The sequence below is a fragment of the Lepisma saccharinum genome, chromosome 1 (genome assembly GCF_977018435.1).
Source record: "Lepisma saccharinum chromosome 1, izLepSacc3.1, whole genome shotgun sequence".
Lineage (NCBI taxonomy): Eukaryota > Metazoa > Arthropoda > Insecta > Zygentoma > Lepismatidae > Lepisma > Lepisma saccharinum.
This window is the reverse complement of record NC_139229.1, coordinates 178,780,835-178,925,013: the sequence shown is the minus strand read 5'-3', so window position 1 is coordinate 178,925,013 and position 144,179 is coordinate 178,780,835. Positions and strand designations below refer to the sequence as shown.

Sequence of the window (144,179 nt, the reverse complement as noted above, 5' to 3'; positions counted from 1 at the left end):
AAATTTTTTTAAAAAAACTTACGAATTCAAAGGGTCAAATCTTTAATTATTCAGTTTGGGCCTTGGGGGGAAAAGACAAACCGAAATTCTTGGATATTTCCGCAGCTTAGAACCAAGTACGTTTCAATGTTTGTGGTGCTCAAGTTCAAACTAAATCCTGGCAAGTTAAGTTGTTGTTTTAAGTTCACTTTATGCACAGATAGGCATAGACTGGACCTACAGTTTAAAGCAGTATCCGAACCACTATGGGCCTCCACCGGGTTTCGAATCCGGGAACACTTGATTACAAGGTGACGACGCTACCACTACGTCATCGGGGAAGCCTAAATCCTGGCAAGTAATTTACTTTGGAGAGACGTGACCATTGGGCAGCTAGAAACAATTAAAAGTTTGAAGTTATAACATCAGCAGGTGTTGATTTGATTGATTGATTTGCTTTATTTTACTTCGCTTCTTGTGTCACTTTTGGGATGAGTGATGATATGATGAAATTGATGACCGGGACCCCTAGCGTCGTAGCGCGATGTGCTAACCACTCCGCCACGTGGACCGGCAGCAGCTGTTGTTTTATGCAAGATGTAATGGCGAAATATTTTCACAGTAGACATGTATACGAACACCAAATCAACGCCCTTCTATGCACCACATGACGAAAACTGGATGCCAAGAGCAAAAAACCTAACCTGTCAAACCTATACTCTCTGCTACGCTATATGATATCATGAAAGAACATGTGAGTAGGTCAGGTATATTAATTTTGTTGTGATTGGTAAGTTAGCGTACAAAGTACGTTTCTTGCCACTCGCTGTGGTTTATCCAGGATTTTCCATCTTGGAGGGTGTAAGTTCTTATTTAAAGGGTGCAACTAAAAATTTAGAGACATTTGACCTTAAATTGGGACTTTGTGAAAACTTTTAAGGGGTGTTGAGGAAATTTGGGGGGATGTTAGGGGTTGTTGCGGTGTGTGGATAAATCACTGCCAATAAGTTAATATGAGGACACATGGAGGTTGTGTGTACTTGTCAGTCTATAACACTCAAACATAAACATACGATTGTGATATTTTGGGATATATAGTGATGCTTTGTTTTGTCAAGATGATGTAAACATTAAAATAAATATTGATTCTCACGCCTGATGAACATTTCGAGTATCGATTTCACTGCAAGCTAATCAAATTCACCTTTCTTTTCGTAGAGAGATGTTATCCTAGGATGGATTTTGTCAACTCTAGCCTTCTTTTGTGTCGTTGCTTACGTCGTTATCTACAACCAGCCAGGTCACAAGTACAACTCCACTGTAGAGGCAGCGTATGTTGGCCTCCATAGGATTTTCTCGTCTTTGGCGATTGCTTGGATGATATTCGCATGTGTATCAGGCTATGGGGGTAAGCAATAGGGTCGCTGGTACGGTAGGTCTGTGTGTTCCTGCAAGATACGGTGTGTCACGTTTTGGGAATTAGTACATCCTTGCATTGCACTAATTCCACGTATTTAGTGAATTTGGTTCCTTTCCATAGGGATTTATGTACAGTCACGGACACTTCTTGGTTGTAATAATCTCATTAACATCCAATGGAATCGTTACAACCCAGAAGTGTCCGTGACTGTACGTACGATCTTATTTAATGTGAAGAATTGATTGATTTGTTTTATTTTCCTTCGCTTTTCTATCACTTTTGGCGGAAGATGAGGATGCAATTATGAAATTGATGATGGGACACTAACAAAGGGCACCTATGCCCAGGCCGGGATTCGAACCCGGAACCCTTGGCGCCGTAGCGCTGTGCTATCAACTCCGCCACGGAGACCGACTTGATGCGAAGAAGTATTTGTCTCTAACAATCGCTGCTTTGTTCATGATCATGGGGATTGTATTTGATTCCTCTCTCCTATAAACTTCAATTCTTTGTTTTGTGTGTTTAAAAATTCAATCGGGCATGGTTTGAAGGTTTCAAATATAAATGTGCAAATTCAATACATATAGGGTGGCCCAAAAGTCAGTTTCCCCTAGGAGAGAACAAAATTATGATACTTGTAGTAAGGAGATGTGTATTTATTGCTGGAGAAAGGTAAGAGAACACAATCTACCGTACATGCTCAACCTGTTTTCCATCATTTGCAATACATTCAATACATACGCGCCATGTCACACAGAAGACAAAGGCCGACTACGTAGTACGTTCGTACAAAACAACAGCCTTCTGCATACTTGCTTCCGTTAGTTCCTACTCCCACCACCAGATGCTCGCAATTCAGCAGTCTCTACACAGATAACGCTAATGCTTAACACCGTTTTCCCGGTGGAACTCTTAACAACACTTTAAATTTAATTTTTAGAATTACATATACAGTTTCTCTCAGGGGAAACAGTGGTGGAAAGAAATACTTTACGTTTAGGATTTTAATATCAATATACACGGGCTAATCCTATATGCGAAGTTTTCTTTTCACCACTGTAAGTCACCGGCAATAGAAATGGGACACCTAGATCCTGAAATGCAGACTTCCCTGCAAGGCCTAACTGTACGGCGAATAATAGCAACTTTTCAATAGGAAGTTCGGCTATCGCCGTGGAGTTAGGCAACACACATGATTCCATTTAGGGAAGCGGGTATTTTAGAATCTAGATGTCCCATTTCTATTTCTGGTAACTGTACATGCCCGAACATCTGGTCACCCTACAAAGTAAAGTATTTAGTACTAATATTTACATATCCGAAAATTCTTACATTATCTGAATATTGCTACTTTCAGGCCAACTGAACAGATTCCTCTCCTGGAGAGGGTTTTCGCTTATGAGTCGCCTCGCCTATTCTTTCTACTTGGTGAATCCTCTCATCATCGTACTGCGGCTGCTTCAAATACGAACACCTATTCACCACAGCAGCCAGACAATGGTTAGTACAGAGAAAGAGTTATTCCCGATAGTTTGCAAGTGCGTTTATAATCTCTCTCCGGGTATATTCATGTAGAGATTAAAATATTATATCAACTTATGCAACTTGTACGATTCCCTGCATGGATACCAGAAATTCTAATAAATAAAACCGGTCCAACTCCAAACAAAAAAGAACAAAACATAGAACTGAATTTCCCAATTGGCACAGACACAAGACTTTAATTTCCCAATTCCACATGTGTCTTATACAGTTTTGTAAAGGGATTAATTTTGACTAAGTTTAATCTTAAATGTCTCCCATGTTCGGAAATTACCAAATTTTATGTTCAGCCTCAATATGATGCAAATTTCAACTTTTTCCTCTGTCTCCCATTTGAGTTACAGAGCATGAAACTTATGATTTTATTTCTTGTTAAATATAATTTTGGGGAGCTTATAGAAAAAGAGATGCTCAGTCACCTGATGTGTTAAATAATTTTAGGATTTACTTGACACCTCACAGTGAATGTAATAAATATGGTTAAGGTGTTTTCCCCCCTTCATTTTTATTTTGTGCTCCAAATATGAGAAATTATGAAAGAATATTTATCGGATTCCATGTAGTGTAGTATGGAAACTACTGACCTGAGAGCAAACATGCTGATTAACAAAACAGAAGAGCATTTATTTTTTAAGAATTACAGAACAGAAGTTACAGAAGGTTAGGCTAGCATTATCTACAGCGATTTCCATAAAGGTGTGAAAACGCAAAAATCACCGCACGTGACTAATTGACAATGACTACCAGATCGAAACGCAATCGTGAAAAATAAATCATTATCAGTTTTGAACACTTGAAGGATATAAAAATAATTGATAAAATTATTAATATTTTTAGAACAGTGAAGCGACAAATTTATTAAATATGGCTTGAACTAGTGAGATTCACTACTAAAGGGGGCAAAAGCATTGATGAAAGTTCAGTCGGAGAAAGAAAAACCTCATTCCAGCTCACTGTTTTATTGTATTGATGCGTACTAAACAGAGGCCTCTATACTGTGTCCTTACCCACAGAAAATCACCCTATTAGAAGAATTCCCGCTTCTGTGGCAAAAAGTTCTCTGTTCCCCTCCCCCATTATTTTCCTTCTCTGTGGTTCAGACTAATTTATAGGTATATAAACATGATTTCGTACAGCAGATTCAAAACTACACATGATTTATTCAATTCCAATGTGTGGACAATTTATTCTGCCACAACATAGGTATAACACACCTTGGCTAACGAATAAAATGTGTGAGTCTTAATAACAAGTAATTTGCTGGAGAATGAAGTGAGATGGTCCAATTTCATAGGAAATAAATCCGCCGTAGTCGCTGGGAACTTTCGTCAGCTTGAAAATACGTTATTTTTTAAAGAGAATAATATTGATTAATAATGGTAATAAGATTTCCCTAAACCAAATTTGTAAGTGAGAGTATTAGGAAGGGCAACGGTCCCCCAGTGTGAGTGTGCCTATGTTCACCACACAAATAAAAATATCATTTTACAATTCTGAAGCTTTTCATGTGCAGTCAATCTTCCTCTTGTGTCTTCTAAAACGCAAATAATGATACAGTTACTTTATGTATGAATATGTAACAGTCGCCATAATTTACTTGCAGATCGATTTCTTCCTGCCTGATCTAATCTCTACAGTGATTGCAGCCGCCATATTTCACGTTACAGTTGAAGCACCGTTCATCTCAATTGCTCAAATCATAACCAGAACAGGTGAGACGAATCCATCCAGAAATCACAAGTTGATTTATGCTTGCTCAGTAGTAGCTTTAACTCATGACAGCGTTTATTTTCTTCCAAGTGCTTACTCCTCATTTCTTGCCAAGCCACTACCCATTATGGAACCTTTATCAGTTGTTCAGATTTGATAAATCCTGAATGCAGCATTGAGTCTTTATGTGTAATAAATCAATTTTAGTGCTTGCTTCTTTCTATTGCAGACACTATATAAAAGAAACAATTCATTGACAAATACAAACAAATCATGTCTCATAGTGCCAAAAACAATGACGACAAAGCAACGTTTGCTAGTAACAAAGGGCACCCGCAGGGAGGGGCCTGGGGGGGCACTTTGCCTGGAATTGAGTTAATGTAATTCGAATGGTGAAATTGTAGAGATATTTTACAACAAAAATATTGTTTTCTTTAATTGACAGACTGTAGATTACAGCAATTATTGTTTTTATTATTATTATTATTATTATACAATACCCTAATGCACTTAGAAACATGGATAAGATTTACCGTGAAGGACAGTAGATTAAGTGGTCTGACGGATTGATATATGTGCATTGTGAAAAGTACAAAAAGACAAATAACTGTTCATTAACACAGTGGTAGATGTTTATTGAAAGGAAGCAAGGCCTAAATAGTAGCTAGACTCGAGTCTGAACTTGCATATAACGCCAAAGTATTTTCAATTCAATTTGAATTTTACGATTTGTAAGGTAGTAGTAAAGTAGTAGTAGTAGTTGTAGTAATAATAATAATAATAATAATAATAAACGTTTCTATGACTCTGCCCCCCCTGAGAAAAAATCCTGCGGACGCCATTGCTAGTACCAGTTAGTTTTTTTAAAGCAATGGTAACTATAAGTAGTTACATTTTAAAATGAGTAATTATAACTCAGTTATCTTCAGCTAACGGGTGAATGAACGGGTAGTGTTCATTGGTTGTGTTCGTGACCTCTAGAGCCATTGAAATTTTGTAACTTCACTTTTTGGACAACACTTCGTTTCTGAATTATATATCATAAGATGATACAATTTATTTGTTTTGCTCTCTTTGTTTTTTAGAGAAGAAGAAAAAAGAAAGTTAACGGCCACTGAATAAGAAAGGACGAAGTAGTGTTTATGATACAGTAGTGCAGACTTTTATACAGTGCTCTTTTTGTAAAGTGAAGCAAAATAAATATATTGAGATTCTATTAATACATTGTTTCATTTTCTGGCGAATTGTCAAAGGAACACCTGATGTTTTCTTAGACAAAATATTGTTTCAAAGGTGTGTTACCACCGTGATTGGGGAGGGTGATCAAGATAAAATTTTCACCCGGGCGGAGCGGATTTTTGGCGTCCCTATTTTCCACCTTGCCACTCTCTCCCTCTCAATTTTCTACCCTGGACTCTCTACTTTCCACCTTCCTTCAATAAAAGAAAAAAAGTTATATATTTACATTGGTCGGTATTTCTGCTACAACCATTTTTTGTCATCTTCTTCCTCTAAAAGAACCAAACCCAACAAGCTTAACCTAACCACCACAGATTACTTACTACCCCAAAAAAGCTACCAGCCAATGGGAATGCTTGAAACAGTTGTAGCAGCATTTACTACCATTTACATTTTTCATTAAAAAAAAGTAATACTTTTAGTGTTACTCTTAAATAGACCGTTTATTGTAGATACGTGTGTGTTTTCGTTACCTTAATAACGGCACAAAAATAACACAATCTCTCAGCTTAAATTGCTATATGATTTTGCAATATATGAATTTAGTTTTTGCAGCAGTAACTTCAATGAATTCATAAATCCAACTCTTTAAGAAACAAATAGCCACGCTTATGTAATCAGAAATAAACTTTTGCCGCTAATGAGCGGCGCTCCGGGCAGTCGCTCGGCCCTTACTCCTCAAACTATGAACTTACATACTTACTGTCTACACGAAAGCACCACGTGATGAATTTTCAGACAAAAGTAAGTATTTTAACAGCTTGGTTAAGTGTTTATAGTAAATATTACAATGGAGTCATGGTCGCCAAAGCAGAAAAACGTCTAATAACAAAAAACAAAATTTTCTGGAGACGCTGTTGATCGAAATTCTCTCCCTGTCAGTGACTTCACCAGGAGAGAATTTATTTAAATTATGACTATGTTATTTTCTTATTACATTCTCCTCACAAACCCTTATGGAAGTTTAAAGTGGTCACAGGACAGCATATGGCAAATACATTTTGAATGATTGCACAAGCTGACTTGTCTGTTGCTTTCACATTCTCCTTTATCTGTGTTACACATTTTAGTCCTGACGTAGACAGACCTTCTGTTGGAAATCGTTCGTTGTTTTCAGCATACAATGCAAACACAGTGCGGAACGTGCATGACGTAGCTCATAATAGGTCCAAGAGATAAATGATGTACTTGCCACTTCTTGTCTATCACTCTTATCATATCTGATAAGTGTAACAAAAGCTGGGAATTACACTGCCGGTAAGCATGCATAATGAACTTATTAAAATATTAAAGGGTATGTTACGAAATCTGATATTCTCGTCATCTAAATCCATTCATCCTCTCAGCTTGCTAAAAGTTTATCAATAACATTAGACTGTTCTTCAAATACTTCTCTTTCCATATTATTATTATTCTTATTATAGAACTACGTCAGAATCCTTCACATACTTGGATGTTCAATCAAGGGTGTCCACGAAAATTTTCCCAAGAGAAGTGAAACTTCTAATTCATGTGCATAAGTGAGATATTCTTAATCATAACAAATAAGTTTTAAAGAAGAGAATTGGAAGAAGCGATAATGGATGAGAGAAAGTTTTAGTTTAATATACACATCATAGAGGTCATTATATAATTCTCACAGCGTTACTTAACTAGGACAGTGATATGGGTCACAAGAGCAAGAAAAGTTTAATCTATATCTAGTAAATATTATCGTACTCATCTTCAACCTTCATCTCACACCAAGGTTCAAAGAGAGATAATGCTAGATATCTATCAGTTCATCGCCGAGTGGACGTTGTATAAATGTACGAGTATGCGCAATAAATTCTTGTATTTCTTCAAGGGAATATATAGTTTTTGGTATAATTGCTACCAAATCGATTAATGTCAAATTATTATTGTTGTTAGCTCACCAGTAGAAAGCATCAACCTACATAAATAGCAGGATTAACTGAATGAACGGCAATAACAGAAAATGAAGATTACCGATATCAAATTGTATATTTTGCGAAAAATACAGAAAATACGAAAAATGACATGAACGGTTCCCATAGATTTAGCTATATTAGTTGTATCATCACAATAATTATAAACATTAGACCTTTCCGAGGGAGTATGATAACGTCGTCACCTTGTAATAAAGGATGTCCCGGGTTCGATACCAGGTGGAGGCACATTGCACCGTGGTTCAGATTCCGCTTAAAACTTCAGATCCAGTCGCGATTAGCCTATCTGCGCATAATGTGGACTTTAAACAAAGAACCGATTTTAAAAATTAAATAATGGAATGGAATTAATTGTTTCAGATCTAGTAGGGATTAATTTACACGAAGAAAGACTTCTAAGAGATTAGATGTTACATGTGAGCCCGGTATCTTAAAATTTCCTTCATGTGACAACACTGCCATACACTGCCCCTCCTGTTACGGAACATTCCTATGTTCGCCAATTTTCGACAAGCTGTCGTATGAATAAAACTGCGCATTGAACTATTTCTCAAGATTCTTGAATATCCACTCAGTTACGTTTACAAAATAACTTTTCAAAATCTGTAAGTTATGAATAATGTGTTCGTTAATTACGAAGAACTTTTAGCTTGGATGTCTTGACAAAATGTGAACATTCGCGGCATTTTCCAACACAGAAAATGAAGATACAAGTGTCGTTTCCGGATTAGTGTGTCAGTAAAATATTCTACCTACATGGACTTCTCTATCCACAGATTAGAACAAGGTTCATGCCTTGTCACGAACAACCATACGCCACAGGAAGATGCTTCTACAAAAGAAAATCTCCAGTTCAGATTGCACTTATCTTCTTGAGCAAACCTGCCATATAGCATATATTAATCTCTATTTTTTGCTTTGCATCAGACAACAAAGTGATATAAGCTGTCGAAAAGAGATTAGCGACATCTAGTAAGAGGAATGTGGATTAAAGGACAAAATGTTTTGCATAATCGATCATCTAAGTGTCAAATGAAATTCTGTCATGTAAACCTACAAGGATCTGTGACACGTTCTCTAGTCTGAAATAAATAAATTGGAGAATTCCGGCATTCAATTTTAATCTCGATGAATTGTCTTCTGTGTCATGAGTAATCTTCCACGTTTTCACTGCTCATGCATGTACAGCTAACTTAACAGCACCTTCAAGGAGTTTATCAAACTTTTCATTAAGTCTACTTTGTGCACAGATAGACTAATCATGACTTATACCTACAGTTTAAAAATAGGATTCGAACCACTGTGTATCGCTTACCGCACTGTGTAAGGTTCCCCACCAGTGATCGAACCAGGGAACCCTTGATTAAGAATGGTTGAGAAAGAGGGACATATTTGTTCGAGAGGCAAAAACACTTTAATGCATTTGTGTTATTTTATTTTACTTTGCTTTTTTGCCTCTTTAGGCTAATCGTGGCGCCGATAGATAAAATTTCTAAAGCATCACAAAGGAACGGCCAGGCCATCATTCTACCTACGTGGCAATAGACAGAGAGCCATATAATGCCAAAGCATAGAAAGAATATTTTGTTACACCAATGACCAGGATAAGAAAGTACTCATCATGCCGTTCTTCATGCATATTCTGTCCTAATGAAATGTCATGCCTCACTGATCTTTCCGATATAATAGTATAATTCTGTCCACACATCTCAGCTGACGTAATCTGAAAATTTTCATCTGATTCCCTGTGCAAACTTGTCCTTCAAGAGCACGCTTCCGTTCCAAATTGATTTTTTCCCCCAAAGGGTCCAACAAAGAAATTCAATTAACCTTCATGTTTCGCTAGATAAGCATCCTCGGGGAAAGTTTCAATATCCAGATAGAGGAAAACTTTGTTATCGCTAATGTGTGTCAAGAGCAAAGCTCCAAACTATCAATTCTGAAGCTTCATGTCTGTCACGTGTCAACGAAACTGTATGGAATCACGTATCTTGATTTTGTTTAAAATACATCAAAAGGAATTCGATGTTACCAAAGTCCGCAAATTCTATTTTTTTTTTTAAAGAAAAACACGATTATACTGGTCAAGTAGTGTGTGACATTGCCGGCACGTAGGTTCTTACTAAGCATGACTTTTGTTGAGGTTGAGAAAGAAAACAAAAATAAAAGGTAAATAAGTTATCCCTTGTTCATGGCACCGTGCAATGAACGAAGGCACATTGGGAGTATGAAGGGAGGATTCCAAACATTCTCAACTTAGGATATAGCTGGAGGTGATGTGATGAGCATCACGCTCCGATCGTCTTTACCCCTTTTCCCCCAGAAACCCATTGATTATATTCCGGCCGTCGTAGCAACCGGTGTCCATTCACAGTGGATAACGGTTATATTGACAAAATTCTGTTTTCCTGCTAGTTGCTTTGGGGAGGGGGATTTTTAACGTTGCCGCTTCTTGGCAAGCATTAGGCCTAATTTGTTGTTTGACCCCGAGTGCTTTCGTAGGTAAACGCGGCAACAGAGGGTCAATGCCACATAGGCTGTCTCCGCACCGGATATAAGGACGGCGGGACTGTAGAGGCTGGGTGATCCCATGAATGCTTTGCAGGAATGTATCTGACAAATACCCCCACTGATATAACACCCACATATGATAAACCTTATGTACCAAGGGAAAGTAAACTGTTCTTGGCCCCGCCCCGTTTTGGCACCTTACCCCCCAGTTTTGTAACCCAATCGCCGCCACTGACCCACTCATTACGGCGAGAGCTTTGGAGGCCGTATTGCTATTGCTGTAAATGTGCCATGAAAGGAGTGCTTGTTCAAAGTGCGTTGTTATTTCATACTTAAGAGTGTATTTATTATAACCATTATAGTTCTCAAACTGTCTGCAAGCCCAGAGAAATGGGTGGCAATTTGGTCAAAATTGAAGAGTGGCAGTCTCTTTGAGTATCTCCGTTGTAGGTCCAAAAGCATTAGTTATGTCTCGAGCGCGAACTGTAAAAGGATGACAAGAATTGATCCAATGGAGCAGAGTCAAGGGCACACATTGGGAAATGTGTTCCAGTGACAGCTTCACAAAAAAAATAATCGAGTAGGCAGGGTGAGCATATTTGTTTTAGGGGCAGTCACATTTAATATACCACTGAAGGCTGTACAAAAAGTGCATATTTGGGCTATTTTTTCTAATTTCCTGGGAGGGGATGGGTGCACTAGTTCAGCAGCATGCTGGTAGCCATTCTTTGAGGAGCTCACTGGGTAAAAGTAGTGTATTAAGTACATATAATTTGACTGTCATATTGTGTGAGTTATGGATAAAATCGTGTCAAATATTACTTTATTTTTACTGTAAATATGCTCCTCAAAATTACACTAAAGTCACTCTATCTGCCACCACCATTTCCGTAATTACGGTAAAAATACGTTTAGTTTACTTACGATAAAACTCAAGAGTTGGTTCTGTGAAAGGTTGTTAACTATTACGGAAGATACGGTGATACCGCTCCAATGAAAGTTGCCAATTATTGAAAACTAAAGACGAATTGTTGTATTATGATCCACCTGGGGATATATAGTTTTTGGAAAATACTTGGGTGGAATGGAGTTAATCATGTATAAATTCAATGGAAGGCAATTTATTCAATCTTGCGAAATATAGTAAGAGGAAATTTTTATAGCCGATATTGTGCAGGAAAAAATAACATTCTTGAATGACTATGCAAGACTAAGTATCTAGCAAATAATTGTATTTTCTAAGTTTTTTATCTATGACATGATCTCAAGTACAGACATGTGTAGAGCACTATTGTAACAGGACCTAAATATACCGGCTTTTAAGCTGGGATGACGTTTTATCTTTTATTTTCAACACAAGGCCATTGTGCAAGTATAATGTAATCATCAACATGGTGCAATGGTCTTCATAATTTATTAATATGAATGAGGCGTGGTGCCAGGGTTGGTCCAAACTGGAACATGGCTCACTCAAAAAATCAATCTGGTCCACTTGCTGGCCCACCATGACAAAATGTAATGAAGCAAATTTATCGATAAAAAAATAAAATGAAAATATAAATGGATAATGGTGAGAAACCCTAGAAGATTCTTTGCAGCGCCACTGCTAACTCCTAGATCATCGAGGTCTGAACGTAAAATTGAGCACATCGTTGAATTTGTATAATTTGTTTTTATTCCAATATGTAAACTTTCAATTGTTGAATGAATCCTTCTTTGGAACAACGAAATAACAACGTTAATATACAGTGCACTGAGGAGTAGCTAGTCTAGCAGAGATAGATCAATTAATCTCACATCTCTAATTATTTTCAAATCAATATTAATTGTCTTGTTGAAGCCACAGTTCATATGCAACACTTTTTTTAACGCGCTTCTCGTCTCTTGGTGAGCTCAGCGGGCAAGGCTGGAAGGAGCTACTCTAGCTGGCTTTTCCTCCGCCTTACCAGTTTCAGGTAGAAACAGTCGCCAGAAGGAAAAGGGAAGATTTCTGTCTCTACCTCCATTGCCTCCTCGCCCCCCGCTGCAATGGTTGAGAGGTCGCTGTTTCAAGTACCTTAGTCTATCTCCTATAGGAACAGATAGGGGATTGGTTTCCCCTCGATTCCTCTGTAAATCTTCTAACGAACTCAGGGGGGAAATATATGCAGTACTAATGTTCTCTGTTTTTACACCATCACTTTTTACATGTTGTCCAATATGTATGAACAGTGCTTTTCACGGTCGAGTCACTTGTGGAGCGGCAGCTAGCGCGCCGGGCAGTGAGAGTGCGTCTGCCGACAAAGTGGATGCAAGATCCGCGTAACTGGAATCGCTAGCTACGTAATGATATCAGCTCGTACAATTATATTGACGGTTACAATTTAAATGAGCACGCACACTCACCTCACGTAGTACTCCGGCAGTTTGTGTCATTATTCAGAATATTTGCAGAAGATACAATTAAACATACAAGTGTATCAATATACGCTGTATATAACACACCTCATTACTAACTTCGTTGTCCGTACCTTGTTAGAAGAGGTGTTGGAAATGTTGTCCTCCTGCTTCCACACATTTACGGCATTAGTTTAGTAAATTTTCACTAATGATTTCAGTTTTAAAACCTTGGTAGCTGCCACGCAGACGTTATGGAAATGTATGTTCTTGTGCGGAAGATATAATATGTGAATTGATGCTAAGTGGAGCAATATTCATTTACGATCTATTGCAGGATAAGCGAATAAGTGAAATGCATAACAAACTGTATCAAGAACTGGGATTTTTGAGGAGTATGTTCCAATCGTGCTCACACACCATTTTACCTTTCGCTTCTTATCAAGAACAGACCCTGTTTCCCTAAATTTGTTCACAAGTTTCGAACACTGCCTTTGTATGGAACAGGAACATCTGGGAATTCTATTGCAAAACGCCTTCTGACTTCCCCACAAGAATTCGTAATAACGTAAGAGTCGTACATAAAAATTCATTGTTTTAAATTGCTCTTGTATGGTGGCATTATTAGACTGCAGAAAAGTACTAGGAATACGTAAACTAAAACAGAACAATGTAAAACACTTGTTAACAACTTAACACTTCACAAACACGTGCGAACTGCATACCAGCTATCTGGATAATGAAGCACTGAAGGTCAGCGTAAAGCTGTGGGTCTAAATCACGGCAGACGCGCTCTCACTGCCCGGCGTGCTATAGAAGCCGCTCCACGGTCGACTTGACCGTGAAAAGTACTGTATAATATGGGATGTACAAGTAGTTTCATTATATATGAAATGGGAACGTATTGTGCAGACAAAAATGATTAAATAACAAATATTTGCTCACGCTCTCTCATGCTCTCGTTTTAGTAGTGTTTTATTTAAATATACTAGACTCTTGGCCTCCAATAAAAAGAATGGGTAAGCTAAAGAGTCATAAATACGGATGTATTTATTTTGGCAAGATAACGCGCGTTCTTATTATTGTTGTTGGTTTGGTTTATTTTACTTAGCTTTTCTGCCACATTTGGTTATCGCGAAAATGAGGATGAGTGATGATATGATGGAACTGGTGAAGGGACCTCGCACAGAACAATCCAGGCCGGGATTTAAACCCGTGACGAGCGCGCATTCTTGTTCCTATATGTTGTACTCTGCAGTGAATAATGTAATTATTTGGACCAGAACTCAAAAAGTCAAATGAATATTATTGAAGAAACTACAAAAAAGTGTGTCTTGTTAAACTGTTTATCCCCTTTAATAGGGATATTGAATTTTTGCCACCACCCATCTAGCTGTATAGATTTAATCGTGATAAGTAGCTAAGGAGCTTATGGAAGTCATGAGGGACAATCATAAACTGAGAACTCTAGACTACTGACTTCACAGTGCCCTGCTGATGCACTGGGAGGAGATTATTATTATTTTTATTTTAGCGTTGCTCTTGCATCACTTTACCTAACTTATGCCATGACCATGAACGTTGATTAAATTAAATGGGTGAAGGGTGGATACAAAGAAACACTCATGCACAGGCCAGGGCTCAAGCCCGGATCCGTCAGTAACGAGATCGTGAGGTGGAGAAGGAAATCAAGCAATGCATTTAAAATAAAAAAATAAAAAAAATAATGATATACAAAGATGATGTTTCAAAAATCCAATTGAAATTTACCACTGAGGAAAAATGCAGTTTGCTTTATCGATACCCACGTATCCGAATGGTTAGCGCTTTCCTCTCGTCTTTGTTGTTGTCCGAGCTCCGTCGGGGAGTGCAAGTGGTCCCGAATCGGTACCCGGTGGAGGCACATAGTGGTTCGGATCCCATTTTAACCTGTAGGTCCAGTCCCAATTGAAGACCCCGGTGCAAGAAACAGACAGCTCCACTTCTTGGCGATTTTTTTTTTTTTTTTTTTTTTTTTTTTTTTTGCTGTAATCTATCATGAAAAAAATGCTCTATCTGCTGGTGCAAGAATCAGAAAGCTCCACAGATTTGTTGCGTAGTAGGAATGGAAAAGGAGTTGTCTGGCGTGTTTCTGCCGGCTCATGATCGCAGACAGCTCCTGGAGCAGTGTGGTTCTTGCAGCGGCTATAGTTCAGTGTCCGGCCACTCGGCGGCGTGCAGCAGTTGCTATCCAGACCGCACACTTCTCAATATGTATGTTACTGTTGCTTCTAGCTATTGCACTTGCATACCCCTTACTTCCTCGACATTTCATTATTTTATTCAGTTTTCGAATCTCTTGAAAACTTTTATAATTTGGAGCTGTCTCGTTCTTGCACCGGGGTCTTCAATTAGCCTTCCTGTGTATAAAGGACTTAAAACACCAACCGTGGGGGAGTGGTTATCACCGCGCTCTACGACACCAGGAGTTCCGGGTTCGAACCCCGACCTGGGCATGGTTGTTCTATGCGTTTGTCCCTTCCTTAATTTTATTGTATCATATTCGCGATTAACCAAATCGACCAAAAAGCGACGATAAGTAACAAAAATCAAATCAAATCATTGATTGATTGTTTGATTTGGTTTATTTTACTTCGCTTTTCCGCCACTTGTGACTAATCGCGAAGAGGATACGATAAAATTGATGAAGGGACACATACAAAGAACACTCATGGCCAAGCCGAGATTCGAACCCGGAATCTCTGGCTTAGTAGTCAAAACTAATCGTTTTTAATTTTCTAAAGGGGGTTTGTAGTTACGTGTACTTTTTTTAGTAGTCATTCCTCATTTTGCAATCTTTTTCCTGTCTTTGACGTTCTTCTTTTAGGAATACTGGGCCCTAAAAGGAGGGGGGGGTTATGACCCACAACAACCCTCCCTCCTGGGGCATGCCACTGATTGTTGCCCGAAGTGTCAACGTCACCGCACGTCAACGATATTAAAACACATTTAATTTGAGGATGTGGCAAATCCATATCAAATTAACCTCACTGATAGAGTCAAGTCAAATTAACTTTCATTTGCTGTATACGAGCGTTGGTAGATTTTTAGTGGTATGGACGTCAATCTGTTTGAGTCAGTATAAAGTTGAAGAAAATTTTCATTACAGCATAGTGCATCCATTTTTTTGTAAAACACCACCACCATTCCATTTGTAGGCACGTGACAGCTTATAACTGTGATGTAATTCCAAACGAGGATTTATCATCCAGCAATAAAAAAAACAAAAAAACTTGGAAAATACAAATAATTATTTGTGAGATACAGAGTTTTGCGTAGTCATTCAAGAATATATTTTATTCCTTTACAATACTGATAATGAAAATTTCCTCCTGATATATTTCGCAAGATTGTGTCAAATACCTTCCATGCGTTGCAATCCGGAAAAATATAATTTTTGTAATTTATTTCGTTGCATCTAGACATGATTAACTCCATTCCACTGTAGTATTTTCCAATAATATATCCCCAGCGGTGGATCATAATGTAAAAATTAGTCTTTAGTTTTGCGATAGTGGGTCATTCCATGTCAAGTGGCCTAAATTCAGATATGGTCCCTGCTCGACCATCTTCAATTTTGAAGAAACTTCTACGGGTTGTGCATATGTATCCCACATGGAGACCTGCAAAGTTTCATATTCATAAGTACACAGAAGCAGGGATAGAACCTGGAACTCCTGGCTTCGAAGCTCATTACACTAGCCCCTCTGTCAAGAAAGTTATTTCTTTATGCATTATTATTATTAAGGTTATTTTTCGCAGGCATTACTGAGGGGGGATTGAACACCCAGAACCCCACCTTTCGGGACGCCCATATTTTGCAATAATTATTGTTTGCCTGGTTTATGTTCTGTCGATTAGTGAATGCTTCATTAACTGGATCATCACAACCGAACCACAAAAAATAACTCAGCTTCTGATTGTTGCATTTAAACCCTTAATCGTCGAAAAGCTGATAAGTGTGCTTAAGCTAGTGATGAGTTCAGATTGAGAATACAATCAGATAAGTCACCTTGACATTATTGGCCGAGTGTGGTTGGAGATAAGAGCCCGTTCACCGTCCATCCATATGTTCCCCACACGTAGTGCGGCAGTCGCCTCGAGGCTGCGAGGATGGCGTCCGTTTCACGATCTTGGGTACTGGTGCTGACCACGGCGCTTCTATTCTGTGCCGGGAGATCCAACGGCGACCAACCAGCGTGGGCGATGGATAACAACGAGCTGGTCTTTTCGAAAACAGACTCGTTGGACGACGAATTTCTGCTTCTTCTGCAGAGGCTTCAGGAATTTCCGACGGAAGGACTTGGAAGAGCTGATTCATTGTGTTCTCTGCAAAGTACACAGGCGGCTCGCTTTTTCAAATACGATTGGGCAAGAACAAGTAAGTTAGACGTTTTTCTTTATATGGATGTAGAAATAACAATTCGTGGCACTATCGCTCCAACCTAACCTATAAAAATTTTTCATCCTTCACGATGAAATGTTTATCATAACCCAGAAGTCTTTGTTTCCAACCCTGAGTTTTTAAAGTTTGTTTTCTGGTTCATGATTTCTCACAGTCTTGATTAACCTAGTGGAGAACAGAATCGATACGAATTAACCTTAAACTTAGTAAAAGAAATGTACGTTGTGATATACAGAGCGATCCATTGAAGTGTAGACCGCCGCGCCTGTGTTTATGCAATCGGCAAGGGAGGTGCTCGCGGCCGCATGTCGGCACTGTAGACTGTCCGTGAATGAAGAGCACAAGTTTGCGTAACTAGTTTAAAGAGTGATTTATTTAGTAACCAATTTATGAAAGAAGGTGTTGAAACTGGCCGTCTTCGTTGTACACACATTTGCGACGCCTCTTGAAGTTAGCCATAACTCTCTGCAGTTCCCGTTGATCATTGTTAGTAATTTATTTGCGGATGTTACGTTTCAGTTCTTCCAGGGTGTGTGGATTTGACTTTGTATAAGACATTTTTAAATGTAACCCAGAGATAAAAAATAAAATCGCATGGAGCTTTACACCCAAGAATATTGTTTCAGATCATCTTTGAACTTCACGTGCCGATTGAGTTAACACATATGAATCATAAATAAATACATGTATATGCTGTGCAGTAGAAAACATTTGCTCACTCCGGTTGCGGTTGAATACACTAGAAGAAAACAATACGTAACAAGCAGCGTATCACTTCACAGTCGCCAGACTAATAAACAGACCACACAATACAAAACAAGAACCCTTATCACTTCACAGTCTCTTGTCCACTTTCAGGATCCCCGTAAAAACCGGTTTCTAGCCCCCTCGCCAGTTTACGTTAGTGGGTGCCTTAAAGATGTATCAAAAATTTGTGCGCGTCCAAGGCGACTACTTTAAATACCTCCTTTTAAAACTCTGATTAGAAAACTGTTGTTCGCTTGCTTCATCGACGCTGCGATGCCTACAAACGGCCGCGAGTGCCTCGCTTGCCGATAGCGCAAATACCAACGAGGCGGTCTACACCTAAATGGATCGCTCTGTAGAATGTGTGCGCGCACTTGCATACGAACCAAGTGTGTCACATTTAACAATAATAATAGTAATAAAGATGAATAGAATAGATTGTCCCGGACTATCGTCCAATTGAGTTTTGTAAAGGTTTCCAAGCTTTCGAGATCTAACGTCACTCTCATCGTCAGCCTGATGAGAGCTGCGTTAACTCTAGAAAGGCTGGAAACCTTTACAAAACTCAATTGGTCGATAGTCCGGGACAATCTATTCCTCATTCGTCGCCAGGTAGATTTCAAGACTTACTTCTAGTAATAAAAAGGATTGTAATTAATAAGCTAGTAAGATACATCTGTCCAATAATAATAATAGGTCAATTATGATTATTGTTATTCACATGAAAGCTAAAAACATGACATAAGAGTGGAGATATAACAACATTTATTCATTATCTACCTTATGTCTACTTAACACCACTACTAAAATGTTCACAAAAGCAGCTGTATTAACAAAGAAATTAAGGTCAAAAATCTTAATGGATTATAATATTAAAAAGTTTTTACGCGCATTATTAGTGGTACGCATAAATTTCCGCAGGTACAGTCAAAGCAAACTGTTGTGTATAATCACAATAAGATCCTTATTTTTATATAAGTTCTGTTGAAATAAATAAACAATCAACAGTAAACAAGTATTTTGCTTATTTAAATTTACACTTGGTAACTCTCTCGGCGAGGAAGAGGTCCGGACAACTTCTAAATAAGTTCTTGTGTGTGTGTGTGTGTACGAGAGAAATGTAAATAAAATGAAAAAGAGAGTGTGAGAGAGAGAGAGAGAAGGATCAAGAGATAGGTAGGAATGAGAAAGCACGAAAGATAGGGTAAGGAATAAATCGATTGGCTTGGTTTATTTTACTCAGCTTTTCTGCCACTTTTGGCTAATTGCGAAAACGACGATGAGGGGTGATATGATGAAATTGATGAACGGACACTCATAAAGAAGACCCATGCTCCATTTCGAACCAGAGACCCCTGGCGTCGTAGCGCGATGTGCTAACCACTTCGCCACGGGGGCCGGCTGAAAAAGGTACGAAAGAAATAGCAGAGGAGATAGAGAAACATGGAAAACAAACAAAAGGAAGAGAAATAGAATCAGACACACACAGAGAGAGAGAGAGAGAGAGAGAGAGAGAGAGAGAGAGAGAGAGAGAGAGAGCAGAGTGCAAAATCGTGGGGGGACCACCAACAATCTTGGCCTCAAAAATTTCGGGGGGGGGGAATTATTATTATAAGAATCAAAAGATAAGCAATTACTTTTATTTTCAAATATACTTTACTGACAATAATACCGAAATTAGTGTAAGTGAGTATTGAATGTATTCTCTCTCAAGAGATCATTATCTACGCACAATAAAAGAAAAACAAGAATGCAAGAAAATAATAACTATGAAATCTAATTGATTTATCAAAAAGCACAAACTAAACAAAAACATACACATAGTAAAACCACTTGAACTATTTCATAATTTTTTTACATCTTTAACTGGTTAGTAAAGGAATTAATTAGCTGCTTTGCAATATCTGATATGTATAGAAGTAACAAATTAATTTCCTTTATGTAAATAATAATGATAGTAATAATAATAATATTTTTAATTCAGTAATTTATTTTTATTTTTAATAACTTATAAATATGCATCGTATAATTTACACATATGTTTGTGAGGGAGGGGGTTTGTAGATGAAGAACTTTCTCTCCCACCAGTGTTCAATGATTTCGCACCTTGAGAGAGAGGAAAGGAAACAAAGAGAATGAGAGAGAAGATAGAACAGAAAGGAAGATGGTAATAAGTAGAGAGACAAAATAGAAAGTGAGAAAAATTCTGTGTAGTAAAAATTTCTGTCGATTTTAATTATCCCCTGCCATGAAGCATGCGCTTTTCAAGAGTTATTATTAACACCCCTTCCTCTATTGCAGTGTGCTGTATTTCTGTAGTATTTGAACCTCTACTTCTCAACTATGTTAAATAATTCCCAAACCTTTAGCATAACCAATCCAAAACATTTCCAGTAGTTTCAGTGGACAATATCACGGAAAATTTTTGAATTTCATAATAATTCCACTCGATTGTTTTTCCTAATGACACAACATTTAGTGCTAAAATAGATAATACTCGTCATTGTGATAGTCTTTTACACACTTAAATCTGTTGTAGAAAACTTACTTTGAAAGTATAAGAAGTCATGAAAGGTATTAGGGATGGACGTATGTGAAAATTTACCAATAAAGTACCAATATAACATTTACATATCCACAACCAATATTCTACAGATGTAAATCTTTCATGAAGGAATTGGATAGGTATCCAATAAACTATAGTTTATTATCCGGTGATATCCACGTGCATGTAGATAGAATAGGAAACTGTGTACTTATTGTTCATTACAAATTCAGGGTAAGCCTATACGATTTATAGCTTAAATTCTATGGACCGTAGTGCGCGCAGAGCCGTCATTTTGTTATATTTCTGTTTCATTTGTGCCAGATTGATTGAATCATTATTAATTTTGCCACCAGAGGTCAATAGAATCGGTTACGCAATGACGTAATAAGGAAGCCTCGGTGCAACCTCGCATCTCATCAGGCAGCGAATTTTGGATTCTGACCCAGAGAGAGGAAGTTGTTTTCCTCAAGGTAGACACTTTGTGAAGGTGTCCAAGGAGAAGGAGAAGTACTTTCCGTAATGTTTTTAAGTTCCGTTCTTGCACTCACTCACTCAATTATATTTTGTTCATAATCATTCTCTTCTATGCTACGTGAAGAAGTGACTTGACAGTCAAAAGACAGATTTAGTTCATTATTAATTAGTTAAACGAATATCCATCAAACTGGCCTAAGTGAGAAGACAATGTTTTCTTTCAGCAAGTTTATCGTCGAACAAACTTTATTTGTTTATGTAGTCTAATTGTGCTTGCACCTTGTAAATAAACTCGCATAATCTGGAACAGTGTTATATCTGTACATTCGAATAGCATAGCTGCCCCATAGCAAATAAGTAGACCTTTAAGACGGAAATCTTCCACTGCACGCTTACTTCAAGGTTCGTATGCATTAAACAAGCCAGTTTAACGTGCATAATTCGTAAAAAAAAAATAACAAAATGGCTGCATTTTGCACTAAACGACAGGCTATTCATAAAAATATCGGATCTATAAATCGATTCACGTCAATGTGTCTATAATCGACCCATAATGATAAAATCAGGGGCGTAACATACAGGTCTGCAGGGCCAGCAATGCTGGCGGGTTCGAGATCGAAAAGGGCCCGAAAAATAGTACTAATTAGTCTCTTATTTCTCATGCATATTTATCCACATTTTCACGATAACCTTTTGGGCATTTTTACTAATTTAATTTTATCCTGAAAAAAGAAAATGTTAAGTATCCGGGAAACGCATGAAATTCCTTTATTTTATTCTTTTCCACATTGATACTTACGTATTCTGCATTCCTAAGGATTCATGAAGGTGCCATTTCGTTTTTTTCACGGAAATAATCTATATTTTCGACGTATGAAGTAAGTTTTTTTTCGTTTCTTTTTCCCTTCAGTAACACGCTAAATGGCGGTCACAGTTTCACTACCGTAGTCGGCATGCAGTGTTACCACCCCACTCCACCAAAAAATACCTACGTAGCCCCACAAACCATTGACGCATAGCCCCACGAACCATTGACACATAGCCCCACGAACCATTTCCGGTAAGGTTAGATTAGGTAGGCTCACGTATAGGTTACAATAGTTAAAAATTGGTTTCGAAAAAATATACGTAACCCCACACACCATTCTCGCATAGCCCCACGAACCGTTGACACATAGCCCCACGAACCATTGACACTTAGCCCCACAAACCATTTGCGGAAACGTACCTTCTTCAGTTACAAAAACACGTGTTTGGAAACACTGACCGGGATTGACTGGGATTACGTTATCATACACAGGCTACATCCATCTGGAAGTAAATGGATGCAAGAGCTTTCGTGCATTGGTCACACATTTATATCGAAAAATACATGATTTACCGGCAATGAACGATGCGAGAAAACACTTCCCCGAACTTCCACAATTCTAAAGAAACTGCATTCGGTAAGTAATTTCTCCTGAAAATTTGAAGAAATGCGTTTCGGGGATACTTAAATGTTACCAAAAAAAAGCTTTCTTCTTGCCTAATTTATAAACAAGTTTTTATTTTGCCTTTCCACAGTGTGGGACTCCAAAACAAAGATTCCCGAAGGGCTTCTTGAAGGGAACATATGGAGCCTTGGAAGTTTCGATGAATGCGTCGGTGTGCAAGTGGCGGATGTGAGTGGCCACGAACTGAGAGGGCAGCACTGCATGGCTACAATCATGTCCCGGACGACGAATGTGTACATCAGGCCAAGCTTCTGCATCCCCGCAACGTGCACCCCGAAAGATCTGAGAGCGGCGTTGCTGTCCTTAGTTAACAAAACCGTCACAGATGTCACAGTGAATAAATACCATTGTCAGACCAACAAGAGCGTTACATTGGATGCTGCCGATTGGGTGGTCATGTAAGTTTTATGTATTTTGTTGAATTCATGTAACACACATCAATCCAGGGGGTCCTTCTTCCCAAGAAGACGGAGAACAAAGCTTAAGCTGACACCCCCTCGGCTTCTAGCAAATCGGCCCTTCTCAGGGCCACCAGTTCCCTTAGGAAAGGACCAATGTGATTGTAAATGCTCAGGAAACCTCCATACTCGCCAGACCTTTCGGATCTCACTTATCCCTTCTCTAGAACATAATTGAAGGACGGGAAAATTTCAAAAAGTTATACAATGCACTTAAATCCAGGAAAAGATGAACCTAACGTGAGAGCACCTGAGAAAAGTAAACAATCAACTAACTCTCACACGTGTACACAAGCCACAATTTGTTTGAAGAAGTAACGTTGATTGTGAATAGACAATAAGAAATGCGTATAGCGTTTCTGAAAATAAGTTATATGGTACTCTGGTTTACATATCGTTAGTATCTGTGCATATATCTCATTAAGGCTAATGAAATATAATAGTTTGGCGGTAGTTTTAAATTCAAAGTATTAAACATAACTGATACAGGGTTTAGGTCAAAAAATTGGATCTTGTGCGTTGCTACATACCATACCACGGCATATGTTGATATTATTGAATACTAGGCATAGGCGTAACTTGGCGGGGTCAAGGGGGCACTTCCCCCCTAAATTTTTGTTTTTATTAAAATTTACAAGTTAGGGAACCTGAGGAACAAAGTAATAAAGAGTAATATTTTGTGATTTCGCAAACGTCACAGTTATTTAGCATATAATCCTGGACGCAGTTTTTATGAGATAGAAAACTTTTCAAGTCTCTTCCCCCAAAGTTAAGCCCGAGGTTTGATTCTATCCCCTCAAAATTGGGCCCCAAGTCTGATTCTCCCCCCCTCAAAATTAGGCCTAGTTTTATTATGCCCACTCAAAATTAGATACGGGTACCCATGTCCACAACAAGCTAGACACGCTGAATAACATTTGAAGAACTTAAATTTCGCCCTATGGGATTGCTTACAATGCTTAAGTGCACTCCACGCCTCTGTGCATATCCTACACATTACCCTCTGTTTGCTTTTCGGCATTAAAAATACAAAGACACAAGACAAAAACGACATCAAACCAGAGAAAAACTCTGCAACAATATCAGTATAATACGTGGATCCTTGCGCACACAGTGTTCACGGAAGACGAAATGAAAGTGGTAATGAATATTTAGCAGGAACATCTAATTTTGAATAGCTACTTCTTTTATATGTGTTTACATTATCTTGTCTTAGATATAAAATTGGAGGGGAACTCTGTATCCCTATCAGTGGCGTAGCGCCCCCCCCCCCAAACCCCGCAATGAGGGGAAGGGCCAGAGGTATAGGGGTCCTGCAATGTTTTCTCTGCGTTCCTGAAATTTTATATAATTTCAGAAATTCAACAGATAATGTCGGTTATTTTTTTAAAAAAATACGAAATAGACAAAACATAAGACAATGTCTGCGATAATAAGCAGGGGCGTACTGGTTTAATGAAAGGGGCCCTAGCAACTTAACCTGTGAGCCTCAGAAATTCCGTATTAATTTACTTGCTCGCAGATCGCCTAAAATAGGGGGAAAATACCTCATCTCACACCTTTATAGATATACCGTTTGTCGGAACTTTTTAGAGCATAAATTGTCTGCAGTTATGAATCCAGTAGGAAGATTCAGTTGCTCGGACAGTCTTGTCTTTTATTGCCACACAAACAAGAAAACTTGGTAATTCATGAACTTTTACCATAATATTAGTTTTATGTGTGGTATTTAAAATGTAACTTCCCACCAAATATTTTCAAAGGGGGGCCCAAGCCTTTTAATATTCAAATAAAAACAGACAAATTTCCCACATACCTGTTTACTAAACAGTGTTTAGTGATACAGAATTTTCGATTTTTAGGTATAGTGTGACAAGGTAGTTCAATATTCTTTTAATTGTTAAACACTTCGAAGGAGGGGGAGGGAGGTGTAGCTGTCTATTGTTACGTCCATTACCTTCTGACGTCATCGATGATATATATAGATTGTAGTATTTTCAATAATTTTTTTTAAGGGGCCCCCAATATTTTAGTTTCAGGGGGCCCCAGGGCACTGCGCTACGCCACTGATGTTAATGTGGATGGAAAAACTACTTTTCCATTATATATTATTCCCTTTCATTCCCAAGTTACTTGTGGTAGAGTCTCAAGAAATGTAGGAATACATTTGCATATTATTATTTCAGTTATGCCATGTAATACTTCTTTTATAATCAATATTAATGCAAATAATGCTACACTTACTTCTATCGTGAGATGGAAGTAGTGTAGAATTTCAAATATTTATACTATATTCCGTTTATCTCTTTTCGCCCACAGCGTCATATTGGCGATTTTCGTCATCCTGGCAATCCTCAGCACAGGCTATGATCTCTATCTCAAGTCAAAGAGCAAAGGTAAGATATTTTAATTTCTTATACAAATTAATACTGGGAGACTGTTTTCAATATTTAATCATCAACAAGCAATTTTCACTATCGATCAGAACACGCACTCTCCGCTTTCGGGAACCTTTCGGTGACAAGTCTTAACCCAAAAATATTCTATTTAATGAAATCATTTTTCGCAATGATGACCTTTTTAAAGCTGAGTAGGGAACGGATTTATATGCAATATAAGGCTAATATCAATGTTATTTTGAATTATCTTTGCGAATTGTGATATGTTAGCTTTCATATTTTACCTTGCATTAGCTTTTAGCACATATTTTAGTTATTTTTACATATAATTTCCAAATTGTCAAACATTTCCCTATATACGAAGGTGCATTCAATAAATAACCGGGAAAGTAGTATAAAAATCTAAAATACGACCGTGATTGTTATATGTTTGTTATTTTGTGAAGGCATCTGTAAGCTGTTCATAGCTGAGGCTGGCAAGCCTGCCTCGCGCACGGAACGCTGGGAAACAGCTACACAAGATGGTGGCACACTTACAGGAGTGCTCCAAACTGGAGTAGCGAAGTGTCGTGGATTTTTTTTTTTTTTTTTTTTGTTAACAAAGGTGTGAAACAGATAGAAATTCATCGACACATGACAGTTCAGAACGGTGACAACTGTATGAGTCGATCACAAGTGTACGGGTGGGCTGAGAAGTTCAAACAGGGCATAACCAATGTTGAAGATTCTCCGCGTCCAGGTCGCTCTGTCACTGCTTCCCAGATGGAAGCAAAATGTAAACAGTACCACCTACTTCAACCTTTTGCGCGAAAAACTGAAACCAACCATTCTGCAGAGACGACGTGGTCTGGTGTCCACCGGTGTGCTTTTGCTTCATGACAATGCGAGACCACACACTGTCAGTGTCACATTGTGTACCATCGAGGACCTAAAGTTTGAGTGCTTACCCCACCCTCCATATTCGCCCGATCTAGCACCTTCCGATTTCCACACCTTGCATGAATGGTTACGCACGCGTCCAAAATAATTTCTTTTCTGTGGAATCAGTGCCCTTGTCAAGGGTCGGCGTAGGTGTATTGAACTGGGGGGACTATGTTGAAACATAGTAGTGTAGTTCTTTTGGTGCTTGTAATAAATATTTGTTATAACATATTTCCGGTTATATATTGAATAAGCCTTGTATATTCAATATTCATGCTATTTCTACATTTTACGTTCTTATCTGTATTCTGTATTTTGTACTCTGTTTATTTTAAACCTTTATAATACATCTGTTATTCTGACATTCTTGAAGCTTAACCGGCGAAAACCATTGCATATTTTAAACATACTCCAATTACTTCATGCAATAATGAACTGAGTTTCAGTCAATATAAATCTGACTTTCGACAACAGGAGGAGATTCACTTTAAGCACTTTAAGAAACTTTGACAATCCATTGTTTTAGTAACATAAAATAAGCACATTTTGCATTTGAATATTGCATACGTAAGTAACGTGATGTATTTATTTAGTTTGTTACTTGAGTCGCTTGCTTAATGTAAATTGCCATTTTTCTTCAATTGTAAGGCCATATTTAATTCCAGATTTTTATTAAAATAACCAAATATATATTTACCAGTGGCGGCAATTTCGTTCCAAAACTGGGGGCAAGGTGCCACGGGGGGGGGGGGGGGGCAAGGACAGTTTACTTTCCCTTGGTAGATAAGGTTTAGCATAGTGTGGGCGAAGAAGTGGCAAAAAGTGGATGGTGGCAACTGCGCCCTCGCCCCCTTATCGCCGCCACTGATATTTACATATCCAACATTTTTTAGAACACATAAATCGGTTCTCTGGTTATGATGATTTGACGTTACATTTTTAGCTTTACACATTGGTAGCTCGGTTTAAAACATATCGCTGCAACATATACTTATCTAATTTGGTGGATGTATGCGATTTTAAAAGAGGGATGAAGTCAAGTTGAAATGCAACACACACACATGCATATACTGTATTGAGTGCTCGATTCACGATCTCGCTACCGCAGCGTGTTCCATGTTCTACTCCCAGCCTTTACAAGGGCATTGCTCTGCGAATCATTGTCAATTTCTTCTCATCATATTTTATTCCTAACGTCACGATTGGCCTAAAGAGGCAGAAAACATCCGTGAAATTATAAAGCACACAGAGATATACAAATATGAAACGCCGCTAATTTGTAACTAACATTGTAATCTCTTCTGTTGCAGCACCGGCAGACGACATCCTTCTGGCGTTTTCCGTGTACAGCAACGGGAAGCGTTTGCTGAGCACCAAGGTGTCCGGAGAAACTCTAGGTTGCGTCCACGGCATCAGATTCCTCAGCATGGTGTGGGTGGTGCTGGGGCACCGGTACATGTACGCAGTGGCACTACCTGTTGTCAACTTGAAAGACATGATGAACGTAAGTACACTATGGAGGCTTGCTCGAAATGTATAAAAGGCAGGGATATCATTTCGTTGGATCCCAAAGCATGAAGACAATTGTATGTTTGAATATGAAATAGAAAATGTTATATCTAGGAAAACAGGAAGGTTAAGACATGCGTTGAAATGGTGTTTGTGTGTCTGGATAAGGGTCACATCACTCCAGAGGCGTATATTCGGAGCTATCTAGGCTATCTGCGAAGCCCAGACTCGGGGAATAAAATACAGAAAAAAATATCTATCAGAAAATGTGCATAAAATTGTTCATTTCAATAAGAAGATGAACCTGATTTCTTAGAAGTTGGAAACATTGCCTGCTTTCTTTGAATTCGCGAGACGACTGGCACAGCTGGCGGGCAACTCCACGGGGGTGACGGGTAAGCTTGACAGGGCTCCGATCAATGTTGCAAACCAATTTTTCCCACCATGTAATTTCTCCAGGATCGGGGAATTGTGGAGTCAAACTGTTTGAGAGAGAACAGGGTTGCATATGGCGGGGAAAACCCCCCTGAACTTCCTCAACAGTCTGGGCCAATGTTGCAAACCAATTTTTCCCAGCATGTAATATTCCCAGGAATGGTGAATTTTCAAGCCAAATTATCGCGACCAAAGGGGAAAGTATCATGTGGCAGGGACTAGAACATCATTGAACGCTTGCATAGGAGTTGAAAAAGAGGTCGTTGACCTTCAAACAACTAGATACAGTGGGGAGTAGAAAATTGTTGGCTAAGCGGGAATGGTTTACCGAAATGACAAGGACCAGTTCTAGTCTAGATCGCGTCGAGTGGTCTTGGTGCGTGGAATTTATTTAGAGGCAGCGTGTGAATACGGTAGTGAGTGGATTGTTTTTTTTTGTGAATGATATGTGCTGTGTCTGTGTGTTGTGTAGTGAACTGAAATGAGGGACATAATTAACAAGTTGTCTTTTCGGCTTACGAATGACAATAAGCTCCAAATCGTTGTGGATTTTTCTTACATGTCCACTTTATGAACAGATAAGCTAATGGGGATCGGACCTACAGTTAAAGTGGTATCTAAACCACCATGCATCGAACCCGGGACCCCTTACTTTCAAGGCAACGACGTTATTACTGCGCCAAGAAGGAGTACCCGACCTTAAAATCGTGAAAATAGGTAGGTTGACATTTTATTTTCATTCTCGTATATAGGCCTAAATACTATTTCACAATATGGGCCTCTCATTAAGAATGAAATTCTTGAAATCCTTTCCTTACTGACAGTGTATATTTCCATGTTTTATTTATGAGGTATATATTTTTAATCACCAAGTCACATCACTTCAACCCGCCATCCCAAATGAGTTAAAAACACAAAAACACCCCCACCAGCAAATTTTTGCCCATCCGAACACTATGATATGGTGCGATAGCCCAGGTTCTTAACCCAGTATACGCCACTGCATCACTCCATTGCCGTGTCTCAGATTCCATTAGAAACAAAAGAACGCCAGGTACAGGAATTGGGAAAACATTGTAGATCTTATAGTGCGCCTCTTATTTACTCTCCATGCAGTTTTTACCGTGAATGTCACTGGATGAGTTATGAGGGGAAAGGATTTTAAGGTGCAAAATTATGATCGGGAAAGGGAAACAAAGGTTCTGGAAATGTTTTCAAAAATGTGCAAAGAAAGGTGCTGATAAAATGTCTTTATTCAATGCTGTCTTTCTCTGAGCCTTCTGTATATAATGCAGCTGACCGCATAGAGAACTGTGTGACCACGGGTTTTGCTACATTATCTTAGGAATTATTGGGGTTGCAATGATTATATTATACCATTTTATAGCTCTCGTTCTGCTCTACACAATGAGACTGCAGGATTTTATGTAGCTGCTCAAGAAAAGTGAAAATCATTTATTTTTCTGTCCAATATTTTAACAAATCATGAAAGAAAGTGAAGGGAAAAGAAAGTGAAGGGAAAAGCTGGTGAAGCATCAAAGAAGGGCTAATCTCACGAGAAGATGCAACAAAATATCTTCATTTTACTTGATTTAATGTCCTAAAATACATCTCAAATGATCGGTATGAAAATAGCTATATTTTTGGAAAGGAGCTGGACCTTAAAACCCGTTTCCTAGTTATGACAACATACAACGAAAGACCGACTCGGCCCTCAATAACGTTCTACCACGCAGTTTCGGGCCAATCTATCTAATTGTTCAGTGTGGATTATAAACTCATTTCCAAGACATTAGTTACTACTGGTAGCAGCGCAGTCAATTGTACTGCCATAATTTATTTACAGATGTACCAGAATGGTAAAGCTTCTACCTCAATAACTTGTAAGTCGCAGTTGTAGGTTGTAGATAGACCAAAAGTTTGGTAAACATATCCACAGTGACAGTTAGAAGCCGAAGATTAGACTCCAGAAGTTAATTTGATTCTCCTACTTGGTGGCATCAGACTGTTGTCAAAAGTGTACATCGTGGAGTACAAGCAATACTAAGGGTAACTCTTCAGTAATAAATGAAAAGTTCTAACAGCTTGGCATAGACTTACGCAATGATTGATCGTTTAATTAATTTTTGTTATATAGGGACGTATGCAATGAGAATCAACCTTTTCCACTGTCATTTATCATCACACAAAATGATTTTGTATGCTTTGTCTTTCTGGTTTGTATTCGAAAACTATAATTCTTAGTAAATACTATCAGATTTATTTCCTTCTAGTTTTCTTTGACACAATTGCATTTCACATCAGTGGTTATGTTTATTCTCTTGCAGATGTATGCTAATTGGAACGAATGCATAATATACAACTCTACTGTCTCCGTCGATACGTTCTTCCTACTGAGCGGGATGCTCTTATGCTACCTTTTCTTGAAAGATGTACAGAAGAACAATAGGTTTAATATTGTGTTCTTCTACGTTTATCGATACCTAAGGTAAGTGTAATTTGTGGTTCTGTAATAGTCAGGGCCACCTTTAGGGGTGTGCGACGCGTGATTCCGCACAGGGCCTTGCGCTTTGAGCGGCCTGAAGCTTCCGAAATATACAATGTTGTTAAACCGTTTGATGTTAGATTAGATACATTTTATGTTTGTATCTTTAATCCTAAAACTGTATAAAACCTAGTTTGTCGGTAGAGGCTCTTAAGTACAATGCACCTAACCCTTAATTTGTTTAAAGCTTGGATGTTAAATGTTGTTCATCCGGGGTCTTCCAGTATTCAGTCAATCAGGACAATCAGCGCCATCTGTCGATCAAGTCTTTATTTACAACTTCTTTGACTACACGTTCAAAAATTGATTTCATCGCAGAGAACACAGAGGACAGTTTCTTTCTTTCCGAGAATATTCCGCAAAAATCATAGGAAAGTTCTGGTGTTTTAAATGAAACAGATTTAATGAGAAATTGCATCAATTAGCAGCAATGTCAACATTTTTTTTCAATTAGTGCGTAATATGTAATCTCATTTAATATGCAGTCTGTTCACATTCCTAATTAAGACGACCATGTGCACTAGTGTACGCAGGATTTGTTTTCGGAGGGGATGGAATCGTAAATACGGATATTACATAGCTTCATTACAGGGTGAGCAGCATACGCAAAAAATATCTAGTAATTCCCCCTTTTAACCTTTGTTTTAAAAATTGTTGAAGCACAAGATGGTAATAGGGAGTCATTTTAAGAAGAGTTTGCATTTACAACTTTGGTTTTTCCCTAGTTCTTTACTTTGATTTTCTCAAAATTTCTGGGAGCTGTAACCCCTTCATCTCCACATACGTACGTCAGTGACTATGTGCATTATCATAATTCCAGAGGAATTTCTGTTGAAAATTCGGAACACAGAGGCTGTGGGTTTATTTTATTAAACGTTATATTTTATAATCAGACATGCATCTGTTACGTAATGCTGAACTAAAATTGGTTGGTGTCGCATTTAGCCTGTGAGTACGCCGATGGCATTTGCGCTTTAAACATTTTTTATTATTATTATTTTTTAACCATCAAGGACACTAGACTACCCAGTTCCGTTATCTCCTGGTGTAATCAGAGCCCAGTTGCTCGACTTACTTCACACAAACTATCATTATGTACTCGAACAATACCTCTTTAGTTTTATCGTCACTATTTCATTCAAAGTCGATATTTCTCTCTTCTATAGGCATTGAATTATACAGTGTTTGTTTTGTGATTGTGTGTGTATGAATGTATCATCTGCAAATACCTTTCGGGGACAGCAATGCTTCTTTACTATTATTATTATTATCGCGGATAAAAAATCGCCTGATGAATAAGGGGGAAAACCAGAATGCGTTGAGACAATGGAAAAGAAATCACTGTCACGTGCACACGTTAGTTTTGGAGATAAAGTTCGTCCTTTCCAACTTTATCTCACTTGTTGGGGTGGGAGGAGGGGCAAACGGAGAAGAAACTCTCACATACATGGTCTCTACTTGTCGGATTGGATTGATTTGTTGTTTTAAGTCCACTTTATACACAGTAAGGCTAATCGGGACTGGACCTACAGTTTAAAGTGGGATCCGAACCACTATGTGCCTCCACCGGGAATCGAACCCGGGACACCTTGATTACAAGGCGACGACGCTACCACTGCGCCATCGGGGAGGCCCGGTCCCTACTTGTAAACAAGCATTACGTTGCTACCAAGGTCGCCCGCAAGACATTTTCCAAGGAAAGGGGTCAAAATTGATAATTTCTGTTTTTTTTTAATTGATTTATTTGGTTTGTTTTACTTCTATCAGTAGCCCCGTCTAGTTCGCTGCACTATTTGACACTAGGTGTAGTGCAGGTGTATCCCAGTGTCAGGATGGTGCAAGGAAATGACGTTCAACCAAGACGAATAGCGGTGTTCAAATTCTGAAGATTCAACAAATGCCTGTGCTGCTTTAAACGTTCATTTGATTATTTAGCACGCATAGGTGACAATACCCCACACACTACGCCGCTCCAGAACGTAGTGCAAACGGTGCAGACACCAAATACACTAGACATAAAATCAACGAAGTAGACGGGTGGGTGCTGCACCATGTAACCAACTAGACACGTGAGTGCAGTCAAAAAGTGCAGCGAACTATAGGCGGGCCTACTTTCGGCTAATCGCGAGAATGAGTGATGATGTAATGAAATTGATTAACGGAACACCCATGTCCAGACCGGGATTCGAAACCGGGACCCCTGAGGTGGTAGCACGCTGTGCTAACCACTCCAACACGGTGGTTGTTTTTGCGTGTCAACATAAGATAGGAACGTTTTACAGTAAAGAAAGGATATGAAAGAAGTGGTAGAGAATTCGATAAAGGAGGACAGATGAAAGAAGAGAGAGAGAAATAGGAAAGAGAGGCGAAGAATATAGAAGTGAGGGAGAGAGAAACAAAGATAAAGAAAGACAGAGGGGAGAGAGAAAACTGGAGAAGGAAGCAAAAGAGACCGGGACAGGGCAACAAGAGGAGAGAAAGAGAGAAGGAAGCGAAATAACTAACATGGATAGAGAAAGAGCGAGATAAGAAAATGAGACTAAACAACAGAATGACAACAGACATAAATGACCAAGAAGAGAGAAAGTAAACACGAAAAATGAGTGAGTGAAGAAGGAAAGCTAGAAAGAGGATAAAGAAAAACAACAGAACAGATATAAATGAAACAGAAACAAGAATAATTAGGCAATTTTTCCTTATCCCAAAGGGACTAATTCTATATCGTTACTAATTGTTACTATCGATTAAAAAAAGTTAAAAAAGAAGCAAATTTTCTAGAACAATGGGATCGGTGGAGAATTTCGTTTGAGCTTTCTCCTTTTTTGTTTTTACTCTTTATCTTTCTACCTTTTCTCCTCTCTGTATCTGATTCTCTCTCATTTCACTCGTATCTCTTTTTCTCCTTTTACGTGTTTCTTTATATATTTTTTTGTCTCTCTTTCTCTTGCTCTTTCTTCCGCTATTTCTACAAATGTTCCTATCAATCTCTTTCTTGCTTCGTCTGTTTTTCTATATCTGTATACTTTCTGGCAATTTCGATCTCATTCGTTCTTTGTCACTGCTTAGGCAGGAGTGTGAGATAAGACTATTTATCGGTGGACTAGAGGCCGAATCTGGTGCGGGGCACATTCAGCTGTCTTCGTTGGTGTAGGTTGATATGCAATTGATGAAAATGAAGCATCTTAGCTACTAGCGTGCACAGGATCTTTTATCAGAGGGGCTGCAATTGTAAAGATGGTTCTTACGCAGCTCCACTCTAAGGGAAGTACACAATAAAATATTTCTTAACTAATTTTTTGACCTTCGTTTTAAGAGTTTTTCAAAAACAAAAATGGTAATCAGAACCATTTTAAGACGAATTTGCATTTATCACTCTCGTCTTTGTCAGTCCTTTAATGCTTTCAGATTGTAAGGGCCCTTCACAAGATACCAACCTCTCTGGCGCCTGGACTCACGGCCATGGGCGTCGGCGGGGGGTCGAACCGGTCATTCGACCCCCTGAAAATTTGCATCTAATTTTCATATACTTCTCTTTAATAAATCTGTTTTTTCTACAAAATAAAATACATATTTTAAAGTCCCTTACTCATTTTATATAAATTGTTGTCTAAATATGTGTATGATTGGATTATTATGTAATAATGGCGAGATACGTATTTTTCAAAATAGAGAATTAAAGAGAAATTAGAATTTGTTAATTGTATGGCTGCAAAAGAAAGTATGTTCCGAAGCTTCTTATACTACTGCGTTTGTTGCTGCTACTGCTACTAATGTTAGAAATAACTATTATGTAATCTTGGTTGTAACAAGTAGGCTACTTGTTATTCATATGATAAATTTATTGAATGCTAAAATAAATTGAATTAAACTGCTACTACTACTACTGTTGTTACTGCTACTACTACTAGTAATATAATAATAATAATAACATAATTATTATTAATAATAATAATATAATTTAAAATTCCGATAATGCAATAATTTTAAAAATGAACCCCCCTGACAATATTCTGCATATGCCACTGGTATGTGTCACAATATTTTTGAGGGAGGGCGTTCTCGATATCTTCGATTCGACCCCCCCTAGGAAAAGATCTGGCGATGCCCATGCTCACGGCCAGTATAATTCTCCATGGGGTCTCCTGTTGTGTCGTCTCTGTGTGTTTGTGATTGTCCCTTCATCCACCTCATCACCATTCATCCTCATCTTCCCGATTAGCCAAAAGTGGCAGAAAAGCGAAGTAAAATAAACTAAATTAATCAAATCAATCTTTCATGCATCCGTTTGAAAATTTTGATTTTCTCAAAATTTCGGCTCTCAGTTCACGCCTGTGAACTCCAGTGATCTCTGTAGAAAATCATTTACCTTTCTTTGACATTCATTACAGGTTGACCCCAGCATATGCCATAATGGTAGCTGTTACAGCGACGTGGATGGTGTACATAGGGAGTGGGCCTCTCTGGGACTGGTACTTGCTCTCAGCCAAGGACAACTGCCTCAAGTACTGGTGGGCCCAGCTGCTCTACGTAAACAACTACGTTAATCCAAACGAGGAGGTATATATGAATAATTTTACATGACCAACATTACTGTACTAACTTGTTTAGGTAGTTTCTTTACAATTAGTAACACGTAATGAACATTGGAATTTTATTTAACATATTACTTTTCACACGCTAAAATGATAAATAGCTTTAATTCAAGACTGACACCAGCTACACAAAAGGCACATAACCAATTACAGCGTTCTACGATTTTTGCTTTGAGGTTTTAAGTTCAATTTTGACAGCAAGAATAGTTTCCGCGCCCTGAGAAACATTTTATATTACACAAAACATCAATTGAATTCTCGAGGGGGGCACAGTCGGTCGAGGGACTCAAACGCTCTACTAAATGTAACACTACTGTTTCTATAATGTTGGCAGCCATACGTATGTGACGATAGCGAATACAACTAGGATATATTGTAGGGGGTCTAATGCCACAAACTGGCAAAAAGGTTAGGTTGGATTTATTTATTTTTTATTTTTTTATTTTTTTAAATTTAATAGAAGATTCCAAATACAGCGTTAGCCATTTTACATTGGAACGATTTTATAGAAAAATAACATAATACAACAAAAAAATAACAGAAAAATTACATGTGGTTAAGATACTTACATACTTTCAGCTAACTTTCTTCTAAAACAGTCCAGATTTTCAAAAATGTCTATTTCGCTTCCTAGATTATTGTATTCACTGGGCAGTCTATGGAACAGAGAGCGCTGAATGAGGCACAATCTCGCCTTCTGAGAAGGGAAAAGTAGAGTGCTTCTTGTTGAGCGGGCAGGCACACGAAAGTGAATTTCCTGAAGAAGGCGGTCACTTCTGATGTTGCCATTCACTATTTTGTGTAGAAATATATGGTCAGCCAGTCTATGTCTCTCTTGGGGAGTTTGGATATTTAACATTTGCAGGAGGATGGACTTTTGCAAGTGTTCTGTGGACGGAATTCGGTGTCGAACAATGGCCAGGAAGAAATTTAGGACGGAATTTAGTCTATCTGAATTTGAGGGGCATGCCATAGACCAGATCGGAGAACAGTAACACATCCGACCTCTGTGGCGGAATGGTTAGCACATCGCGCTACGACGCCAGGGGTCCTGGGTTCGAATATCAGCCTAGGCATGGATGTTTGTGAGTGCCCATTCATTAATTTCATCACTAATCCCCATCTTTGCAAATTTGCCAGAAGTGGCACAAAAAGCGAAGTAAAATAAAGCAAAGCAAATCGTAATACACGCCAACATTTGCCGAGTTACCAGTCAATTTACTCCCACACTCATAACTAAACACACTGTCAATAGAGTGCCTTAGGCTGTGGAATTTCCATTCAATTTTTTTAATGCAATGTAAGAAAGGGCAGATGGGTTTAATTAAAAATGTTATTTAATTCAGTTCACTGTATGCATGCTAATAAACACCTCAAAATCCACTAAAGAATAGCCATTTAACAAAACTCAACTATCCTCATATAACAAGAAATCTCACGCTAATCTATCCTCTCACAAACAGTATTCTAACACTCCGAAAAAATAGGTAATATATTAATGTCCTGCACCCCTTAATGTTAAATTGAGCATAGAATATATCTTACACTTAGGCTATTTATTGCAAATTAAACTGAATCTCAATTTCAACAAGTGTGGTCCTGGCGTACTTAATAAGACTTCATAAGTGTACAGAGAAACAGGTGAGCTTAACGAAATGAAGGAGTCCCCACCCATAGACCATTTTCTACAGTCACGAACACTGCTGGGGTGTAACTATTCTATTGAAAGTGAATGGTATCGTTACAACCAAGTCCATAACTGTACTTAAACCACAGAAGTACAACTGACAAAAAATACCTGCAATCGGATTTTGTGGCCTATTCCTATCCATTTGATTCTCCTAAAAGTGTAGGTGTAATCTAGATCCTTCGTCCAGTAACCTATTTGGCTCGAAACTTCCGTCTCGTCCGCGACGAGTCCAGTTCTGCTCCAAGGTTAGTCGCGACGAAACCTTGGCTGGACGTTCACTATCAGCGTTCTTACTTTTTGTGACGATCCAAGCATCACACTCGGAAGCGTCAATCCGCCTATCTTCGGACGAGCAACGCAAAAAGGGAAAGCCTTCAGTCCTCTATCTATTCTGAACCGTGGCAATCATCGACGAATTCCATAATCACACAGGGATTACCAGACACCTAAGCTAAGAATTCCTGAAATACAATCACTCTTCGGAACTCGACGAACCCTCTTCCCTGGCGGTACACCAGTTTGCGAAGTCGACCGGTAAGGGGGCTGTTGTAGAAGTCTTGTACAGTACTGTACGCGCGAGCGAAAGTCGGGCACTGAAGCACCGAGAATTCTGGCGTTACTGGGTAGACAAATTTCCACTACGTCATATAACAAGTAAACAATCGGGGGGAAGGAGCGTAAGCATGAAACTTTCGTGCGGCGCACAAATTGTGACGGAAGTACGTATCGCGTATTTTAGTTCGCGATACCCGTCATATAAGTTCTGGATCATAGAGGTGTGCCATTTTTTTCACAGCAATGGTGGCGTCACACTTTTATGTTATTGGTGGGTAAATTGGATGCCTGTCAAAGATTTGGGTGGGCCACAGAAAGATTTCTTTGATGTTCAGAGTGTTATTACGTGATTCAATCAACGATTTATTAACCAATAGCCTCCCCTATGGCGCAGTGGTAACGTCGTTGCCTTGTAATCAAGGGGGTTTCGGGTTCGATATCCGGTGGAGAGACATGGCACAGTGGTTCGGATCCCACTTTGAACTGTATGTCCAGTCCCGATTAGCCTTTCTGTGCATAAAGTGGACTCAAAACAACAATTCAATCAATCAAAAAGAAATTATTATTGAAACGATTTAACTTTCAGAGCTTGTGAAAGTTGCTCTATACAATTTGAGTTTTGATCGTATTTGTTTATTTCTTGTGTTGCTGCTAAAACTCCAATAATAGCAAGTTCAGAAAGATATACAAGTTTAAATGTTGCATTCAAAATGTGTTAAATTTTAGGTTCTATTTCGTTTCAAAGGATGATATGGTAATAACTAGAAGTTAGAAAATAATCAACAGTATGATGTGTTAATTGGAAATAAGAAGAAATACAATTGTCTTCACTAATTGTAACAAACAGTAGATTGTTGTAAAAGAGAAAAAAGGGAACATGATGGTAAAATATGTGCAAAGGTGCAACTATGTCAATTGATTGTCATACGTGATTCCTGTTCTTCCAGTGTGTTGGTCAGTCCTGGTACCTGGCCGTCGACATGCAGTTGTACTGGATATCCCCCCTCATACTGATTCCCCTGTGGAAATGGAGGAAGGCAGGCGTCGCGCAAATATTCCTCTTCGTCGTCATAGCAATCACCATCCCAGTAGCCTTAGCCGCTGTGTACGAGTTTCCCAATGCTGCCTCTCCCAGGAACCCTCCTACGTAAGTAATACATTGAAATACTCTTTATTTTTTAAATCCATCATATCCATACTGCACAGAATGGAATCCGATCCGAGTAGACAATTGTACGCTATTTACAAGATTTATAGTTTTAGGTTATCATATCTAAGTTTCCAATTACAGAAAAATTACGTATTGGAATAATATAAATTCAAAGTTGATGGCGGTTTTATACCAGCAAATTCTTCATTCTGCCAAAATATTTAACACCTAGTATTTAAAAAAACAATAAATACTTAGGACAACAAAAAAAAATATTAATGTTATGTGAAATTAAGTGCAGTATATGCAGTGGCGTGCCCATGATTTTCTAATGGGAAAGTTTACGTATATTTTTTTTAGTAGTTTTGTCATCTTTTCCTGCATTTGACGTTCCTTTATTTTAAGATTCTGGCCCATAGGGGGGAGGGGTTATGATCCCCACCAATACCCCCCCTTGGGCACGCTACTGAATATACGTATAATATATGTGTGTGGGACGAGTGTTAATGTTACAAGACTTAATTGTGTTCCCGATATTATGTGGTCGGAATTTTACAATGATTTTCCCAAAACAAGTTTATTTATTGCCTGCTGTGTTTACTTGTGTTGCAGTAATGAAGTAAAGAATAATAGATACCGGCTGATCTACGTCCCAGCATACTCCAGGGCTGGACCTTATTTCGTGGGAATGCTCCTTGGATATGTGCTGCACGAGATGAAACAAAGAAAGATCAAACTCGGAACGGTAAGTTTACAATTTGTTCCCTGAATTGTTTACTATTGTTCTAATATAAGAAGAAAACACAAGTTCCACTTACTGCAGAAAGAACATATGTGTCTCATATGTGTTGTTCCTGCACTTAAAAATAGGTTTAGGGACGGAGTACATTGGCGTTTTCTGCACCAATTAGTGCGTCCTGGTACAGTCTACATGACTCAGTGTAACTCAAAACCCGCCAAAAATGTCACATTCGTTGTTTCTAAAATAACCGATTCAATAACTTTGCACTCTTATCATACAATTTAACCCAGTAAAAAATGGAATTGGTAAATTGTTCCTCTAATGGGAAATGAACAATTTTTGGATTTGTTACGGTAGTCACTGTCAATTGCAGTGTCCGAAAGGTGCAAGACCGTACTTGAAGCAAATAAGACACCTTCCAAGAATGGTTTCGCAGTTCCGTCTTGAAGTCGTGGACTCTTAAGTGAATGTCTTTCGAATGCAGTGCCAAATACGATCAGTATATAAAACTGATGTCACGTTCTTCTCGCGTTTTAAAGACTTGTTTTTCATCATAGAAATCGCATAGCATTTTAAAATATTCTCATACATATATTTCCACACAATATAAGAACTTCAACCAACATCTTGCTGACTTTCTACTTACATAAGTTCAAACAAATGAACAAGTCCACGAGTCAAGTATTCAAGCCTGCAACGATGAGTACCCCGCGCTGTGGCCTCGATTGCTAGTTTAATTTGCGCTTTCGAACTGCACTATGTGACGTCACTTTTAACAAGATCATACTTTAAGTCTGCTCTTTGAACCTTTCGAACCAATGATGGGGTTATTTCTAGGATTGCTAACAGTTTCGAAAACGTCACACACATCCCGTCAGCGTAAGAAGTAAGTAAGAGTATGTCGTACTATCACTCAGCATTGTATTTCGTTTCTGTGCACAGATATTTTAATTTATTTGATTATTTATTTTATCATGTGTGGAATCCATCCTTTAAGTTTGGCCTACAGTGGGGTTAACAGGACTGTAGTAATGTGGAATTTTGAATGCACCTTACCTTTCATAAAATAAAGTTTGATCAAAAAGGGGAGGAGGGTTACAAACCCCATCAACCCCCTCTGAGCACGCCCACATTCCATTTCTTTTAAAGAACTCTCGAGTTAGTTGGTTCTCTAAGTAATATGCAATAATCTAATTAGTGTTTTGTTTCATATTCAGCTATAAAATTTTTATTTTTTTTTATTCCATGTTATTAGTTTTGGTACATCGCTGGCTGGCTTGCATCTTGTACCCTTTGCCTCTCAACTCTGTTTGGTTTCTACCCCTTCGCGCAACCATGGAAAGAATACAACGTTGCTGAGCAGTCCATATATATGGGTTTCCATCGTACAGCGTGGGCCTTCGGCATTGCTTGGGTTATATTTGCCTGCTGTAACGGCAAAGGAGGTGAGACATCATATATGTTAGATTCTGCACTGAAAGAGCCGCAATTAATATACACATGATGGTGGGATCCTTGCACGTATATTCTGGTCTTTTAAGGATTTATTTTTGTAAATTTACGTTGTTGTTTGCAGGGACACAATGTATATTCTTGCAGTTTAACATTTCTAATTTGTCACTCTTTTCTAACGTAAGCTACGTTAAACGTGTGAAGGCGGCCTCCGTGGAGGAGTGATATTAACACGCAGCACTACGACGTCGGGAGTCCCGGGTTCGAATCCCAACCCGGGTGGGCATGGGTGTTCTATGTTAGTGTCCCTTCATCAAATCATCACTCGTCCCCATCTTCGCGATTAGCCAAAGTGGCAGAAATGTGAAGCAAAATAAACGAAATTCAACGTAAACTGTGTGCCAAATTTGGATCGTGCATTTCAGACATTTCAGACGCGTAATATAAGCTATGGTAGATTTTTTTAACAAAAACATTTATACTTTTGTGACAAATACTTTATATTTGTCACAAATCTGTTATCAGAATCCTTACACCATAAGTATTCTTGATATGGTCACCACGAACGTTAAGGCATTTCGAACAAGAGTTCCCGAGGTACCAGCCAGGTTAAATCGGTATTAGCTTCCAACGTTTCGAGCGCATACATTGCTCTCATCAACACAGAGATCGTCATCCCTATATGATAAGGTTCTATTTGCATATCCATGTGCTGGAAGCATTGGAAGCTAATGCCGATGTAACACTTGTTCGAATCACGTCGCCAGGAAAGCTACAATTCCTGTCAAGGCATTTGTCAGAAAGGGACACGATATTTCGTAGAGGTTAGTTAGCTGATTTCTTGTCATGAGTACGATTTCCTTTTGCGCCGCGCAATTTCCGGTGGAGACACATTACACAGTGGTTTGGATTGAAACTTTACACATTAGGTCAGTTCTCATTTTGACTATCTGACCGTAGAAGGTGCTTCAAACACTCCTAGCTTTGGTTTGTCCAGGATTCTTACATTTCCTGTAGGCATGAATAGGACGCCTTTGTGATTGAATTGTTGCAATATAAAAGCACCTAGCGTCGTGTAAAGTGGGTAAAGGTGGCCAGGTCGTGATCAAGAAAGTGTGGGGCCCTAACTACACACCCCCTGTACGTCTTTATTTTAACATTATAATTTCAAAGATATTTGAAAAAGGGGTTTCCAAATATTTTTTTCTTTGGGTGACGCGTGGTTATCGAACCTCATGTCTGCTGTTTCTTGGCTTTCGAGACCCGAGCGTTAGTTAATTATTAAACGTTATTTACGCTTTTGTGGGAGATCAAATATGGTTTTGTAATAATCGCTGGGGCATCTTTTAGGTCCAGTAAACACCCTCCTGTCGTGGCGAGCGTGGCAGCCGCTGAGTCGCCTCACGTATTGCACCTACTTGATGCACATCACGACGCTGCAGTACGACGCCGGGACACTCAGGAAACCAACTTACTTCACCGACTACAATGTGGTAAGATTCTAAACCTTAACCTTTATCTGGTAACGTGGCTAAAATTTCCTTAACTTGTAACCTGAGGTCTGGCTAGTGATGGTACCGGCAGAAGAACGAGATCAGATCTATCACAGAATAGACAGAAACCAAAATTAATTTTATATGTGACATCTTCAATGTCTGATACACACCTATTAATTTATGGAAAGATGTATATTTTGTTTAGAAATTGCAAAGTCAATCAATTTGTTGCAATCGTGAATTTGTGCCGTGAATTTGTGCTGCTTGGTTGCATGTATATTCCGGATAAATCATGTTCTTCGAGGGCTCGTAGCGTCGAAACGAGGCGCTAGATATAAAAATATTATTGAGAATAGTTGTTTACCTTAATGATTTCTTTACACTGTAAATTAGGTATGGTAACACACTGTGAATTTTCTTTAGCCTAAACGATGTATTGGAGACTTGCCTGTCGAGACAGACGAGAACAAGATTGTTGATTTGGTGTTTAAGTCCACTTTATGCACAGTAAGGCTAATCGGGACTGGACCTACAGTTTTAAGTGGGATCCAAACCACTTGTGCCTCCGCCGGGTATCGAACCCGGGACCCCTTGATTACAAGTCGAAGACGAGAACAAGATTACGTATGTTTATAAACTAAGCGAGACAGGAATCTGCAACTCGAGATGAGATCATACTGTCTCGTCTCGATACCATCCATAGATGTGTCAAATATTTGCTTTTCTTCCCCATGAAGTGTTTTTTTCTAGTAACACACAACTATTTGGCAACTCGTAAAGATGAACAATTCTTGATTTTATTTCGACTAAAATATGTACAATGGTTTAAATTAAACAAGTCATATTTTCATTTTGCAGCACTTTGGAAAAATTCTTATTTCTTAAAGAAAATAATTAAAAAATACGCATATATATATACTTTTTAAGAATTGTTTCACAAAATGAAAATATCAATGTTGAGTGCATTAACATATAAAGTTGTTTTTTACTAATATTAAATAAGTTCTAAATTATCCCCAAACTTAAAATTTTAAAAATGTGTAGCTATATGCTTTTATACCAAATAATTACATTATACGAATCTATAAAAAGTTCTGAAGCATTTGTGTTTACTTTGCATTAGATATACAGAGCATAGGAAGTAATATAATATTACTCTTAAAATTGAATTCTTGAAATATTATTAAAACAAATATAAGAATACAAAGAAGTTTTTATTTTTATATTCAAGCTAGCTAAGTTCCATAGACTAATAATAATCATAATAATAATGGTACAGGTATGAAAAGGTACGTAGTTTAGGTTAAATGAATAACACAAAGAAGGGTTAGGTGGCAGAGCAACCCTTGGCTGAACCTCGCCCGCTGAATAAAGAAAGAAAGGAAAAAAAAAAAAAGAAAATATAGATAAAATAAAAATCATACTTTTCAATTCTGTTCAAATTAATCTTTAAAATGTTTCTTCGTAAAGGAAAAACCAACACTGTTACATAACTGGTAACGTAGAGTCTGAAAGACACCCATCCCAACTTTGACCCACTATGACTTGTATGGAAAATTACAGAATAACATGACCATTTAGGACAAAACTTCAAGCTACTGGCATGGACACGTGAGAGATTTGGCGCCGAGGCAATATATAGCACAAATACGGTCGACCAATAACATTTTACTGGGGATCTGTCAGACTGTGCGTTGATATTTTGAGGGTTACTTATGGTGACTAGGTTTCGTTATTTCTCGAGAATAATTCTTTCTTTTCTTTAACGTATTTGATTTATTTTGCTACTGCTTAATTTGCCATCAATTTCAACAAATAACATAAAACCTTGATTCACTACTATGCAATATGACCTATTCTTCAGTCATGCCAACAAACGGCTATGCAAGTTCATTTTGTTCTGTTATTTACTTGTGTACATATTGTGTATTCCATTGTGTACATTAACTGTTGTGTGTCGTTTTAGATAAGAAGTTTCCTTGCCGACTTAATGGTCACATTGGTGCTAGCTGCCATCTTCTCTCTTATTTTTGAGTCTCCAATAATCATTATCGAGAAGAGGTTATTGAAAAGAGGTAAGAATAATTATGATATTTCAAAGCGAAAAAACTAATTGTCTTAGGCAAAGAAATTCTATTTCACCCTATCCTACTCACTTTTGTTTTCAAGTTACTTTGAGTATTATGTATTATCCTCTTATATTCTCTTAGTCCCCCACTCACAAATGCATGTTTCTTTCTATACATTCAGAATTAAAATTTTGACTGGGTGGATATTGGGGATTTTAGGAACAGAAAGTACTTTGTTCCCCATAAGGCGGCACCTATGGTCTACACAATGTAGTACTGCACTGCCTTTTATTCTTTTTATCGTATTTTTATCTCTTTAACCTTTTTTAACATTAACTTACCTCCACATGTCCTAAATCAAGACTATTCTTGTCCCATCTCCTGAGGAAGCCACATGATGTGGTGAAAGCTAGAGAACAAAGTAAGTACATGCCAAACTAGCCTTTATTACTTGGTATCTTCAGAAATGAAAAGTAAAAGTTGATGTATTTCATTATTGTATTAGTTTTTTGAATGTATGGGTTTGTGTTTATAAGACCCCACCGAGAAGGGGGGGGGGAGTTCTGAATAAGCCAATGCTTGAGTATTTTTTTTCACTTTATCTTTTTGAATTCTATGTTCCTCGAATACCTCCAGGGTACTTAATGAAATAAATAAATACATATATTATACACACACACACACACACATTATATATATATACAAAATATATATATATATATGTATGTATGTATGTCTACATATAATTAAAATCTTCTGTTCTTTTCAGGGGGTCTCAAACCCTATATACTTCTGACTGTTACGTCAGAGTAATTATTTCGTTTGCAATAGACCCTAATTGCTTCTTATTTTCATAATCTCGTCCTCAGCTCCTCGGCCACCAAGGGCTACTTCGGCTCCTAAGGCAGCAGAACATCCTGAGGTTGCAATTGAGAACGGAAGAAGTCAAGAAGAAAAGGGGTAATAACATGCACGACACTTAAAACGTATAAAGTCTTAATAGAGTCATGGTCAAAGCACGACTTCCTCGATTTCATTTTCTACATCCAATGTTTGTGTATGTGTGCTTTAATGGATATGAGAAAATGACTAACCATATGTACATCAGACCCAGCTGTTAAAGATACTGACGAACCGAACTAGCTTCAAGCAGAGAGTGCACCGCAAAATTTATGACTGAATAACACAGCACTGTAAAGAACAAACGGCCAATAGACTGCCAGAAGTGGGCCTAAACAATGCACCAACCTCTTCGATTTAAAAAAAAAAATGTGTTTTTTTTTAATAAATAGCACACTTTTTTGCTATTGCTATTTTAAGATCGCAGTTTAAACTTATTTCTATTATGCGAGGGACATAAAAGTATCTAAAATGTGCAAAAATAATTATTTTAGATTTCAATTCGAACCATTACAGAAAACTATTAAAAAATAAAGGACATACACCACAACCAACTTTCTTCAATGATCTCTACATACTTTTAAATGTTCCATAACGTAATTTATGTACAATGTAAAAATGTAAGTTAAGGGTACTGTTGTGTATTGTACAGTTGTGTTATTCTATAAAACTTAATGGACGCCAAGAAGGAGTGAAAAGGACAATTTACCCTAGGCCCCAAAGTCAAGGGGTCCCAGAAACTCTGTACGGTGCATTTTAAATAAAATGGATGTAAGCTAAACATCTGGCAATGTATATTTAACTGTTACTTGTGTGCATAATGACTTAAACATTTATTGTGTAAATTTGTGGAGCAAACTTCATTTTTTAAATAGAAAATTGTCATGTGACATATCAAAATGGGCTAGAAATTTCACTCCAACCACGATGATGTGCCTAATTACATCTTTAACCATTATGGTATTTGAAGCCCAAATGTGTTTCCTTGCATGTGGCTTGATAGATCATTACGTTAACAGGTTAAATGTACCCATTTCTTGAAAATTCTTCATCAACTTAGTAATCTGTCAGTTGCATTCGTTGAAATCCTTTAGATTAAGACGACACTGTTATTACCATCTCCTCCAGTTTCTCTTGACTTAACATCGTAACACATAAGATATAGGTTTGAACTGTATTGCATATCAGCAAAATTATGTGGACCGTTGGTACAGATGGAAATATATTAAAGGGGAGGCGTAGGGAGCCTCTCTAGGAGGCGAAGCTGTATAAAGCATTATTGCCCCAGGTTCCAAGAATTCTCTAGTGCAAGACTTCTCTTTATTGTAATGTCAGCCAACCTCTGTGGCGGAGTGGTTAGCACAGAGCACTACGACGCCAGGGTTACCGGGTTCGAATCCGAGCCTGGGCATCAATAACATCATATCATTACTCATCTTCATCTTCTAGATTAGTCAAAAGTGGCTGAAATGGGAAGTAAAATAATAATAATAAAAAGAAACCAATCACATTTATTATTGCTAAGTAGTTGTCTGGTCTTACAATAATTATCATGGACGTCCGGAAAGGGGGGGCCACGGTATCCATTGAAATTGAATGTAAACCTAAAATTACATATTTCACACATATAATTTCATTTCAGTCATAGTGATTTATGTTAAATATTGTAATGGCGTTGCAGAAACATGATAATTTCAAACTGAGGGACTGTTTTTTTGAGAAGGGAAACACTATTATGGGGAAAAATATAACTCGTTTCTCCCCTTGGAAAAAAATCCTGCGAACATCCATTACAAAAGAAGCCATTAATAGAAGAAGAAACCTTTGAACGAACAACTAAGAAAGATACTAATGAAGTGTTTATTGTGGAGTGTATAGAATTATGGACCCTACAGAAGTGAGGAAAAGCGGCTAGAGGCTTTATCAATGCAACTATGGCGAAGAATGGAGGGACAAACCAGTGGCGGATCCAGAAATTACTGTTGCGAGGGGCGAATTTGAGAGTCTGGTACAGAACCGAACCTACAATTGCATTGTTTGATATGAACAATATATGATTCTTTTAGCAGGAGACAGCTATGCTCTACGGATTCGCTTTCTTAAGGGGTACAGAGTGAAATAGATGGTTTTTGTAGTATATTTTAGGTAGTCTACTCAGATTGGTCCGTAGAAAGAAACAATCGCGTTACAGATTTTAAATATGTATGGGTTTATAAGCGACATATGAAGTTTGAATGTACTTGAACCTATTGCTACCAATTTATTTATTCCAGACTCAGCTTTTGAAGTTACATAATCCATGTCATCGTTGCATTTCTCGTAATTTCACACCTAGATATTTAGCTTCCTTTACTCTTCAGAAAATTTTCTCTGACTTTCGTCTGTGGGTGTTTATTAGCATTCAGCTTACCCTTTAGGAAATCGTCAATTTCGCCATTTTACACAAGTCCTCGAAAGAGTTTATCCCAATGCTGGACTTCCTTTCCAACTCTGTTCTTGAATTATCTTATATTACAATTATTACGTCGTCTGCATAGTCTATTTGTGCTTTTGATCCCGAAATATTTCCTAATTTTTCTAGAGATGATTCCAGGTTTAGATTCCACAATTCTGGACCTAGAATTCGTCTCTGTGAACATCCTTGTGTTGTTGATTTTGAGGCCTTGAAGTTAGGACATCAGATATGCTTTCCTGTCGGTGCGATAGCTTCCATAATTCTATCGAGCTCAGGCACGTATCCAGGAATTCCTTTCGGGGGGGCTGAACACAATTTTTTAATGGGGTATAGATAGAACCTCACAATTGTATGTTTAAGGTAGTGGTGGCAATTGGGTTCCAAAACGGGTGGGGGTGCAAGGAAAGTTTACTTTATCTTGTTAGACAAGGCTTAGCATTAAGAGGCCATAGTGATAGCGGGGAGGCAAAAATATGGGGAGCAACTATCCCCTAAATCGTCGCTACGTTTATGGCTGTCATTTTAATTGGAAGGTGGAATTGGAACATTTTTTACCAATTGACCCATCTGTTTCCATGCACTAACATTGTGTGTCGGAACCATCTCAGTATGGGTGTATGTCCATTTCGAATATTTCTCTCTGATTCGAGCCTGAACACCACTAATGTGTCTTGTCCACCCATGTTTGCAGTTCTTATAACAGCCGAAACCCACCAAATTGTTCATATTCAGGCCTAAGCACTCGCAAGTGTTCAAAAATTGTCTGTCAGAGCTTCCGTAGTCTTGTCATATATCGGCACGAAACAAAGGAAGTCTTCTAGAATACAGCTGGATCGCGAAAGTCATGCACAGCGTAAATCCTTCCGTTCCCAACACATCTAATGTTTTGTCTCCCGATATGATCACATGCTTACTCATTTATATACAGTTATGTGCCTAAGGAGGGTTGGTTGGGTCCTTAACCCGTTTGACCCAGTTTTCTTTAAAAAAAAAAAAAAGAGCGTCAAAGACAGGAAAAGATGGCAAAATGAGGACTGACCACCAAAAGTAGTATGCGTAACCCCTCTCTCCTTAGAAAATCCTGGGCACGTCCCTCTTTATTTCGGACACATTTTTTTACAATTAACTTGCTAGATATTTTGATCATTTCGTATTGGAGACTGAAGTAAGATGCGTTCTTTGGAAACTTCAGGTTTGGAAATTATCCTTTAGGGTGCTGTCGCCTGCCTTCGCACCTAATCTTAGCAAAGCCCTAATTTTCCATCCTTGCGACTAGTCTTCAAGACTTAGGAAGATTTCAGACTGAAGGGACACGCGATACTTGTTTGGATTGAGCCAATCAACAGCAACGTTTCACACCGTAGCGACACAAAGGGCCGCACAAACCTACCTTGGACTTGTGAAATCCTCAGGCGACACGGTGTGAAATTTCCCTTAGTAGGCCACTGTCATCTTACCTAGAAGTGGTAGCTCTTGTTGACCACAGTAGGATAAATTCTCCTCAACCGGTGGGAATGCTCCTCAGTTTTCTTCTTTCTTCTGTGCTTGTTCACTATACAGGCAACATCTTACGATTTGACATATTATACACAGGACATGTACTATATAGACATTTTGACGAAAAATCAGTCGAAGTCAGGGGTGGCTCGGTGACACATCGACACTGACTGATCACTAATGAACTAAAGTCTCGTTAACCGATTCTGTTAGCCGCGTATTTATATGCTCATTATATTCTAGAATGTTCCGCAGGTAAAACTATTCGTAAATATTGCCAGTGGTTCGACTTCTCTTATTCAAGAACGTTCCCTCTCGTGCTTTCCAGAGATTGAAAATTACAACGAATCGCCCTACGTGTGGCGCTATCTTTGTTGTGCAGCTTCCAAATGCTGACAAGTCTCTACATAGTGCTAAAGTTCGCTGCGACAACACCGAAAGCACAAGAAAAGTTTACGTGCCGTATTATCAACAACAGGGTTACAGAACATTCTCAGTTTTGCCTCGATAATTATTTTTGTCCTTAAATTGTCACATTATTCAAGTAGCCAAAACCATAATTTTATCTAGTGTAAACTTAAAAATTTCCTGGCGGTGGGAGGGCTCGAAGCACCTCATCCCCACCTTGGATACGCCCTATTAACAATAACGGGGTTATAGAACATTCTCAGTCTTGCCTCGATAATTATTTCTCTCCTTAAATTATCATCATCACATTATTCAAGTAGCCAAAACCCTAATTTTATATAGTATAAACTGAAAAATTTCCTGGGGGGGCTCGAACCACCTCCCCCACCTTGGATACGCCTATTAACAATAACAGGGTTATAGAACATGCTCCGTCTTGTCTCGATAATTATTTATCTCCTTAAATTATCGTCACATTATTCAGAAGCCAAAATCCTAAATTTATCTAGTGTAAACAGAAAAATTTCCTGAAAACGAGGGGGCTAGAGCCCCTGATTCCCACATTGGATATGTGTTATTAACAATAGAAGGGTTATAGGACATTCCCCATTTTGCCTCGATAATTACTTATCTCCTTAAATTATATTGTCACATTATTCAAGAAGCAAAAAACCTAATTTCATCTAGTGTAAACTGAAAAATTTCTTGGAGGGAGGGCTCCCTCCGTACCCCCACCTTGGATACGTGCTATTATCAATAAGAGGGTTACAGAACATTCTTCGTCTTGCATCGATAATTATTTATCTCCTTAAATTATCGTCACATGATCTTATTTCACGCCAAAAGAAACCACAAACCTCATTTTATCTAGTGTAAACCAAAAACTTTCGGGGGGCTCGAGCCCCCTAAGCCCCCCTTAGATACGTGCCTGTGTCGAGGGTTCCTGGGCAATACCTATATGTCTCTTAAGATCCTGAAAAGATGCGGCTTGGTTGGTACAGGTAGATGTCAGTTCAAAGCCTCACAACGCCGTCAACGTCTCTCCATCTGTGAGGGCCTCTTTTTTTCAGTTTGAAGAGGAACGCAAGGCCATTTGTACCTTACAGCCTTGCGCCGGAGAACCAACTGCAATCGATTTGATAATCGCATGCAAATATACTCGATATAAATGTCGATTGCGTCTGTGTATGACAAGATCTCGCTTTCATGTCCACAGCGATCTCTCTCTCTCTCTCTCACACACTCACACTCACTCACTCACTCACTCACTCACTCTCTCACTCTCTCTCTCTCTCTCTCTCTAGACTTACTTCATTACATAGCACAAAATATAACACACAGGATATAACTAGTAGATAAAATAGCATATAAAGAGCATAACTAGCATTCATTCTGCAATCTAATCTATCAAGCTGCACACAGCAGCGGTGATGGGATTCTATGAGTTCACTAGGCGCCATCTAACAGAAATCTGGTTGGCAGGCTTTGGCACTCTAAGACCTGTTGGCCACAGGGTTGATCTATGTTACAGACAAACAGCTTTGAACATATATAGCATTAATAAGGCTCCCGGTTCAAATGATGACCTGGGAATGGATATTCTTTGTGACTGTCCCATCATCTTCATCTTCGCGAGTACCCAAAAGTGGCAGAAAAGTGAAGAAAAATAAGACAAATGAATGTAGCATTAATAATATAAACACGCCGGTTCTGTGACCGAGAGTGTTAAGTGACCGACTTTCGATCTTGCCACAGGAGTTCCCGTGTTCTAATCTCGATCTGGGCATGGGTGTCCTTGTGCCTTTTCTTTAATTCAATTAAATCATTACTCATCCGCATCGTCGCTATTAGCCAGAAATTACAGAAAAGCGACTGAAAAATAATAGAATTCAAAAACTTACGTACTATCCTGCAGATGTCAGCATCTCTCCACTTTGAATGGAAATCCGTCATGAAGAACTTTTACTTTAAGTAAAAGTACAATGTAATTCTTATGCGTGTCTGGTGAGATCGTCAGTTTTTGGATGTAGTTTCATAGCTACTGTAACGAGCTTCAACAATGAACAATAACTGTTGTGTTGTATGTTAATGTTAAACATTATTGTGCTGTTTTGTGTTAGGTCACGTTCACTTACAAAATAATCTAGAATGTAACAGAAGTTTCGACGAACTCAAAGAAAGTAAATATTGAAACTGAACGTGAAGTTACGTAGTAAATCTCTGGACTTGGCTAATTTTACTTTTTTTTCATATAGCTGTTTTAACATCTTTGATCTTTACCTGTATCAGTTCATTTTGAATTCCTACATTTTTTTGTCAAGTCAATGCTTGATAATGGAATATATACAGAAGCTGACAATCCAGTGTTGAAAATCTTAGAAGCTGACGTGGGATATTGCGAGTTGAAAAAACTCTGAAGTCCTTCTAACCATTCCCGTAACGACAACCGGCATAGAAAGGTCCCTCAGTGCTATGAATAGGGTACTAACTAGGACAAGTAGTAGAATGCTACCAGGAAATTTAATGCATTGCATGATAATAATCATTGAGGGACCTAAGATTTCAACTGAGGATTTTCTGGAGAAAACAGTAGATTTATATACCACGAAGAAAGCTCGCAGGATAAGATTGCTGTAAATTCTTCATGCCATCTTGAGCTTTGCATGATATGTTCTATTGAGTTTAATAATTGTAATATTTTTCCTGGTTCACCATTGTGGAATTTGTTCTGGATGATTAAATATAAAAGTAGGTGATCATTTACTATTTACTATTGTAATGCTAATTGACAATATAATATTTATAACTGTTAGACAACAGACTAATAAAAAGAAATACAGACAAATAAAAATAAAAATCTATGTCTTTCCACATTGAATTACTGAGTATACTTAGGTCACCGCATCCTACTTGATTTTTGTTACTGTGCGTCATTTCCCGCCTGTAACGCTTAGCGTCAAATTCATCGACGAACAACGAACGACCACTGGTAATTCTCAGTGTTAAACGCACATGTTGTATTTCGCAGATGAGATTCACAACGCCCGTTCTCTGGAGGACCCCCCCGGAGCAAATTTTCTGAAAGAAACACTGATCAGAGGGTCTCTACACGCCTATGTATGAGAGTAAAACAGAAGCCAAAACGATATTAATGTACATGTTATGCCATCATACGCACTTATTTCTATTAAATAATTACTTTATTCTCATTTGCAGAACCACAAAGTATTCTTAAATGATCTGCTATTGCCGAGGAGGCAATATATGTATTAAACGCAGAATACATGTTAATGATTCATATGTTTAGTCAGCGACAATATTAGATAAATACGAGAGATATGAAATTAGTCAAACATCTTACCCTAAATGCTCATTTTACTTATGCCATGTGCGAAGAAAGTGAATGCCACCAACCCTCCCCACTCACTTTGTGAAGTTTGTTCTAGTTCCTTTATAAGTCAACTTTATGCACAGAAAGACTAATCAGGACATACAGTTTAAAGTGGGATCATAGCCATCAAATCAGTAATGCCCCTTGATTACAAGGCGATGACGTTGCACTACGCCATCGGACGGGAAAAGTAATATAGAGTGAGGCAGTCAAACGGGAAGATTTAAAAAATTCACAAAAAATAGAGAAAGCAAATATTAGTTAATTTTTGAACATGAATGTACTGTACATGAGTTGAAATTACTAGCGTACCTGAAAAATGTTCATTTTTTAACATGGTGTCAGTAAGATGGCGTCCTAGGTGTTGCACACATTGTCGGAGTCTCAGAGTAAATCCGCCCATGACGCTTCTGCTTCGTAGCATCTTCAACGGCTTCAACGGAATGTTGTGGATCTCTTGCCGATTTCGCTCCACCAAATTATCCCTGGTTCTTGGAGGGTTGTCCTTGAATACTTTGGATTTGAGGTAACCTCAAAGGAAAAAGTCAGGAGCATCAAATCGGGTGAACGGACAGGCCACGGAATATCGCCGAATGTGATGATGAGACGACCATGAAATGCGAGTCTAAGCACATCCATAGACACTCTGGCAGTATGGAAGAGTGCTTCTTTATCTGGGTCATAGTCATCGAGGACAGGCAAGAAAAAGGTTACCAATATGTCAGCATAACGTTATGGGCGGATTTACTCTGAGACTCCGATAATATGTGCAAAACCAAGGACGCCATCTTACTGACACCATATTTTTAAAAAAATAACATTCTTCAGGTACACTAGCAATGGACGTTTCCACTAATTTTTTTTCACAACAATTTTGAAAACTACACCCTGGAAAAATGACCCCTTCAAGTTCTCGCGTTCCTCTGCGTTCAGTTTAAGGCAAAAACGAGACTTCCAAAGTTGCGAGTTTGCGAGGCTAGCGTTGCGCTGAAAACACGCCCCGCCATGTTAAAGCGTCACTACTTGGAGAGAGCTCGTTTGTCGTCTGCTTCGAGCGTCCAGTTTACTGGGGGTAGGGGGTGCTCGTTCGGCGGCGCAGATTCTATGCGCAGTTGTCCGTGGATGCATGACGTCATCATCGAAACACTCGGCACGGAAAAGGCTGGTTCCTTATGCAAATATTGAGAAATTTGACAACGAATATCTTCTAAAATATAGTAGCAAGGGAAAAGTTACAACTTTTACTGTTAAGATTCATCCTTTCTAATCAATTTATCACAAAGTTGATTCAAATGTGTAAAATGGTTTTCAAGAAATCGTGTTACGAAGGAACCCCTGTTTTGTTCTCTCCAGGCTTCCAATGTAAGGGAGTTTTAACTTAAGCGCGTTGGATTTCTTTTTGCTCTATGTTTTGAAATAAGATTATTTTGTTCTTGTCAACTAAAATCATGCCTAAATGCTATGGAAAGCTGTGAAAACTATTATCAGAAAACTAACGGAAGAAATCTAAAATATCACAGCTTGATTGATATAAAAAAATTCGAGATTGCCCATTTCTGTGAAAAAGGCATTGTGCGAGATCTAAAAGCAGAACTTTATAATATTGTATGTAAATGTAAGGGTGTAATAAACGTGACTGCTTCCCAGGCACGTATCCAAGGGGGGGCATAGGGGGCTCAAGCCCCCCCAAAAGTTTTCGGTTTACACTAGATAAAATGAGATTTTTTGTTTCTTGTCGTGTCAAATAAAATAATGTGATGTTAATTTAAGGAGAGAAATAATTATCGAGGAAAGACGGGGAATATTCTATAACCCTGTTATTGGTAACAGCTCGTATCCAAGGTGGGAATCAGGGGGCTCAAGCCCCCCTTCAGAAAATTTTCAGTTTACGCTAGATAAAATTAGGTTTTTGGCTTCTTGAATAATATGGTGATAATTTGAGAGAGAGAATTATCTAGGCAAGACAGAGAATGTTCTATAAGCCTGTTATTGTTAATAGCGCGTATCCAAGGTAGGGATCAGGTGGTTCGAGCCCCCCCCCCCCCCCGCTCCCCAAGGAAATATTTCAGTTTACACTGATAAAATTAGGTTTTTGACTTCTTGAATAATGTGACGATAATTTAAGGAGATAAATAATTATCGAGGCAAGACGGAGAATGTTCTACGGACCCTGTTATTGTTTATAGCGCGTATCCAAGGTGGGGATCGTAACTCGTGGACTCCCCCCACCAGGAAAGTTTTCATTTCACACTAGATAAAATTAGGTTTTTGTCTTCTTGAATAATGTGACGATAATTTTAGGAGAGAAATACTTATCAGTGGCGATGCTACATAAAGGGCAACTAGGGCGCTGCCCCACAACAATTTTAACATAAAAAGTTCATCTGAAGAGACGATCGGTATATACGCGTAAATATATATTTTTTTTTTGTTTTTCCCTCAATCCCTACGTTGCTGCAACCAGACTTACAGGGTATGCACCCTGTGCGAGGTTAATATATTTCTCCGTCCTGCTGGAGAGAGTTCAATCTCGGCTCTGCCCCGGAGACGTGACGTCACTGACTGATCCAAACATTTACAGCATCGGCAAGGGACGGTCCCCTCACAATGGAAAAGCGCAAAATTCGTAGCCGTCTCTGGGCAGTAAACGAGGTGCCCTGCCCATTCATGTTTGCCTCATTCACCGTTCAGTGTTTCCAACGCTTGGCAGGCAGTTCATTCGTTCTTCCAGCCTGCAGCAATAAGATAGAAAAAAATCCCTCGAATGCTTTTCTTCGCGCTTGTTCCGGCGATCTGAAAAGTTGACAACACTTTTTATTGCACAAACTAGTCCCTCGTATTTTCAAAAAGATCCTCCTTTCTTCCCATTGTAATACGGATTTGGATTTGAGTTAGTGTGTGAGTTTGTGTTGCGTTCCGTCTGTGCGTATTGGTCGCTTATGAAATAATTAGTTTTTCGCGATTTTATAGTTACTGTACGTGTTTATTTATTTGTGTAATTGTGTCTGTGTTCCAGCAACTTGACATGCAGAATATCTTCGTAAGTATAAACGAACTTTTTGGGGGTACATGGCCATTGTAAAATGTTGTAACTGAACTTAACGATGCATCATCTTCCTAGTTAGTCATTGATATTAGTGGATACTTGGTGAATATGACATTGAATCATGTAGAAACTTTAATATCTACGCCTTTTAATTCATTGACAATGGAAGATAAACTGCAATGTAACATTTTCCTAATCATTCCAGTATCTACCCAAAGTTTAGTTACTGCAAGCGTATAGGGTTCCGACGTCAATATTCGAGTTTTTTTTTTATTCATGTAATTTGTTCCATACGTTGCTGATTTTTCGTATTCCTACGTAGTGAGTATTTAATGCTCTTTGGAGAGATATCTTGATCAGAATGTTAATTTTATTCCAAATTGTTCGAACAATTTACTTACTCCATATCAAGGAACTCCCCTCAAAAACCTTAAAGAGGAATATAGAGGTAAACTGCCCCCCCTCCCCACCCAAAAGAAAAATGTGCCCTGCCTGACTGAAAAGGCACGCGCCGCCCCTGATACTTATCAAGGCAAGACGGAGAATGTTATATAACCCTGTTGTTGATAATATTGCACGTAAACTTTTCTTACGCTTTCGGTGTTGTCGTAGCGAACTTGAACACTATGTAGAAGAGACTTGTCAGCATTTGGAAGGTGCACAACAAAGGTAGCGCCGCAGGTAGGGCGATTCGGATTCATTGTAATTTTTTAATCTCTGGAAAGCGCGAGAGGGAACGTTCATGAAAAAGAGAAGGAGTCAAACTACTGGCAATATTTACGAATCGTTTTATTTGCGAAACGTTCTAGAATATAATAAGGATATTAATACGCGGCTTCAATTTCCCGGTTGATCTGTACAACAGAATAGGTGGAGACTTCAGAGGCAGTCGATTAGTGATCAGTCAGTGTCCATTGGTTGCTTTATAAGATCTAGTGATTCGAAAATAAAATGGACTAAATACCGTAAAGTAACGAAGTCTACCACTAGTTCCAGTTCGGTCCCAAAGCTAAAGACATTGACGACAGCAGAACTTCGAGTAGTGCTACGAGTAGTTCGGGTCGAAAGACGAAGAGATCGAAGGTTTCTCTCTCTAAAGTGAATATTTCGGCAGTATCGGGCTGGGCATTGGAGCGATTTATTAAAAAAGAAATAAGCTGCACAGATCAAATGAAAATCAAAGTTTTGAATGATGATTTGGTTGTGCCAGGACCAAATTTTGTGTATGCAGTCCGAGGATTTCATGTCATAAAAAATACTTTTGTTTAAGGCTACTGGGTTCGGCACATACCCAACAGACAATTTTGGACACTTGGGAGTGCTTAGGCATGAATATGAACAATTTGGTGGGTTTCGGCTTTTATAAGAGCTGCAAACATGGGAGGACAAGACACATTAGTGGTGTTCAGGCTCGAATGAGAGAGAAATATTCGTGAACTGTCTGATTCCAGTTCCCAGCACACAGTTTGAATCTTGTGTTGTCGAGTGGATTGTGCATTCCGTGCATGTGTAACACCTTCGTAAAAACACTTCTGGTACATAGATGTTTTGATGCCTGATGAGAAGAAATGGACAAACATACATACTGAGATGGTTCCGGCACACAATATTAATGCATGGAAACAGAGGAGTTGAGTGATAGAAAATGTCCCGATTTCACGTTCTGATTAAAATGACAGCCTTAAACAGTGGCAACGATTTAGGAGATAGTTGCTCCCCATTCTTTTGCCTCCACACTATCACACTATGGCCTCTTAATGCTTGTCTCCTTGTCCACCCCCCCCCCTTCCCCACATTTTGGAACATAATTGCCACCACTGGCCTTAAACATACAATTGTGATACCCCTTTAAAAAATGGTGTTCAGCCGCCGCCCCGAAAGGAATTCCTGGATACGTGCCTGCTGCTTCCCGTAAAATATCACTGCACTCTCCACGTTCTTCTTCTTCTGTCTTTTCTTTGGCGCCGTCAATAGCTTCAACACTTTTATATATATATATATATATATATATATATATATATATATATATATATATATATATATATATATATTCACATATTTGTTTTACTTAGTATTCTGCTCGTTGCGCCACCTGAACGCAGCAGCTAGGGCTCAAAGTGCAGTGCAGTTACACCGGAAGAAGGCTCGGAAATGGCAGGCTTCAGAAGTTAACTCATCCAAATTAAATTAAACAGGTATATGCTCTCTCTAAATTTAAATCATAGTTCACAAATAATTTGATTAAAAGTTTTAAAAGTATCTGTTTTATTTAATAGCGTATTAATTGGTGCATTCTTCTCCAGCATAGCCATAGGCAGTGACCACACTACGGGGGGGGGGGCAGGAACGCCCCCCCCCAATTCTCGTTCGACAATTTCTCTCTCTCTCTCTTATCTGCCCCAGTAAAACGACAAAATAAATAAATGAATGAATGCTCTTTTAGTCAAAATATGCATTTTTGTGTCGTATGTAACGGAATAATAAAAATGATTGCCCCGGGAAAATATGATTTACTCCTCCATCTTTACTATTGCGCTATCACTAGCTACAACATATTTTGATTTCTATTGTTCCCACATATTTATTTTAATTTTAGTATTGTGAATCATATTCCACTGTGTTACCTCACGTAGCCACCCCCCCACACACACACACGTACGACTTCAGTTGTAAGTTTTAGACTAAGCTTGTCAAATATCCACTTATATCTTTGTATTCTTGAGCCATTTAAAAAAAATCATTTCGCTCCTTCTTCTGGACTATTTCATAGGAATGTTTTCCCATTGGAAGCCCCTTTGCAGATCGAGATCCGGGCCTATAGCCTTCCCAAGCCAGCGCCCCCTCCAAATACTCTCTTGGCCTCATGAAAGACAAATATATGTATTTCTACGAAATATGAATTTGACTTGGCAGTTTCCCTTTTCGAACAGGAATAAGTTTTAAATTTTAATAGCTTATAAATTTACACTAGCAATTTTGAGTAAAGGTTTTGCGTAACCCTAAAAGTACATTTAGAGACTGCAAGGTCAACTTTCGATATTTCAGATATATTAATAATTTTCATCACAACCTCTTGTAATAATTAGTTGTTACTTCAATAACCTCTTCGCAAATGTTTCTCGCATATTAAAACATAGATGCCAATTTCTGTTTATTTCCTTGTAATGCTGACCTCCGTGGCGAAGTGGTTAGCACAACGCTTTACGATGCCAAGTGCCCCCAGGTTCGAATCCCCGCCCGGGCATGGGTCTACTTTCCTTTCTTCAATTTCATCATATCATCACGCATCCTCATCTTTGCGATTAGCCATATGTGACAGATAAGTGAAGTAAAATAAACTAAGTCTAATTTGCCCCCTTTTAAAAGTAGCGCGTTTTCAATTATGTTACTAATCATTAAAAGGATGGCTCAATACCATCTTGGAGGATGACAATTATTATTTTCCCCTCCTAAAAGTAATAATATACTTTCGCTCTCTGAATCTCCCATATAAATGCTAGAGGCCGTCTGCTTCAGCCGAGCTCACTGCTTCTCCGGTGACGTCACGAGTTCGTGCATGATCGGCAATCTTTAAAAGGATGGCTCAATACCATCTTGGAGGATGACAATTATTATTTTCCCCTCCTAAAAGTAATAATATACTTTCGCTCTCTGAATCTCCCATATAAATGCTAGAGGCCGTCTGCTTCATCCGAGCTCACTGCTTCTCCGGTGACGTCACGAGTTCGTGCATGATCGGCAATCTTCGGATGGCTTTACCTAATCTCTATATTCCTTGAGGGTAGCCCACGTGCAGCAGTTTTACAAATCTGTACAGATTTAAATAATGGAAGAAGGAGCGAGGAAAGCTATGCTTTGTAATGACTATTGTTCTATGAAATATCCTTGCTGCTCACGTGCAAGATAAATTAAAGGGATCAGGTCATGCGAAAAATATTGCTTGTAAAATTGGTTGCTGACCAAACTTTCGAAAATATTTTTTAAACTTATATTTATCGAAATTTACCGTAACCTATGTAGTGCAAAATAAGAATTTTAACATTCATCACTTCATTTATAAAGAATATTTAACGTCCTTTTTGGTCCTTTTACATAAAGCAATTTCAGTTTGTGTTTAATTTCTGTTGCGCAAATGATTATCAAATATTTTTGTGCAGATAAGAGAAAATACACTGAGAAGATTACATCAGTTGCACAGTACATATCAATACTTAGTTTATGTATAATTATTACAAGGAAATAATTTGTATAACCATGGGCGTATTTAAGGGGGATTCAACGAGTCCAACCCTCCCTTTTTGTCCAGTCAAATTACCAGATTACCTGTTCTATTCGCTTGTTCATAAAAATTTCTTCGGACTTATTTAATTCTTTTAAATTAGAAACGTATAGGACGGGATTCGGGTAGGAAGGAAATTTTGTAATTCCACACACCAGATGGGACTGCAGACCAATGTCTGCAATTTCCTGATAGTTTCGGAATTTCTGCAATAAGAAACTGCATTGAGACTGTCAAATCAGTTATTTTCCCCCTCTCGAGTCACCTTAAAGAAATTTTGATTTTAAAAACGCAGTGACACAAGGTGAACAGAAAAGTTTTAATACTAGCATATGATACTAAGCATGACTTCGTGACTACATGCACACAACTTTGTTGGGTGGTCCAGCACCCTCCCACCCCACCCCTACCCAACAAGCTTCCGGCCAGCAGTGTCCTGGATTTTCATTTACGAAATAAAGCAACCCTAATCATACCAAAAGTTGAACCCCCACCCCTTACGTGAACTATATACTACGTCCATGTGTATAACATTACATCCCATACTGAAATGGTATGATATATTTTGAATTTTGTACTGCGCCTCATCTCTTTACCCCGAACGCATTAATTGGTTGGTTCACAACCTCAGGAGTCCGGAAGGGGGGGGGGGGGCTGTGACCAACCTGGAAAATGAAAGTCAACCAAGAATTATATATTTTTGACATATAATTTCATTTCAGCCACAACAATATTTATTAATTATTGTATGAATATAATAAATTCAAATTTAAGCAATGTTTTTAGAGGAAGAATGCTATTATTGGGGAAAATGTGCCTTGTTTGCCCCCCTGGAAAATACCTTCCTTGCCCCTCCCTGGAAAAAAAACTTGCGGATGTCCATGAACCTGACTAAGGATCCTATCGAGACGAAACATGGCAGCCTTGGTCTCGTTCTCGTTGAGAGTTGTAAATGTCTGCATCGTGTTTATTTGTAGAAATGTCTCATTGACAGTCTCGTCTCGATTTATAAACATCCGACTCGGTTTCGGAGGACAATTCTCGTTCTCGTCTCAAGTCTCGAAAAATATAAAATTAACAACGTATGCAACTCATGTACAGTACATTCATGTTCAAAAATTAACTAATATTTGCTTTCTCTGTCTTTTGTGAATTTTTTAAATCTTCCCGTATGTACTAAGTAGGGGTGTTTAAAATACTTAGTTCGTTTGTGAAAAACACTCATACTTTGCATATCACCCCCTAAGAAATACCAAAATCTTGCTTATGCCAACCAACTAGGGGTGTGCGGGACAGATTTTTTTTGGAATTTTTATCAATCCCAACATTCAGGACGGGAAAGAATCGCCATTTCCCGACAAAGTCAGGAAATTTTCTGAACTTGAAATGTTCGAAATTTCTCGAAGCTCTGAAAATCTCGAATTCTACACGTCATTTTCAACTTAAGTGATTGTTTTTGCATTTCTGGAATAAAAACAAACAATTTCCGATCAGTTTCAGACACTTGCAATGCAGAAAACGTCGAGAATTAACAACTTTTTAAAATGTCCATTCGGAATTTCCCGACTGCTCGGGATCCCGAAAAGTCGGGAAGTAATTTCCCGAAGTTGGGATCGGGACGGGAATTTTTTTCCCCGATCCCGGTCCCAACTTTTCGGGATCTCGCACAACAAATGTAAAACGAATTCCACATTGTAAGTTGAATTTGTATTTGCTTCATTTTTATTGTTTATCGTATTATTGTGACTCATTGTCTACCTAATTAAAATGAACTCTATCCTTCCTTGCAAAATAAAATGGACAAACACGAAATAGAATCTGGTAACATTCTATGTGAGGATTTTTTATGTATTTATTGCATACTTTACAATTTGTGTAATGGCAACACTGTTAACTGTATTCTGTGAAAAGTAATTTTTGTGTTTACTTGCCTCTAGAAAGGTACGCATTATAAGTTTAGAAGGACACAAATTGTGAATATTTTGTAGTTTAGCACTTCTACAAAGGACTAACGTGAAATCTAGATACATTGCAACTAGAATTTAGAGCGAATAGTTATCGTTATTGTACCCTCACGGCAGGACACATATTTCGAAGACACCTTCGCTTCTGTAACGTTTTTTTCAGTTCAAAAGGTAAGCTTTTCTACAATACATACTCTGATAGTGCCATCACAAATATTTTATCGTGTTTTTTCTACTAATATTGTTGGAAGACGTATTATACTATAGTACGGTTTCAAAGATCACAATTCCATGCACAAAAGGGCATTTTCTCGACAAGCTCTTAAGAGTAGCCATAGTTGCGTATCTAGGGGTTTGAGTAGGCTAAATGCGTAGGAATGTAGTGGAAGTTTCGTATGATTTTCCTTTTCCAACAAAGTAAACTGTATATAGCTAGCGTGACGGGTAAATGAGATGGAATAGAAACGTAAAGGGGTGTGTGAAGGTTAGCAAAAGAGGAAAATGACGTGACATTGGGCACATGAGGTCCAATATACAATTGTCCACCTTCAATTTTTAAAATATGGGTAAAAATTTACTATTCCCCGAACACCTGTAACATTTTCGTTTCGTCACTTTTAACATTCCTACTTACCTATCTGCTTCACGCAACATTCTTTAAGGTGTATTCACGTTTTTTTGATGAAAATAATATCAATTTTTCACATTACGAGTACTTCTTTATGTGCGTTGTTTGCTTGCATGTGACACAGTATTGCGCGTACACCTTCGTACATAATCGCGCGTCGTGCTTGTGTTTTGTCGATTTTCATTCGGTATCCAGTGTTTCCAACCTTCGTAACCCAAAAAACACTCCTGAAGAAACTGATGTAATAATTTTTTTTTTTTACTTCGCATTGTTTGACGAACAAAATTTTAACTATGCTTGCCTAACCTAACTTTGCCGGAAATGGTTTGTGGGGCTCTCTGTATGAATTTCACCACACATGTACAACACTTCATGTTCGTATTTTTTGTTGGAAACACAGTGAACATCAACAAAACACGAGCACGATGTATGATGATTTACGAAGGTATATGCGCCAAAGGCTATTGTCCGTCGGAGAATTAATTTTGGTAACATTATAGTATAGGGGTGGTGGATTTGGTAAAAATTTACTATCCTTCGGACACCTCTATTTTTTTGGTTTCGTCAATTTTTGACATTGATACTTACGTATCTGCTTCGTGGAACATTCCTGAAGGTGTATTAACGTTGTTTTGATGAAATTAATTGCAATTTTTCACATTACCAGAACGTCTTTCTGGTAGGTGTTTTCCCTTGCCTGAGACACAATATCGCGAAACTTTATTTTTCGCGTTCTGACACCAAATTTTAACTATGTATCCCAACCTAATCAACTAACCTATCCACGCACCAATGGTTCGTGGGGCTAGCGCCAATGGTTCATGGGGCTAGCGCCAATGATTTGTGGGGCTAGCGCCAATGGTTCGTGGGGCTATCTTTTTCACTATTGAAACCTTTGCGTGGCCTACTAACCTATCCACGCGCCAATGGTTCGTGGGGCTAGCGCCAATGGTTCGTGGGGCTATCTTTTTCACTATTGAAACCTTTGCGTGGCCTACTAACCTATCCACGTGCCAATGGTTTGTGGGGCTAGCGCCAATGGTTCGTGGGGGTATCTTTTTCACTATTGAAACCTTTGCGTGGCCTACTAACCTATCCACGCGCCAATGGTTCGTGGGGCTAGCGCCAATGGTTCGTGGGGGTATCTTTTTCACTATTGAAACCTTTGCGTGGCCTACTAACCTATCCACGCGCCAATGGTTTGTGGGGCTAGCGCCAATGGTCCGTGGGGCTATCTTTTTCACTATTGAAACCTTTGCGTGGCCTACTAACCTAGCCACGCGCCAATGGTTTGTGGGGCTAGCGCCAATGGTTCGTGGGGCTATCTTTTTATCTATTTAAACCTTTGCGTGGCCCTACTAACCTATCCACGCGCCAATGGTTCGTGCGGCTAGCGCCAATGGTTTGTCCACACCCGGCACAAACTTTACAACACACCCACCACATGTCATTCTCCAAACCCTCGATCCACAGTTCTAACTCTCGTCGCAAACGCAGGGAGTTCGAAACACTGGATACCAACAAAACACAATCACGACACGTCATGATAGTCACGACGGTGTATGAAGGTGATGGTGTATGAAGGTGTACGAACTTCATGGTATACGCAGATGTACGCGCCAAACGCTATCTCCGTCGGAGAATTAATTTTCAACGAACAACATGAATTTCAGCTCTGAAACATTCCCAAATCACACAAAACACCTTCCTGATGTTCGACAATGCTACAGGAACTAATTACGGTAAGTAGTTTCTTCTGTAAAAATAAATAAATGTGTCCGAAGGATAGTAAATTAGTACCGTGGATTTCTTCAAATTTACAGGAGAAAGTACTTACGGAAATCATTTTCTGTAGCATTGTGGAAGTTCGTGAATGTGGTTTTGATCCATTTTTATGCATATACATGTTGTTTTCTGTGATAATCTCTGTCCGACACGCTGTTTCTGCTGCTGCCATTTGCTTTCTGCACAAGAGCACAATGTTCGGTGTGTTAAGATGATGTAACCCCATAGTCAGTGTCTCGAACTCGCCGTGTTTTCACTAGAACATGACATGTCGAGTATTTTTATTTTTTTTAACTATGCTTGCCTAACCTAACTTAACCTAACCTTACGGAAAATGTTTTTTGGAGCTAACGTCAATGATTTGCGAGGTATTAAGCATAATTTCAAATCCAGGCACGAAAGAAGGTATTTTCTGGTGAACAAGGTTGCAACATTGCATAAATCGACAAAACACTCGCACAACATGCCCTGAACCAGTACGCTATCGCCCGCCATAATGTGTTACAGAATCGAAATAACAAGTAACAGTAAGTACTCGTAAATGTAAGAAATAGACTTTATCTTAGTTAGAAATGCATTATTTCACCTTAGGAAATGTTCCGCATTCCAAAATAGGGTAAAATTTTCGTACCCGCAAAAAGTATCTCTTCAATTTTACAGGAGAAATTACTTACCGAATGCAGTTTATTTATAATTGTGGAAGTTCGGGGAAGTGTTTTCTCGCATGGTTCATTGAATTTTGCCGGTAAATCATCTATTTTTCGATATAAATATGTGACCGATGCACAAAAGCTCTTGCATCCATTTACTTCCAAGTGGAACTAGCCTGTGTGTGATGACGTAATCGTGGTCAGTGTTTTCAAACACGTGTTTTTGTAACTGAAGAAGGTACGTTTCCGCAAATGGTTTGTGGGACTATGTGTCAATGGTTCGTTGGGCTATGCGAGATTGGTGTGTGGGTCTACGCATATTTTTTTCGAAACCAATTTATAACTATTGTAACCTATACGTGAGCCTACCTAACCTAACCTTACCAGAAATGGTTCATGGGGCTATCTGTGCATGGTTCATAGAGTTTTCGAATCTGCAATGGCGGCCGCGACTAAATTCGTTATGGGTCATTCCATGGGAAGTCACCAGAATTGTCCGGAAACGGGTCGCCTCATAGTGACAGATTGTAACAAGCTTTTGTGCACGTATAGAGTTAGTAAGGAAATATCATTGTGTGAAATATCTCGTTTCAAAACATAATACATATTGTACAGGGTACCTCCAAAGAATGTGATCCTTCAAAAAAAGTACAAAACACCGACATTTTCACATAATTGTTAAGAAACAACGAATTGAGATAGAAAGTATGTTTTTGCTTTATTGTACAAAGTAAAGTATACTTAGTTATAACAAAATGTTGATTTTGCCTTACCTTTATATGTGTATGCCCAGGGAGTGGTTGAAAATCATTGTCGTTAAGATGTGTGACAGAAAATCAGGTAAGTTTATTAATTTCCCCCCTATTGATGAAAGCAGCCAAAGTCTTTATATTCGTCATAGTGTGACTTCTATGTATGGTTCATCAGCACACACCCTCATATTGCTGTTTTATATTCCTGGTTATAAATTACAGACACTTTTTACAGTATGTGTGGGAAAGAAAGTGCAAAATGAGGCTATTTCAGGAGTTAAAATCTTGTAATGGGAAAGGTGGCAACACTATGCAGGTGGTATAATTGGAAACACCTGAACTTTGGTATTATTTACAGGAAATATGAAAATTGCACTCTGCCTCATTTGGTATCTGTTGCGGACATACAAAATGCGTGCAGTGTAGAATGTCCGTAATACGGAAGTTTCCAATAATCATATCCCAAGTCAACTGGAAGTTGTAAGTGGAAAGTAATTTCAAGGGATCAATCGGAGAGTTGCAATGTGGAATATAATTTTACATTGACAGTGATGGTTGTCAATTTAGTTCACTGATAACAGCTCATTTGTATGTCGCAAATGCAGTGTGAATACATTGCACAGTTGCTGAATCCAGAGTATAGGTTCTCCCGGTAACTGTGCCAGGTGGTGAAATCCTGAGCAAAATGTCAGTGTGTGGAAGCCAACATGAATCTTCCTTGCTCGGCCATGTAAAACTCTCTGCAGGTCCATGAGGGTGTATAAATTTGACACGATATTCACTGTTGTCATGAGACACTTCTGTAATGATCCCCAACCACCACTGCAAATTGTACAGACAAGCAACATATGATGAACTGTGTAGCATTATTTTACCTTGTGTTACCGGCAAGTTGGAAACTTCTTTAGATATCACACTAATTCAGTTCTTGTAGTCATGCTGGATATGTGAGATCTAAGCATGCGTGTTTTGGTTAGTGGTATGAAACAATGGAGACTTCTTGTTCCTTCAATGCGAGTTGCTTGAGCAAATCGTGGCTTTAACTTGTCTGTTTGCTGTTCAATTTCCTTAGAGCTGACATAGAAATCCTGAATGCTCTTGATTGTAGATGTAAATTCACATAGTTACATAGGAGTTAGAATATGATTGTTGTATGGTCTTTGTATGCTTGTCCAAGTTGCCAACCGTTTCACTGTGGCACCTACACCAACCATCAGACGGTTTCTTCCCATGACAACTAGCAAAAAGTGCCACTCTGCTTTCAAACCAAAATCCTCCTCACGATGACAGAGATTTATAAAATTTTTCCTGTTCTTGTATTGTGCAGAAGATCCATCACTGAAATACACAATTTCCCGTATAGCTGGGAATCTGTTTCTGAGAATTGAGAGAACTTCTTGTTGAAAGGAATAAAAAGATGCTGTGTCATGAATCAGGTGATCACTTATAGCACACAGAGAAACTGTACTAACAGATAATTCATTCCGCACATAGGCAACAAAAGGATGAAGTGTGGCTTGAGAATTTTCCCAGTGAAATCATTGCACGGCGTCTTGGGCTATAAAAGCACAATTCTGAGAAATCTACTAGAAGGATGCACTCATCATCTGCAAGCGATGATTTCTTTGTTGACAGAAAGTGGCTTTGTGCAGAGGTAATAAAATTGTGTCTGGTTAAGGCTGGAATTATTTCAAGGAAAGTAGCAATGAATTCTTCTGTTGTTTGTACGACTGATGTGAGTGTGCTCCTGTCTGTAGTGTCCCACTGTTTCTATGTTATTTCCTCACGTTCTGCACACACATTTTCTAGGTACTCCTGCACTTCGTAGCTTCCTGGGCAGCTTGTACATTCACCAAACATACTTGTACACTTCATATTTGATATATCACAAACACATTTTTCCATTATAGTAAGAAGTTTGATATGGGGCAGCATGAGCTTCATATTCTGATGTATGATGCATACACACACACTATGAGTTCCACCTGCTCCTGGAAGAACACACCATTTTGGACGTAATTCAGCAAATTTTGAGAACCCCACTTGCAAGTTTAGATGTTCATTTTTAAACAATGCATACAACTCTTTTAAATTGCACATTACCAGATGCTTTTGTTTATGCACCCTTCCTCCGTCAACCTTCACAAAAATGATGTCTTTCTTTCCTCCACATATTCGGCTGTTTTCATCATTCTCATGAAACTCAATGGTATCCCCATTCAGAGCAATGCCAGTCTTTGGTGAAGGCAGTGCCAGTATTCCTTTCTCAGCTTTCAGTTTTTTGGCTGTTCGTACCATGTACTCAGTAGTGTTTAACCTTTGTTGTTTGCCAACTATGAGGGGCAAGAGAGAGAATATTTGGTACGGTATTTCTTTCACGTGTGTGTCACATTTTCCACACAATTTTTGCCCAGGAATCAGTTTACCACCATATATCTTTGCTGTTTCTACAGTAATTTTCCTTAGTGACTTTTTACAAGGACCCTTGTGATAGGAAAATGGGTCGAAGCAATGAGAACCAAATATGTGTGAATATTTTTGCAAGTAAACCTTTGCATGATGGAAACAAATGTTATCCACACTACCTACTCTAAATTTCAACAGTTCTTGATCTAAACCTGGCAGGGTGCTTAGTAATACAGTTCCTGTTTTTGGTGTGTAGTGATGTAGGTGACAAGCACTGTCTGTCTTCAAGCCTACACTGCACTGCACTGAGGGTTCATGTGGCACACAGCCTGTGTTTATTTCACTTTGAGTTATCACACACAGAATGAATGTCTTCCTGTCTCTAAGTACAGTTTGTTAACAAGTCTTACTGTCATTCACACTAAATAATCGAAAAACAGCACTGCTCTCACCAAAATATTACAGTACACCACCAGAAGCCAGCCTCATATCACACAATAGATTTGGCGGGAAAACAAGTCTCCTGAAATTCACATGAAACAAATGAGTATCAAAATGCACAAATGTTTCACAATTTGCATTAACTTTTTTGTTTTGGAATATACTCTTTTACAGGTGTAAGTGCAAGGGTCGAGGTACAGCAACCTCAAATATTTGAAAGGAAAACTAAATTACGCATTATACCTGCACACAGATATTAGCAGAACGGCAGTACACATAATTCAGTATTCTATGAAAATGGTTCAGAGTGCAATCATGAAATTTCTCCTGAGGAACATGTTGGAATAGTACAATATTTTACTGCCACTCATTTCTTCTTGATACCTTTCCCTCATATGGAACTTTGCACCCAAAAAGAGTGCTTTTTTTAGCTTTTTCATATTTTTAACATACATGACACACTTTTTAAGCAAAAAGGAAATATATTGCAGTCTTCCTTTTTAGTGTGGAGACCCCACACTTTATGAACTGTTCTTGTGAGAACTATGAAGATTGCACTTTCTTTCCTTCCACTTTAAAATATGACATAGATTTCCACATATATGTGTGGGAAGTTCCTTTTTCGGATATGAAAAACACAACCACAAATTAATAAAGTTGTCACCAAACTTAACTTTTTTCATTGTATATATTTCCTTTACATAATACAACAACTAGAAATCATATGTCATTTCTTTTCGTTACGCTACAAGCATTTATCTCGTACCTTCGCGTTGTACGTTACCACGTCACTACACACTGAGACGGTAACTTTAATCAGTCCTGTAGCCCAAACAAATGACCGTAGACATAAATAATTTTACAGTTTTCCATAATACCCTCAGACATACATTTGTGCAAAATTTTATTAAAATTGGAAATGTAGTGGCGACTACCATTTCGGTGATTTGCCATGGAATGACCCTTATACCAGCGTTTCACAGTGCCAAAGGATGGGGCTTTATCGCCAAATGTGGAAGTAAGTTGATCGATGTACTCTTGTCTTGATAATCCACGTCAAAAATCTTAAAAAATCATAGCACGAAAATGTTCACGAGTTAATTCCATTTTATTGTTGTCGCGCAATCTCCAAGGCAACATAAACAACACAAATCAAGCTATTGACAAAACATTTGAAGTACGTTATGGTCAATAATGCCAGACGATTCCGTGCAAACGTCAAATCACACCTAACTTCAGTCAGTGGTACCAAGGCTCAAAATATAAATAGTGACCCTCGTATCCCTTTGCACCTCACATTACATCGCATAGTTGCTACAGCTGCTATCAAACAAATACACACATAGGAATTTACAGAAGAGAAGGATCATTCTCCGGTAAACACACAGTAAGTCTTAAGTAGAACTCGATCAAAACAGAAAGAGAGCGTTGTTTATGAAGCCACTGGAGGATCCTGCATGAACAATTATAATTCTTTGACCTTTACCCAGTGGTACTGACAGTTAAACGTCTCCCTCTTTGTCCACCCACATTTTATTTTGTGTCTGATGGGCATTGACCCACGTTTTGTCCAGATAAACAATGGGTCGTCCACTGGCCCGTAAGCGTCTAATTTTTCTTAAAAACTCATTTATTTTATTGACAACATCTTTCCTTTCCATGAGTAATTTCCTCCCTGAATCATTTGTCTTATATACGAGGCACATCCAGAAAGTAAGTTTCCCTATTTTTTTAAAAAAAAACCAACACAGTTTCAGGAAACCATTTATTGGCAACAGGTACAGCAAAAGTTCAGCTATTTTTCAACATAGCAACCACCAGAATTGAGACACTTCTTGTATCGTGGTATCAACTTTTGGATCCCACTGTCGTAGAACTCTGCCGCCTGTGAATGGAACCAGCGTGTGACAGACGTCTTCAGCTCTTCGTCTTTGCCAAAACGCTCACCGGAGGACAGGAATTTCTTGAGGTGCAAGAAAACGTGAAAATCGCTGGGAGCCAGATCAGGACTGTAAGGTGGATGATCAAACAACTCCCAGCCAAATTCCGTCAAAACAGCTGCTGTGCGCCGAGCCGTATGTGGACGAGCATTGTCATGGAGGAGCACAACACCTGCAGTAAACATGCCACGCCTCGTGTTTTGAATGGCACGTCGCAATTTCCTTAGTGTTTCACAGTAATGGTCAGCGATCACCGTTTCACCTCTGGAGAGGAAGTCAATGAGCAAAATGCCCTTCCTGTCCCAAAACACGGTGCACATCACTTTCTGTACCGACAGCGTCTGTTTGAATTTCTTCTTGACCAGAGATCCACTATGCCGCCAATGCATTGACTGCTGCTTGGTTTCCAGGGTGAAGTGCGAAATCCACGTCTCATCGCCCGTGACGATCCTGTCTAGGAAATCATCGCCGTCATCATGGTACCGTTGCAGGAATGTCAGTGCTGCTCCTGTACGTTTCATTTTGTGTTCGGGTGTCAGGTTTTTCGGCACCCACCTGGCACACAATTTTTTGAACAGCAGGCGCTGCGTGACAATCTCATGCAACACGGATCGCGATATCTGCGGAAAAAGACTACTCAACTCCGTAATCATGAAGCGACGGTTATCTACGATGCGCTGCCGCACCAGCTCAACCAATCATCAGTGATGAGGGGCGGATGCCCACTGCACTCTTCATCATGGACACTTTGACGACCTTCCGAAAACTGTCGACACCAGCGACGCACCATCTGCTTGCTCATAATGTTCGGCCCATAGACCTCACAGAGCTGACGATGAATGTCAATAGGCGCAATGCTTTGTGCATTCAGGAACTTTATCACTGACCGAACCTCGCTTGCGCCGGGAAAAGGAATACGAGCTTCCATTTCGGACCACTGCTGCCTCGCTACTGGTATGCGGTGGGAGAAGGAATACGAGCTTCCACTTCGGACCACTGCTGCCTCGCTACTGGCGCCGGGTGGGATCTGTCTGCCTGGCATATGATTGATACGTCTTAGCTCTGCTGCGCATGCACAATTTACACAGCTCATTATGTTTACTTTCACGGGAAAAAAATAGGGAAACTTACTTTCTGGATGCACCTCGTATAACACCTATATCTTTTATCACCTGCCTGAAACCCCAAATAGAGCCCACAAATAAAATGCTTTGCTTTACGCGCTCATAAATTTCTGAAAGGCTTGGTATATTGTCTTCTATGTACATTTCGTACACGGTATGCCGAATGACTTCTTTATCAAAATTATCTGCAATGCTTTTATTACGCTTTCGACATGGTCGTTTCTTACCAGGTATTCTTAATGGGGATCCTCTTTCTTCAGCTCCTTGCGTCTCTTTCAGAATAAGGCACACACTCCTTTTGGACACCGCCGTGGCTTTCACAGTCCTATCCATTACAAGGCTCACACACGGGAACGGTTCGCAAGAACGATGACACTTAAATTCTTCTTCAAGAAACCTGTATACATTGACAATTATTTCACGGGCATCTGAATGTAACGATTTTCCTTTCCTCACACTCTCAACCAAAACCACACACAACACGAACGCAATCAACACCAAACAAAGCAAAATTACTTCATAAGCAGAAGCACTGACCTCTCCACTACGAGAAAATCCACGTCCATGACAGTGTGGCAGCAAAGGACTCAGATTCCCCTCGCGAAGGAAAGTGCACTCCCTGGTAGGCTGAAAACAAAGCATGTGCTGTTTCCAAAGCTTCTGCCAGTGAACGGAAACAGTCACGTGATACCCGAGAAAGTCTGCTAGCAGAAGGAAATCTACGTTTTGGCGCCAACTGTTCCACTTTAAACCTTCTGCGGTATAATTTCGGCCTCGTAATTAAGAATCTGCAGTTAAAAATTGGCAGTCACTTCCAGCAATTGCGAAATTACATGGACATATTAACGCTATGATTGTCGATACACTGTTATGGTAGCCATGTTTGATTATGTGAACAAGTGAAGTTCGCTACCCATTGCATGGAGCGTTGATTTGGATTTGAGAAAATGGCATCTTGAATAAGGTGGATAAAATGTTTGCCCCACAAACCATTCATGGTAAGGTTAGGTTGGGCAAGCATTGTAAAAATTAAGGGTCATCATAAACAAGTTTTGAAATGCTAATCATTGCAAAAAATAGTTGTTTTCTTCATAAATCAAGGGTGTTTACTTCATTGACGAACCCTCTTATTTTGCAATTTCTAGTGCCAAACTTAACTGCAGATTTGTGATTAGGAGGCCAAAATTAGTAAGTATGCCGAATTTCAAACACATTGGAGAGACTTCCGGTAACTTCTGGTATTTTAAATTCACTCCCAAGTTCTCTTGCTGTACCCTTCTGAATTTTTTTTTGAAAAATCAAAAATACCAATTTTAAAAATTTTGACTGCTGATCAGTACCATACAGTACTACATTCCCAGAAAAGGAGAACTTCCACTTTTGAGTTTAACAGGTTTATAAACAATTGAAAATTTTGCCATACATTAAACCAGTTTCCATTACCACATTCTCACATATTGGTCTCATGGCCGAGTGCACCAACGAAGATCAAAATTTATACTCTGATTGGGAAAGGATCATTGGAAAATTCCATTACATGAAGATAGTTCAAGACTTGATCGCGATCATGAAAAGAAGTTTATCTTCTGATCGGCCATTTGCCACCTTTGGTGGCTGGTCCTGGTTCACAATACTGACGCTTCGACTGCAGGCAGTTGTTTTTAAATAGAAAAAGAATGGAAAGTGATATTAAGTGCATGCTAGCGATACAATGCTGATAATTCGAGAACTGTGTAAAAACTGCCAAAAGAATAATAATAATAATTTGTGGTTCTGTGGTGCAAAGTCGTAATGTTTGTGTTTTCTACCCCAGAACACAAATTATATATAAATGTCATACATTGCTACATGGTGTTGGAAATTTTTTTGTATAAATTTACGAAAATACATGTTACTGGCTATTTACACGACACGACAATATAAATATATAAGAATTAAGAAATGAAAAATTCAAATACCACAGACATCAGTAGCATCAAAATCGAATGCATTTTGTAAGACATTAAAGCGTTACGAGCCAAGGTTCTGTCCCGTAGAAGAAGGTTCCATGCTTTCTCCTTCTCCTTTGTGTTGGACCGTCATTTCTTATTATTTTACTACACTCTACTACATCCTTGTACTCGTCGACAAGGTTGATTAGTATATAATCTCAAATTCAGAGAAGTTTGCAGCCCGAATTACTTTCTTCTCCTACATGTTGATACTTTAACACATGACACTACTCTATGTGGTTCTTGATTGTAATCTGTTTTAGCCAACCAATCAGGTATAGCCTTACAAATTAATCTCGGATCAGTTGAACGGAATCTCATGAACGTTATTTTTCGTTTGTGCAATGCAAATCTTTAAACCAAGTTCATTTAGAGTGGATTAAAATTGATCTCGTTCATCTGAACTTCGAAATAATCGGCGTTGGTGCATGCGGCCATCATGAAATCAAAATCTAGTCTTATTTGACATGGGATTTTAATTCTTCATAAAGATAAGTAACAGACACAGCTTTCAAAACATATTAAAGCTTCCAAAATATATGTGCAAGTTCCAAAACATATTACAGGTTCCAAAGCATACCACTTCCGTGCACTCTGCTTAGAACTGAAATTAGCAATTCAATGAACTAAAAATTTGTTCAGCTGCATCAGTATCTTCCTTTGATATTGAGTGATGCCTTCCTGTTGAGCCAATAGGAACTGGGGCACCCACAATCTTTAAAACATCGGGAATTGGAAGTGAGCACTTGTGGTGGTGGTGCTGTACTCGTATTGCAGCTGGAAATCTATATCTAGCAGCCAGTCATGTTATAGCATAAAGTTCACGATGATTTCATTTAACTCACAACTGATATCTATAACCTACACAGGCCACAAACATCCTTCTTTGTAGGTTGTGAATCTGAATATTCTCCTGCCGTTTCAGAGATCTTGGTTGGACAAATGAAATTTCTTCTTTCTTGCTGTTTAAAGTTCGTTCAATATAGGTTCGTCCATCACTGTGAGTCCAGACATGTGTCTTCATAATTCCTTTCACAGGGCTAGTTTGGTTGGATCATTCTTCTATTTTCTGCTGGCGCAATTCTTCAACTTCCTCTTTGGGCAACAGGATATGGGCTGTTGATGTGTATGACTTCACCACTCTTGTAAAATCCTCGTCATTCTGAATTGCAGTTGTACTTGGGCTGGAAAGATTATGTTTTGTAGCGTGGTGCTTCAGCAGGCCTCCTACTCCATTGCAAGGCCCCTTCCCATGACCAGTAGCACTGTATACCCACTCCATTGGCACAAGCGACTTGGTCAATTCAAACAGTTGGTAACGATTTTTGAAGTGACTAGGGCACCATCAGAAATAATGGTGATCTTTTCTGCGTGCTTTTGCAGCTGTTGTTGAATTTTGCATTTTGCCAACAATGCATGTGCTGAGTCGTGTCCTCTTGTCATCACTTATAACTGTAACACTTGTGGTCTTGTTTTGAAAATATGAGACTCCTGTGTGTGTGTGTTAAAAAAAAAAAAAAAAAACAACTTGGTCATTACTCCAGCGATACCCTTGTACTTCTTGTGGCAGAATCACAGACCAGTTCTCAGCAAAATCACAGTGAAGCACTAAACATAGTGTTCAGCCTCTACATGTCCCTTCACTTGGCGGCCTGTATCTCGGGCCATGAATTTTTTTGGACGGAACAAAAAATATGTGTTTCTTACTTTGTCCGGAATGTTTAATTCAATAACATCTGAGACTATGAAGGTAACCCCTTGCCTGAATTGATATGGACTATGCCCTAAGAAGATTCAGATCTGACCAAAGCACAAAAATCACACTAAGAAGTGAATGGAGGTGCATTTTCATTTCATGTATTTGGAGTACTCTTAAGTGACAATAATTGATACGTACAGTGCTGTGCAAATTAATGCGGACAAAGAGAGAAAAATAATTTTTTTCCAGTTTTTTTACTCTTTATTGTACGTAACATACACATGTCCTCCTATGGCTACTATTAGCTGCTTGATGCGGTTTGGCATTGATTGAACCAAATTTGAACACACAACTTTGATATCACTGTCATGAAACCACACATGAATCACATTGGTAATGACCTTTTGCTTCGTTGAACAGTCCATTTTTGCAACATGTTTCTTCACAATACCCCATAAGTTTTCAATGGGGTTAATATCTGGTGAATTTCCTGGCCAATCTAGAATCGTGAAATTGTTGTCAGAAGCAAATTTACGTACAGACTTTGATGTGTGGCAAGGAGCAAGGTCATGCTGAAAAATTTCTTGCCGGTTGTTGGGATTTTGAACAAGTGGGACAATTCTGCACCTCAATATTTCAATGTATTTTGAGGAATTCATCATTCCATTCACTGGTACAAAGCCTCCAGGTCTACTGCAAGTAAAGAATCCCCAAAACATTTGCGGGGGGGGGGGGGGTGTTTGACTGTCTGAATGCAATGTTCAGGTCATAAAGGTTCACCTGGACTTCGTCGCACAACAGATGATTTGTAGCCATGCACTTCAAAGTAAGACTCATCTGAGAATATTACCTTCCTCCAATCAGCTACTGTCCATTTCTTAGCCCATTTTAGGCATTTTGTCTTCATTTTAATGGCCAGCAATTGCTTTTCAACCGGTTTCCTGGATTTTCTTCCAACTTCAAGCAAGCGATGTCGAACAGTTGATGCATCAATACTGATCCCAGTAGAAAGCAAATCACGTTGCAGGTCCACACTTGTTTTGTATGGGTGAATTTTACTGTTTCTTAGCATTAACGTGTCAGTTCTAGGTGTTGTTTTACGTTTTCTACCACTTTCCTTTTCGTTTTGGAGAAAAACTACCAGTTGCCCTGTAGTTTCTAATTTTTGGCACCACTGATTTCCCAACACCAGCCACTCCAGCGATTTGCTGCACAGTCATGGATGTGTTCTCACTCAATGTAATAATTCTAGAATGTTTTCTGGGTGTTATATCCATACTGAAAACACATAGGAACACGGAGCACAACAAAAGCATGTTTACTACAGCCAAGCACCACAACGACAATAATGAAACAACAAAAATGCTTCAAACCTTGCAATTGTTGTAAACATTATCAAGTACGCATCAAAAAGTTAGCTGATACTACTAGTATAAGTCTATGTTACGTATTTATTCGATTATCTCACATAAAGAGTAAAAAACTGTAAAAAAAATGATTTTTCTCTCTTTGTTCACATTAAAATTGCACAGCTCTGTATGTGCACAGACACGAATAGGCAAATTGACCATCTTTATTTTCTTTTCCATAATTTGTTTTGAAAACAATGAAATTGTACAAACTCTGGAGCAGAAATAGTCATATTGCTGCACATGTTATCAAGAATAGATCCAGTTTTCCTAAATGTATTAACAAGATGGCACACAGTATTTCTGTGTGAAGTTGAATTCAACACTTGCCTTCTTACTCATCTGCAAGAGTTTGTTTTCACATAAGAAAAGTATATAGGGTTTTCTTAAGTATACTTGCGTAGCAGCATCATAACAACATTAATAACACACATCAACATTTAACAGTCAACACTTATCAGTTCACTAGTCATCATGTTAGTAAACTACACAGAAGCGATTATAAAAGACATCCACCAGTATCAAAACAAATTCAGGTGGGCAGACAGAGAGGTACAGTATTCTGAAGGGCATGGCATCTGTTCTCTATAACATGTTTTTGGTCAACAGTGGCAATTCCAAGTAGAAAATTTATGAGTCAAACACTGAATAGAAAAAGCCACCCTTTAGTTTCTTGTCGGTGCCTTAGATGTATCAATCAGTGTTCCACCATGTGCTTACCAAAGAGAAACTTGATCTCGTTTTGTAAACCTATCAAATGAACTATGCACTTGAATTGAGAGGTTACGTATGTCTGATTCTGTCATGCTGTTATCCAGCATTTTTAAGTGGATACATATAAAAATAAGGAAAATACCAAAGTTATTAAGAATGCTGTCTTTTAATTGCAACATTTGTTTTTGTTTAGCATCAACATGGAATCTGGTGGTGAAGATTATGGCGCAAAAAGTGGAGATGAATATGCATCAGAGAGTACCAAGGAGTATGGGTCGAAGATACCGGACTACAAAAGAAAGATAAAAGAGAAAACGGCATGGAAGAGGAAGTCTTTCTGCAAGGAGTGGCTGTTTGACCCAGAGTTTCGAGATTGGGTCAGAGAATATGAAGGTGACAAGCACAAGGTCATTTGCTCAGTCTGCCAGAAGGTGCTGCTGGCTGGTCGGAGCGAGCTGCAAAGACATGCATCTGGTAAGAAGCACCAGAAGAACATGGGTCAGAAGCCAAGGGGATTGAAGGAGGTCCTGGAGGAGCTTGAAATAGAAGATGATGATGTTCCCAACATCTCGTTGGAATCTGGAGAATTTTATTGTAAGTAACCTCATACTTGCTGTAAATTTGTTTCTTGCAGTATGTACAGTCCTGGACACTTCTTGGTTGTAACGATTCCATTGAAAATCAATGCAATTGTTATAACCCAGAAGTGTCAGTGACTGTACATGGTCAACAAATGTAGAAATACTGTTTTTTTATGCAGTGTGATATTGATACATTAATTTTTCTTGCTTTTTAAACATGACTAGAGAATGTTTCTTTGTCGTTAAGGAGAATGACAGATAGGATTAGACAATATGATTCGAGCATGATCCAGTTATCTAGTTTGAATTGTATGTTTTGCAAATATGTTGTACAAAGAAACAAACTCCTATAGTGCTAATGTGAGTGTTCATTGTATGTGTTTGTCTTACTGATCCTATAAACAGTGAAATACTAGTGCTTTTTTTTAAAAAAAAAGTGTGGACTTTAAGAAAGATCTATCTTTAAAATTTCATTCATAGTTTTCACAGATCTTGTTGAATAACTGAATTGTGATTGAGTGTAGTAATTGCTTCAAGTGCAAGATGATGTCTAGTGCAGAAAAGTACATGGTCTTACCCAGGAATAGACAAATACAGGGCAGGGCATCCGGTCGCCATGGTGCCTGAAGTTTCAAATACTGTTCTATTTTTTTTTTAATAATAAAAGTTCAGTTAATGATATTTCAATTACCTTTATCTGGTAATTTATATGGTAGACTCAGCCATCTATTAGAATGTATTGCGTAGTTATTCATGCTGTTACCAGTAGATCCTTCTTTAGGAAACCACTCGTAATTACTTTTAATCCAATATTGTGTTAATTAATAAATTAAATGTTACATTTCAAAATTTTTAGCTTTATCTTAGTGGATTCATGGCTTTCTTAGTCTGAATTTGCGAGATAAATAAAGAAAAAATTATGTTGCCTCCTGAGAAATAGGGGCTCGCACCAGAATTATGTTAAATTTTGTGTACCCCTGGTTTTTCCTGTATTGGTATCAGGACACAAACATGGCTCACAGTACAGCACAAACCTAAACTACCACAAAGACATATTGACGTCTTACTGATTGTAGTATGTGAGTATAACCCAAAGTTCTGTGAATTATTTCAGTACTACCTATTTTGTCTGCTGAAAATGTCCATTCTAGGGCCTCTTCAATGGTATTATTGTTAATGCTCTTCCTTTGCAGTCAAGGGGCTCCAGACTTGGTTTCCAGTGGAAACATGTTTTATTAAAATTAATTTTTATCCGCACTGGTTCCTAATAAGGAAAGAAAGATGTTTTTATTGGAGGAGTTTGAACCTCATATATTCCATTTTTACTTAAACCTGAAAAACGTACAACATAATTTTCTAACTAGATTAAATAAAAAAAATCCTTTTTCTGTAATTTCAGCTCGAGCAGCAAGCAAGCAGAATTTTCTGATGAGGTGGGCGACACAGGAGGATCTGTTGAAGGGCTTCAATGATTTGTATTCATCTCAGAGTTTTGTTGATGTGACCCTTGCATGTGAGGGTCAAACACTCAAAGCTCACAAGGTGATTCTCTCAGCATGCAGGTAAGTTGGAATGAACATTGTTTTTAGTTAGAAGTTACTGTTACCTAGCTGAAGAAAACTTATGTAGTTGATATTCTGGAATCATCTGCAAAACTATTATTGATGGTTTTACTAATTTAACGGAACACATTCCTGAGTAGATGGTTGCAGTAGCCACCGAAATTAATGGAACCATGAGTAAATAGTTTTGTGGAAAAGAGAGTAATAGATTTCATTATAGTAATCTGCCACCATGTTTTTCATTACTGAAACATGCCAGCCTGTAGTGTAGGAAAATTTTGAGAAAATGTAAAAACCGATTTGATTGTAATTTTTTAATCTGTACAGTGTATCTGGCTATACTGTATAGAACCATAGCAGAAAAGCTGCTATTTGTGTTTATAGTTAGTTACACGTATTATTGCTATAAGATAGAGATGGAGTTACAAATTTCAGTAAATAAACTGAAAGACAAAATCTCCTAAACGGTGATATTTTATGGACAGTGTAATTTGATGATATTGAAAACTGGTAAAAAAGTGAATGGTGATTGGAAATTCATGAAATTTTCTTCATAAATGGAAAAATACATTATCAAAAGAAACTGTTGCAGAATTTGTTCTAATTTACATCACTTTTCTTCTGCTTTCAACTAATCATGACAATAAGGTTGAATTATGAATAGTTGAAATTGATGAATATACACAAAGATATGCGCACACCGAGTCCATGATTTGAACCTGAAACCTTCAGTGGCAAGATTGTGAGTGAATGTGCTTGGCCATCGGAACAGCTGTCAAACATAGTTAGTGTCTACTTATGATTTTTCCAACAAAGGTTTCAACTTCGAGTCCTGAGATTTTTGAGTTATGGTGATTAATGTTTTAACTATATTAACCCACAATCAGTCATGACCTCTGCGCTCACTTTCAGTTTTAGTCAAGTGTTATTTTAACAGTACTTAAAATATTGGTCTGTGGTGCTCTCTAGTTGACTTTTAGAGTGTTATGAGTGACCTGATCACATTCTAATGAAATGACGTAAACGATAGTTTGAGAAAGTGACTCAAGCGAGTGTGACTGATCACGGGTTAAAGTTCTTAACTTATGATGTAATTGCTGACTTTCTTTCCTTACAGCTCCTACTTTAGATCACTGTTGGAGGACAGCCCAACTCCACACCCAATTATTTTCATGCGTGATGTTAAATTTGAAGAACTGGAGAACATCCTTGAATTCATTTATAATGGAGAAGTTCAGGTATCACAGGAAAACCTGGGTGGAATGCTGAAGACTGCTTCAGCCTTAAAAATTAAAGGTATGCCAATACTTGATAAGTTTCAAAAACAGTGCTGTTAGTCATTTTGCCATTTGTAGTGATGACAAAAATATGCAGAAGGCATGGGTCTACTGAAAATTAGTAGGATACAACTGCTAAACTTATGACCAAAAATTAATATTGAAAGATCAGATGAAAATATCATGTAAGCTCCTTCACAGAGTCAATCTTTTCACAACTAGATTTGTTTGAGCCATGTTTAATTGTAAATTTTAGCTCAACAATGTTTCATCAATATTCACTGCTTATTTCTAGTCACATATTTATGGTGAATAACAGATCACGATTTCACTGCAAAGACTTGACATATTTCGGGATAAAAAGCAGTATATACGATGGCATTTCGGTGTTAAGATTGTTAATAAAATACAAAATTTTGATTTTAAAACATACTTATTACAGAAAAGTTAACATTTCACTTCTAATATCACATTTATATAGTTATCATATCTAGAGTTGCAAAAAGTTGGAATTTTTGAATGGATGTTTTTTTCATCGATTAAAGCTGGCTTTTTTTTTAAAAAAACTGGATATTTTGGCTTTTTACCAATTACAGCTAACCTATTTCACTTGAAGTTACTGTTGTGTTTACAGGTTTATAGTGACATATTTTACAACTAGTTAAAAATTATTTGATGTAGCAGCCAAGAAACAGATATTAGCCAGACCCAGTGGACAACATACATTGCAGGCCCACCACCTCTATTTTTTTAGATTTTTTAACTGTTTGTAAATAAATTACATTGTTCCCTAGGGTGTTTCCAATATTTCTGTATTACTTTTGTTCATAAAAAACATGAATGTAATGTAATTAGGAGGCTAAATGCACTTGGTGGGCATATCAGGCACCATCTTTGAATGCATCTCATTCAATACACTCATGCCAGTGACAATGTACATACAATTGGTTGGGATGGATTGGTAATGATTGTAGTTATTATATTTAATAAACAACTGCACCTCTACAAACAAAAAAATGATTAATAAAAAAGTTATGGCTTTTGTGAGTTTTAGTGAATGATAAAATATATGTGACACACTCGTGCATTAATTCGTTATTATTTTTCGTTGGCAATGGCAGAGATTATGGGAGCAGTTGCCCCCCACTTTTTCACCTGCACTATGCTAAACCTTATCTACAAAGGGAAATATATTGTCTTGTGTTCCCAGTTTTGACACCTCCCCCCCCCCCCGGATTTTGGAACCCAATCGCTGCCACTTTGTTAGTGATAGTAATTTTTGTAATTATTATAATTAATAAATAACTGCACATATATAATCAAAAAAGGAAGCAGTGTTTCAATAATAAAACTGTTTCTTGATTTTTAGTGACAAAAAAAGTGTGGGCCTGTGAGCTGCCCTCCGGTATGCAAGTTTCTCGTATGGCATGGGTTAGCTAGGGTTAAAACTAAACATGTAGTCCTGATGAGCACATCTGACCATGAAATGGATTTAAAACAAGCTTTTACATGTTTGTGTCTCAATTTAAATGATGATGACATAAAATGTGAAACAAAATATTCGATGTTTCGGGACAATTAAAAATCTTTACTGTTCACAACACACATGCTGAAGTATACGTGTTACATGAATGTAACAGCTTTGAGACGGAAGCAGCATGGGGCTGGCTCTTGGAAACCAACCGTTAGAAGTAAATGCAACCTTTCGAACCAGAGCAACATAAGCTGCAAGTGTCGCTTGTCACTTTGCACATACAGTTTTCTCAGCGAACGTTCAGACGTTCACTTGGAAGCAGACCCTCAGCAATCCACTGAACCTTTTGAACTGAAGTGCGACAACAAGCTAAACATATCACTTGCATGTTGCTTGGCCTATACTGTTTTCTCAATAGCATGCATCATGCCGCTTCGGTCTTGTTTGTGCATGCATGGTGAATGTTTGCTTATAGACTTGTCACTTCAATGTGACACCTCCACTGTCATGTGTTGCTTCGGTCTGAATGTTCCCTATACCTAACAAGATTGTTTGCTACTTCATCAGAGATTAAGATTGAATTTAGCCTCTAAATCACAGAGAACAAATTACAAGTAGTGCTTGTACAAAGCCAGCTTTTTACGGAAGGTTCCTTTCATAATCTTGAATGGGCCTCTGGAGTGGAATAAAATATTGCTGTTGCCTTGTAATAAGAATATTAATTTACACATAAACTTTAAAGATCAGAAAAGACTTGTAAGAAATAAATTTACTGGGTTGTGGTTTCGAATGTTGAAAATCACTGCATTGAGCAGCCAAAATACATCACTAGTTGCTCCGTGACCAGGTTTAGCGGCCATTTAACCATATTATACATGATGACTGGAAAGACAGAATACAAATATATTTTACTAAACACACAATTTGATGTAAGTAGATTTGATACTAGATTTTCAAAAGGTAGAGCAGTATTTTCTTTGTTGCTTCATGCACATGTTCGTATAACAAATTCAAACATTGAAAATCATATCATCATACTATTAGGTTCTATTAAAAACACAAAACTACTCTAGTTATGTGAATATGTTTATGCTACATAGATATATCTAATAAGCCTACCGAAATATGAAAATAACACTCGAAAAGAACCGCCCATTCAAAAAGTCAGCTTCTTTGAAAACACTGTTCATGTCTAGCTATGAATTTCATATTGTAAATTGTATTTTATATTTAGAAATAAGTGTCTATTTTACAGTAGGGAGATAAAGGTAGAAATGAGTGTCTATTTTACAGTAGGGAGATAAACGAAAACCATGGAACAGGAAAAATACTGCCAACTCCTGTATTTTCTTTGATTTGAGACACTTTTGTGAAAAAAGCCACGGGAAAAACACCGTTTTATATATATATATATATATATTTCAAAAACAATTTTTTCTCCCGACCACTTCCAACTCTAATCATATCGGAGTATGAAATTTATTCCTGTGTAAAGGAGCCCATGATTTGGATAATTCAGACCAAAGTGTTGGCAAATAAACAATAAATTTCGTGTTTAAGTGTTTATTTTGCAGTTCATTTCACATAATTTAGTGACAAAACATGGTAGCAAAATGCACCGTTTCATGTTTGCATAAAAAACGAAATATGCATGCATCTACTTATTCCATTGCTCCCTTCTTATTTTAGGGTTTATTCTAAAAATAAACCCTAGTAATGATATCTGCAAGTTTTTATGTACTTCCTTTTTATGGTGTGTTCATGAATTTCTTTCTTTTAATATTCCAGGATTATCAAGCCTGAGCTGCAGCGTAATTGACAACAGTGCAAGCGACAGTGAAGGTGTCTCAGGAAATCAGAGTTCACCACAAAAAAGTGCAGGTGATTTTAGTTTATTTTTCAAGGAAAATTCTTATATGTGTTACTGAGATGCAATGTTTGTGGGGGAGGGGGGTAGTTACACAAACAACTGTCTCGAAGTTGCAGACTGTCTTTCATGTGCATAATTCACAAAGTGGAAGTTAATTCAAATTTAAGATTGGGGTATATGTCATATTATTTAACGTGGCTGTTTTTCGGAACAAGATTGGCTGAATGCATTATGCAATAAAACATGAAAATGCAAGTGTGTAATCAGGGTTCCATCATTTATGCATAATCTGCTTGTTTTTTATGTTATTATTACAGTCAACTCTCGATTCAACGACCTTTCACAGTTCCCGGGAAAAGGGTCGTTATTTCGAAGGGGTCGTTTTAGGAATTTGCACCAATTTTCAGCTTAAAGGGAGCTCAAACAGACACAAAGATGCCTAGGAGATGGTAACACCATTTATCCTGGTAGTTATACAACCTGTTATGCACAGGATGCGTGTTGTGAGAAGGAAAATAGAACATGAAAAAGTTTTCACAAAAGAGAATTTAAAATAATGTTACTTTGTTTCAATTGTGCACAGTCGTTGCTTTTCCAGGAAATTCTTACAATTCTAGTTCATGAGAAACCCGTTTCCACTGAGACCAATGGAAAGGAAAACAATCTCTCGCTTATTGCAAGCGAAACTCGAAGAATCTTGACACCAGTCAGACTGGTGCCAGCAAAAGTCGGGAGATAATCAGGCAGAATGAATGTTGGATTTTATACGGGTTTACTGGAGCATTCATTGTCTGTTACAAGATTAACTGGTAAGATTAGATCTCTCGGGAGAAACAACACAACCTCTCTAGGTACCAGACAAAAAAAATAAAGGCAGGGCTGTAATTTTCATTCTGGTTCGGCTGTGTAAAATACATCGTAAAAAAAAAGTCACTTTTCTTTGCTTCAACCAACTTCATTCAACCCTCCTTCCCCATTCAAGGGAGCAGTCCAAACTCCTTCCTTGACTTGCATTGTAATCCAGCGTGAAAAAGGAAATGCGCAACTTGCGATCTATTTTCACCCAAAGCGTATTGTAGGACAGGTCATTAAACAACGTGGCAGTTGATAATCATTCGGGTTTGGAATTGAATTTCACTTTAAACTGTATATTTAGTCCCGATTAGCCCATCAGCATAAAATGAACTGAAAACAAGCTTTATGAAACTGCGCATTTTCACATATCAAAATGGTAGATCGTTATTTACTCTCACGTTAATCGAGGATTTAATGTTGGATTTAGGAGTATTCTCGATGTCAAACACCCACCCCTCCAAACGTTTTCCCCTTGAAAAATTTCTTTTTAATCAGTCTCAGCGACCATTCCTACATTGAACACACTTTTTTTTTTTTCCTCCACATGAATGGTTCTGAAGAAAGGTAAACTAAATTTACAGTTGTGCTTATCAGAAGGTGCAGAACATGAAGTTATTTTAACTCTTGTTTTGCTTTCTGGAGATCGAATTTCGTTATCTTATCGTCAAATCAAAACAGCTTTGCGAGATTCAAAACAATAACTTTTTTCTTCACCCTGGATGAGTCATCGCTGTTATCTGCAAGCAAGAGCTTAGCAGACACTAGACAAAACACTGGCGCCAGCTGCATCGTAAAAACAAAGAGACCCGCTGGAAGTTCGAGCACCAGGTGGCGGAAGAGAAAAGTCCCAGCATTTTAAAGATAACGCAACTGTCGAAGACGGAACTTTTAACAGCAGTGTAAAGAAGAAAGAAATGACCCTTGCTTTATGTTTTACCGTTTTACCACGCAACAGACAATAATACGGTCAATATTTCCTATGCAGACAACAGCATTAAAAAAATATATAATAAATAAATTTAAAAAAACAACTGAATTCTGCAATTATCAACATTGCCGTGCACACCAGTGGCGGAGAATGAGCTGGGAAAAGGGGGGGTCCCTTTTTGTTATACTTGTTCTATGGTTTTTGTTCGTTTTCAAGAATATATCCAGAACTGGTTGCTCCATTTTAGACGTCAAATGAAAGGAAGAGGGATGGGTCCTTTTCCACCCTCGCCTGTAATCAGCCCGCATCAGCAAGAAAATCGTGGCTGAAACAATCTGCATCGCAACCCCCCCCCCCCCCCCCCCCACGTTTCCTGACAGGAAAAGAGGGAGAAGTCAGTAAGCCAACGGAATACTTTTTTAGCAGATATTACGACATCGACACAATTAGGAAAACATATGAAGTGGGAAACGGGAGTTATGATGCACGTAAGATCAAAGTAAACTTTTGTGGAAACATGGATGACAACGCATTAAGTGGGTTGACGATCTTTAGTTCACCTATGTGGTTTTGATTATCTCTAACAGTTTCGCTTTTTTATGAAGTGTTGCAGGGAACAAAGAACACATTTTGAATGAAAGCGGTTACCGGAAGTTGTCGGCTACAAGGCCGAGAGTTGCTCACTCACGGGAACCTGCTGAACTGGACAGATGGGCCAGACTTCCAGGCGCCACACATCTGTATTTTCGAACATTCCTGCGATCTTATCTCTCAAGGTGGTGTATTTATCGATGAGAGAGCTTGACCTGCCATACACATTGGCAAAGACTGCAAGTCCAGCAGTCATTTCGGGCTGCTCCCACCCTTCCCTGCAAGTTTGCAGCAGCTCTTAGGACAAGGAAACAAAAGGTCGATTTAAAATAACATCCAAGCACATTCGATCTTCTCTTCTCGCGTATCCAAGAGAAAGCGTGGCAAAACAAGCCTGGCGCGTTGGGTAGCGGCCATCGGGTGCGGGGTAACATTGGTGCGCTTGAGGGAGGGGAGGGCAGAGGTCAAGTGCTATTGGATATCACTCAAGCATGGTGTGGTGGTGTCTATTTTTAGTTCAGACCCAACTGTGAGCGGTAGAGCGCTCGTGAAGGAAATGAGTGGGGAAAAGAACAACGCATTTTTCGGCCGATTTCCTTCAATTTTTCAACTTTTTTTTTTCAAATTTTTCTATCTTTTTCTAAATTTTTCACGGTTCCCGAGAAAAGGGTCGTTATACCCGGGGTCGTAGAATCGAGAGTTGACTGTATTATAAATGAAATTTTGATTCTACAAGTAATGTTTACAATTAAGAGTAATTTGCAATTAAAGATGCCTCTCAGATATATATTTTCCCTGCCACTTGTCTCGAGACTTTTTTCTTTTTAACCATGCGTTTGTGAACAATAATGTGAAGTTGAAGACCTGTTTGTTTAATTTGAGTTCACTATGGTCTGTATTATGCTTACTCCATCTTTGTACTTGTTTTCTAGATTTTAAATGCATGTCTTTCGAGTTTGCCCAAAAATATTATAAATCGCTGTGGACCCAGATGGAATGTGTCCCACATTTTAATTAATGGTGCCTTTCAGATATTGGGAATTGTAGGGCGTTCAAATCTTTTGGAAGTAGCGGTACTTTTAATTATGCAATGAATGAAAATTACACCAAGAAATTACATTTCATTTATGTGAAATTAGATGGAACTAAAAGAAATTACTCGGTTTTTAATATAAATAAAAATAATCACATGTATTTTGTCAACAGCAATCATAAGGAAACCACCTAGGAAGAGGAGGCGTTCGAATGCTTGTGCACCAACCAAAGGCCAGGACAGAGAAAGTGAGGCACCTTCTCGTGGATCAAAGCATATAAAGATGGAGAAGAAAGGGCAAGTGTTTGCTTACATTATCCCTCATTATTCCATTTTTCCATTTTGTTCATCAAAATTGGTATTCACTTGGTTTGATTTTTGTTTGTTTCGAATTCACTTGATTATGTTTGTCCTTCAAATAAATGTTTGACTTAAAATCAAACTCATATTATTTATCTATTTCTTTCATTTGACTAACAAGCTAACTCTGGTGCGAGTTTCCACACAGGTGAAATGAAATACCTGGAAATTTGATAAAATAAAAATCTCATTGAAAATTATGAAATTGATCAATGAGAACCAATGACTTACATCTGAAGTACTAGAATATGCTTTGCCTGTTGATAATCGTAATTACAACATGCTTTACACTTCGGGGCCTCCTCGATGGCAAAGTGATAACGTTGTTGCCTTGTAATCAAATGGTTCCAGGTTTAAAACTCTGTGGAGGCACATAGTGGTTCATATCACACTAAATTGTAGGTCCAGTTTCTGTGCATATAGTGGACTTAAGAACAAACTCAACATCAACAAGCTATTTTGAAGATAGATGGGTGAGATGTATGTTATTTCACATTACAGATGAGTGATATTGTGTACATTTGTAAACTTCTGTTTGCAAAATGTGTCAAAATGTTTGTTCTGTATTTGTTTGGAAATTTTATTTTATGCATTATAATATAGTTTGAAAAGTGTTGCACTACTACAAAAACTGTAACCTTAGTCTATAATTATATGCGCAGAGATGTCATTTTATTCTTTAATCAGTTTTGTTATTGGTATCTGAAACTGAGCCAATAGGAAATTTTAGTTGAAACTGATAAATTACTGATACAACATATACTGACACCGATAACGGATATTCTACTGATATAATATAAGATTGTATAAACAGTCCACAGTTCAATACATGTAACTAAATGATTGCAATGGGTTGTGCCTTTGGAAAACAAACTACATATTTAAACATTTGTTTTGCAAAACCATAACATGTGAATTTTAAGTTTTTATTCATGAAGTAATAACAAAATGGCGGTATATTGCACTAAATTACAGGCTATTTATAAATATACTTGTGCTTGATTGGTAAAGTTACCATTAATATTAGCGATGCCTATATCATCGACACTCCTAAAGTAACTGATTAATGTGTTCCATTTCTAATAATAATAATATTAAAGCGGGTGAGGGTGGTATGGCTATGAGCGTATTTGAGGAGGTCATTGTAAAGTACATTGAAAGTAGTTATGTAGTAGTGGGTACTCAAATGAGGGTTCTGGAAAATTCAGGGAAAATACATTTATGTTTATGTTGGAAACTTTGAGAGTTTATGAGGGAAACACTGAAAAAGCTATGAAGTTATGTTTGGCAGATCTCTTTTGTACTTTAATGGGTTGTTATATCATCCCTTTCATCTATGTAATGTTTGATGAAGAGACAACCATGATTTCCATAAAACAGGTCCAGTGAGGCACATGCAGAGTCCAGCAAGGCCAGTGAACAAAGCAGTAACATTTCAACAAACGAAGCATCAGAAATCCTCTCATCGTTGGAAAATCATGTAAGTTTAAAATATGATCTTGTAATGTAAAAAAAAAATATATAAAATTATTGAAATTTGCATGCTATGTTTTTCTTAACATGTTACCTACTCTTTCTACAAGCAGAAAGTTAAAATTAAATTTGAAAATGTTAATTATAAGGGAAAATCTAGTTTATATTATCAATGGTTTTTATGGTTTATGGGTCTTAACTTAAAATTATTAGTGAGTATAGAGTTCGGATAAATAAAAAAATAGTTTACTTTCAATATATTTTGTATTTTAATATGGTATGGTAGCTTTCCAAACAGGAAGATGCAAACTGGGATATTTTTTAACAAGTTGAAAAAATATATAATAATTCATTACTATATTATTCCATCTAAAATGTGAAACAAACTGAAAAGGCTGTTATGGAAACTTGTGTACAGAAGATCTATATCAAAAAGATAGTGAAAATGGTAGTTTTCCAAACGAGGAACTATGGAATTGTATGACTGTCTTTTGTATTTTTCTTTCTTTATGTTGCTTTTCTATCTTCCAAAGCTAACTACAATGGTGAGAGTTAGGCGAAAATTGATGAAAGGAAAACTCTCGAAAGAACACTACATCAGGGGCTGCGACTGCCAGTTGCAAGATCTAAGTCCAACCACTCGCATGTACTTGGCCAGCAAGGCAATAACGAACAGCTGAGGTGCCAACACCACCTCAGGCTTTGTAATTTCAACAAATAGAAGGCAACCGCATCCATAGTTTTGCATACAGCCCATGTTCAATTTTACATTAAAAACTATGTATGTAGTGTGAAAAATCTGTCGCAATGCAATATTACAAAAAAGTGTGGGCAAAGTTGATATCAATGCCATAGAAATGCTTGATACTAGTGATATTGGAAATTATTGGTTTGTATTTAATCACTGATAGCTGATACTTTTCCAAAATCCACATACCTCACACGACAACAAAAGTCGCACGTGACTCTCTTGCAAAGTCGAAGTCTCTGGAAAATTATGCAAAATGCACCAATTTTTTTTAACATCATTGAAGAGGGAAGTGAGTAAATCTTTATCTTGTGCAAAATTATGAATATATTCAACCAGAACTCTGTCAGATTGGTATGATGTAGTTCAAATTCTAAACTTATGTCACTATCAAGTGTCACAAATCATTTAGAGCATTGGTATCCTGAGCACTGCAAGAAATATTGGCACAGGATGTTGAACATTGAACACAGACAGACAGACATATCCTTAACCATGAGCTTTTATTTTAAAACTTGTGTAAAAATTACCCTTACCCCCAAATGTATGCAAGTGCATTCATGTAAAGCTAAATTGTGTATTTATATGCACTCCTATAACTTCAAAAATATGGTTCAAATATGCAGGATTCAATTTACATGTTCAAAACATGTTTTTTTTTCTTTCTTTGAAGAAAAGTAATACACTTTTATGCAAAAATCTTCCTCCCCCCCCCCCCATAGTATTGAAGTTGATAAGCATTGTCTTTGATTAACAATATTTGTGATGAAGTTAGTGTACACTTACTTTAATATTGAATGTAATTTTTTAACCTACTTTAGACATTTGAAGTCCCGGGACCAACTGTAGTTCCTGTGCCTGCCTCTGCTGTTGCTGTTGTGTGCCATTCCCCAAATGATGAAGTGATGTCAAAGACTACAGACAGAACACATGCTGCTGCTTCGAGTGCTTCGTATGTTGTAAGTGAAACATCAAGTACAAGAACAAGTGACATACCGGCGCCAATCAGGAAAAGAACCACACAGGAAGAGGAGTTTTTGTACTACGAGCTCAAACCAGTTCATGCCCCACCGTAAATTTTCATGCACGGAAAGTTTGGGTTAACTCGAATACATAATTTCACAAAACAATAAGTGCTTCATAAAATAAAGGAATAAGTTTATTGAGGAAGAAATATATGTTGTATATTTTTACAAGAAAGATTATTACATTCGATGTTAAATGCATGTTAAGGGATTTTTTCTTTCAGTGTTCTTTGTATAATGCAGTAGATTTACAAACTGAAATATTAGTGTGCCATGATTGTCATTTCATTGTCACTGGCTGCGGTGTTCTTGCACTGCACATTCATATGCAATTATTTACGTAATTTTTCTATGCCCTCTTTGTTTCTATTCATTAGTATGTTTTATTTAGATAAATGCAAATAAAGATATATATATATATATATATTGAAATATACAATTTTGTACAAGGACATTATGAAACAAATACTTTTTTACTCGGTTATGGTCTGTCTTAACACTTTGCTTTAGATACAAACTGTAAACTTTGTCCTAATTTTACAAAATGAAGTCTTGTTAGCATAGCAACTTGATTGCCTTGCAAATTCATAACAAGTCAACAAGTTATGGCCACATTTTAAGTTTTTGGATTTAAATATTTCCTGCATGATTTATTAACCTTGGCATATGTAATAATGTCACTTGATTCCTTATGTATCTTTTTCTTATTTTAGCAGGTGGCCCAGAATAAGTACATAATTATAGTTCTTTATAGCCTGTTCTAAACATATCAGTGAAATAGAAATAATGATGGTTTATTTTTAGAGAATTCCTGATGTGCATGTGGTTTTGTTGTAGAATTCATCAATGTACGTACTTGCACTTGGCACAGTTGACTAGAGATCATGTCATTCTCAACTCAAAACTTGGGGAAAGATATCCAAATTCTAGAATAATGCCATGTATACCATACACCTGTATGGGCTTAGTTGTAAATAATATTTCTATTTCAAGATTCATATATATTTGATATGCATTTAATTTACTGGCTTGTCACTTTGTGAATATTATAGATTGAGACTTCAAATTGGGAAACCCCCATTTGTAAAGTGTAAAATTAAAGTTGAAATTACATTGGAAAAATTGCGAAATTAGTATCTTTTGCTCCGGTATTTTCCCGTCTAGCAATAAATTAAGTTTGAATCATTGTGTAATTACCTTAAATACTTGTAGAAAATATTCAGTTTTGTTTAATATTAATGTGTGTGGATGTGTTGCAGTAGATGATCTTGTATAGTATTTTGAACCACGAAAATAAACTAGCAGTGAACCATTTTAATTTTTCCCGTTGAAAATAAATGTGCATTGTTATTAAGCATGGATCACATAAAGAATGCCAATTTCTGGCCTTATCATCATGTTATGTATATATATATATATATATATGTATGTAAATTTCGTATAATTTTTAACAAAAATATATAGTTTTGTCATGAGAAAAATCAGATTATCAGATTACATACCGGTAATAAAAAATAAGTGACACACACACACAATTGTCAGTTTTTCTAAATTTGTAATTCAATCCATTCTACTGTGTGTGTGTGTGTATATGGTATTGCATACTGTTGGCTTTTGTCTGAAGTTTTATATTAACTGAGAAAAGTCTTTGTTTATCATAGTATACTTTTTTTTTCCTTCTTTCTTTTTTTGTATATATATGTTTAAGCTTTAGAATATTATTGCATACAGCTTATGTAGTTTTTGAAATGAGTGCTAGTAGAGCATTTTAGTACAAGTTGTGAAAAGCAATTATATAACATTTTAAAGTAAAACAAGCTATATTTTAATGCCTAACATTTGATTGTTTGTGTGATACTATTTTATGAAGAAAATATAATAAATGCCAAGAAGGAAGAAAATGTTATTTGTTCATAGTATCCCATCCATGTTGTGTTCTCTTATTCTTTTCAGGATACAATCAATTGCATTGATACAGAAATATATTTTACTGAAAAACTGATAATGGAAATCTCTTTCATCTACATGGATCGGTCAAAAAGTTAGTTGCATAGCATGAAAGAAATAGCATATGGAATATGGAGGACAGTTCTTGTATTTATATGAAAGTACACTACCAAAGCTACATTTCTACATGATCACAAAGTATGTTCAAACATTTATCATGGGATGACACAAGTTTCTCTGTACCTTGTTCGAAGAATTTCCATCCAACTTTTGGTAACCATTCTTGTGTCTCAGTTTTAACTTCCTCATTGAGATGATATTGCCGCTTTGAAAGTTCTTTTTTCATAGGCCCAAGTCTCCCCCATCGTTGCAGTTGATAGCCTTTTTGCTGCTACTCATCCTCAATATCCATATGCCCATTCTCGAACAAAGCACACCACACCCCTAGTCTAAATTGCTTCATCACCGGACACTTCATGCAATTTGCAATGAATCTCTGAATCTACACCTTCTCGTAGGGCTGTCTGATATTTACTATCAAAAATATTTACAAGGGCAATGCCGACACATCTAAATATTTCAATTTGAATTTTCAATTGGAGTGTTACCTAGGAGAATCATGTTGTTCTTTGGTGGAAGCAAAAATAGGAGTCCCATAACATAATGGAGTCTGTAGGTCTTAACCGCACACATCGAAAACTGACAATAAGCATGCAAGCTTGAATGGTGGTGGTGCATTCCTTACAAGCTAAGTCAAGCACAAGGTGGTTTTTGATAAGTTTAGCACTCACCACAGAGTCTGAACTTGGGAGGTGAATTATGAGATATTGGCTGTGATGAACATGGAAAGCAAATACTGTATGTGCAATAACCAATGAAAAAGAGTAAGGTTCCTACTTCATGGAACTCAACTGGATACCATCCCTATGGTATCGATATCAGACAACACTTGGCCTCGAGTTGTACATGATGGTCTCGCCTTGATTTGTAAACATTAGTCTAGGTTTTGAAGGCAAGTATCATCCTTGTCTCGATTTAGCATAAACAACATGTACAGTGTGTTGGAGCACATACTGGTTCAGATTCCACTTTAAACTAGGTAAACTGTAGTGGTAGAAAAATGGCACTAAATAAGAAAAAAATATGTTAAACATTACATGAAACTATGCACATAAATATTACTGCACTGAAGAAGTACAACAAAAAAAGCAAAACAATTTATTTCTAACAATGTATGTACACTGACATGATAACATTATTTATACAAACATTTATAAATGTTATTCGATACAATTTATGAGACCTGGTCTTGCAATTTCTCAGTTTATTTTTTCAAGATTAATAATTTATTGCTCACCTGGTTTGGCATACATAGGTTAGAAAGATGTGAATTAACCATTCAGGTGCTTCACGGAATGTTTGTCATTTACTACCAGATTGACCGAAAATCGTTTATCAGTAAATTTTATATTGGTACTTCATCCAAACTTGTCAAAAGTTCATACTGATCCACCCGTAATACCTTTCTACATATCCCCTCCTCCCCTATTTCTTTTAAAAATGCAAAGTTTCAAGTATTAGCCTTAAGGAAACCAGAAGAAATAGCGCAGCTGATGATTTCAGAGTTTCCACACCTGAAACAAAGAACAGAAAGTCAACTAAATTCATAAAAGAATGCTCCAGGTTACTTCTAATGATTCTGTACAACCCATGCATATAATAGACTTCAATATTTTACAAAATTCAGTGTATCAGAATACAAATAAAACAGACAGGAAAAATGTACTAAGGTCAGAACAGACACACTAATGTAACAGATGTGAAGTTAAGCATTGTGAAGTATCCAAGAGTTTATCAGAATGACATAAAGTTAATAACATTTTCAAAATTTTACACAAGATTTAATTTGACAGGTGTGACCTGGTACAGCTCAGCTAACTGGATGTATTTCTTTATTTGTCTTAACAATGCTTTCACGACCATCTTTACTGCAGGCAAGAAGCTGGATGTGGCCAAAGATTGATTTTTAACCTGTTTTTACCTCAACGTTTTGCCTTCAATTTTTGTGATTAGCTGAATGTAGCAGAAAAGCAAAGTAAAACAAACCAAATCAACCAACCAACATAATTGTAAGATAATTATTAAGTTATTCATTCATACTACACTAACATATAGATGCAAACTAAGCATCAAGTTAAGTCTTAGTTCATAATTTACCTGAACAGTAACTTTTGCCATCAACAGGGTCATGATCAAATTCGCACGAACAGATTTCCTTCCTACATAACATCCAATCGGCGTTCATTTCATTATAACATTCATTACTATTGGTGCACTTTTCTCCAAGACCTGCAAACAGTTTAAAAAGCAGCTTCTTCATAAAAGATGTATGGAAACAGGAAGACAGGAAATTTTAGTCAAGTAATGTTTGCCATGAACAGACAGAAAATATTTTGTAATTTTTCAAATACACCAAACTACCATGTGATGTAAATAAAATTATTTACGTAGATATAATCTTAATATACAACACAGTACTGAAAACAAAATGTTTCCGTTTCACATACTTTTTGTCTGCAACATCAGGGAATGAGGAATTCATTGCTCTATTGAACAAACAGCAGTAGAAACCTGAAGTAATCATGATGTTACTGGGTCATATATTTTGTAAGCCTGTGTCTTTTGTATAATAAATTAAATTTTGATTTCTTTTAATCCTTTGAACTATGGATACCATTGAACTGTATACATAGATGTAACAACTGCTTTACAGTGCAAAATTGAAGCCAACCTCACACCAGACCAAATGGGGAGAAAAACCATTCCTCTAGTGACAATATGTATTTGTATGAATGATTCTTCAAGAAAAGCTAATAGAAATGCACTGGAAAGCATTACAAGGCAGTGCCTTACCTTTAAATTGAAGTAAAGATTTTTTTTTATTATATTGTTTAATACTGACTACTCTGTTTTATTACTACTTTCTCAGTTAAAAGTCTGTTAAAATATATAGTAATGAAATTATTTTATTTTAAAAAATACAATAACATACTGATGAAGCATGAGTTAACCTGTTTGCCTCCTCTTCCTGCTCCCAAGAAAATAAATACAACTAGCTAAATAAATGCTCATTTAGTCCAATTACACCACGAATGGCGTTCATGATATATTAACTCTGCGTTAGGTACATCATTTCCTGTAACACACATAGGCATTTGGGGTACACCTGTTTCCCAACACTTTAACTATCTTTAAGGAATGAAATACACTGTGAATTGTGCTGCACATGCATGCTGAATGTTATTTCTTCTAAGATCAGCTGAACTTTCTAAGTGATGTAATATTATAAAGTTAAGGTCATTTGCAACATGAGCCTAAATGCATAACAACATAGCAGTGTGATGTTCACCTTCAGTTATTTGGTCACTTTCTTGTTCACTTTCATCACTAACTTATACCTAGGTGTCCTCCCCTTTCTCATTAACCCACTTCTGTATAACATCTAAATCTGCTGTGAGCTCTGTCTTTCATTAGCCTTGTGTGCCTGGATAGCCTCTGTGGATGGACCTTTTCAAGTGTGCACTTTTCAAACTTGCCACAAAGTACAAAAAAATCATAGCTCAAGAACTAATTGTCGTAGAGAAATGAAATTGCTTGTTTTCTTTCTTAACTCTTTCACTGCTGCAAGTTACTGTAGTCGATTTTTTCAATGTGGGTAACTTACGGAAAGTGACTGCACTCAATTTAAAATATTCTTGTCGCTGCTGGTGTTGAGTGAAGTCACCCTGTAAGAAATGGTGTCATCTAGTGTCTGACATATGAACTGTTTTCCAAAGAAATAACTTGCTTTGGTTCTGAATAAACGAAAAACATGAACCACCATGTGTATGTAAACAACAATGGCAGCACGTCAAGTTTTGACACACCAATTACAAGAATGTAACAGAGTTACTGGATGATATTTCGGACTGTGAATTTAATGATTGGGTGTAATTAGTGCCGGAGAAGGAGCAGAAAGTGATTGTGGCACTCTAGTGTTCCTAGCCCAAAAGATGGGCTTTGTGCTACACCCATTTTTTCATCAGTTATGCCCCGAGGTGATTATTGCTTACAAGGATAAGTTATCCACTCGGTAAAATGCCAGGATTTTAAAAAAAAGGGGGTTACATGTATTTTTTTAATAGTCAGCTCTCTCTCATTTTGCCATCTTTTGCTGCCTTTGAAGTTGTTTTTTTTTTAATACTGGACCAAAAGTGGGGTGGGTTATGACCCCTATTACCCGCCTTGCACATGCTACTGTATCCATTTCAATAAGAAAATTATACTATCCCCAAAAAACTACACAGCGAAAGCTATATGAACATGGCAAAATCCCACAGCGAGCGAAAGAGTTAAAGACAGGGCTTATAGCGGAGGCAAAATTTGTACATTGTGCCTCCAACTAATGAGTGATAAAGGAAGAAGAGGAAGAGGAAAATTAAATTTTTCAAAAAAGTTGACAGCCACCACAATAGACCAGAATGAATAAGAAATGTAGTATGTAGCAGTGATATATTCCTACAACCATGTAAAGTCTCGTTGAAAATAGACTGATACTTCATGTTGAAAAAAATATGAGAGAGGGGCAGTGTTGCTGGTTTATAAAAACATTTTGCGAAATTTAAATAGTAAGAATGGATACAGTATATTGTTTTTTAATTCAATATGGCATAACTTTACATGAATACTAATGAACAAAAAAATACAGAACTGAAATGTCGTGTATTGGGTTGGTGCGAATGAAATGTCCGGCCCAGGTGCGTTATTGCCAAAGGCCAAAAAAAAATCAAAACTACAATACTTGGTTAATCAAAATAGTCGCCGTCTGCAGCCACATACTTTTGTCATCGCTCAGCCAACAATTGGATTCCATGGCGAAAGAAGTCTGGAGTCTGCGACGCAAAGAACTCCTCAATGGCATGTTGCACCGCCCGATCATCAGCGAAGGTCTACCCTGTCAGGAAGTGATCGAGATGCCGGAAGGGGTGGTAGTCAGTGGGAGGGAGGTCGGGAGAATACGCTGGATGAGGAAGGGTTTCATATTGCAACTCATGGAGAGCTTGCACCGTCCTTTGCGCGACATGTGGGCGAGCATTGTCGTGCAACATGAGGACACCATGTCTGTGGATCATTGCTGGATGCTTGCGACGAAGTTTGCGGTGCATTTCATGGAGTTCAGCACTGTAACGATCTGCATTGATGGTTTCACCTCGCCTGAGAAAGACATGATGGATCACACCCACCATGGACCACCATACCAGCAACAACACCTTCCGTGGGTGGAGAGGTGGTTTCGGAAACCACCCTGGACGTTGATCACGATCCAACCATTGTCCTGATCATTTGCGATTGTCATAGCAGATCCATTTTTCATCTGAAGTGACAATCCGATGCAGGAACTCATCCCGGTTATTCCTTACACTCAGAGAACTGCACACCTCCAGACGGCGAGTCTTGTTGACTGGTGTCAAATCATGTGGTACCCATGAGTCCAACTTTTTCACTTTACCGGTCTCACGGAGGCGCCGAACGACAGTGGTATGGTGTATGCCTAACTCGTCTGCAATGGCACAAACACTTTTCCGAGGGTCCGCTTCCACGGCGTTCCTGAGGAGCTCATCCGAACATGATGTTGGTCGATGGCCACGGGGTTCATTTTGCAATGCTGTGTCACCGGAACGAAATTTGACAAACCAGCGGCGAATGGTGCGTTCATTTACCATTCCTGGCCCAAATGCACTGTTAGTGTTTTTGGCGGCTTGCTGAACAGAATGTCCGAGTTTGAATTCGTAAAGACAAATCACTCGCAATTGTGTGTTCTCCATTGTGCACTTTCAGACGACCCTGTTCAGCAACACACTGCCTCCTGACTGTCTGGGTGCTCCAGCCTATTTGCTGGACATATACAGAGTTTATGACGTTAGACCCGTGACCTGAGTCAATCCATGTGTTGTTTTGTTGAGGTGAGTTTCCCACCAGACATCAGAGCGGACATTTCATTCGCACCAACCCAATAGTTTTCAAGAAATGGCATGTTAATTGCTGCCACTTGGAGATGCTTTTCATCGAAACAAACCATCCCAAACGCAATAATTTGGCTGGTTTCGTTTGAAACTAGAGCTACACTGTTGCTTGACGTATGATATAACCCCAAGAACATGTTGGAAAATAGTGATAATTGAAGAAGAATTCCCTACTCCACGATGAAGTATTATTTTAATGTCAGACTATGAAATATAAAGTTTCATAGATTCTGGTGATTTGATTCTATTTTCTTTCCTTTTTGGCATTTACTAGCCTTTCCAGCACCATTTGTTCTCTTTCAATATTGTAGCTTGTGATTAATAATAGATTTTCAAAATAACAAATACAGCATGAAGAAGGCAAGCAGTTATAGACAGATATTATATATATATATATATAATGGATAAAAGCAAGGAGGGCCAAAAGGGCTAAGTAAAAATCAAATAAGGTAAAAGGAAACACTCACCGGACAGTACGAAAATTCAAAATTTTCGCTAATTTATAGCATCATTGGTGTGAGAAGAAACAGAAGACGGAACCGGAAGTTGGGGTCCTGCAGAGTTGCCAGGTCCCCATTGAAGAAGAAGCGGTGCGTAGAACGAAAAAAACACTGTTTCGTCACCAGGCTCGTCGTAAACTGTGAGTGTGTAGGATGAGTTGGGAGGGTGGGTGAGGGTTGGGCATTACTGGGTGGCCTTGTTCAGGCCAGGTGGAGTGGTTGCACTCATGGCCGATATATAGGCCCTCTCCCATCTTTTGCGAACAGAGGTGTTGGCTGGTTGGGGTAGGAGGTGGATGATCGCTACCCGGAAGCAGTCGTTGAAACTGATGTTGTGGTCCCCCCTCTACCATTGCCCACCCCTCCCACACCACCACAGACCCCCCCTGAAAACCAAAACTGCACTCCCATACATCGCACCTTGGGAAACAACCAGTCCACGGACAAACCCACCCCTACCAGATCCATGACCACCAATGACCCTAACCCACTCAAAAACAACCAGACTGTACTCAATTTATCCAGCCATAAACTGAGCACTGATGAAATAGCTGTTTTATCCAAAGGCCTCACCTTCTCCCCCACAACTCCCCCCAACCAATTCCGCCTACTTTTTGACATACACACATTTGCTCGCAGCCTCCGATGGCAACATTTCTGGGCCAAAAATCCCGCACTCCAAACTACTACCAGTGAAACCCACCCGAGCCTCCTTCAATTTAGCCCCCCCTCCTCCCAAGATCCACCCCCCCTGCCCACCAACCACCCCTTGGAAAGATACATCACTGCCGTCACTTCCACCACCTCTGACAGCTCATTCTTAAATAACTTTCACAACCAACCTAACCTCAATCCCCCCCAACAGAAAGCTCTCAGATCCACACCAACCACCACAACATCAGTTTCAACGACTGCTTCCGGGTAGCGATCATCCACCTCCTACCCCAACCAGCCAACACCTCTGTTCGCAAAAGATGGGAGAGGGCCTATATATCAGCCATGAGTGCAACCACTCCACCTGGCCTGAACAAGGCCACCCAGTAATGCCCAACCCTCACCCACCCTCCCGCCCTCCCTCCCAACTCATCCTGCACACTCACAGTTTACGACGAGCCTGGTGACGAAACAGTGTTTTTTTCGTTCTACGCACCGCTTCTTCTTCAATGGGGACCTGGCAACTCTGCAGGACCCCAACTTCCGGTTCCGTCTTCTGTTTCTTCTCACACCGATGATGCTATAAATTAGCGAAAATTTTGAATTTTCCTACTGTCCGGTGAGTGTTTCCTTTTACCTTATTTGATTTATATATATATATATATATATATATATATATATATATATATATATATATATATATATATATATATATATATATAAATTGTTGATTCAAATTCCCCCCCAGAAACACATGCATGGACCATGTACTCACCACAATAAATAATGGTAGTTCGGATCTCACATTAAACTGTAGGCCCAGTCTTGATTAACCTATCTGTGCAAAAAATGAACTTAATAATGCAACTCAAACAAGCAGTAAAACACCCACACTTCGGCATATCAACTGTTCCCAAATTCATGTTCGTTTTGATTAATTCAGAGCACAATCACTCACTTCCTCACAAATTCTTTCCCCAACTACACAGCATCCAAACAAGATCACTTTGAAAAGCTCTGAAACAACATAAAGTGATACCACCTATTACCTTAACTTTATCATTCACAGGAGAGAAGATATATAAGTTTGGAGATATAAATTATGCTGTGGAATCAGAATCATTACAACAGAAAGAATATGTGTACAATGTTTATGTAATAAAGTGCCATAATAATACAAAATGTTTCTTTGTTCTCAATGTGTACAATGTATACAATTTAGATGTTTACAAATATCAGAGGATAGTCCGCTTTTTAGATACTTTTTTCCACCCCAATTTCTATTCAAAAGCCATCAATTTATTGATACTTGTAAAATTTGTTAAACGTTTCACTTGAATTACCGTGTAAATAGTAATTTGACAGTTGCCAACACTGTAGCTCTCAACACTGGTGACGTAGTAATTCGAGCTGGACACAGGGTGCATACATTCCTCTTCCCGGAAACACAAGCAGTCACCCTTTCCACCTTTGCCTCAACCCCTGACGCATTCTAAAATTCGCAAAATACAAAATAATTTAATTTAAGTGACCTACATGGAATTTAGAGTAATGATAATGGTTTCATTCAGTTATTTTATGATTATTAATTATCAGTATCCTTGTGATCTTTATGTGCTCATGAAGACACACATTGGTTATTGGTCAGCTGGCAATGTTTCCTTCTGCTTTCCGAGAAGCACTAAGAAGCTCAGCTTTTCTGTGAGGGTTGAGGCCCGTTTCTCCAACAAGATTTCATGCTTTCCCATATGATCCTTTGGGAGCATTGGTTCCCCGTGTCGGCAGCCGCAAGCAGAGGAGTCTGCTGCTTGCAATGGGCTGCTGAAGGAGTTTGAGGCCGTACAATCTTGTGAAATCGATTGCAATGGAAACACATTAAGTACATTAAATAATATTTTAATAGTGCAAGCAGCGCTTGCATTGCTTGTACTATATCTTCGCCGCTGTACAGCATGTTACTTGCACCTTGTTCATCATGGAAGACATTACTTTCTGCTCACCTTTACTGGCATAACACTCGTTATGAACCATATGAAAACCATTTGGACATGAACAATGGGCATCTCTGCAAACAGATATTTCTCCAAAAACTTTAAAGCACTGTACATCCTCCTCACATGTGTCTTCTTCAGTTTCACTGCCTAAAAATAAAAGGAAATTAAAAATGACATCAGTGAAAATGTATGTACTACTTGTGAAATATCCACATAAAAAAATTACTTTAATATGTGCAATTAGGAGAAAATGGGGGCTACGGAATTGATTGATTGAATTGTTGTTTTAAGTCCACTTTATGCACAGTAAGGCTAATTGGGACTGAACCTACAGTTTAAAGTGTGATCCGAACCACTATGTGCCTCAACCAGGTATCGAACCCTTGATTACAAGCCGACGACGTTACGACTGCTCCATCGGGAAGGCTCAGGGCTATGGAATCATTAAAGCATACCCTAAAATTTATGTACATACATATTTATTTATATTTTGTGCAGAGAAGCCAGACAATGGTAAAATTCAAGACAATATGACGCAAGGTTATTTATCAGGTTAGGTCAATGTAGGATATTGAATATTTTTTTTCAAAAAGTCCCTAACAATGGCAATTATCTCCTAACTGTACAGTCAGAAATGTGGGAATGGAAATGGAAATGAAAATACATAGAAGGGTATGAGTGTACAAAAGCAACAAAACAACATCAAATAACTGAAATAGAAAGATAGAAAGAAATACTTAATTCAAATAGGTTGCCCTATGCACCCTATGTATCCTTTTTCATTATGTTATAGAAGGTATTCAATAGATCGTGAAATATTTAACTTATCAATCATAAGGATTCCTGATGTATTGCATTTTTGGAGTGGGTTTTGACTTCTAAGGTTTTTTTTTCTTCTTCTTTTTGTTAATGATGACCTAATGTCTCACTTTCAGAGAATAAAATGATTTGGTATCATTTACAGAAGCATTCCAGAAAACTGACAATGTAACAATTTATTTTGATATTGTTTTCTCTTGTATTATGTTTCTTGATTGAGAATCAAGTTAAATGGAGAGAAAGGACATATCATTGATGTAATCCTTAATTGATCTCATCCTGGTCTAGAATCCTTGTTGGATAATTTCACTTGGCCATGTTTCTATCTCATGTTACTTTAATACTCATTAACATTGTCCACCCATTCCAAATGTATAATTTATTAATATCCACTTTGAATACCTTGTGGCACAAACTTAGCTTCAACACTTTTTTTAAAAATAAATTCCAATTTAGAACACATTACACACATGTAACAAATATGAAGTAAAATACTGAATGCCTATTAAAAAAATATTTTCTTACTCTTCAAGCATGAATCTCCATGTTCACTGGATACAGTTTCATTTGTACATGTGCACACTGCTGAATTTGAACATTCCATAAGGCCAATTACTTTGCACTCTTCTGTATTATCACATGCAGCTCCCACACCTGTAAAAAAAATATGCATGATGTTTTCTCCTTCAATTAAATTCTCATGTTATTTAAGTCATTACACTTTTTACTATCGTATATCTCTTATAATCAGGAACTTCGTTCTATTCATCATCTTAGTTATACATTTTTTGCTCTCTTTAATCTTCAAATTCTGAATTCGGAAATGACATCACAGTACAGGGTGTACATAAAAGAATATATCAGTTTCAACAATTTTTATTTCTCGTAGCAACAGATAATAGTCTACCATGCTAAAGGTCCCGGGTTCGATCCCCAGCCGGTTCAAATCCGGGAACTTTTCTAACGATGGAAGCGGCCCCGGCGCCCACCCAGCATCGAATAACATGGGTACCTGGGGGAAACCCTGGGGGGTAAAGGCGGTCAGGGGCGTGATGCTGATCACATCACCCCACTCACGACCGGATCAAGAAAGTGTGGGGTGTTACCCCCACACCCCCTATACGCCTTCATGGCGTGGTGCTATGCACAGGGGAGCACTTTACCTTTTTTTTTTAGCAACAGATAATGAGAACAAATGTTTCATTGGATGAAAGAAGAACTGCCCAAGATTGTGCAACTTACATGTATAACATGTAATATGCAAGGTCATTTGAGTGTAAAAAGGGAAATGTTTAGTTATTTTGCCACCAGATGGCTTTGATTAGGAAAAAGGGGCATGGCTAGGAAGTACCGGAGGTCAGAGGAAAGTGACCCTCCTGTGGGAACTTCACTTCCCACTGATTAGCTGAGGTTAAAACACATTAAGTTGAGTTCTTTTGAGTGTAAAAAGGGACATACTCGGAATGGAACAAAGACCAGGGAGTAGTGGTTTTTGTAGTGGTTTTGTATTTTAAGTTGCTTTATGTAGTGTATTTAGTTGGGTTATTTTAGTTAAAGCATAGCACACTTTGTTCTATTCTGAGATAGGTCTTTTGGGGATAATGAATATTAAAATTGGGTGTTAAATTGAAATTACTATAATCCATTTTGGTTAAATAAAGTATCAGGAAGTCGTTGGGACTTAGAAAGAAATACATCATAATGTAAACAGTTAATTGAAGGGCTCAGGTGTAAAACATGGTACGTGACATTTTTGTCATTTCTGAGTTCATTAAGTAAAAATGTTATTAGAAGCTATACTGTAGATAAATTGTTTTCGTTTTGTGTTTACCAATTTCAGATGGCTTCACTGAGTCCAATGCAAATTGCATGACATGGCAATTTCACTCGAAAATTGAAGGATGGCACATTTTACTTTGAGACTAAAAAATTACCAAAATGTCACTTACCATGTATTACAGCCGAGCCCTTCAATTGTAATAATTTGGTTTCTGTAAATTTGCTTCTTGGTTACTTCAATTATTAAAGGTCAATTGAGGTTTATATTTTTTTTATTACTATTTATGTTGTCTCAAGCCCTTCTGGCATGTTAAATAAACCTCCTTACCATCAAGCCATTACGTATTCTTCCTCAAAACCTACAATTTTATGGAATAAGCATTCCACTGCCGTATTTAAGTTATATTTCTGCTAGGTTAATGGACCAACTTTAGTTGTAAGCCGTGTGTCCTACTTTAAAGGACAATATTTCTTACACAATAATTCTAAAGGATGTACAATAAGAAGCTGGCCATACACTACAAGGGTTCAATGTGTGATCACTAGGTGACATGGCAAACATCAGTCGGAAGTCCATTTCCTGCCACACTTGTATCAGCATGTCTGATGTGGTGGACAGAATGGCTGAAACAATCCGGTTTCTCAATTCAAGCAGATCGGTTGGTAGTGGTGGCAAGCCAACATGGTCATTCACAAATCCCCAAAGAAAAAAATCACATGAGGTGCGGTCGGGAGAATGTGTCGGCCATGTTAGATAAGCAGAATGCTTTCTGGTGGGGAGTCACCGACAGTTCACAGTTCTTATTTCATCCAATATTGCATTTGTTCTGATAGCCTGTCACTACGAGAAATAAAAAAAATGTTGAAACTAACATATTCTTTTATGTACATCCTGTTTTTGCAAGGAAAACCTTCCTCAACCATCTGAAATAGACCATTGATTGATTGATTGATTTGGTTTACTTACATTCATGGGTGTTCATTGTAAGTGTCCCTTCATCAATTTCATCATATTATCACTTATCCTCGTCTTCGTGATCAGCCAAAAGTGGCAGAAAAGCGACACTAACAAAAAATAAAATAAAATCGCAAAGATGAGAATGAGTTATGATATGATGAAATTGATGAAGGGACTCTCGCAAAGATCTCCCATATACAGGCTGGGATTCATACCTGGTACCCATGGCATCATAGTGTGCTGTGCTAGCCACTCCACCACTGAGGCTGGCACAGACCTAGTGGTGTGAGCATAGGTGTGAGACAAATGCAAGCCACAGAAGTCAGAGTAAACTCAGAACTTCGTTGGAAATTATAGATGTACAAATCTATTCTTTACTTTCCCTCATACAATATTTGACTTGAACAAAAATATACAAGGATAAATCTGACACAATGAATAGATAAAAATAGAAACTGCCAACAATTCAAGTAATAACACAAAGCAGAATACAATGCAAAAATGTTTTGCCTCTATACAGAAGTCTAACTACACATATTGCTTCAAAACTGGAGTGACCACTTTCATGAGTGTATTCAACCAACATGTAATGTACTTTTTCCGCTTTTCTGATTAGTATCATGGAAGAAACACAATCTGTTTGTCCTTGTTTACAAAATCCACCTCAATATCTGAGCACATTGAGGATCAACTCCCAATCTTATTACCGAGGGTTCCAGGTTCAAGTCCAGGCTTGGACATGGGTGAGTGTCCTTTCATCAGTTTTAAGTAATCACCATATCATCCTCATGGTAATTAGCCATACATAGAAAAAAACAAAGTAAAATAAAAAAAATATACAAAAAAATGTTTGTAAAAAATATAAACAGAATATACAGTGCTATTACAAAAGAAATATACACTTTCAATGTCTTCTAAAACAAAAACTATTTGTAATATCGACATGAATTTTGCGCTGTTATGTTGAGGGTATGACTTGAGATGACCGGACCCCCTCTCCGATTTTCTTTACATTTCACATACTCACTAATTGAGGCCTCCTAATCACGAATCTGAAGTTAAAATTTGTCGGTCACTTCTAGAAATTGTGAACCATTGACGCTAGCATCACAAACCATTGGCGTTAGCCCCATGAACCATTGGTGCTAGCCCCATGAACCATTGGTGCTAGCCCCATGAACCATTGGTGCTAGCCCCATGAACCATTGGTGCTAGCCCCATGAACCATTGGCTCGTGGTTAGGTTAGTTTCGGTTAGGTTAGGCAAACATAGTTAAATTTTGGTGTCGTGTTAGTATCAGGATCTAGAAATTGAAAATAATTGCGAACCATTGACGCTAGCCCCACGAACCATTGGCACTAGTCCCACGAACCATTGGCACGTGGTTAGGTTAGTTCGGTTAAGTTAGGCAAACATAGTTAAAATTTGGTGTTGTGGTAGTATCAGGAATATATATATTTGGTTGTGAAACAAAAAAAATTGCGAAAATCGACGGTTTCCATTCCGAAAACTAATGCCTTATTTTCGCCTATTTTGCAATTTCTAGACATTTCCGACAAATTTTAACTTCAGATTCGTGATTAGGAGGCCTCAATTAGTGAGTATGCCAAATATGAAGAAAATCGGAGAGGGGTCCGGTCATCTCAAGTCGTTCCAGGTTGAGGAATTGTGGAAGTTTCGATAGGACACATTGTTAGTTTTTGTTGTTGTCGCTGATTGTTGTTCCGGTGCAACAATTGCTAAGATGGATGCAAACGCTGTTGAAAAATCATATTGTGTTCTTGAACTAGCCAAAACAAACTCTGTTACTGTTGTGCAATGACATTTTCAAACACATTTCGGAAAACCAGGAACTATTAGATAGTCGATCTACAATTCGTACAGAAAATTTGAAACAACAGGGTGTTTATGTACAGGTAAAAGTCCGGGAAAACCCACCATGTCAGAAGGAAAAGTGGATCATGTCCGTGTTGTTTTCCAGCGAAGTCCACAGCAAGAGCGAGTTTGGAACTTCAAATGCCACAAAAAACTGTGTAGAAAATTTTACGAAAGAGACTGAAAATGACGCCTTACAGATTGCAGTTATCACAGCATCTAATGGAAGATGGCAAGGTTAAACATCGAGATTTCTGCATTGTAATGAAGGAACGTAATGAACAAGATGGCTTCATCGAGCAGATAATTTTCAGTGATGAATCAACTTTTCACGTGAGTGGCAAAATGAATAAACAAAACATCCGAATATGGGGGACTGAATGTCCGAGGGCGACGGTTGAACATGTGCCGGATTCTCCAAAAGTAAATGTGTTCTGTGCTCTATCCTGTACGAAGATTTATGGACCCTTCTTCTTTGAAGAAGACACGGTAACAGGAGTTACATGTCACCAAATGCTAATGAATTGGTTGATGCCTCAACTGCATCAGGATGGAGGAAACTTCATCTTCCAACAGGATGGAGCACCACCTCACTGGCACTGAGGTGTTGGGACTTTTCTCGATGAAACCCTTCAACAGCACTGGATCTGTCGTGCAACAGACGACAACCGTGCTCTCGCACGATGAGTTGAAACAACGCATCACGACAGCTGTGAAAAGTGTAGACGCAGGTATCTTACACCAGGTTTGGGTTGAATTTGATTATGATCTTGATGTGTGCCGTGTGACACAAGGAGCACATATTGAACATCTGTGAGTTCCGAAACAAAACTTAAAGAATTACTTTATAAACAGTGAAAAGTGTTTCCCGATAACATAAATAGTTTTGGATTTATAAAGCATTGAAAGTGTCTATTTCTTTTGTATTTTGTACTTACCTTTAACACAGGAAATGTTGTCTTTATCATAATAATAGCCTGTATCACAGATACATGTTTTGTTTGTTACATCACAAACAGTGTTGTTCAGTGCTTGTGAGCAGTCCTCATTCTCTACACATACATCACCCAATCCTGAAAAGAAAACAACTCCATTTCAAACTGGCACTTAATAACCAAATTTGATGCAAAGAGAAACAGGCACTCGAACACATTTTTTCTTCCAGAATTTTCAGTCAAAAGTCAAATTATGTAGAAGAAAGTTGACTTTCCTCTTTCCTAAGTCTTTCCATGGGAGGGTATCATGATCTGTGCTGCATCAAAGGAATTTTGTGTGGGGGAACAAAAATTATTGGGCACCGATAACATGAGAGGATTGGGAGTAAAACTGTTCAAAACTGAGTGAACATTGGATTCAGTTGCTGCACAGTGTAAAGTTTCTGTATGATAGTTGATGAAGTTTCTTCGGTAGCTGCTGATAGCCAGAAATAAACGGGAACATCTGGGCAATCCATAAGTAGACCCACATATTTATGATGAATAAAAGATCAAGATCTCGGTGCAAAAACTGAGTACATTTCGGTATCAAAGGCAGTATACAAAATGACATATCAGTGTTAAAATGGTGAATAAAACCCTAAATTTGATTTAAAAACTACTCTCATTATGTAAAAGAAAAAAATTGCTTTTAATAGAACATTTATGTAGTTATAATAGTAATAAGTTTATTCCTGTGTGGTCTATTTTTGCTTCTCAAATATTTACAGCAGAACTAATAAATTTTCCATGATTTACATAACTCACAGGATAATTTAGACTTCAGAAAGTGCCGCATCGGTAAATAAACTCAAAATTACGTGTTTAAAAGTTTATTTCACATTTTACAGCTCATTTTGCATTATTTTGTGAGGTGAAAATGCACCTCAAACCTTTCAAAAATATGAAAAAAAACCATTACAGTGTGTTATTTCACATTTCGTGTTTTCGTCAAAAACGAAATATTCATGCCTCTACCCATAAGCCACAATACAAAGGATGCACTTTCACTTGCATTTTTGTCGGTTTCATACTTTTGTGGGTTATCAAGTTTTACTGCATAGCTGCTCACATAATAAATAAAAATTAATTTTTAAAAATCTATGTACTTTGTATTACTTATATATATTATTTCCATTTATCCCACACACAAAAAAGGGGGGGGGGGGTTACTGGCTTTATTGATTTCTGGTTATTTATGTAAAGCCCACACAATAGTCAATAATTGTAATTTTGCAATGATAACAGAGATGTAGATGGGGAAAGGGGAAGGGATGGCCACCCCAGGCATTGAAGCAAAGTGGGGGCTGAACCAGCAAGAAGTTCTAAGCATGCTGAATAATAAACTGTTTCCAATGGCCAAGGTGACATACAAAGATGGGGTCATAAACCTACAGAGTAGTGACACTTATGATATTGATAACTAACTGAATTTCACCAGCATACAGCTATGCCAATCTATCTGATGTATATTACAAGCTAACCATTAAGTTGTAAAATTCTAGCTATACGTTTCTGACATGGATAAATGGAAACAAAGGTAAAACCTTCAGCTTTGATACCTCAAGATGGTGGTGACTGAACCTGTTGTTCGTACAGCATAAAAGTTAGAGGCATACTTCAAATCCATACCTGTTAGATTTTCTCTGCAGTCAGATTTATCTGAAGATGAGTGATAACCGTCAATGCATTGGCAAATATCTTTACATGTTACAAAGCCAGTACTTGATGCAGTAAAACAATCACGGTCATCATCACAGTTTTCCCCAAGATCTGAAAACATATACACATTAAGTACACAGTGACATACTTCACATACTGTATATTATAAAACCTAAATAAGCATACTTGAAAATTCATGTTTTTTTTCTTGACCTCTGTATCCCATAGGCAAAAAAAAAAAAAAAAGACCATAATCAATAGCAACCAGCAACCATGCTTTTCTGATTTATTATTAGAGGCAAAGTATTTTGGGAACATCTCTGAGGTGTTCTTATGCATAAGTTGAAAGTGATTCACTCACAAACTGAATGAGCTGAGGAGGGAGTTGAAACACGTGATTGCTGGCACGTGTTTACAATCCTCGAGCAGTGTTGCAAGTAAACAAAGAAACAGTGGGTGACGACGACACAATGCAGAAATCTACGAAAAGAAAAACTCGCTAGCAAAACAATTCAATAAACTTACTTTATGTATTGTATCGGTAAATGCTGCAAATACCATGAAATGAAGAAACGAATGTTCAAGGTATTCGATGCCATCAAGTTTGGAATCTGAATCAAACATTTCGCAAGAATTTTCCGCACTTGAGAATCGTCTGCACTGCTGCTACTGCTACTGTTGCCAACACTGAAAGCAAAATGCTCTATTTTTGGTTCCAGCAAACCCTCCGTCTGAATGTATTGTTCCTCAGTTTTCCTAATGTTGCTGCAACATGACTCCATTCCTCCTCTCTAATCATGGAAAACACTTCCTTACACAGTTTCCACACGTCATTTAGTTTGGAAGTCACATTGCGATTTGCAACCCATTGTTTAGAAATGCCCCAAATTTTCTCTATTGTATTCAGATCGGGATGATAAGCAGGCAAGCGAAGGATGGTGTGGCCATGTTCATTGATCGGTTCATCTAAAATGTAAGTTTTCATCTTTGGTTTGTGTAGCTTTATGAGGCTGTAAAGTTCAGGTTTAAACATATCTGTAAACAGTATATTATTTTTTTAATAGCCACCTTTTTCCTCATATTAGATGAAGGACAACTTTCTCTCTGAATATTGTGGTAGGATGGGTTGTTGATTACAAAGACGGAATTTGGTGGTAAATTTGGAATGAACATTTCTTATATCCATCAAATGTAATTGCTGGAATTCATCTCTGTGTGGTAGTCTCCAGTTTTCAGATTTGATTTAAATATCAGAAGAGCGTTAGGGATTAACTCCTTGTCGCTGCCTGCATGGACAATAATGATATTGGAGATTTCAGGCCCTCGAGACTATTGTTGTGCCATGTTTTAGTTGTTGTGTGGGAACTATAAATGTATGTTTCGTTGGAATATACAATAGGATGGCCTTCCCGACGATATCTCCTGATGGCCAGTAAATAAGCAATTCTTGCATTCTGAATGTCATTTCTTGTAGATCTTCAATAAACTGGTTGCATGCCCTTTATATCTGATGGTTTTCCTTAATTTTGCAAGCACAGATTTTACTGTTGGGGCTTGCCTGTCTGAGGTGTAAAATTCATTAATTGTTTTCCGAACAACGCACATATCAAAATCATCTATATCTGTACAAGGCCATGGACGCTTTTTATTTCTACGGGGCGTACTGTATGATGTTAATGTTCCAGCACGAACTGCTGCCCTTTCCTTCTTAATGGATTTTACTGTACTCACAGACACACCTGTCGCAGCCCAAACACAGTCAATAACTTCTTTTGAGGCAACTTCAAATCGTTTTTGTCAGCCTCTTCTTGCATAAATTGCAAGACATATGCAACAACTTCATGTGTTTGTCTCCTAAGCGTTCTACGGTAAACTTTGGAATGAAGAGGAGGTATATTTTATATGTAGAAGACACTACAAAATTGCACTTCTACACACTCAGCAGCAAGCTCAAGCCAAGCACCAGATCCTCGCACCTCGCTATCACTTTCAGGAATGATTTCTGAGCATGTCATTCTGCGCAACCTGCTACGCCGTCACAAGCAGGAAAACGATTTTACCCTTGCTGACTAGCAAAGCAACAGAACTCGGAGCTGTTCCGAAAATGTGTTGCCTCTACCAGACAATGCTGCCTAACAACATTGGTGGTGGTGGTGGGGTTCTGGACGACTAGGCATGAAGCCTGTAGAAATATAATTCCTGCCGTTGGTTTCTTATCTGGAAGTTATATACAGGGGGATGCAAAACTAGGTATACAGTTATGGAACATGCAAGCAAAAAGTAACTTCTGAGACAATACAATATAGTTTTATTAAATAACAATGAGGATGACATATAAATGAGCAATGGTGCCAACTTATATGGGCCTGTGGGGCTCAAGCCCACAATTTGCCTCATTATTGTATTTTAGAAATAAAGTCCCTGTATTTAACAAAACAAACAACCTAAAGATTTTTCCAACTTAATTACTGTTCATAATAATTTGTTAGTTGTCCAATTTGATACTTGTCAGAATTCTATATTATTTACATTATCTGTGATCATATCATTATTACAAAAGTAATGGAGAATAAGGGCTTATGACATGTGTTGTGTGTTGTGTGTTGTATAAATGTATCAACAAATCTCTGAGTTCAGCACAGCCAGTTTTTCAAAGTTGGCGACACTGTAAATGAGAATTAACAACCAACACTTACATGTTCAAATTGTTTGCCTTCAGCACTAACACACTCCTGTACAATATACAAGTAACAACTGTATACCTACCTCTGCACTGCCCTGTACATGTGTATATGCACATGTGTCTGTGAGTGTGTGAACAGATATACATTTAAACATTGTTAAATTGGTAACTTGTGATTAGAGATAGATCAAAATGATAAATGAAAAATGAACTATGATGTTCACTGAATTAGGGCTGTTATGTTGTAATCAAAAATTCTGATTAGTAACAAGAGTAGAATCAAATTTTATATTTGACTATACATGAAACAAAAAAAAGATAAACAAAAAATATATATGTTTACTATATTTCAAGAACAAGGAATTATTTCAGGCATCCAAAATCTTGCATAGTTTACATTTTGTTTTTGCAATACTGCAACCTTCAGGTGATACCTAAGTAATGTATTTGCTTGTAGCATCAACAAATGATAATCATATTTCGGCTACAATTTTAACGATCATGAAAAAACTGCTTTTGTAAAAATTATGTGATAAATTTCAATTACATTGTTAATTCTATATTATTTCAGGTCAAACATTCCATTATGACAAGTGTAAACATGAGTTTTGAGATTTAATGGGTTAATGTGGTAAAATAGTTAGATAGGGAAGAAACTTTTATGTGCAAAATATCCCTTGAGTTATTGTAAATAATTAAAAAAATAATTCTATGTAGTTTGGAAGAGCAGGAATGAAATTCAGTGTAGAAAAGAGAGAGATGCTAATAACAACAAGAAACAGAGCTAGAAATGTACCAAGAATAAAGGTGGGCACAGAAGAGTTGAGGAGTGGAGTCTTTCAAATATCTAGGAAGCATAATTGAGAGAAGTGGAAGGATAGATGAGGAGGTAAACAAAAGAGAACAAATGGGTGGTGGACTCTATCAAAGTGTTTGAAGATTAATATGGAGCAGGGATGAACCTATGAAATGCAAGAAGGTAATATATACGTGTAACATATAGTTATGTGCCAATAATTATGTACGGAGCAGACTTGGACAATGACAGAGAGAGACAAAAGAAAGATGCAGGCAGTGGAGATGAAATTTTTACGGAGTATATCGGGGAAGACTCGAAGGGATAGAATAAGGAATGGTGAGGTCCGACAGACAGTGGGTGTGGTGAAGCTTCAGGACAGGATAGATCAGGTACAGGTGAGATGGTTCAGACACATGAAGAGGATGGGTGCAGAAAGACTGCCAGCACGAGGAGTGGGAGTAAGGCCAAAGGGGGAGACCAAGATGTCTGTGGAAAGAGCAGATAGTGGAGAACGTTAGGAGAAGAGGACAAGGTTGGAACACCGTGGAAAGAGAGGAGTGGTTGAAGACCAGAAAAAATGGAGAGGTTTGATTTCTATTTCCACCCAGCCAGAGGTAGGAAAGAGCGAAGGATGATGATGATGATCTAGTTTGGCACTCAATGGATGCTTGCAGCTTGGTATAGTAGTTAAGAAGTAAGTTAAGAGACAATTTTCAGTAGAGGAATTATGAATATTTGAAGCATTGTAAGGACAGTTTCACTAAAGTTGTAGCTATGCTTATACAGTCATGGTAGTGGTAGAAGAAGAAAATTATTAGCCACTTAGTTATCTATTGTCATGAAACCAAAATGCACATTTCAAGATAAATTATAAAAGTGAAGGTTATAGATATGACAGTGAGGATGAAAAGCTTTGTGTAATTACTGATCTTTATACAAAATAAATAAATAAGCATCCTTTCCTTTTTGCCACAATGAAATTTAAATTTAATTTTGTACATAAAATTTAAGTTTGATTAGACATATTTTGTATTGCCATTTTGATACTCTATAACTATACCAAAGAACTGACTGCTTCAATTGACCAACAATCACTATCTGCTAACACAAAAACAGTTATTATAAATGTTTTTACTTACTCACAGAATGCCAGCAGAGATTCCAATCTTCCACATAATGAAAACCTTTGTTACATGTACAATTTACATTTACAGTGCATGCTGCATTTTCTCCAAACAGAGAACATTGTGCATCTTCCTGACAAACATCGGCCATGTTTTGGATTACTGAAACATAAGAATGTGCTGATAAGTATGGAATATTTCTTATATGTGTTTGTATTTTGTTATTTATTATCATTTTTCTGCCACTTTTGACTAATCTTGATGATGAGGTTGACGAAACTGATGAAGGGATACTCAGAAAGAACATCCATGCTCAGGTTCACACTCAAATCTGGGAATTTGGTGGTGAAATTGAAAGTTGACGACTCAACATAATCTGGCACCAAGTTGGCTACAGAATGTTTCAGATGTTGCACAACCTAATTTTGCTTATAACATGAGATCTGTAAGTGATATTAACACAAGGTTTCTTACATTATAAAGCCTTGTCTATCGAGATATTTTTAAATACTTTTGATTACTAGTTTACTCCACATAAGAAATTCTAGATGTTAATTAATGGTTAAAGTCCGAATGATCCTCCCCTAGAATGAATGTCAGGAGAGAAAAAGATACAAACAATTGTTGTTTTTTTTTGTTGCAAGGTTATAATTTGAAGTTTTGTTACTAGTGTCTTGTAAACATGTGACTTACAACCAATGGAGAGCATATGCACCATGTTTGGTGTTATATATTGTTGGTTTGCAACACTAGCATCCTAGAATTTTGTCCCAAGATGTAGGCAAAGGGTGGCCACGTACTAACCAAGGAAATACATATCACATGTTGCCAGATATGACAAAAGTCTTGCATGAGATATGCATATCCCTATCTACATACAGCCCTGCTTTAAAACTGCAAAGCTGATAGCAATGCAGCTGTACTTTTATAACCCAAGTCTTTTATCCTTTTAACCTCTTTTTATTCCATCTTTTCTCTCCTTTCTGGACACCCCTGAGGAAGGATCTGGTTGGTAACATCAGAACTATTACAGGATTTATAAACCACAAGTAAGTAAATACTTTTACATCGTTACTATCTGTAAGCTGAGGTTACGTGAACCTGTACAAAATTATTAAATTAGTTACAATATTTATTCATTTCCGTTCATTAGATCATAATGTACAAAAGTACCATGATGTCAAAGAGGTCAGACAGAATAACTACACATTATTTTTAGTAGTACATATACATCTTATACAGATTACACATTACATATATAAAAAGTACCAAATCTGATTAAATTGAAGTACTATAATACAAAATAAATGGTGTACATGATATGATACTTGATTACACTAAATTATTATCATACATAATAAATGCTGAACATATGTTTCTTGATTACTAGTTGATACTAACTGCAAACATGTCAGAAATTTTACCCATATATAAACATACTTACAAGGCAGACACTGAATCTTGTCTATGGAGAAAACATAACCTTCTTCACATGTGCATGCACCTCCAGAACAAACAAAATTATCGATCAAACAGTCTTCATCACTGTCACATGGCATACCCAGTTCTAAAGAAATGTAAGAATTATATGTGTGAACAGAGAAAGGATATACACTACATTTTTAATATACACATAACTTTTGGTATTATAAATAGTAATTAGGCTGGAACTCTGATTTATGTTTCCGAATTTAAAATTTTACCACTTTACACATTTTAACTTCCGTCTCCAAATAAAATAAAATATAAAATTTTCCTGGAATATAAGGGTAGAATCAATGTTCCACGATATAGACAGACACTATTCTTCAGTTTGGTTCATTTTAAAATGAACACACTGACACAGTGAGAAAAAGAGGTGTCAAAAATTTTCCTTATTAAGTACAGCAGCACAGTATCAACATTATAGTTAATTGATAAAGGTGCAATAAGAAAGGACCCATCAATTCAAAAGCAAAATCGCAACAATGGCAATTCAAAATATGAAACTCATCCATTAGTCTGTAATTTGAATAACTTGAGTGATTTGAATCTTACAAGAAGTTTATGAAAGTCACCATTTGTGACTTGTTTTAGAATGTGCTGTTAATGCTTGTAATAATTAAACAAAAATAAAACTTGAGTAACTTAGTTACTCCTTGAACCCTACCTACAAATGTCTTCTGGCAGGTATCACCAATGTTTGTGTACTCTTTCTTACAACTGCAGGTACCATTTTCACTGCAAGTAGATCCATCAAGGTGGCACTCATATTCACTGCTACAATTCTCGCCAATACCTGATAAAAGAAAAATGAAAATTTCAATCCACCACATATTTCTGGAATTTTTCTTCACAGATACTTATTTCTTTAGCATACCAATACATAATTTTCCCACGGCAGTTATTTATTTCCAATTATACCCTGTAACTTCTTGAGAACAGCTGGGTTGATTTATTTTTCTTGTTTATGATTGACAAATACTACATGCAGAAATAATTATGATAAAATTTATTAGTAATTGATATGGGGATAATTTTACCAATATACATATCTGATCACTTATCTTTTATTGTTATTATATCATTTCAGAGAAAATACATGAAGCATTATTCATTGTTTGACTGCTTTTATGTCACAGTAGCTCAGTCGTTAGGGCGTCTGACTACTATACGACAGACCTGGGTTCAATCCCTGGACCACCATATGAGAGACCCGGGTTCAATCCCTGGCAGGTAATATTTTCCACCTGTTCAAGTGGCTTCAGCAGCCACATAGCATCGTATAAAGTGAGTACCTGGAGGAAACTCTGGGGGGTAAAGGCAGACAGGGGCATGGTGCTGATCACATTACCCCCAACTTCAGCCATGATCAAGAAAGTGTAAGGCCCTAACTCCGCACCCCCTAAATGCCTTCATGGCATAGTTTTTAACTTTTTTTTTACTGCTTTTATGGTCTACAACACTTCGCCCTCTGTGAACACAGTTGAACTTCTTTTGAAACTCTTGCATATGTATATCTGTCTTCAACTAGATAACTTACAAGATACTTTACTAGGTATATTTTTAAATTGGCACCATACTCAGCTAGTACATGCGAGAATAACAGATAGGAAGATGCTACAATATGTTAAATATAATTCCCATCTTTTTGATATCTCTGGAATTATCTGTCCTTGAATATGCATTGAGAGTTGATTTTTAGAGTACCTGGTATTGAAAAGTAAAAAATTATTAATAGAGTGGAACCTCGATTTTACATTCCCTGATTTTGCATTTTCCCCACATTGTATAGTCAATCTTCATGGTCCCAATGGAGCATAATGATATAAAACTTTCCCAGATTTTACATTTTTCGGCATTGTAAGTTTCTTCACCTTGGTCCCATGGAAAACATAAAATTGAGGTTTCACTGTATCAAATTTCTGAGACCTGGAAAGATGTTCTATCTCTTATTGCATGGAATTGCAATAGTCTCATCTTAAGCATGATGAAAGTCAGTAAACATTAAGAAGCGAAGATAACATATTTAATGTCAAAGTACCTGCTTTTTTCCAGCACCTGTAGTTTGCATAGTAATATTCTGGAGAACATTTGCACTCGTTATTAATACATGCTGCACCATCTAGTAGGTATGTGGTGCACTGAAAATCATATTCACATGGTTCACTTTCCTTTACGGCAACTAGAAAGAAATATATGTTCTTGGCAGCAACTCAAAACACAAAATACATGAGACATATCAAGAATTGAGTCTTTTAATTTAAAAGTTGGAACACTTTATTTTTTTTTTACTTCACAGAAAAGTATTGAATACTTGATACTTGCAGATAAAATACAGGAGCGGCATTTGTATTTTGTATTTTTGATGATTTAACATAATTTTTTCTACATCGACAACTTAAGGCTTGACTGGGCCTTTGGCCGATGCCAGCAAAACTGTTTTCGAAAATCCCTCTCCTTTCCAGAAGCCGCTACAATATTCAAAATTCTGAAAAAAATTGCATCTGCTTAGAATTTCTCCTAGAACATTCATGTGAATGTTTCTGTGCTTTGCTTTCACTGTGTCTATACAACAGTTTGGTTGATTGATTGATTGATTGATTTGGTGTTTTAAGTCCACTTTATGCACAGTAAGGCTAATCGGGACTGGACCTACAGTTTAAAGTGGGATCTGAACCATTATGTGTCTCCACCAGGTATCAAACCCGGGACCCCTTGCTTACAAGGCGACGACGACAACAGTTTGGTATTTAAGTAGGCCTATTAAACTATTGTGAATGTCTAGACAACAGTGAAATCAAATTATATGAAAATTTGTGTGAATGCTCTAGAAGGAATTCTAAGTACATGCAGTTTTTTTTAGAATTTTGAAAATCATAGCAGTTTTCTAAAAGGAGAGGAAGTTTCTAAAATGGCTTCACTGGAATCTGCCAAAGGTTCAGCCATCTCTTAGTTGCAACAATAAATATCAATGATGCTTAGATGAAATAACAAACACAATGAAATGCCAAGTACAATGCCATGATTCGAAACCAGAACTTTGAAGGGGAGATTACAAAACAGTGTACCATTTCAAAACTACTTTCTTCCAAAACCAAAGTAATGAATAAATAATCATTTTCTTAAAAATAGAAAGCATTTCAACCACTTTAAGATATAATTTAAGATACGTATGATATTATTTGCATGCAACCAAAGTACTGTGTACGTCAAACATCAGAAAAATTCAAATCTATGCATGGGTAATGTGAACATGGTCCCAAAAAGGATCCAGTATACAGGGTGAGTCACCTAAAATTACCACCGGAAATATTTCGTGAACAAAAATAAATATTGAAAAACTGCTTTCGCAGATGTATATAGGTATGAGAGGGCTCATGGAATTAATGGACACAATACGTTCAACTATGTAAGGAAGTATGATTTTCAACACAAACTTTTTTTTTTAATGGAAACCTCATTTTATTTTCAGCTCATTTGAAAGTACAGAAAAAATCATTAAGAATGGCATTTGTTACATTGGAATACGTAATTGTAACCTGAAGTTGACGCTTGGAACGAACATTCTCACAAGTTGATTCATGTGTCGTAACATACATATCTCCCTTTTGACGCCATTCGTGTATCGTAACAAACATGTTACTCTTCTGCATACTATGCGTTGTGCTTAGGAAAGTTGTTACGTTCCAACAACTGCGGGTTACAATAAAATGTGTAGTTTATACATAAGTACGCTTTGACAAATTATCTAAAAGGTTCTGATACATCTTTGTGAGTTAACAGATAATTGTTAATTAAAAAGTATAAATTTTAAACATTCCGCCGTCAGTTACATACACAAATGTTAGTACATTAACACCTTTCTAATTTTTAATTGGCGTTCATTGATTTATGTAATAATTTTTAGTACATTGGAACAATCAACTCTTCTCGTTTGGTCATGACAAATCTTTAAGTTTTCAACTTTTAAACTTTGCAGCTTATACATTTTTCCTTCAAATTGATTTATCATAATTTATCAAATAAAGCAAGAGCATAACAACGTGCACTAATTAACAAGACGTTTGTGATAGTGTACGTACAACAGAACTGTTGCTGAGAAAGTATTTTCAGATTCTGAAAAGGCCGAGATGATACTTATCTATGGGGAGTGTAGGAAAAATGCAGCACAAGCGTGCAGGCTGTATGCGTGATAGCATTTGAGCTCTGCTCTGCCGACAGGCATAGTGAAGGATGCGCCTTCACGCTCAACTTCAGGTTACAATTACTTGAGAACTACTTGACGTATTGCAATGTAACAAACGCCATTCTTAATTATTTTTTCCGTACTTTCAAATGAGCTGAAAATAAAATGGGGTTTCCATTAAAAAAACTAAGTTTGTGTTGAAATTCGTACTTCCTTACGTAGTTGAACGTATTGTATCCACTAATTTCATGAGCCCCTCTCATACCTATATATCTGCAAAAGCAGTTTTTCAATATTTATTGTTGTTCATAAAATATTTCCAGTGGTAATTTTAGGTGACTCACCCAGTATATAGCAAGGGAAAAATAAGGAAGACTCACCAGACAATAAGAATCTTCACATATTTGTAACTGATTGCACCTTAAGGATGTTGAAAATAAGATGGCCAAAGTAAGATGACGTTTCAAGATATTTGAAGATTCTTATTGTTAGGCAAGTGCTCTTTTCAGTTGTGGATTACTAGAGCTCAACATAGTACCCTTAATTCATTAATCATGTCTGTCTGTTCATCATTCCATCAGTGGCAAAATCGATTTCTCAAAAAAAAAAAAAAGCAAAATTCAGTTGCCTCATGGAATCACCAAATATTACTTAAACATGTCGTTGATTAACTTGATTGGACTTTATAGCTGGTTGTGAAATATAACACTCAATGCCATTTGGCATATCAATAACAGTAATAAATTTAGTGCATTTTATTTCATGACAAATATAACTTTGTTGCCGTCAAACTTCCAATGCTTCCTGTTCCAATTTTTCCTCCATGTTGATGAGTACCAAGAGGGAACTGAAGGCTCAGGCCTAAATTTTTAATGTTTTTTATGTTCTTTACTTTAATACTCTGGTTACAAGGTAAGTCAGATTTTAACATAAAATACAATTGTATCACAATGTAAATTAACTCTTGTAAAGATCCAAAACACGGAGTACCGTATCTTCCAAATTGTTATTGACTTCTTCTCTCTCTCTATGCTTGAGGATTTGCTTATAAAATGAATTTTAATTAAAAAAAAAAAGTATGTATGTGTTCTCATGTCAGACATGTTTCTCTTATTGTGTGTGTTGCAGCTTATTTTTTCTGTTTTGCCTGTTCTAGTTGTTCAAATTATTTTGCAGCATTTAAGTAACTTGGACAGGGGGAAAAAGGAGGACACACAAATAAAAAGTACATAGGTAAGAATGCTTTCATAATTCAGAACAACATGGATACCTATTGTAAACACTTCAACCAAAGTAGGAGGAATTGTTGGTTGTGATATGCAGACAAATTTATTGTTCACTAAGCAAACATGCATAAGTTTTGTATAACCACAAGTAAATATAGATAATGAAAAAGATTACCCTTGATGCAGTCTTCATTTGGGCTAAAAGTGTATGGGCTTATGCAGAGACACTGATTATTGACACATTTTTTGTGATCTCCGGTACAGTTTAAATCTTCTGTGCAATTCATAACATTATCAACTCCTAGAAAAAAACAAATATGATTATTAGTCCAAGAATTATCTGGGTTGCTACGATTTTTTCATTATGAAATTCTCTGACATTTCCAGATTTTCCAGTCCAAACATGAAATTTTCCAGATATGTTTATCATCATGATTTTTGCTTTTGAACCTTGTGTTTTTCAACTAAATATATAATCCGTTAATTACTTGAGAACTACTTGACGTTTTGCAATGTAACAAACACCATTCTTAATGATTTTTTCCGTACTTTCAAATGAGCTGAAAATAAAATGGGGTTTCCATTGAAAAAACTAAGGGGACCAAGCTGAAAAAACTTAAAATGTAAAATCGAGGAATCATTTATAACATTTTGCTATGTTGGGACATTCACAACTTTTTTAGCAATTTTCATTCTACACACACACAAGAACACATGAAAATTCGAAGAGTAAAATGTAAAATTACAATCGGCATCAAATGTATGGGGTGCTACAATCACATGCATTTAGCCTTCAGGCTAAGGTAACAGAGGTACATTATTTCAACATTAACAGATCTCCAAAATTTAAAAACAACAGGAAATGTTCATAAACCATACACAATTTTTCATTTTCTGGCAGATTTATAGTGGTGTAGAAAATGCTGCTTTTTTGCTTACATTTTTAAGTATACAGCTTCTGGAGAAATTTTTGTTGCATACAGGAATTCTATAGGAAATGACAAGACTAAGATCTATAAAATAATAGACGATAACCTCATCTTCACCAACCTTTCCGATAATTATGATCATATTGTCAAGGTGGGCGCGGTGGCTCAGTCGGTAACGCATCTGACTACCATGCTCAAGGTCCCGGGTTCGATCCCCGGCCGGTTCAAATCCAGGAACTTTTCTAACGTTTGAAGCGGCCCCGGCGCCCACCCAGCATCGAATAACATGGATACCTGGGGGAAACCCTGGAAGGGGGGGGGGTAAAGGTGGTCAGGGGCATGATGCTGATCACATCACCCTCACTCATGACCGGATCAAGCAAGTGTGGGGCGTTACCCCCACACCCCTTATACACCTTCATGGCATGGTGCTAAGCACAGGGGAGCACTTTACTTTCTTCTTTTTGTCAATGTACTTTAGTTATCAATCAGATATCTGAACTGCAAGTTTTACACTGATATTCTTTCTAATATCTAGTATTATAAAAATGAAAATTTATTAAGAAATTTGAAGCAACCATCATTTTGCTTCATAAGAATGAAGGAAACAAGTTTCTGAACTTAATCTTTTTTGGGAATGGAATCACAAGAACCGAATCCAGAAGTGGAAGTGAACTGCTTGTTCATGTTTCAACTTTTTCTCTTGCAGACTCCAAAATGCATGTAAATTCCAGACGGTCTGCAAAATTCCCTGACATTTCCCTGTTTTCCAGGTTTTCCAGACGCGTAGCAACCCTTATTATACAGGGTGTAAAAGTCGCTTTACAGTTTGAAAATTTCAAAATTATTTTATTTGTTAAAAATGTTTCCTTTCTGCATACAGTAGAACCTTGATTTTATGTTTTTCAGGGGACCAAGCTGAAAAAACTTAAAATGTAAAATCGAGGAATCATTTATAACATTTTGCTATGTTGGGACCATCAGGATTGAATGTATAAAGCAGGAAAATGTAAAATCTGGGTAAGTAAAATCACATATCCACACATATCTATAAATATCTTATATTTAGTGCAATCTCCTGCCATTTTGTTTGATTTTTATGGGTATTACAAACATATAATCTCCCTACTTCTTAAAAGTAAATGTCTAAATATGCAGCTTCTTTTGCATTGGAGTCATCTGGTAACATGCATTTACTAAGGAAGTCAATGAACCATTCACGTTCTTCAAAGACCATTTGAAATTATGCATCGCATTGGTAGAATATCAGTTATCGGTATTGGTAAATTAATATTGATACTTTATCTGTATTGTCCAAAATTTCATATTGGCCCATCCCTACTCAATGCAATCCTTCAGCTTAAGTATTTGTAGTTTCTTTCCATGCACTGAACCTTTCACCACATCCCGCAGGAAGAAGTCCATTGGGGTTAAATCCGGCAAACGTGGTGGCATGTGAATGGCTGCATGCTGTCCTTCCACGTGTATCATGAGTCACACAGCTCAATCACACCACATGACAATATCAAACCCTGAAAATTCACACCTGGTTGATTAAGAACTTATTCCAAAACAACATTCTGATTTTCTGTAAACCAGTAAGTACAGTTATGCTGGTTTACATGTCCTGATAGATTAAAGATGGCTTCATCTGATCACAATATGTTACTAAATATATTTGTATCAACCATGTCTTCATTAAACATCACCTCACAAAACCATCTTCCAACAGCCCATGTAATGTACACTTTGAACTTGTGTTCATGCAAAACTGAGATGTATTCATAATATACCTTACAATTCAAATTTCTTGTGTAGATTGTAAATAATATACGGTGATGGATTAGACATGAAATGTTCTCTCCAGACTTTAAAACAATTGTTACTCCATGTTTACAAGAAGTTTTCAAAATGAAAATTCTTTCTTCTTTGGCTTTCTTCTAATTTTTGTTATTTAGTATCGCTTTCTACCACTTTTGGCTAATCGTGATGATGAGGATGAGTGATGATATGATGAAACTGAAGAATGAATACTCACAATGAATACCCATGCCTAGGCTGGGTTTGAGCCTGGGACTCCTGGTGTTGTAGCAATCTGTGCTAACAACTCTGCCACAATGGTTGGCTTTCCTTTCTTCTTTGGTTAACATTGTGTAAATAAAGATATAGTATCACTAAAGCCGTGTCTGAATTGGCAAGCACTCCGTCTCATTCTTTCCCATTCAAGAAACGGTAAATGCTGTGAAATGTTATAATACCACTTACACAAAACAAACACATACCAAACAGTTCAAAATGCATACTAACCTGTAACGCAAGTTTCAAATGATTCGTCAGGGCGATAACCATCAGCACAGACACAGTAATGTCTACATTTAGCATTGTCATATATGCAGTCATCTTTAAGACATGTTTCAGGTGCACCAATACCTGAAATGACATTTTTGCTTTTAGTAGAGAAACTAAATTCAAAGGCTAACGTATCTTGAAATAGATTTTCTTGAGGCCATGAGATATACAGGGTGTTCCAAAAATAATTCCTTCATTGTAGTTGTTTATAGCTTTACAATGTTACGTCTGACATCTGGTTATTTGTTCCAGCATCTTCATTGTTGAAGTCCGTTGGCCAGCAATTACCAGTTTCATATTCTGCCACTATAGTGGCACTCTCCAAATGGTACAAAATGTGTCGTGCGAATTATTAGGTACGTGCAAAAGTTCTATCCGTTTTTGACAGGTCACTGTTTAGACGAGTACCGACCTCACAGATGATGCTGCCAATGCGTGAATGTGTGGTCACGTAATCGGGGGAACCTTAGAGCAGCAACAGGCAGTGAGTGTGGACAGAGTAGCATGTGGGTAAAATGCAGACCTAAAAGGAACACATCAGACACTGTTTACTTTTTGAGTTCGATAAAGGCAGTGCTGCGGCCACAGCCTGCTGGAACATTTGGCATGTGTATGGGGCAGATGCAGTTGATGATAGTGCATGTCATCGCTGGTTTCGAATATTCAGGGAAGGAGACAGAAGCTGTGAAGATCAACCACAGTCTGGATGTTCACATGTGCTTTCGGAAGAGGAACTTGACTAAGCCATAAGAAACAACCCGAAGCCAACTGTAGCAGAATTAGCGGACACATTCCAGGTACACAGGGCAACAGTTGAAAGACAGCTCAAAGTGCTGTTTCACCATAAAGTTCGATCATTGGGTTCCAAATCAACTGCGTGCAAATCAATGAGAGGGGCGAGTCCCAACCTGTGTTTCCTTGCTTTCCCGGTACAAAAATGACCAGTTCTTGCCACGCATTGTCACGGGCGATGAGAAGGAACGTAAAGTGTGTCATGTTTCTGAACCGCCACCATCGACGACCAAACCAGAACTTCATTCCAGGAAGGTGTTGTTGAGTGTGTAGTGGGATATCAAAGGAATAATTCACTGGGAGATCCTGTCAAATCATTAATGCCACCTTCTACTGTCAACAGATGGACAGACTGTGTAGGCAGCATTACAATTGAAGCAGCCAGGTCTTGTCAATCGCCAAGGCGTTATCATCCACCACGATAACGGCAGACCACATGCTGCTGTCATCAAACACAAAAAATTAATGGACTTTGCTTGGGAGGTTTTACCTCACCCACCCATTTTTCCTGACTTGGCCCCTCCTGACTACCAGATGTTTCACACATTGCAGAATTCTTCCACTTGGAAAATCTTTGATGATGTGGAGGCTGTGAAAATGGTTTAAAACAGTTCTTTGACTCCAAACCTCAGTATTTATCGGTCCGGGATTCATCTCCTAGCAGCAAGATGGCAAGAGGTCATCGATAACGATGGCGATTATGCACAGTCCTAGGTGAGTTACAGTTTGTGTTGTTCGCACACCAAAAATGGGTAGAACTTTTGCACATACCTAGTATAATACCATTATAATGTTTTGCATGTGACAAGAGGTGCCTACAGTGAGTACATGAAGTGACATGAAAAGATATGCCCCATATATTTGGCAGAAAATTTCAAGTTGCCAAGCACCTCTGTACCAAATCTGGTGAGACTCCATGCAGTAAAAAAAGTGAGCAGTTGAATTCAGGAAATTATTTTTCAGACACTATGTATTTACTAGTACATTCATAACAGTTATAAGCAGTCTTTCCCAACATTTTTGGAATGACATGTTAAGTGTAGGAAAGTAAGGGATGTTGTTTGTGTCTGTTGAAAAAAATTCGACCTTCTAGTGTTGCCAGCTAAGGTGATATGTCCTTAAAATGATTTTTTTCCATGTAATCGCCAGTCCAAAACCCGTCAAATGCTTCACATGACTTATATTGGACGCAAATGACTGATTAATATGGCATCAGTTATCATATATCCGATTATGACCCTTCGATAATTTCTTATATATATATATATAATATATATATTTCACTGGAAAGTGTATTTGTGAAAAAGAAAATAATGCTGACTTCCACCAGTAATTTATAGAATTTTCTGAATGGTGTGAACTCACAATGTTAAGCATTGAAAAACATGTTAATGGATTCAGCTTCATATGGCAGATGAACAAAGTGTAAACATCTCTCTCGGTTTTCATACTACAGGAGATCAAAGTTGGGGTTGTGTGACTTTTGAAACACACTGTACAAGAATTTGACAGGACCTCCCCGATGGCTCAGTGGTAGCGTCATCGCCTTGTAATCAAGGGGTCCCGGGTTCGATACCCGGTGGAGGCCCATAGTGGTTTGGATCCCACTTTAAACTGTAGGTCCAGTCTCGATTAGCCTTACTGTCCATACAGTGGATTTTAAACACCAAATCAAATCAAACCAAACCAAACCAAGAATTTTACCATTGTTTGAAGGAACTGTAAGCTTTTAACTTACTTGTCAGTATCTTTCGGCAGACCCAAGGAGTTGTTGTAGATACATGATAACCTTGAGCGCATTCACAAATTCCTTCAATACAATCCATTTTCCCTCCACTGTAACAATTATAGCTATTTGTGCAGCTCTCATTCCACCCTGCAAAGAAAATATTTATAGAATAAAAAAAAAAATCATAATTTGAAAAAGGATTGATTGATTGATTTGCTTTATTTTACTTCGCTAATTACTTTGGCTAATTTGCGAAGATGGGGATGAGTGATGATATGATGAAATTGATGAATGGGCAGACACTCACAAACATCCATGCCCAGGCCGGGATTCGATCCCAAGACCCCTGGCATCATAGCACGATGTGATAACCACTCTGCCAACCACGGGTCCGGCCCTTTGAAAAAGGAAAATGATATTAAGAAAGATACATAAAGTCTCTTCATGGCACATAGTATATTATATATAAATTTGAATCTCTTTTCTGCCAGTTTCAGCTAATTGCAACAATCAGAAGGCATGATGACTATCTGAAATTCAAGAAGGGTCCCCTCAGGCTGGGTCTCAAACCTGGAACCTTTGGTTATATATATATACACAGTGGAACCTCGATTTTACATTTTTCAGGGGACAAATCTGAAAAGAAAATAATAATAATATGTGGAAAAATCTAAAAGTTAGGAAAATGTCAAATCGAGGTTTCACTGTATTGTGTAGTACATTATATTAGCAGACCTCCATGATGGAGTGGTTAGTATAGTGTGCTGTAATGCCAGGTTTGTTTTCCGGTCTGGCCATGGATGTTCATTGTGAGTGTCCCTTCATGAATTTTATTATCTTCACTCATCCTCATATTTGCAATTAGCCACAATATTGCCACTTAAGTGGCAGAAAAATAAACAAAATTAATCAATATACTACATATCACATTACAGTTTTCTATGCCAGTGTACTTGTCAGTTAAAGTAACATTAGACGATAGTGGCAAATACTAAGAAGAGCAAGTCCTGATATACGAAGTGTCAAAGCGAATGTGTAATACAATAAGGTTCTTGTAGTTTTTTTAAGTTACCAAGATACATAATGTGCCAGAAAATTATCAGAATGGCTCAAGTACTAAAACAAAGTTCACAGAGAATTTTCAAATTCGCTAAAATTTTAATGTGCAATTAAAAATATTTCTACATTCATATCACACAAACATAGTTAAAATTAAATATGACAATAATGCAGACAGCACCTTAAAACCTTGTAGATAATTACCTGAAGAGTAGATGCAGCCAATATTTTCAACAAAATGGTGGCCAGCAGAACATGTACACTTATTTTCAACACATATTCCATTGAATCCCTCACACTGTTCAAAAACTTCACACTGATCACCAACATTTTCCAGAGCTACAAGAAAAAGAATACAATGTGAATAAGTGTTAACCTTTAGTAGATGAAGCATTGTGGGCATGTATTCCCGTTGAAGCTGCAAGTTTTTTAAACTTGCCGCAAAGTACAAACAAAATCGTTGCTCCAGAACTATATATTAGGGGGTATCGAAAAAAGCAATTTTTTTATGATGCTTTTGCGGTAGAGCGGAAAAGTTGCCTCTATACATAAGTAACTTCTGTTCAAAATTTCACCACCCTAGGATAATGTCTTCTGTTCTGGCAAGGGACGTGAAATTTCAAAAATTTAGTAAAATCGGCAATTTTTTTTTTATTTTTGAAATTTTTTTCAAATTTCACAGCACTTTGCGGTAGTGTGCAAAAGTTGCACCTATGTATGGTTAATTACAGTGCAAAATTTGGCGCCCCACGGACAATATGTTCTGTTCTGGCAAGGGGCCTGAAATTACCCAAAAATCGACAAATACACTGTTTTTTCATTATTTAACTAACATTTATTAAACATAAACCAGAATTGTCATACACTCGCATACTATTAGATATAAGAATTAAGAAATAAGTATTCAAAATTAAAAGTACGAAAATGTGTGTTTTGTAGGTAATAATAATGTAAAATATGTGTCTTTAGGTTTTGTACTGTCTCTTGCACCTAAATTCAGGCATGGCCTTTCTCGATTTCAGAGTGCAGCGAATAAATCCATCCCGTTTTTTATGACCACACACTTTCTTTGAGGCCTCCGTAACCAATTTTACTGTTCTTTCCACAGCTTGTGTGTGGCATGGGAACTTTGTAAAAGTCCAGTCAATTGGTATTGGTTCTTTCAGCATACTTTTCAAATCTTCTGTAGTCACATCATCGAGTATTGGTGATGGAGTTACTTCGCTGGACGACCAGTCAATTAGTTCGATATAGTCGTTTGCTTCGAAGTTTATTTTTGGAATATCGAACTTTCTAATCCCAACGTGTCCAACCGTCTCACATGATTCTCGTGCTTTTATGACTCTTCGAATGCCAAGGGCTCTGATATGTGTTCTCTTATCAGTCAGCATCGCGAGCAGAATGTTTTCTCGAGATGCGAAGTAAGCATTCCAAGAAATCACTGGGTCGATGACGTTGCGGTTAACTTGATCCAAGTATCTAGATGACTGAATGAAATGGTAAAGATGCCGAGCTCCATCCTTAATTGAATGATGGATTTTGATGCGGAACCAAGATGGCACATACACCCTGATAACGAACTTTACTATGGTACGTAAGTTGTCTGATGGTTCCGTGGTGGAAACATACAGTCTTAATATCCTGTTGGCTGTTGTCAACCAGTGGGACATGTTTAGGGGACCTGGATCGCGCTTAGCAAGACCTGGAGGACACATGCCTGAGCTAACGGCGAGAGCAATATCCCTCAGATACTTCTGGTCCTTACTCAAAGTGGATATATCATCTGATGGCAAGGTGCAGTTAACTGGCTCAAATGTTACCACTGGAAGCAGCTCACACGCCTTCAAAGATTTTCCAATGCAACCAGTGTAGGAATTGGGTCCGGAGGTGGGACCATCGAGGGACTCGAACAAGTGGCGGAGAGGCAATTCGTTGAAGTGTAGTTGACAAACAGCCCATTGCACAGCTATCCCCATCTTCAGTTCAAGACGACGCAGTACCCCATTGTGAACTCCAGTATTTACGACCGTTCCATCACACCCTAGAACAAGAATATGATTTAAACCTCCGGGCACTTCTGCTGTGATATAGTCGTAAATACTTTCAGCAATGGCCAGACTTGATCCCGAAGCTGGTGTAACATGACCAACGTAGCTAGATCCTGGTTGTTTCACCAAGGAATAGTGTTCCTCTACAATTGTTCTTTGGTAGTATTTATCATCCTCCTTTTCTGTTGACAATGTTTTGTCACGTCGGCCATCGAAGTAAAGACCTGTTAAATGATCATTATCAATGTCCGAACTCTCACTCTGAAATCGAGAAAGGCCATGCCTGAATTTAGGTGCAAGAGACAGTACAAAACCTAAAGACACATATTTTACATTATTATTACCTACAAAACACACATTTTCGTACTTTTAATTTTGAATACTTATTTCTTAATTCTTATATCTAATAGTATGCGAGTGTATGACAATTCTGGTTTATGTTTAATAAATGTTAGTTAAATAATGAAAAAACAGTGTATTTGTCGATTTTTGGGTAATTTCAGGCTCCTTGCCAGAACAGAACATATTGTCCGTGGGGCGCCAAATTTTGCACTGTAATTAACCATACATAGGTGCAACTTTTGCACACTACTGCAAAGTGCTGTGAAATTTGAAAAAAATTTCAAAAATAAAAAAAAAATTGCCGATTTTACTAATTTTCTGAAATTTCATGTCCCTTGCCAGAACACAAGACATTATCCTAGGGTGGTGAAATTTTGAACAGAAGTTACTTATGTATAGAGGCAACTTTTCCGCTCTACCCCAAAAGCATCATAAAAAATTTGCTTTTTTCGATCCCCCCTACTATATATATATATATTCCTATAACCATGCATAGTTTCGTTGAAATCAGACTGATACTTATTAGCAAAAAAAAAAAAATTACATTGTATAAAGCGGTAGTGTTTTCAGCTTACAGAACCATTTCTGGAATTTCACTTCTAGCATTGGCCCTAAGGTAAAAAAAAAAAAAACTTAAATTATGGCATTCGGAAATTTTGCATATTATGCAAAATTTCGAACTTTGGGCTTTTTCTCCCACTTCTTCCCTGGACCCTTAATTGTCATACATTGCTTAAAATGTAATAATAAATAATTATAATAATGCCTTTAACGCATTCTTACATGTACATTTTAATTTTTTCAAAAAGATGCAGCGGTTATAACTAGATAAAATCAGATCAATGTAATGAAATGAGTTTACAAGATGGGAAATCTGACAGCACTGCATTTAATCATTCTCACACTTAATCCCTGTACCAGAAGACAAAGTTGAATAACTTTTCTCAGTAATTCATACTCATTAAAAAGTTTAAAAACTGTTAATTTAATTTAAATATTCACTCTAAAAATTTGCTGCACAACAAGAAAAATGACAAAATGTATGTTGGAAAATGCAATAACAATTCATGAAATATTTTTTTTTAAAAAAAAGTGGAATGACCCTTCGTCAAAAACATTTGCATGAAGAAATGAATGGATTTTCACTATTCAATGTTTTGTTAAAGTTAATGTTAATAAAAGTGCAGTGAATTAGCAGCTCTGTGGTAGATCCATGTTCAAGTCCTGGTTAAGAAAAAAAAATTGCTCAATATCTATAACTGAACATGACTTGCAGAAACAATTATCCTAGAGGTTACATTAACCTAGATGTACATTAAAGAAATACAAATACATTGATGATTCTGTAAACTTTACAAATTTACCTTGTATATGATCAGTTACAATTATAATTCTTTATTAAATGTCTTAAGTGAGGACAAATCACTAACAAGCGATACAGAAATTTCAAAAAGTTAAATAATGCAAAACAGAAATGATATGAAAAACAGAAAAGAACAAAAGGCACCTTACCTTGCACACATTGTAACAAATCATCAGACTGAACATAGCCATCATCACATGTGCAGCACTTTTCTGTAGTATTGCATATAGAACTAGGAATGTTGCAGTCATCAGGACCAGTGCAATTATGACCAATTTCTGAGTGAATGGAGAAATGAATAACACTGTGAATTATTTGTGACAATGAAAAATATGTAAATGACCACATAATTCATTTAATAAAGGAACTCATCTCTTTGTCAACTGGAGCATTGCATTATATTTGTAGTATCAAGTAGAAGCCATAAAACATATAAAGATCAGTATTTGTAATGCTTGCCACTCTTTCAAAATAACCTGCATTAGATGGTTTCAAAAAAGTATGATTTGAGAAGAGAATAAGAAAAACGTTAAAAACTGTTCTACATACCTCTGACACACAAGTTGTTGTTGTTGTTAGATGTAAGATTAAAGGTACATGAACACGTTCCATTATTGCATTCAGCACCATCTACCTCACTGCAATCTGTTAGTCCTTTACAGACTGCCCCAATACCTGTGAAAACATAATCCTGATATTAAATGTAAGTACATCATGGAGAAAGTACACGTTAACATAATATTTAATTCATTTGTGAACAACAGAATGTCACAATGTTAATGACTTTATGAATTTACAAGAACTCCCAATTTTATGATCCTACATTTTATACTTTCACACACTTTAAAGTCTTTTTATGAACAAACCACCTGGAAAATATATGTTTGATTGATTTTTGCTTTTTAGCATTGCTTTTCTTCCACTTTTAACTAATCCTGACGATAAGAATGAGTAATGATATGGTGCAATTGATGAAGGGACACTCACAAAGAACGCCCATGCCCAGGCTGGGATTCTAACCAGGGACCCCTGGCATGTTAGCACCTTGCAAAAATATAAATAAATGAGACTTCCCTGCATTATCTATTAACACAATTTAGTTAACATGACTTTGAACACTATATTCTGATTCTTAAGTGGTTCAGATGTTATCAGTTACTTACATTTGAAACAAATATTTTCAATACATAAATTCCAGATAGCTATCTATGCTGATACACTGGCATATTCACCAAATTGAAAATTCTTTCATATATTGAAAACGAGAATCTTTGTTAACAAACAAATGGTATATTTAATTTAAAAAGTCAATATCCACATTTACACTAATCTCTATTTTTAGATAATTGACTTTAAATAACATTTGATCAGAATAGGCTTTGGATGATTTAACATAATAATAAAAAATACAAAAGCATACATACCTTTAATACATTTTGAGTTGTCACTACTGACTACCAGAGGTTCACGACAGATACAGGTTCCATCACAAATACTATCTTTCATTGGGCAATCCTCAGCAAAATTGCAATACTCTCCAAACCCTAAGAAAATACCACATTATTTCCATAAAACTCCACTTCCTTTTTAGATACACAATTCACAACATATCTTCTAAGCACTATCATCCCAATTTTGAAAAAGTTATATAAAATCACAAATTTTAGAAAAAAATCTCCATGTGAAATTACTTTCTTTATTTAAAGAAAATATATTCCGATCATGTAACAAATTATGAGAATTAAAGAAATAGAAAAATCAATAATCAGCAGAAATTTGAACTTGAAAGAATTCAAATCATGATTTAATATATTCTAAGCTCAACAACAATTCCTAATTTTTCCAGAAATTTACAGTATCTAGTTACCCTCAAATTATGTCATTATTTTTAATTTAAGTAATAGAAAAGTAACAGTTAGGATTGTACACATTATGTTTGTAGAAAAATTCATTTACACGATAACCTTTTCCAAATCATATATGGTAAACGATTACACAAATTACACTACTTATAAATCATCCCAAACAGTGCCTCATAATCTGTATAAGTATTTAAAAAAATTAAATTCATAAAAAATAATGCCATTACTTTCTTTACATCAACTACTGTAATAAATAAAAATATACACTAACAAAACATGAAATATTAAAGTGATACATAACAAATTACATCTTAGTTCTGGAAGTGGTTTTTTTTATTTGGTAGAATGTTTTTGCCTTTCTTTCCCTTTTCACTGGTTTCATAATATTGTTCATCATTAAATCATCAGACACCTAACGGAAAGATTAAATTGCTCTTAAGAAGAAAGGAATTTGTGAAGTTTGCTATGTGAAACATGCATTTAAACTGCATTACCTAATCCCTTTTAGTGCCCAAATTAGGTAGGGACAGTACCCATACCCCCCCCCCCTCCCCACACACACACACCAATAAGCACACTGAATAGTTTCTTCTATGAGAATTGAGTACAGTTTCTAATGAAGTGAATGATTTTGGATGCTCAATATCTGTTAAAAGGGCAAAGTTGTCTGAACATATAGCACCGTGTCTTGAAGGCACATTTAGGGGATGTGGGGGGTAAGACCCCACACATTCTCGATCTCTGCCATTTTGACCAACATACTCCAGCTGCCATTATCCCTCAGGGCTGTCCTCAGGTACCCATTGATTTGATGCTGGCTGAGTCCCAGAGCTGCTTTATGCAGGGACAAGGCAGGAAAAATTCCAACCTTAGTTGGTTGGTCGAGTTGGTGTTTTAAGTCCACTTTATGCACAGTAAGGCTAATCGGGACTGGACCTACAGTTTAAACTGAGATCCGAACCACTATGTGCCTCCACCAGGTATCAAACCCTTGATTACAAGGTGACGATGCTACCACTGCGCCATCGGGGAGGCCCTAAATTCCAACCTTAGATCATTGAACTGGGAATTGAACCCAGGTCTCCCATGTGGCAGTCAGGCACCCTACTGACTAGACCACCATGGCTCCGGACTCAATACCTGTTGATTTTACTTTTTCTTTTTTCATGGCAGCTTAGTCCAGATGAGCTTCTTTAGTTACATGCAGTTAAATAAGGAATGTATGGTATAAATAGATTCTCTGAATGGTGTAAGCGATGGAAACTGACCACAAACCCTTCGAAATGCTCTTACATAACAATTTCATTGAAGCAAAACATTCTTGAAGGTAATTATACACTAACCGACATCACTCTAACAAAAGAAGCACAACACCGAGATCTAGGTATCCTCATAGATTCTAAACTAACTTTCGATAATCACATATCAACCATCACAAAAAAGGCAATGCGTATGCTAGGCTTACTTTACAGATTCACCGAAATCCATAACCCGAAAGCACTTTCCATTTACTTCAAAACTTTTGTGTCCCCCATTCTAGAATACTGTTCACCCATCTGGAACATGGCTGCCCCTTCTCATACCTCCAAGATCGAGCGTGTTCTAACCTTTTTCCTCTCCATCGTTCGATATAGAGTGCCGGCCCTGAGACACCTACCTAAGAGAGATCTGCTTATAAACTTAAACATAAATACTCCAGAATCACGTAGATACGTTGCAGATATGAAATTACTACATAAGATAATTAATGGAAACCTAAGATGCAGCATCCCACTCCACGAACTCTCCCTCAGAGTGCCCAGACATAAAACACGGAGCAAGGAAACTTTCCACACTGCAACTCCAAGACTCTCACTCATTCAACGTTCGCTATTTCATAGGCTACCAAATCAGTTCAATGTAATCTCAAACCAAACCGATATATTCAGTTCATATCCATCTTTTATCACCAACATAGAAAAAATTGTATATAAGTAATGCTTTTGTGAAACACATCTGTTTACCTTGGAACTGTCTTGACTTGTTTATGTTTATATTTATATTTTGTTTATTTTATTTTATTTTATCTTGTTTCGTGTGTTCATTTTAACACCAGTGTACTGTTTTACTGTTGTTTCTTTCCGGTTTAAAATAGCTTCTGCTGTACTGGAAATTTCAATAAATAAATAAATAAATTTACTTACTCAAGGAGCCAAATAGATTAGTTCCACTCCTTATTATGCTCACTCCAAAAATTAAAACTATTTTATTAATGTTCTAAAATGAAATCTAAATATTCTAAAATAATCATGCAGTTGGTTCTCTGAGGGCCAAGTGGATTATCGTTGGGTAATGTATGATTAGTCCACTGTGTCCCAGTGGTTCAGTTTTATGGTTTTCAAGGCTGTAGTCCATTACAATTGCTTTCAAGTAGCTCTCTATTTAAAATCATAGTAAAAACATTGTTGATATTTTTTCTTATATGATTATGCACACACAATTATTATACATTATATAGCTCCTTCACAATGCAGAGCCAACGCTGAGGTTTCCATCAGGGAACAAACAGAGAACACTGCCCACTTGGCTACATATGAGTTCTCTTGTTTATAAGCTGGCTCCTGTATGGGGAGCGCCATCAGGGAGGCCCTACATATTTGGACAAAATGACGCCAACAGACTCCTTATTTTTTAATTATTTTTTTTCACCTGAAACTTGTAAGAGTCAATCAGAACTCATTTGCTTTGTTGTGTGTGTGTGTGAAAGGAAGTAGATAGAATAGTATCTGTGGAGATACTTAAGAATTCCAAAGCACAAGACCGCTACATGAGTATTACTTAAAAAAATGGATTGCTACAGAAGCTTGTCTTACCACCGACGGAAAATTTGATCTTTTGCTTTTCTTCCACTTTTGGCTAATTGCGACGATTAGGATGAGTGATGATATGGTGAAATTTATGAACGAATACTCACTAAGAACACCCACGCCCAGGTCTGGATTCTAACCCGGGACTCCTGGTCATAGCCAGGCTGTGCTAACCACTCTGCCACTGAGGTTGGCTCCACTGACAGAAAAGTAATTTTCTGTCAAGTCTGTGTTAAATTACTTTGAAATAAATATTTTATCCCACATGCAGATATACAGTTTTACATTACGACCTTGCTCAAAACACTCAGCTGCTGCCGTTCTCCGGCTCCTCGGAAAATATTTTTTTATCTCTTGCGTTATTCGGAATCCAGGATAAATGGTGCACAATGCACACTGTGACGAGCCATCATATTACATTACCTCAGTTCTAAATACAACAATGGTAAGTTATGTGAAAAACTTAGTGTGGTGCTGTGGCGTATCGTGAGTCCAAGTTCTGAGCTATCTCACTACTTCACGTGGTCCTAGAAGCCTAGGCTCTCGTAAATGCCATGTATAAGTGGTTAGACATGGGTTTATTCAAAAATTTTCATCTGGGGGTGTAAGTTCGTATTTAGGAGAGTGTAAGGGTAAATTGAGAGGAAAAATTACATTTTGTGAAAAATTTTAGGGGGTGTTGGAACTCATTTTGCTCATTCTCGGCATCTTCAAGAAAGCCACATCACCATGCCAACAACTGCCAAGTTGCAAACTCCTACGAGGTCAGTTTACTAACTCCAGAATCTTACTGAAATGAACCATTTTCTTCACGATTTCAAATCGATTTTTCTTCAGTACTTTAGTCTCTGGGCTTCAGGCTGCACTGATAGCATAGCTACCCAAAAATATACACCCCTGGTGTACAGAGAAATACATTAAGTCAAACGAACTTAAACGTTATTTATTCTACAACTTAAATGCTATACATAGATTAATAGCTCACATACTTGTGCCAAAAAAAAAAATCTTTCAATTAACCAATAGTCTTCCTGCAAATGAGGATTTGCTTTCAACTATTGTCAATTGTTTGTGAAACATTTGTGCACAATCAGCACAATGAGTAACACAAGTTCATTTTTTTCAGATAAATTTTAATTGGAACACCCTTTAATTTATTTTTGTTAAAAGGGTGCAAATTATTTTTTTATCACTTGTGAAAAATTGTGCATCAAACTGGGGCATTTGATCAAATTGACACAAACGTTAGCACAAGCTTTTTATGTGAGAATTATTTTAACTGACTATTCCCTGCAAATGTGAATTTTGAACAAAATAGTGTTAATAGATTGTGAATCGTTAGCACACTTTTATGTATAATGGTAATATATTATAACCAGTGGCGTGCCCATTACTTCTTTATTACTCAGCCCTCTTTTAACCATCTTTCCCTGTCTTTGATGTTATTTTTTATGACCCCCACCAACCCCTCCTTGTGCACGCCATGAGTATAACTGTGCTTTGGAAGAAAAAAATTAAATAAGTTAATATTCACTGCTTATTTTAATGTTTTTTTTTATTGTGGGGTGTCTCTTAAGTACCTATTTTAGTGTCTTTTCTTATTTTATAGTGTCTTTTTAAGTGCCTATTTTCATTATTTTTGGTGCCTTTTTTCCTGCCTATTTGAGAGGTTTTTAGTGCCTATAAATCCACACACTGGTCATCATTCATCCCCATCTTTGTAAATTAGCCAAAAGTGGCACAAAAAATGAAGTAAAATAAAGCAAATCAATCAATCTTGTTAATAAAATACATACACACACACGTTCTCATATTTCTCAATAACATTCAACCCATAATTAAAAAGAGACTTTTAGAAATATTTTTATGAAGTTAAATTTTAATGTAAATTTCGACACACACACGTGCCCCCCCCCCACACACACACAGAGAGATAAGGAGCCCAGTATACTCGTCTGTCCTGTAGTTCCACAGACCCATGGTATGGGAGCTGATTCTTTCAATGCATTTTTTTAGAAATTCGCATATAACACCTATAATTTACAGTTACAGAAAACAACATTGAACCTTTTAAGCATTGTACTCGATTTTATACTGACACATTATGGAGATTATCTGCTTCCATCTTTAGCAAGTTGGATGTGCATCTAGTCATCTGTGTACGTATGTGATTTTGTCAGAACTGTTGAGTACTCCTAAGGAATTATGTAAAGCTTGTATGAATTGCAAACAAATGAAAATACACATTACCCTTTCAATAAACAAGAAACAATGAACAATAAACTGTGAAAGTTTTACCTTTATTCCTTCTACAACCAACTCCATGTCTGTTGTAATATCCATCAACACAGGAACAGGTACCATCATCTCCACATTGAACTGACTCGGTGTCATGGTTGAAGAGACATTCAGATTCTTCATAGCAACTTTCATCATAGCCTATTCAATGAAAACAATGACAATTTGAAAATAAAAATAGCAGTGTATGTATATACGGTACGAATTTTTCATTTGAAATCTTGAAAAATTATGAATGTACGAAAGATAGTCGGAAAAAAATTTCCCGCATGTGTGTTTCCGGAAAGCATTGAAATTTTGGGTTGGTAATACGTAGTGGTTATAAAGGCATCATCCTTCTTTCGTTGTCTGACACATGACCTTTTCCTTGCAGAGGGCGCCAGTGTACTGCTGTGTTGAAGATATTAAATAGTTGAGAAGTGTGTGCCTGGTGGGCATGGAGAACAGAGGTGTTTTGCAATCGTGGACAAAGGAAGAAGTGAGAGCTGTTGTTCGCAACGAATGGGTGAGACATCTGGTACGTCATGTGATGGACAAATAAATTAAATGACAATGAAAATATTGATTTTTCTCAACATTGAACCAGTCTCTTCATCCGTAAACAGGACATGCAGCTTTATGAACAGGGTTTCTTGAAACTTGTAAAAGAGTATGACAAGTGCCTGAAAGTCGCTGGGGACTATGTGGAAAAATAGCGTAATGATGCATCTTTCTGCTCATGTCATGTTCTTTCCCCATAATGGCAGACTAGGGACTCTTATTTTCCAACTATCCCTCATATATATGTTCCAAATACATGGTTTATTAACAAGATTGAATGCATGAAACTTCTTATATATTAATTAATGCTGATCTGATACCACTTTACTGCACTTTTACTAATGCCTTTACCAATTACCACTGATACCAATTTTTGAACCTTGTAACAATTTAAAGCTTCTCAGAATATTTATAAATGTCAATATTCATATTAATATATTGTAATTATAGCACATCTACCAGAGTTTTGCTTTAAAATGTTCAAAAATTTACATGGAGATAATCAAAATGATAAATTACTTCTCATTTAATTATGCAATCCATTTGGGCATGAAGTGTTGAGGCAAAGTTAATGAAAGATATGAATTTAGCATAATCCATAATCTCCAGGATAAACTGTCTCCATGGAAGTGTTACAGGGCACTTCTGTGGATCCCAAGACACACCCAGACTCGGGAAATATATAGGTGATTAAATTTGAACTGATAATTTAAAAGACAGATACATCATCATTGTTATCTCCTCAGTCCTGGTGTTAACTTTTAACATCACTTCATTCAATTATCAGTTTGTTTCGAATCTATTGTAAATATGAGACAGATCATTCTTGCAATTTGATTCCAATACATCAAAGACCCAGTTATGATACAAAAAATATTCTCATCAAGTTCCTAGTATCTTTGCTTTTGATGTGAATGGCTCCAAGTTTGATTGCTACTAGTCTTCTACGTGCCAATGAATGTAAAAAGGTAAAAACAAAGCCATCCCCTGTGCACTGCAACTATACCATGGACACACACAGGGGGAGGAGGTACAGAGGTGGGGTAAAACACATTCTTTATCTATGGAGGTGATGTGACTAGCACTATGCTCCATCCCCCCTCCCCCCCCCACCACTCCACACCAGATTTCCATTGATTTTAGTTGAGTGAACCACTATATACATGGATGTCCATCTCAGCATGGTTGGTCAGGAAAAAATAAAAAATAAAGTAGCATCAAACAGAAAAACAAACGTAATTAATTACAGGAAGTTAACAGAGAAACTACTACGTAGATTGTTTCATACCTGCTGTTTTCCAACACTGGCCCATGTAATAATGATAACTATGACTGCACTGACAGATGCCTCCAATACACTCTCCTCCAATTTGCAAAGTGGGTGAACATTGGATATCTTCTTCACATTTGCCCCCATAGTGTTCTGCCACTGAAATAATATATATTATTTATAATTCTTAAAATCAATTTCTCCTTACAGAAATAATGCTAACAGCCACTTCTAATAGAAAAATCTACAAATTAACCTATTTAGCCAAATGTGCAGTGTGTACATTACTTTAATACAGGGTGTATATAAAGTCCGGTAACACTTTCAAAAAAATTATTGTAGAGAACCTAATAGTATTAGTAAGTTAAACGAGTAAAGTCATAGGTTTTATTTTTTGTATTGCAGGTGTTCCCTGTAGTTCCATTTCTCGTTGATAGATGGTGGCAAATTCAAGATGTTGCTTTCTGGAGTTGAAAGGCTTTCTTTTTGTGTGCGCGCGCTACATTTTGATAAAACAAAGAGTGGTACAGATGTCCAACGGAAATTTAGGAGCAAATAAGGGAAAGAAGCACCACGCAGGAAAGCAATCTACGACTGGCATCAGTTAATTTGTTACAAACAGGTGCTTGTGCGCGAAGGAAAGAAGTGGTCAGCTAGGTGACATTGAACGAGTGAGGGGAAGCATCCACAACGAGCCTGAGTTTATCTACACGCAGAGATTCACATAAACTGGGTAAGCCATGATTGACTGTGTGGATTGTTCTGAGTAAAAAATTGTGTTTGGAACCATACCAACTACGGTTAGTGCAAAAGTTATATACCAAAGACAAAGAGAGTCGGTACCAGTTTTTCTGTGAATCGCAGCGGAGAGATGACTTCGTGAATTTGTTAATTTTCAGGGATGAAGCAACATTAGATTGCCTTCCTGCTTGGTGCTTCTCTCCCGTATTTGCTCTTAAATTTCTGTTGGACATCTGTAGCACTCTGCTTTATCAAAACGTATGAAAAGCCTTTTCACTTCCAGAAAGCGACATCTTGAATTTGTCACCATCTAGCGAAAATAAATGGAACTACATGGAACACGTGCAATACTTTTAAAAAACCTACAATTTTACTCGTTCAACTTATGTACTATATCAATTTGTAATGTTACTAGTTTCTTTACAATATTTTTTTTAAAGTGTTGCCGAACTTTATGTACACCTTGTATATAACTATCAACATTATTCATATTAATGGTAACATTCCTCGTGCATGTAGCACCACGCCATGAAGGCACATTTTAGGAAATGTGGGGGGGGGTAGGTGATGTAATCAACACCATGCTTTGGTTGCCTTTATCCCCCAGGGTTGCCCCAGGTTTCCATTGATTTGTGGCTGGGTGAGCTCCGGAGCTGCTTTATGCAGGGACAAGGCTGAAAAAATTCCGATCTTAGATCACTCATCCCAGGAAATGAACTTGGGTCCCCCACATGGCAGTTGGATGCCCTACTGACTAGACCCTCGCAACTCCCTGTATTATATTACATTAATAAATTTTATGTCAAATCAAGTAATACTGAACTTCAATGCATCCAACTTTCATCATTTCTGATATATTAAGAGTAGCAGTTAAGTTGTAAAAAATACCAATTACAAAAAAATTGAAACATGTGTGTTTGTAATCCAGGGAGAGCAGTGTTCACTTATTATTTAGACTAACACAGGATTTAAAAGGCCCTGACATAGGAAGGCAAAAATTCTCTACAACTAGTGATTACAGGCAAATATGTATATTCACTATTGTGAATAAAGTTCATTCAAACAGAAAACCACAATGAATGACTTAACATGCTGGGCAAAGTCGTCCTTAAATCTGTCGTTCCTGTTCATGCAAATCTCACCTGAGGTTTATATTAAAGTTTTGAAGTACATGGTGTTTTCGAAACTGTGATTTCCTGAAAACTTAATACAATGGTGGTGTTCCTGAGATTTATCAAAATTTTGAAATTTTGAAATGCACACAAATTTGTACTTTTTACATATTCAATGGGAACATTAAAAGAGCTGTAATATAAGCCTAAGATAAGTTCTCTACAACTAGTGATTACAGACAAAAATATTAGGTTCCAAAACTTCGTACAATGAAATGCTCACTCATTTTGGGAACAAATAAATTAATTAGTAAGCTAACCTAAGGTAACCTGTTGCAATCCTAACACTAAACCAAATTTCTTTGAATGTGATATTCTCTGCTATTCTAAGTGTTGTTGGTGTCTTTATGGATATACTTCAGTACAATTTTTTGCAATGGGCAACAATATTGTGATTTTAGAAGAAGATACTTG

At 37.5% G+C, this 144,179-nt stretch overlaps 4 protein-coding genes across 4 annotated transcripts in view; 2 read left to right on the top strand and 2 right to left on the bottom strand.

The window, feature by feature from the left end:
- Positions 1-16,864: 16,864 nt before the first annotated feature.
- LOC145990379 (nose resistant to fluoxetine protein 6-like) lies at positions 16,865-46,102 on the top strand. Its single transcript, XM_083126075.1, has 12 exons — positions 16,865-17,146; positions 22,503-22,830; positions 25,210-25,286; positions 27,521-27,714; positions 30,482-30,642; positions 35,088-35,256; positions 38,484-38,683; positions 39,299-39,431; positions 40,684-40,873; positions 42,231-42,373; positions 44,343-44,451; positions 45,315-46,102. Exons 1-12 carry the CDS (start codon positions 16,879-16,881, stop codon positions 45,407-45,409), a joined length of 2,067 nt encoding a protein of 688 aa, XP_082982201.1. The 5' UTR covers positions 16,865-16,878; the 3' UTR covers positions 45,410-46,102.
- Positions 46,103-62,321: 16,219 nt separating this feature from the next.
- Positions 62,322-93,591, top strand: LOC146004610 (uncharacterized). The gene is made up of 8 exons (XM_083143485.1): positions 62,322-62,362; positions 78,118-78,518; positions 79,905-80,067; positions 81,185-81,363; positions 84,607-84,699; positions 88,269-88,392; positions 89,836-89,935; positions 91,498-93,591. Exons 2-8 carry the CDS (start codon positions 78,125-78,127, stop codon positions 91,750-91,752), a joined length of 1,308 nt encoding a protein of 435 aa, XP_082999611.1. The 5' UTR covers positions 62,322-62,362; positions 78,118-78,124; the 3' UTR covers positions 91,753-93,591.
- Positions 93,592-94,851: 1,260 nt separating this feature from the next.
- On the bottom strand, positions 94,852-134,576 carry LOC145990373 (uncharacterized). The gene is made up of 17 exons (XM_083126073.1): positions 134,461-134,576; positions 133,586-133,711; positions 133,186-133,314; positions 129,488-129,622; positions 128,234-128,371; positions 125,662-125,784; positions 122,601-122,726; positions 119,055-119,195; positions 117,681-117,809; positions 116,976-117,098; positions 115,547-115,693; positions 110,896-111,036; positions 109,228-109,362; positions 104,203-104,331; positions 102,865-103,005; positions 95,866-95,997; positions 94,852-95,282 (listed from the first exon to the last, which is right to left on the bottom strand). The coding sequence occupies exons 1-17, from the start codon at positions 134,540-134,542 to the stop codon at positions 95,203-95,205; spliced, it is 2,157 nt and encodes a 718-aa protein (XP_082982199.1). The 5' UTR covers positions 134,543-134,576; the 3' UTR covers positions 94,852-95,202.
- Positions 134,577-137,184: 2,608 nt separating this feature from the next.
- LOC145987354 (uncharacterized) overlaps positions 137,185-144,179 on the bottom strand; it is an 8,605-nt gene continuing 1,610 nt past the window's right edge. The window contains exons 3-5 of the mRNA XM_083121881.1: positions 141,871-142,011; positions 140,043-140,183; positions 137,185-137,315 (exon numbers count right to left, since the gene is read on the bottom strand). Coding sequence (XP_082978007.1) covers positions 137,185-137,315; positions 140,043-140,183; positions 141,871-142,011 — 413 coding nt within the window. The remainder of the gene's footprint in view (positions 137,316-140,042; positions 140,184-141,870; positions 142,012-144,179) is intronic.

Bases quoted from the DNA above. Each gene is read 5' to 3' on its own strand.
- LOC146004610 (XM_083143485.1), top strand. From the start codon at position 78,125: ATGGAATCTGGTGGTGAAGATTATGGCGCAAAAAGTGGAGATGAATAT. The intron at 78,519-79,904 runs GTAAGTAACCTC...CTGTAATTTCAG, and splicing joins GGAATCTGGAGAATTTTATT to CTCGAGCAGCAAGCAAGCAG. The intron at 89,936-91,497 runs GTAAGTTTAAAA...AACCTACTTTAG, and splicing joins TCTCATCGTTGGAAAATCAT to ACATTTGAAGTCCCGGGACC.
- LOC145990379 (XM_083126075.1), top strand. From the start codon at position 16,879: ATGGCGTCCGTTTCACGATCTTGGGTACTGGTGCTGACCACGGCGCTT. The intron at 25,287-27,520 runs GTAAGATATTTT...CTTCTGTTGCAG, and splicing joins TCTCAAGTCAAAGAGCAAAG to CACCGGCAGACGACATCCTT. The intron at 30,643-35,087 runs GTAAGTGTAATT...CATTCATTACAG, and splicing joins TACGTTTATCGATACCTAAG to GTTGACCCCAGCATATGCCA.
- LOC145990373 (XM_083126073.1), bottom strand. From the start codon at position 134,542: ATGAAAGATAGTATTTGTGATGGAACCTGTATCTGTCGTGAACCTCTG. The intron at 117,810-119,054 runs GTACTTTGACAT...TTCTTTTATCAG, and splicing joins CAGGTGCTGGAAAAAAGCAG to GTATTGGCGAGAATTGTAGC. The intron at 103,006-104,202 runs GTAAGAAAATAT...TTTTATTTTTAG, and splicing joins TGGAGATTCATGCTTGAAGA to GCAGTGAAACTGAAGAAGAC.